Source organism: Staurois parvus, unplaced genomic scaffold, assembly GCF_062004578.1.
Source record: "Staurois parvus isolate SC_StPar_1 unplaced genomic scaffold, SC_StPar_1.0 ptg000221l, whole genome shotgun sequence".
Classification (NCBI taxonomy): Eukaryota; Metazoa; Chordata; class Amphibia; order Anura; family Ranidae; genus Staurois; species Staurois parvus.
The window spans coordinates 3,085,344-3,229,522 of record NW_028318017.1 but is presented as its reverse complement, the minus strand read 5'-3'; the positions used below and the strand labels follow the sequence as shown (position 1 = coordinate 3,229,522).

General features: G+C 45.3%; 4 protein-coding genes, 1 long non-coding RNA gene and 2 pseudogenes across 6 annotated transcripts; 1 reads left to right on the top strand and 6 right to left on the bottom strand.

The window, feature by feature from the left end:
- Nucleotides 1-8,882: 8,882 nt before the first annotated feature.
- Nucleotides 8,883-10,877, bottom strand: LOC149460794 (uncharacterized). The gene is made up of 3 exons (XR_016313030.1): nucleotides 10,779-10,877; nucleotides 9,375-9,503; nucleotides 8,883-8,955 (listed from the first exon to the last, which is right to left on the bottom strand). It is a non-coding gene; the product is annotated as an uncharacterized LOC149460794 (long non-coding RNA).
- Nucleotides 10,878-29,040: 18,163 nt separating this feature from the next.
- LOC149460793 (uncharacterized) lies at nucleotides 29,041-30,154 on the bottom strand (annotated as a pseudogene).
- Nucleotides 30,155-32,277: 2,123 nt separating this feature from the next.
- On the top strand, nucleotides 32,278-41,374 carry LOC149460792 (uncharacterized). The gene is made up of 3 exons (XM_089679246.1): nucleotides 32,278-32,352; nucleotides 40,907-41,113; nucleotides 41,222-41,374. The coding sequence occupies exons 1-3, from the start codon at nucleotides 32,278-32,280 to the stop codon at nucleotides 41,372-41,374; spliced, it is 435 nt and encodes a 144-aa protein (XP_089535372.1).
- A 22,374-nt stretch (nucleotides 41,375-63,748) lies between these two features.
- LOC149460791 (uncharacterized) lies at nucleotides 63,749-65,755 on the bottom strand. Its single transcript, XM_089679296.1, has one exon. It carries the CDS (start codon nucleotides 65,743-65,745, stop codon nucleotides 64,681-64,683), a length of 1,065 nt encoding a protein of 354 aa, XP_089535422.1. The 5' UTR covers nucleotides 65,746-65,755; the 3' UTR covers nucleotides 63,749-64,680.
- A 2,601-nt stretch (nucleotides 65,756-68,356) lies between these two features.
- On the bottom strand, nucleotides 68,357-126,909 carry LOC149460789 (uncharacterized; annotated as a pseudogene). Its single transcript, XR_016313027.1, has 7 exons — nucleotides 126,066-126,909; nucleotides 110,704-111,545; nucleotides 71,589-71,686; nucleotides 71,272-71,499; nucleotides 70,985-71,191; nucleotides 70,702-70,905; nucleotides 68,357-70,602 (listed from the first exon to the last, which is right to left on the bottom strand). The product of XR_016313027.1 is annotated as an uncharacterized LOC149460789 (transcript).
- Nucleotides 113,080-115,513, bottom strand: LOC149460790 (uncharacterized). The gene is made up of 3 exons (XM_089679209.1): nucleotides 115,493-115,513; nucleotides 113,509-113,727; nucleotides 113,080-113,390 (listed from the first exon to the last, which is right to left on the bottom strand). The coding sequence occupies exons 1-3, from the start codon at nucleotides 115,511-115,513 to the stop codon at nucleotides 113,238-113,240; spliced, it is 393 nt and encodes a 130-aa protein (XP_089535335.1). The 3' UTR covers nucleotides 113,080-113,237.
- Nucleotides 126,910-131,868: 4,959 nt separating the features above from the next.
- On the bottom strand, nucleotides 131,869-143,816 carry LOC149460788 (uncharacterized). Its single transcript, XM_089679245.1, has 4 exons — nucleotides 143,724-143,816; nucleotides 143,441-143,644; nucleotides 143,198-143,339; nucleotides 131,869-131,993 (listed from the first exon to the last, which is right to left on the bottom strand). Exons 2-4 carry the CDS (start codon nucleotides 143,570-143,572, stop codon nucleotides 131,869-131,871), a joined length of 399 nt encoding a protein of 132 aa, XP_089535371.1. The 5' UTR covers nucleotides 143,573-143,644; nucleotides 143,724-143,816.
- Nucleotides 143,817-144,179: the final 363 nt, after the last annotated feature.

The following is a 144,179-nucleotide window of genomic DNA, read 5'->3' as shown; positions in this document are numbered from 1 at the left end:
TGATTTACTATCACTGTTCTCTAGCCGGTCTAAAACCGCTTTTGACCTAAAGGGACGCTTTTTGGACGCCATGGACTTTTCTAAGTTTCCAGGCAGAACAGTCAAAATGCAGGCAGGGCGCCGGACAAAGCAGTAGGGACAAAATGTATGTGAAATGCATTGAAACAGCAATGTTTTACTATGTAATAATCATTTTTAAAAAAATGACATTTTTAAAAAATTTCAAATTTGCCGCCGGTTCCGGGGCCTGTACGTGCCGACGTCACAGGGACCGGAACACGGAAGCCAGATGCCGGCATCGGACGGAGGAGATGGCCGGGGACGCTGCAGGGGACACATCGTGGGAGCGAAGGACAAGGTAAGTGCTGCAGCGACTCCCAGAGCAACGCCGCATGGTAAGCCTGAGTGTAGCTCGGGGTTACCGCTTTTGGTACTGAAACTCTACCCCGAGCTACACTCAGGAATACCGCCAGGGAGGTTAAAGGCTCTAGGGAGTGCTGGAACCTACCAATATTCAGAGTATACCACCCTAGGAACCCAGTCAGATCAGAGTAGTGTTTGACTCTAGTGCTAAATTCAAGGGTGTCTACCTAAATGATGTCCTCTTGCCAGGTCCAGACCTCAATTACAAAGTGCTGGGGGTGCTCTTATGCTTTCAGTCTGTTGCTTTCATAGCTCTCATCCAACATATGTTCCATTGCTTCCTTGTCAGAGAGAAAGACAGGAACTTCTTGATATTTCTTTGGTTCAAAGATAATGACCCCTCCAAAGACATCATTAAGTACTGTATGAGAGTAACATCTTTGGCAACAGCCCTTGTCCTGCTGTTATCTATGGACTCAGATGTTCTGCTCAGGAGGGAGTGCCCAAGTATGGCACAGATGCCAGACAATTCATAGAAAAGGACCTGTATGTAGATAACTGTTGAAAATATCTATCTATGAGTCTTCAATTAGTCTCCTAAAAAGAGCACAGCAAATGTTAGCCTGCTCCAACCTCGGGCTTCACAAGATTGCTTCCAACAGTAGAGAAGTAATGGAAGCTTTCCCTTCCCAAGACCACTCTGATGATCTTAGACCTAGAGACGGACTCTTTACCTGTACAATGCAGTCTTTGTCTGCTATGGGACTTGAAATCAGATTCCTTTACCTTCCAAATAAGCACAGAGGAAAAACCTCTCACTTGTAGAGGCGTCTTGTGCACGATTAATGGCCTGTATGATCCATTAGGATTTGCTGCCCCTGTCACCATTCAAGGTAAAGCCCTGCTTAGAGATTTAACCCATGAAACATCTGACTGGGATGCCACACTGCTCCTTTAGAAAAGAAACTCTTGGGTAGAGTGGACAAGTTCTCTGACAGATTTATCTGACTTGCAAGGTTCATGTCCACATGCTCCTGTACCCTCTACAGAAGTACAAAGCCCAAAACTTTTCTTATTTTCTTTCAAAGCAATAGCTGCTTTTGCCTACTTAAAGATTATAGATGATACAGCACAGCACCACAAAGGATTTGTCATGGGCAAAGCAAAACTGACTCCACACCCTGAGCACACCACACGTAGACTAGAACTTTGTGCTGCAGTATTAGCTATTGAGCTAGTTGAACTTAATGTATCAGAAATGGACACTTCCACTTTTATAAATGCTCTTAGATGTTTCATTGCTATTCGAGGCCCTGTGGAACACATCTGTTCAGACAGAGGCACTCATTTTGTTGGGGCAAAGAACTGAACATTTATTCAAACTCAAACATTGATGCCAAAGGAGTGGAGAGGTATCTTAATTATCAGGGCTATACAGGGACTTTCAACCTCACACATGGAAGGAGACTGGGAATGAACGATTGGCATAGCTCGCAGAATACTTGATTTCATCTTTCTACAAGTTAGAACTGCAAGACTTACTCACAAGAGTCTCACAATTTTCATGGGAGAGGTCTCAGCCATCATCAATGTCAGACCTCTAGCTCCAATCCCAAATGACCTGGAAGACCCTATTTTTCCTGCTCCAGCAACACTCCTAACCCATAAAACCGGAGTAGTCAGTGCTCCTCCTGGAAACTTCAACCCTAAAAACTTGTATTTGAGCCAGTGGAGCCAAGTCCAAAGCCTTGAAGACACCTTTTGGGACAAGTGGAAGAAACAGTACATCTCCACTTTGCAACCATGGAAAAAGTGGCAGGAGAACAAACCTAATCTAAAGGAGGGCAATGTTGTTCTTGTGAAGGATTGTCAGTCCCCAAGAAATGAGTGGCCTCTAGGTCTTGTTACCAAAACTCTTCCAAGTGAGGATGGGAGAGTCAGAAAGGTTAAAGTTCACAGGAACAAGAAAGCAAAGGTGTTCCTTAGACCAGTTTCTTATCTGTTCTTACTGTTTTCTCCTAAGGACCCAAATAGCAGTAACTTGATACCAGGTGGGAAATGTTCCGAATCCAGCAGGATATCCATAAGTTTTACCTGCCATACCAGATTTAACCATAAAATGGAGCCAGTGATACATTTACAGTTTCGCAGAAACTAGAAGCTATTCAGCTTTAATGAAAATTCCCATCATTCATAATCCTAAGAAAAGGAAGAAAGGTACATTCTGGGACTCAGACTCCATCTTAGAGACTGAGAGAAGGAACCAGCTACCATAGCTCATGTTGAACTGAAACTTCTATCCTTTTTGACCCCCTTGATCTCACTATCATGAATCATTTACTGCCATGCACAGCCCAATTGTCTATTGTATTTTCTGTATATTTCATATCCATGGCATCACCCCTACAGGAGACGTGTTATTACACGAAGCACATCTAGGAGGAGCCTCTGCACGCCTTGATGTCACGCCACCGGATCAGGAGGTCCGGTGGCCATCATTTTTATCCACTGGTCAGTGCATTCAAGAGCTCATTCACACTATATTTGTATAGGTTACTATCACCCTGTACGTTTACTGTTTACCATCATTTATACCCTAATAAATACATTTCACAATACTACACCATGAGCGGTTTCATCTATATTACCTGGCACTGAGCCTCCACATCTCAGCCCAGCATTTTAGGAGTCCACCCAGGTTGGAGGATTTGGGATATAGGTCCAGACCATCATCTCTGGCAGCCGTCACCCCATTAACCACCAGAGGATACCTTTATCATCAGGCTGTACCTTCATGGGACCTCCGGCTACATGGAATTTCTATGTGCACATTAAATTAAAACTTCCGGTGAGTGGGCAATTTTTCTACACCTTCATGTTAGGATGCTGGAATATACCCATTTGGATTGAAGTTATTTATACTCCATCACTGGAATATACCTATTTGGACTGATATCATATTACCTCGGACTGCTTATCATTCAGTTTATAGGACCTTTTCTACTTTTTGTCATATTTTGTTATATTTATGACAGTGTGTTTTATTTGTATAGCGCTGCACACCCCATTTTTATGTTATATTCCTAGAAAGGCTTTGTGGTTCCTTTTTGTGCATCAGCAGCTTTATAAGGTGCGCTCGCTAACTCACACATTTATACTACATATCCAGAATAGGATGAACATAACCGTCTGGTCTTGTAACCATAGAAAGTTTGAGGATATACGTAAAATCACTCCCCAAAACAAAAGGAGGATCACAAGTTTGTGAAGGATCAAATCTGTTTAGCAAAATCAAGAAGAAAACATGAAGTGAGGAGGGGAAAGGCTCTGAATTCCTATCTCATAGTCACAAGCCACCATGCTGCGAACCCACCTATCTGCTATCACCCCTTTCCAAAACTCGCAAAAGGCCTGTAAAAGTCCTACTTCACCCAAGTTAAGACCCTCATTTAGATTGTGTAGATGCCCAGTACTCCTAATGGAACTGGGGACTGCAGTGAAAAGCCCACAGCTTTAGAGCAGCAAAGGAAACATCTTGGTGAAGGAGAAGCAGGCTTGTGAGCTTGCCCTACTCCCTGAAGAAACCAGAGTGTCCCCTCTTCCTGATAATTTCTGGGTTTAATAACTTCTGGTTGAGAAGAGGTTGCCGGCTCTACTGGAAGCATACACCCTCCCTGAGTGAACTTAATGTCCGTGGCGCATTGCCAGGTGAATCTCTGCAGCGGAGAGAACACTTCTTGGGGGGTAAGCCCAGTCCGTGTACTAGACATCCATATGGTGAGGATATATAAGGACAACTAAGGATCTTGTGTCATCTACCATGATCCAAGCCCTGAAGCCTCTTGAGAAGAGGACTCAGGAAGCTGCAAGTTTAAATTCTGTGAAAGGACTCCCAAAGGTCCTAGGGTTCTGCAAAAAAAAAACACTTACCCTGGGGTCTCTCTTCTGCAGAGTCCTTGGAGGGAGAGACTTCTGCTTGCTCATCTGTCATTTGCATCTGTTACTTCTTCTGTCATGAACCCCCTCCATAAAAAGGAGGGGGGAAGAAAAGGAGAACACCTGCGTGTGTGACCTAAACAGTCCTACTGGTACCAATCCCAGAAACGATGCTGTCCCTCAGCCAATAAAACGCAGGTTCTTCCATAATCACACAGAAAATGGAAGAAAGGAGGTGCCTCAGAAGTATCACATATAGCCAATAGGTGAGCAGTCAGAGCCCCAAAAGGAGACATTGACCTCACTTCTCGGCTGTCTAGTAGACATAAGTCCTGTTGACCCATATAGTGATATACAGCGATCCTGGTCAGCTGCATGGGCACTGGTTACCCCAGGTGATCACCCACCCAGCCTGTCAATGCCCATCGCTGCCCCTCATTGGGAAGGAGTATGCATGTGTTACCCCCAGGTACCTTTTGTGACCAGTCATTGTGTCTACCAATAGGAGTCTTCCAGCCTGCAACTATGCATGTCTGGGGTGTGTCTGTGAGGAAGAACTTTGCTAGATGCTTCCAGCACTCGGAGGCTCTATGAATTCTTTGAAAGCATGGCTGTGCCACCCAACATGGACACAGGTACAGGAACCGCCACACTCCTGATGTCTCCTGGCCAGGGGCAGACTGACCATTTGGAAACTCGGGCACTGCCCGAGGGCCCAGTGTCAGTAGGGGGCCCCATGAGATGCCCCTGGTACCTTTTTCATCGGCTTTTTTGAATTTGGGCAAGGACACAGGGGCCCCATGATCCCCTATTGCCCAGGGGCCCAATGAGTTGTCAGTTCGCCCCTGCTCCCGGCCATACTGAACATGCATGTACACGTCCCAGTGTTCTAAGGTGGAGGGTAGAAAAAGAGTCCCGCCACCTCCCAATTGATGCAAAAACTCTCCCTGAGCACCAATTTCATGATGAAGTTCTCAAGCAGCCCAGAGTGTAGCGCCATCTAGTGTCCATAATGTAATATTACTACGGTGCCTCATTATTGCCACTAGATTATCATAGGAAATCTCTATATCAAATAAAATACGGCCATTATTTGTCATGACTGGGCAAATGTGTGTCATATTTATTCCACTCATTTTTTTAAAAAAGGACCTCTGAGAATTTGTGAAAGATTACACCAAAAATGAACAATGAAAGGTAATGACTCCATTTATTTTTATCCTGCTATCAATGGCCAACCCGGTCCCACACTTCATCCATGTCTTTGGGGACCTCTGATCTCCTTATGAACTGTTTCTTGCATGATGAAGATCAGCCATGGAGTATATCTGAGGTGTATATCGGGGTGTTCTTCTTCCCCACATCAGAGCTGGGATGTCCAGCAACATTCATCTAGAAGACATTTCCCGCACTCAAGGCACTAATACACCTCCAGGGTTGTGTGGGACCCCTGATGTACAGGAAGACAGGACTTCAGTGAGGAACATTTCCCTCACTCAGCACAGGAAAGTGGCTTCTCCCTGTGTGCAATCTCTGATGTCTGTAAAGACTAGACATCTGTGAAAAACATTTCCCGCACTCAGGACAGGAATACGGCTTCTCTCCCGTGTGAGATCTTTGATGTCTGTATAGACCAGATGTTTGTGAAAAAAATTTCCCGCACTCACGACAGGAATACGGCTTCTCTCCTGTGTGAGATCTCTGGTGTTTGTTAAGATGGCACTTCTGTGAAAAACATTTCCCGCACTCAGGACAAGAATACGGCTTTTCCCCCGTGTGAGACCTTTGATGTTTGACAAGTTCTGATTTATGTACAAAACACTTCCCGCACTCAGAACAGGAATATGGCTTTTCCCCCGTGTGCAATCTCTGATGGCTGTAAAGACTGGACTTCACTGAAAAACATTTCCCACAATTATGACAGGAATACGGCTTTTTCCCCGTGTGAGACCATTGATGTGTAACAAGATCTGTTTTTTGTACAAAACATTTCCCACACTCAGGGCAGGAATACGGTTTTTCCCCAGTGTGAGATCTTTTATGCACATTAAGACGACATTTGAAACGAAAACCCTTCCCGCATTCAGTACAAGAGAAGCTCTTCCCTGTTGGAATGTCGGCCCAGTCCCGCACAGTCTGAGGTTCCTCAGGATACGAGGAATCTGATGGTCCATCTACACTGGGTGGTGCCGGATGGACATTGGAGGGAGCCGGGTTTTCTCCTGGACTATACTGTGTGATGTCCTCATCTTCTACTTTCCAGTCTGGAGACAAAGTGAGACAATCCTCGGAGGTTTTCCTCATCTCCCGCCCATGGACTAAAATACAAAGACAAAGAGGATTACTAGACAGGAGCTGATTGGTTCCCCCAAACCAGGACTCCACCCACATCAGGCAGCTTGGTCTCTGAGGAGCTTACAATTCCACCCTCAAGGGAACTAAGAAATGGCTCCTCTGATCTCCTACCAGGTCATTTCTTTATTCATGGACCTTAGTCAGAGAGTGAGGAAACAACCAGAACTGTCTTTTATAAGAGGGACAGTGATGAGGGGATTATAGGACGAGGGTCCCCACCCCCTCTATCACTCATCGCCATCTTCCCAACACAAGAAGTACTGCACTTCCTTATTTATTCCATGATTTAGTCATGAAGAACAGCGGGGCTGAGCCCCACCAGAGGTCAGAGAGTGAGGATGCGGGGAGAACAACCAAGATGAAGCCTGGACTGATCCTGAAGACCACCATCATTGGGTTATTGACTCCTCCCTCATTATCACTTTCTGTTTAAGGGTCCAAAGATGGAGGATGTTATCACATTATTATCACCATGTAAAAGTCTGTGCTCCAATCACGTCATCCGATATAAAATGTCTAGCTGGGAGAAAATGGGTGCAAAAGAAGTAAGGTCAATGTAATGCACACCTTTTTATATAGAATGCAACAGTAAGGACTATATAGTATAATAATGTAATAAAAGGGTCAGGAATACATAACGTATAATTTAAATTATATAGTGCAGAGGCCAGGACTCAGTGGCAGTTTAAATGTTTACTGTAGACAAGTTGCAGAGATCCCACACCGCTGCCTCCCATCTCCTGAGACTGCACTCAGTGACTTGGGTCTGAGACTATACAGACATATCCCTCCACCCGGCACAGCCAGCAGATATCAGAGTACCCCTGGGAGAATTGTTCTGTCAGAGATCCTGCTAGACCTGGGCATGGGGTAGAAAACCCAAATCACATGCCCCAAGTGCCTAGGTTGAGCAATGCCTATGGTAAAAATGAACATTTTGCTGCCAGCTGAACCCCAGAACCTCCATAAATCCAGTCTTGAGACATAAATTGTCTCCTAGACTGGAAGGAAGATTATCCAAGAGAAATCCAGGAATACAGGACGGGGAACACAGCTCAGGAAAGTGACCAGGGGATTACAGGCTGATATCACCCAGTCCCCGCCCTACTCTGGACCAATCAGTGAGCAGTATGGGTGGAGGAATGGATTTAGTGTTCATGACCCACCTGTGCTGATCTCTGTAGGAGTGTCCTCCTCTATAAATGTCCCCGTTATTCCATCCTCCTCCATAGACTGCTGATCATCCCTCACATACGCCTCTTCTTCTTCTGCTTTCACCTCAACTTTTATATCTATCAGATCTTCACCCTAAATCAAGAAAATGAGAGAAGAGGTCATCTGTAAAACATAGGCTTCAATATTGTGACATCACAATTTTTAAAAAATCAACACATCACCTTGACAATTCATGTTCTAGATGCAACCAACCTTGTAATGGTGAAGGATGGTGTGACCTTCCTGTGTGGAATTCTGGGAATGCAGAGGATGGGGACATCTCTCTGGTGGGTTCCTGTAGCTGGATGACTCCACCATGGTGTCCTGGTACAGATCTTTGTGTTCTTTTAGAACCTCTGACTCCTCCATCCCCCCATCCTCATCCTCCTCCTCTTTTATCTCTTTTATCTCAACTTTAGGATCTCTCAGGTTTCCACTCTGAATATATAATAAAAATAACATCAATGGTAACAATGCAGATAATGTACAGATCCTAATGATACTATCAGTGATTGTTCCTCATCTACCTGATGATGGTGAGGGATGGTGTGACCTTCCTGTGTGGAATCCCGGGAATACAGAGGACGGGGACATCTCTCTGGTGGGTTCCCATGACTGGATCCATCTGTAGGAAACACACACACTGACTGAATCCATTGTTTCTATGTGTTTATCAGATGATGGGGGATCTAGGTGGATCCTCCGTACTGCTCTCTCCTTTACAATAAAGTCTCCTCTTACCCGGTGATGTGAGGGGCGGCTGATTGTCCATCATGACGTCCTTGTAGAGATCCTTGTGTCCTTCTAAATACTCCCACTCCTCCATGGAGAAATAGACAGTGACACCCTGACACCTTATAGGAACCTGACACACACAATGATACAGTCACCATCCAGACACATCCCTTGTCTGTTACTGGAGAATGTCCCAGAATTCCCGGCACCGCTCACCTCTCCTGTCAGCAGCTCCATCATCTTCTTGATGACTTCTAGAATCTTCTGCATGTTGTGTCTCTCAGGGTTTAGGGAGTCACATGGAGGCACTGTAATGCTCATATGATCACCTGACATCAGAAGAGGAAATCTCTGTATTGGGGAACCAATAGCAATATCATGTTAGAATCCCAGAATCCTCCTCACCTCTCCGGTCAGGTCTGTGTTTTATTAATAGAGATAAGAGTGATGTCATGTGACCTCCCAGAATCCTCCTCACCTCTCCGGTCAGGTCTGTGTTTTATTACTAGAGATAAGAGTGATGTCATGTGACCTCCCAGAATCCTCCTCACCTCTCCGGTCAGGTCTGTGTTTTATTAATAGAGATAAGAGTGATGTCATGTGACCTCCCAGAATCCTCCTCACCTCTCCGGTCAGGTCTGTGTTTTATTAATAGAGATAAGAGTGATGTCATGTGACCTCCCAGAATCCTCCTCACCTCTCCGGTCAGGTCTGTGTTTTATTACTAGAGATAAGAGTGATGTCATGTGACCTCCCAGAATCCTCCTCACCTCTCCGGTCAGCAGGTAGATGATCTCCAGGGTGAGGTTTAGTATCTTCTCAGTCATGTGACTCCGGTCCTCCTCCATCCTCATTGGTGCCATCATGTGATCTATACAGGTCTCCTTGTAGACGGATAACTTTGGGAAATGAAAGTAAGAATGATTTGGATGGTATTGGTCACACAATAATAGGATGTGGATGTGAGGGGGGAATAGGAGGGTTCCTGGACATTAAAGGACTACTACCACCATGGGAAGACATTTAGTTTGGCCTGCTTAGGGTTTGTTACATCTTGGAGGACCCATAACCCTCTTGGCCTGTCATATCAGAATTTCCTTCTTCTCTGTTGGGTTTGTTTTGTTTCTAAACTGGTTTGCAGCTGAAATAGAAGTGCTCTAAGAAAAAGTGCTCACCAACGAGTGAAGGAATGCCCTTCTTCATCTTACTTGATATTCCAGAACATATCACTTGATCAGTCAATAAGATGGTTAAGTTTGCAAGTTCTGTGAGGTCTGAAAAATAACGGCAGGTGGGATGGGAGGGCCATTATAGACCCAGAGACAGCCCCCTATTCCCTCAGAGCCCTGCAGTCTGACTACTTCCTCAAGGGTCTCAGAGTCCTTCATCTACAATACCCCTTCTGAGGCCCTTAAAGTCTTTTTACTTTACTAAACTCTCACAGACTCTCAGCTCCTCTACTTCCCTTTGAGCCTTCAATATTTTCCTCCCTCTGACACCAATGATGGAACATATTCTTCATGGCCGGCTGGGGAATGTTTTCTTCCTCCTGAGCAGCAATGTAAGGGGCTCTATTCTCCATACTCCTGACCCCGGCACTCCATCATTGTGTTGGCTGCATAGTGTAATGATTGCCCATTGGCTGCCTGTGTAGTGTCATCATTGCCCTTTGTAGGCCATGTATGGTCAGGATGGTCCTTGTCTTGTCTATTTATTGTCAGTGCTGTTTGTTTAGAGGACCATATTACTAGAATTTATGTCCACAATGAGGAGAATGTTCCGGCCCCGGAAGTGGGGGAATGTTGTGCCCCTGAAGGGGTTAATCTGGGTTCCCACACTATATATGTGTGTATCATCATCTGCTGGAGATAAAAGACGTCACAGTGACTATGGAGGACGGACATGACTGTGGAGGAAGAGGACGGACGTGACCGTGGAGGAAGAGGACGGACGTGACCGTGGAGGAAGAGGACGGACGTGACCGTGGAGGAAGAGGACGGACGTGACCGTGGAGGAAGAGGACGGACGTGACCGTGGAGGAAGAAGACGGACGTGACCGTGGAGGAAGAAGACGGACGTGACCGTGGAGGAAGAGGACGGACGTGACCATGGAGGAAGAGGACGGACATGACGGGGGGGTTACTGGGTGTAAATAGGAAATAACATCTTATTACCTCCTCTGCTGCCACTTCCACCAACGTCTACTTTTTATTTCTTTGGGACTCACGTCTCATCTGGGACTTTTTATTTATACCCAACATCACTTCCTGTCTGTCTTCCATAGAGACTTCCTGTCTGAGTAGAAGTGAGATCCCCACCTTGTGGAGCTCAGAGGAACTGCAGCCCCGAGAAGCGTCTGGTAGTGTGACCCCGGCCTTGTGCTGGGTGTGTATGGACTGTACACCAATCAGCCATAACATTCTGACCACTGACAGGTGAAATGAATAACACTGATTATCTCATTACAATGATATCTGAAAGTAGGGGGATATATTAGGCGGTAAGTAAACATTTTGTTTGTGTGAAGTTGATGTGTTGAAAGCAAAAAAAACAGGATCACAATTTGTGGTGTATAGGGCTGTTACATAGTTAGTCTGGCTGAACAAAGACAAAAGTCCATCCAGTTCAACCATTAAAAAAAAGTTATAATCCTACACCCACAGTTGATCCAGAGGAAGGCAAAAAAAAAACCCCAGCAAAGCACGATCCCATATGCTCCTGCAGGGGAAAAAATTCCTTCCTGATCCCCCGAGAGGCAATCGGATATTCCCTGGATCAACTTTAGATGACGACCATTCAGGGTGCCCATGCTGACCTGTGTTTACAGCCAAAAGCACCTAAAATGAGCACATGAGCACCAGAACTGGACCATGGAGCCATGGAAGGAGGTTGCCTGGCCTGATGAATGATGTTTTCTTTTCCATCATGTGGATGGTGAGGTGTGAGCGTCACTTACCTGGGGAAGAGAGGTGCAAGCGTCACTTACCTGGGGAAGAGAGGGGCGAGCGTCACTTACCTGGGGAAGAGAGGTGTGAGGTCACTTACCTGGGGAAGAGAGGTGTGAGCATTACTTACCTGGGGAAGAGAGGTGTGAGCGTCACTTACCTGGGGAAGAGAGGTGTGAGCGTCACTTACCTGGGGAAGAGAGGTGTGAGCGTCACTTACCTGGGGAAGAGAGGTGCGAGCGTCACTTACCTGGGGAAGAGAGGTGCGAGCGTCACTTACCTGGGGAAGAGAGGTGCGAGCGTCACTTACCTGGGGAAGAGAGGTGCGAGCGTCACTTACCTGGGGAAGAGAGGTGCGAGCGTCACTTACCTGGGGAAGAGAGGTGCGAACGCCACTTACCTGGGGAAGAGAGTTGCAAACGTCACTTACCTGGGGAAGAGAGGTGCGAGCGTCACTTACCTGGGGAAGAGAGGTGCGAGCGTCACTTACCTGGGGAAGAGAGGTGCGAGCGTCACTTACCTGGGGAAGAGAGGTGCGAGCGCCACTTACCTGGGGAAGAGAGGTGTGAGGTCACTTACCTGGGGAAGAGAGTTGCAAATGTCACTTACCTGGGGAAGAAAGGTGCGAGCGTCACTTACCTGGGGAAGAGAGGTGTGAGGTCACTTACCTGGGGAAGAGAGGTGCGAGCGTCACTTACCTGGGGAAGAGAGGTGTGAGGTCACTTACCTGGGGAAGAGATGACACCGGGATGCAGCATGGGAGGAAGACAAGTCGGTGGGGCAATGTGATGGTTTGTCTGGTGGAGTCCAGGCCTTGATGGCAGCAGAAGAGGGAACCTACTCAATATGAGGGGCGATCATAGTGTTCTGGTAGGTGGTCATGATCTTCTTTTGGTGGTTATGATGTTCTGGTGGGTTGTCATAAAGCTCGGGGGGGGGGCGGTTTTAATGTTCTGCTGGTTAGTACATGAGCACACAACTTCATAAGAAAAATAAAATAAAGTAAAAATATTTCCACCACCATTTTCTTCTCAGTAGAGGAAATAGATGGTAATAGGGTGCAGGAGATCTGCTGAAAAAAAAGGAGGGGATGACTAATAAGCTGTAGGAGATCTGATTCTTTTCATCCCCCTTCTTTTTTCTTATCAGATCCCCTGCAGCTTATTACTGCTTTTTTCCCTTTTGTTGTTGCAGCAGATCTATACTATTTATTAGTGTCCCTTTTTTCTCTTTGTCTCAGCAGATCTATTGCATCCTATTGGCACCCATTTTCCTTTTTCAGCCAATCTTCTGTAACCTATTAGTATCCATTTCCCTTTTTTTCGGTCAGCTAATCTCCTGCCAATTAACACCTATTTCCATTTCTTTGTCCTAGCAGACCTATTAGCACTCATTCCCCTTTTTTCAGCAGATCTCCTGCAGTCTATTAGCACCCATTTCTATTCCTTTGTCATGTCAGGAAATGTAGAGGATAAATGAAGACATGAATAGATACTATTTCCTCCATCCTCACGGAGCGCCCCCTTCCTGATCATACAATGTATGGGGGACACATCACCCGCACTGATTTGACTCATTTCTTGAGTTCCTGGAAGTCTCTGGAGCAATTTTTAGCACAATAACATTTCCCAGGAAGGTCTGGACTACGGAAGGAGAAAACAAATGTCAGCTGATTTCCCGTCAACTCCCCACCAATCAGATCTGTCTGATTTCTGGAGATCCCCCAATCCCAGGGAGATCAATAGCACATTGCTTTAGATGGAAGAAGTGGAACTCTATATTGGAGGAGGAACTTCAGAGACATGACATTCCCTATTCTTCATTCAGGAGGTCCAGTCCCCACCAGAGGCATAATTAGAACCTTCAGGTCCCCGGTGCACCATGTATAATACATAAGGGGGGATATGATCTCCATGTATAATACATAAGGGGGGATATGATCACCATGTATAATACATAAGGGGGGATATGATCTCCATGTATAATACATAAGGGGGGATATGATCTCCATGTATAATACATAAGGGGGGGATATGATCTCCATGTATAATACATAAGGGGGGATATGATCTCCATGTATAATACATAAGGGGGATATGATCTCCATGTATAATACATAAGGGGGGATATGATCTCCATGTATAATACATAAGGGGGGATATGATCTCCATGTATAATACATAAGGGGGGATATGATCTCCATGTATAATACATAAGGGGGATATGATCTCCATGTATAATACATAAGGGGGGATATGATCTCCATGTATAATACATAAGGGGGATATGATCTCCATGTATAATACATAAGGGGGATATGATCTCCATGTATAATACATAAGGGGGATATGATCTCCATGTATAATACATAAGGGGGGATATGATCACCATGTATAATACATAAGGGGGATATGATCACCATGTATAATACATAAGGGGGATAAGATCTCCATGTATAATACATAAGGGGGATATGATCTCCATGTATAATACATAAGGGGGATATGATCTCCATGTATAATACATAAGGGGGGGATATGATCTCCATGTATAATACATAAGGGGGGATATGATCTCCATGTATCATACATAAGGGGGGATATGATCTCCATGTATAATACATAAGGGGGGATATGATCTCCATGTATAATACATAAGGAGGGGATATGATCTCCATGTATAATACATAAGGGGGGTATGATCTCCATGTATAATACATAAGGGGGGATATGATCTCCATGTATAATACATAAGGGGGGATATGATCTCCATGTATAATACATAAGGGGGATATGATCTCCATGTATAATACATAAGGGGGGATATGATCTCCATGTATAATACATAAGGGGGGATATGATCACCATGTATAATACATAAGGGGGATATGATCTCCATGTATAATACATAAGGGGGGATATGATCACCATGTATAATACATAAGGGGGGATATGATCTCCATGTATAATACATAAGGGGGGATATGATCTCCATGTATAATACATAAGGGGGGATATGATCTCCATGTATAATACATAAGGGGGGATATGATCTCCATGTATAATACATAAGGGGGGGATATGATCTCCATGTATAATACATAAGGGGGGATATGATCTCCATGTATAATACATAAGGGGGATATGATCTCCATGTATAATACATAAGGGGGGAAATGATCTCCATGTATAATACATAAGGGGGGATATGATCTCCATGTATAATACATAAGGGGGGATATGATCTCCATGTATAATACATAAGGGGGGGATATGATCACCATGTATAATACATAAGGGGGATATGATCTCCATGTATAATACATAAGGGGGGATATGATCTCCATGTATAATACATAAGGGGGGAAATGATCTCCATGTATAATACATAAGGGGGGGATATGATCTCCATGTATAATACATAAGGGGGGATATGATCACCATGTATAATACATAAGGGGGGATATGATCTCCATGTATAATACATAAGGGGGGATATGATCTCCATGTATAATACATAAGGGGGATATGATCACCATGTATAATACATAAGGGGGATATGATCTCCATGTATAATACATAAGGGGGGATATGATCTCCATGTATAATACATAAGGGGGGATATGATCTCCATGTATAATACATAAGGGGGATATGATCACCATGTATAATACATAAGGGGGATATGATCTCCATGTATAATACATAAGGGGGGATATGATCTCCATGTATAATACATAAGGGGGGATATGATCTCCATGTATAATACATAAGGGGGGATATGATCACTAGAGATGAGCGAAGAAATGAAAAATTCGATTCGACTGATTCGGCAAATTCGTGGACAATATTCGATTCGAGTCGAATAAATTCGCTGTGAATTTAACTTAAAAAAGGGTGTTTCTAGGCTTCAGAGAGACTTAATATTAGTGCAGAACACTGTACCTTTAATTTAAATGCCCTTGGAGTCTGCTGGGGAAGAGAAATAATACTGTCTGTCAGTATGACATGCAGATGAGTGCCGTCGATCTTAGAATCACTGCACACTTCACTCCTTTGGCCAGTCACGGGGCCAAAACCAGTGTTTGGAGCCACAGTGTGGCGGTGGAGGCAGCAGCAATGGGAGGCCATACAGCAACCTATGACAAAATGGAAACCAGCAGGAGCGTGAGGAGACCTGAAAGTGGCACATGGCAGAGTGGGAGCAATGGGAGGCGGTACAGGGACCCAGGTCACACTGTGGGCCCAGCAGCAGCGTGACCAGGCGGTACGGGGGCCCATGGCCGATATGGGGCTTGGTGGCACCTATGGAAGGCCTGTAATCTGCCAGCAACCTATGACAAAATGGACAACCGCAGGAGTGTGAGGAGATTTCAAAGTGGCACATGGCAGAGTGGAAGCAATGGGAGGCCGTACAGGGACCCAGGTCACACTGTGGGCTCAGCAGCAGCGTGACCAGGAGGTACGGGGGCCCATGGTCGATATGGGGCCTGGCGGCACCTATGGAAGGCCGCTAATCTGCCAGCAACCTATGACAAAATGGACAACCGCAGGAGTGTGAGGAGATTTCAAAGAGGTACATGGCAGAGTGGAAGCAATGGGAGGCCGTACAGGGACCCAGGTCACACTGTGGGACCAGCATCAGCGTGAACAGGCGGTACGGGGGCCCATGGCCGATTTGACCTCATTCATCCCATAGTCCTGCCGACTCACGAATAGCGTGGCCTCCTCAAAGGGCCTGAGCAAGCGCAGGTGTCACACATGAGCTGACAATGGCTGACATCTAAGTTACACAGGGAGTACCTTTATCCGCTTTTAACATCAGGAAATCTGTGATGGCCTTTAGCTGTTCGTAAAGGCGGTCTAACATATGTAGGGTTGAATTACACCTTGTTGCAACGTCACAGCATGAGGAGTCGGTACGGGGGCCCATGGCAGATTACATGTCTGGCAGCAGCAATGGGAGGCCCGTAATCTGCCAGCACCCTATGTCAAAAAATTTAACACACCAGCAGTGTGAAGAGACCTGAAAGTGGCACATGGCAGCAGAGTGTGGCGATGGAGACAGCAGCAATGGGAGGCCGTACAGGGACCCATGAGAGACTCTGGACTTGGCAGCAGCATGAGGAGGCGGTATATAGGGGCCCATGGCAGATTAGGGGCCTGGCAGCAGCTATGTGAGGCCCGTAATCTGCCTGCACCCTATGTCAAAAAATTAAACACACCAGCAGTGTGAAGAGACCTGAAAGTGGCACATGGCAGCAGAGTGTGGCGATGGAGACAGCAGCAATGGGAGGCCGTACAGGGACCCATGAGAGACTCTAGACTTGGCAGCAGCATGAGGAGGCGGTATATAGGGGCCCATGGCAGATTAGGGGCCTGGCAGCAGCTATGTGAGGCCCGTAATCTGCCTGCACCCTATGTCAAAAAATTAAACACACCAGCAGTGTGAAGAGACCTGAAAGTGGCACATGGCAGCAGAGTGTGGCGATGGAGACAGCAGCAATGGGAGGCCGTACAGGGACCCATGAGAGACTCTGGACTTGGCAGCAGCATGAGGAGGCGGTATATAGGGGCCCATGGCAGATTAGGGGCCTGGCAGCAGCTATGTGAGGCCCGTAATCTGCCTGCACCCTATGTCAAAAAATTAAACACACCAGCAGTGTGAAGAGACCTGAAAGTGGCACATGGCAGAGTGTGGCGATGGAGACAGCAGCAATGGGAGGCCGTACAGGGACCCATGAGAGACTCTGGACTTGGCAGCAGCATGAGGAGGCGGTATATAGGGGCCCATGGCAGATTAGGGGCCTGGCAGCAGCTATGTGAGGCCCGTTATCTTGCAGCACCCTATGTCAAAAAATTAAACACACCAGCAGTGTGAAGAGACCTGAAAGTGGCACATGGCAGCAGAGTGTGGCGATGGAGACAGCAGCAATGGGAGGCCGTACAGGGACCAATGAGAGACTCTGGACTTGGCAGCAGCATGAGGAGGCGGTATATAGGGGCCCATGGCAGATTAGGGGCCTGGCAGCAGCTATGTGAGGCCCGTTATCTTGCAGCACCCTATGTCAAAAAATTAAACACACCAGCAGTGTGAAGAGACCTGAAAGTGGCACATGGCAGCAGAGTGTGGCGATGGAGACAGCAGCAATGGGAGGCCGTACAGGGACCCATGAGAGACTCTAGACTTGGCAGCAGCATGAGGAGGCGGTATATAGGGGCCCATGGCAGATTAGGGGCCTGGCAGCAGCTATGTGAGGCCCGTAATCTGCCTGCACCCTATGTCAAAAAATTTAACACACCAGCAGTGTGAAGAGACCTGAAAGTGGCACATGGCAGCAGAGTGTGGTGATGGAGACAGCAGCAATGGGAGGCCGTACAGGGACCCATGAGAGACTCTAGACTTGGCAGCAGCATGAGGAGGCGGTATATAGGGGCCTATGGCAGATTAGGGGCCTGGCAGCAGCTATAGGAGGCCCGTAATCTGCCAGCACCCTATGTCAAAAAATTAAACACACCAGCAGTGTGAGGAGACCTGAAAGTGGCACATGTTTGAGGCATGATTCATGGCGGATTTAGTCAGTTGTGTCAGGAACTGGTGGTTTGAAATCCAGACTAATCCACGCCTGATTCATTTTCACAAACGTGAGTCTCTCCACACTTTGGGTGGACAGTCGTGTCCTCCGCGGAGTTACAATACCTCCTGCCGCACTAAACACGCGCTCCGATGCCACGCTACTGGCTGGGCATGACAGCCTTTCAAGGGCAAATTCAGCTAGTTGGGGCCAAAGGTCAAGTTTCGTTGCCCAGTAGTCAAGGGGATTGTCTACCTCGGTTGGCAGGGTGCTGTCCAAGTAGGCCCAAGCCTGTTGTTTGAGCTCCTGCTCCAGGTCCACCTGATGCTGCTGCTGCTGCTGCGGCTGGTTAGTAGTTTCCTCACTGCGCTGGTGAAGAAAGCTACTCATCATCGACTGCAGACTGAGGCAGCCGCTGCTGGTGGAGCTGCCACTGCTCCTACCACCCCACCCCTCCCCTGCTGCCATGCCAGCGGAACGCGAGCGCACAGGGCCCACAGTGTCTGAGGATGGACGTTGGCGCACAAAGGCAGAGACCAACTGACTACATAGGTGGTTTTTATAGTACGTAATTTTGGCCTCCCTCTCAGCAGGTGTGAAAAAGGCCACCATTTTGGACCGGTAGCGAGGGTCCAACAAGGTGGACAGCCAAAAGTCATCCCTCTGTCTGATGGTTATTATTCGGCTGTCGCTACGCAAGCAACCGAGCATGCTATGGGCCATTTGTGCCAAGGAATGCGAGGGACTCCCTGCCTCCATCTCCACAGCATACTGCCACGGTGCGTCTGGGTCCTCTGTCTCCTCCTCCTCCTCCTCTACCAGATGCTCCTGCTCCTCCACTCCTGTCCGCTGAGTGGAAAAACCACCCATTTCACTCAATAATTCCTGAGCACAAATGTCCTCCTCTACCTCCTCCTCTTCTTCCTGTCCTGCCCCCACAGGGGTCATGTGGCGTTGAGATCTGTGCGCCACGTCTACCGCACCCTGACCAGCCATTGTTAACAGCATTTGTTCCAGGACGTGCAACAGAGGAATGACGTCGTTCATCCCATAGTCCTGCCGACTCACGAATAGCGTGGCCTCCTCAAAGGGCCTGAGCAAGCGGCAGGTGTCACGCATGAGCTGCCAATGGCTGACATCTAAGTTACACAGTGGAGTACCTTTATCCGCTTGTAACATCAGGAAATCGGTGATGGCCTTTCGCTGCTCGTAAAGGCGGTCTAACATGTGTAGGGTTGAATTCCACCTTGTTGCAACGTCGCAGATCAGGCGATGCTGTGGAATTCCGTTCTGCCGCTGCAGCTCAATGAGGGTGTTCTTTGCGGTGTAGGAATGGCTGAAATGCATGCACAGTTTACGTGACATTTTAAGGATGTCTTGCAGTGGGATGGTGGATTTTAGGAACCGCTTGACAACCAGATTGAACACGTGAGCCATGCATGGCGCATGGCACAACCTTCCTTGACGCAGAGCAGACACCATGTTCTTTCCGTTGTCAGTCAACATGGTTCCGATTTTTAGTTTGCGCGGAGACAGCCATCTGTCGATTTCTCTGTTCATTACACTCAGCAGTTCCTCCCCTGTGTGACTACGTTCGCCAAGGCATACCAGGTGCAGCACAGCGTGATACCGTTGCGCCCTGCACATGTGATATGCCGGTCGGGTAATGGGACTTGGCACGGGGGTGGCGGCTGAGGACACGGCGGAAAAAGAGGTGGTAGAGGCGGACATGCTTGCTGGACCAAGGACGTGCAAACGTGGAGGCAAAAGCGTCGTGACCTGTCCAAGTTGCTGGTGCGGCTGTGCCGGCACCACGTTCACCCAGTGGGCCGTAAATGACATGTACTGTCCCTGACCGTAGTTACAGCTCCACACGTCGGCGCTGCCGTGCACTTTGGCAGAGACCGACATGCTCAAAGACTGGCCCACCATCTCTTCTACATGTGAATGCAGGGCTGGCACTGCCTTTTGGGCAAAGAAATGACGGCTTGGCACTCTCCACCGCGGCGCGGCACAAGCCATCATTTCTCGGAAAGGTGCTGAGTCCACCAGTTGGAAAGGGAGGGACTGCAGCACCAGCAACTTGGACAGGAGGACGTTCAGCTTTTGCACCGTCGGGTGCGTGCTCGCAAACTGTTGTCTCTTGGATACGGATTCCAAGAAAGACTGTTGACGGAATCTGAGAAGAGGAGTAGCAGGAGAAGGAGCATCTGAACGAGCGGAAGATGCCAACGAGCGACAACTCCCCTCAGCAGAGGTGTTGGAGCCTTGACTGGCTGATAGAGGGCGATTGACGACGTCGGGTGACGGAGCAAGTAACGGAGCGGGTGATGGAGCGGGGGCTGGGGCAGGCAGAACCGCCGTATGTTTATCACGGTTTTCCCAGGCCACCGAATGGTGACGCTGCATATGCTGACGCAACGCTGTAGTCCCAACATGGGCCCCCTGGCCACGCTTGCATTTCTGGCCACATAGTCGACATACGGCTACGTTTACTTCCTCGGGCGGCTTGAGGAAAAATTGCCACACCACCGAGTAGGAAACTTTGCCCCCGCTACTCTTCACTGGCTGACTGCTACTTCCTCCGTGCGCACCGGCACCACTACTGGCCGTGGTGGTAGGCTGCAGTGGAGCTGGTGCTCTACTCCGTGGACGTTTGGCTCCACTGACACTGATGCGACCCTGCTGCTGTCTCCTGGGCAACCCACCGACTGTTTTGCTCGCTGCCAAGCTGCCACCCTCTTCTCCTGATGATGCGGAAGAAATTGCCTGATGACGACGAGGCTGCCAAGTGCGATCAACCTCCTCATCATCAAGTAGGGTCTCCGCCTCACTACTAGCCCCCTCGGCTGCGTCTGGGTCAGGAGACAGACCTGTCTCTAGACCGGCTACCGAGCCACTCTCCTCGCCAGTACTTGTTCGCTTGGCTGCTGAAAAGGCCGATGTCTCCCCCCGTTCCTGACCGCCCTCTGTTAGCTCTTCCTCACTGTACAGTGGGGCTGAGCCCACAGCATGCGATACTTCGCTTGGTGAGGGAACAGCAAAGGACAGGGGCAGGTAGAGGACACGTGATTTCAGTGGGCTTGCTCCCGGGCCATGCCAACTAACGGTTGTGTCTGACGTACCCACCGACCGTTGGCTGTAGGTGTCAGAGGTGACCTGGGAAGAGGAAGACGACCGAGCCAACCAATCAATGACGGCAGGGTTGTCGGTGGAGACACGACCGCTGGATGACACCGGGAGCACTGGCCTCTGGCTGCGAATACTGCTGCCTCGACCCCTTCCTCTGCTGCCACGTCTGCTCGCTCCTAAAACATTGCCTCCTCTGCCACTCCTCTGCATGTTGTCTGACATACTATTTAATTCAACGATTAGGTGTCCCTGAGTAACAATTCTCTGGCACTCAGTAACAATTCTGTCTGTCCCTGAGTATGAATTCTGTGGCCCTGAGTAACAATTCTGTGTCTGTGCGAGTAACAATTCTGTGTCTGTGCAAGTAACAATTTTGTGTCTGTGCGAGTAACAATTCTCTGGCACTCAGTAACAATTCTGTCTGTCCCTGAGTAACAATTCTCTGGCACTCAGTAACAATTCTGTCTGTCCCTGAGTAACAATTCTCTGGCACTCAGTAACAATTCTGTCTGTCCCTGAGTATGAATTCTGTGGCCCTGAGTAACAATTCTGTGTCTGTGCGAGTAACAATTCTGTGTCTGTGCAAGTAACAATTTTGTGTCTGTGCGAGTAACAATTCTCTGGCACTCAGTAACAATTCTGTCTGTCCCTGAGTAACAATTCTCTGGCACTCAGTAACAATTCTGTCTGTCCCTGAGTATGAATTCTGTGGCCCTGAGTAACAATTCTGTGTCTGTGCGAGTAACAATTCTGTGTCTGTGCAAGTAACAATTTTGTGTCTGTGCGAGTAACAATTCTCTGGCACTCAGTAACAATTCTGTCTGTCCCTGAGTAACAATTCTCTGGCACTCAGTAACAATTCTGTCTGTCCCTGAGTAACAATTCTCTGGCACTCAGTAACAATTCTGTCTGTCCCTGAGTAACAATTCTCTGGCACTCAGTAACAATTCTGTGTCTGTGCGAGTAACAATTCTGTGTCTGTGCAAGTAACAATTTTGTGTCTGTGCGAGTAACAATTCTCTGGCACTCAGTAACAATTCTGTCTGTCCCTGAGTAACAATTCTCTGGCACTCAGTAACAATTCTGTCTGTCCCTGAGTAACAATTCTCTGGCACTCAGTAACAATTCTGTCTGTCCCTGAGTATGAATTCTGTGGCCCTGAGTAACAATTCTGTGTCTGTGCGAGTAACAATTCTGTGTCTGTGCAAGTAACAATTTTGTGTCTGTGCGAGTAACAATTCTCTGGCACTCAGTAACAATTCTGTCTGTCCCTGAGTAACAATTCTCTGGCACTCAGTAACAATTCTGTCTGTCCCTGAGTAACAATTCTCTGGCACTCAGTAACAATTCTGTCTGTCCCTGAGTAACAATTCTCTGGCACTCAGTAACAATTCTGTGTCTGTGCGAGTAACAATTCTGTGTCTGTGCAAGTAACAATTTTGTGTCTGTGCGAGTAACAATTCTCTGGCACTCAGTAACAATTCTGTCTGTCCCTGAGTAACAATTCTCTGGCACTCAGTAACAATTCTGTCTGTCCCTGAGTAACAATTCTCTGGCACTCAGTAACAATTCTGTCTGTCCCTGAGTAACAATTCTCTGGCACTCAGTAACAATTCTGTGTCTGTGCGAGTAACAATTCTGTGTCTGTGCAAGTAACAATTTTGTGTCTGTGCGAGTAACAATTCTCTGGCACTCAGTAACAATTCTGTCTGTCCCTGAGTAACAATTCTCTGGCACTCAGTAACAATTCTGTCTGTCCCTGAGTAACAATTCTCTGGCACTCAGTAACAATTCTGTCTGTCCCTGAGTAACAATTCTCTGGCACTCAGTAACAATTCTGTCTGTCCCTGAGTATGAATTCTGTGGCCCTGAGTAACAATTCTGTGTCTGTGCGAGTAACAATTCTGTGTCTGTGCAAGTAACAATTTTGTGTCTGTGCGAGTAACAATTCTCTGGCACTCAGTAACAATTCTGTCTGTCCCTGAGTAACAATTCTCTGGCACTCAGTAACAATTCTGTCTGTCCCTGAGTAACAATTCTCTGGCACTCAGTAACAATTCTGTCTGTCCCTGAGTATGAATTCTGTGGCCCTGAGTAACAATTCTGTGTCTGTGCGAGTAACAATTCTGTGTCTGTGCAAGTAACAATTTTGTGTCTGTGCGAGTAACAATTCTCTGGCACTCAGTAACAATTCTGTCTGTCCCTGAGTAACAATTCTCTGGCACTCAGTAACAATTCTGTCTGTCCCTGAGTAACAATTCTCTGGCACTCAGTAACAATTCTGTCTGTCCCTGAGTAACAATTCTGTCTGTCCCTGAGTATGAATTCTGTGGCCCTGAGTAACAATTCTCTGGCACTCAGTAACAATTCTGTCTGTCCCTGAGTAACAATTCTCTGGCACTCAGTAACAATTCTGTCTGTCCCTGAGTAACAATTCTCTGGCACTCAGTAACAATTCTGTCTGTCCCTGAGTAACAATTCTGTCTGTCCCTGAGTATGAATTCTGTGGCCCTGAGTAAGAATTCTCTGGCACTCAGTAACAATTCTGTCTGTCCCTGAGTAACAATTCTCTGGCACTCAGTAACAATTCTGTCTGTCCCTGAGTAAAAATTCTGTGGCCCTAATAACGTTTCTGTGGCCCTAAGTAACAATTCTCTGGCACTGAGTGAAAATTCTGTCTGTCCTTGAGTATGAATTCTGTGGCCCTAACTAGCGTTTCTTTGTCCCTAAATAACGATTCTGTGGCCCTCATTAACAAGTCTGTGTCCCTGAGTAATGGTTCTCTGTCCCTAAGTAACTTCTCTCTGTCCCCAATTCTCGTTTCTGTGGCCCTAACTCTGTCCCTGTCCCTAGTACAGAGCGGTCTGCCTCTGTTCAATGACTGCAGGCAAATGAAGATTTCCAAAATGGCCGCTATATATACCTCGACCATTACACAGTGCTGGCTGGCTGGCTGCTGATTGGCTGATGCGATCACATGTCGTTGAGGAATGCATTATGGGGCAGCGCGCCTTGTCTGCGCGCCTTCCCCGACATCCCCGCTCCGTCGCCGCACATGTCAGCCGCCATTTTCGGAAAAATTTCGATTCGCGCGTCCGAATTAGGCTGTTTTTCGGATTCGGCACGAATCGAAATTTTTCCGATATTCGACTCGAATTCCACTTCGGATACTTCGATTCGCTCATCTCTAATGATCACCATGTATAATACATAAGGGGGGATATGATCTCCATGTATAATACATAAGGGGGGATATGATCTCCATGTATAATACATAAGGGGGGATATGATCTCCATGTATAATACATAAGGGGGGATATGATCTCCATGTATAATACATAAGGGGGATATGATCTCCATGTATAATACATAAGGGGGGATATGATCTCCATGTATAATACATAAGGGGGGATATGATCTCCATGTATAATACATAAGGGGGATAAGATCTCCATGTATAATACATAAGGGGGATATGATCTCCATGTATAATACATAAGGGGGATATGATCTCCATGTATAATACATAAGGGGGGGATATGATCTCCATGTATAATACATAAGGGGGGATATGATCTCCATGTATCATACATAAGGGGGGATATGATCTCCATGTATAATACATAAGGGGGGATATGATCTCCATGTATAATACATAAGGGGGGATATGATCTCCATGTATAATACATAAGGGGGGGATATGATCTCCATGTATAATACATAAGGGGGGATATGATCTCCATGTATAATACATAAGGGGGATATGATCTCCATGTATAATACATAAGGGGGGAAATGATCTCCATGTATAATACATAAGGGGGGATATGATCTCCATGTATAATACATAAGGGGGGATATGATCTCCATGTATAATACATAAGGGGGGGATATGATCACCATGTATAATACATAAGGGGGATATGATCTCCATGTATAATACATAAGGGGGGATATGATCTCCATGTATAATACATAAGGGGGGAAATGATCTCCATGTATAATACATAAGGGGGGGATATGATCTCCATGTATAATACATAAGGGGGGATATGATCACCATGTATAATACATAAGGGGGGATATGATCTCCATGTATAATACATAAGGGGGGATATGATCTCCATGTATAATACATAAGGGGGATATGATCACCATGTATAATACATAAGGGGGATATGATCTCCATGTATAATACATAAGGGGGGATATGATCTCCATGTATAATACATAAGGGGGGATATTATCTCCATGTATAATACATAAGGGGGGATATGATCTCCATGTATAATACATAAGGGGGGGATATGATCTCCATGTATAATACATAAGGGGGGATATGATCACCATGTATAATACATAAGGGGGGATATGATCTCCATGTATAATACATAAGGGGGGATATGATCACCATGTATAATACATAAGGGGGATAAGATCTCCATGTATAATACATAAGGGGGATATGATCTCCATGTATAATACATAAGGGGGGGATATGATCTCCATGTATAATACATAAGGGGGGATATGATCTCCATGTATCATACATAAGGGGGGATATGATCTCCATGTATAATACATAAGGGGGGATATGATCTCCATGTATAATACATAAGGAGGGGATATGATCTCCATGTATAATACATAAGGGGGGTATGATTTCCATGTATAATACATAAGGGGGGATATGATCTCCATGTATAATACATAAGGGGGGATATGATCTCCATGTATAATACATAAGGGGGATATGATCTCCATGTATAATACATAAGGGGGGATATGATCTCCATGTATAATACATAAGGGGGGATATGATCACCATGTATAATACATAAGGGGGATATGATCTCCATGTATAATACATAAGGGGGGATATGATCACCATGTATAATACATAAGGGGGGATATGATCTCCATGTATAATACATAAGGGGGGATATGATCTCCATGTATAATACATAAGGGGGGATATGATCTCCATGTATAATACATAAGGGGGGATATGATCTCCATGTATAATACATAAGGGGGGATATGATCTCCATGTATAATACATAAGGGGGGGATATGATCTCCATGTATAATACATAAGGGGGGATATGATCTCCATGTATAATACATAAGGGGGGATATGATCTCCATGTATAATACATAAGGGGGGGATATGATCTCCATGTATAATACATAAGGGGGGATATGATCTCCATGTATAATACATAAGGGGGATATGATCTCCATGTATAATACATGAGGGGGGATATGATCACCATGTATAATACATAAGGGGGTATATGATCACCATGTATAATACATAAGGGGGGATATGATCACCATGTATAATACATAAGGGGGGGATATGATCTCCATGTATAATACATAAGGGGGGATATGATCTCCATGTATAATACATAAGGGGGGAAATGATCTCCATGTATAATACATAAGGGGGGATATGATCTCCCTGTATAATACATAAGGGGGGATATGATCTCCATGTATAATACATAAGGGGGATATGATCTCCATGTATAATACATAAGGGGGATATGATCTCCATGTATAATACATGAGGGGGGATATGATCTCCATGTATAATACATGAGGGGGGATATGATCTCCATGTATAATACATAAGGGGGGATATGATCTCCATGTATAATACATAAGGGGGGATATGATCTCCATGTATAATACATAAGGGGGATATGATCTCCATGTATAATACATAAGGGGGGGATATGATCTCCATGTATAATACATAAGGGGGGATATGATCTCCATGTATAATACATAAGGGGGATATGATCTCCATGTATAATACATGAGGGGGGATATGATCTCCATGTATAATACATGAGGGGGGATATGATCTCCATGTATAATACATAAGGGGGGATATGATCTCCATTTATAATACATAAGGGGGGATATGATCTCCATGTATAATACATAAGGGGGGATATGATCTCCATGTATAATACATAAGGGGGATATGATCTCCATGTATAATACATAAGGGGGGGATATGATCTCCATGTATAATACATAAGGGGGGATATGATCTCCATCTATAATACATAAGGGGGGATATGATCTCCATGTATAATACATAAGGGGGGATATGATCTCCATGTATAATACATAAGGAGGGGATATGATCTCCATGTATAATACATAAGGGGGGATATGATCTCCATGTATAATACATAAGGGGGAGGGATATGATCTCCATGTATAATACATAAGGGGGATATGATCTCCATGTATAATACATAAGGGGGGGATATGATCTCCATGTATAATACATAAGGGGGGATATGATCTCCATGTATAATACATAAGGGGGATATGATCTCCATGTATAATACATGAGGGGGGATATGATCTCCATGTATAATACATAAGGGGGGATATGATCTCCATGTATAATACATAAGGGGGGGATATGATCTCCATGTATAATACATAAGGGGGGGATATGATCTCCATGTATAATACATAAGGGGGGATATGATCTCCATGTATAATACATAAGGGGGGATATGATCTCCCTGTATAATACATAAGGGGGGATATGATCTCCCTGTATAATACATAAGGGGGGATATGATCTCCATGTATAATACATAAGGGGGGATATGATCTCCATGTATAATACATAAGGGGGGATATGATCTCAATGTATAATACATAAGGGGGATATGATCTCCATGTATAATACATAAGGGGGATATGATCTCCATGTATAATACATAAGGGTGGATATGATCTCCATGTATAATACATAAGGGGGATATGATCTCCATGTATAATACATAAGGGGGATATGATCTCCATGTATAATACATAAGGGGGGATATGATCTCCATGTATAATACATAAGGGGGGATATGCTCACCATGTATAAATACATCAGTGGTTCATATAGTGAACTGTAGAGTTATTGCCCCTGAGGTCATCACAGAGGACAAGGGGGCGCTCTTTACGTCTGGAGGAAAAGAAATGTAATCTCCAAATACGGAAAGGTTTCTTCACAGTAAGAGCTGTGAAAATGCGGAATAAACTCCCTCAAGAATTGGTTCTGGCCAGCTTCGTGGATTTCTTTAAAAAGTCCTGGATTCTTTCTTGGATACACAGAATATAACTGGATATAACATTTATAGGGAAAGTTGATCCAGGGAATATCCAATTGCCTCTTGGGGGATCAGGAAGGAATTTTTTCCCTTGCGGGAGCAAATTGTGTCATGCTTTTGCTGGGTTTTTTTGCCTTCCTCTGGATCAACTGTAGGTATAGGATTATAACTTTTTTTATGGTTGAACTAGATGGACTTTTGTCTTTTTTCAACCAGACTAACTATGTAACTCGAGGAACTTTTCCCAAATCCTGTAGTATGTACTGTTTGTGGAGGCCTTTCTTGCCTGAAACAGGGTTTTGATAACTTGGTTTGAACACACTACTTCCTCCAATTTCCTCCTCTTAACTTCCAGACCCTTAAATTCAGAGACTCTAGATGAGGGTGTGCAAAAACTCCCTGAGACAGAAGGTCCCGACGATGTGGGAGAGAGTGGGTTTCGCAGAGAGCCAGATTCATGAACAGAGAGAACCATGGCCTCCGCTGCCAGTAAGGGATTACTGCCAATACGATCACTCTCTCCCTGCTTTATGTGGAGAAAATGTAGGACTAGAGGGACTGGAGGGGACGCATAGGCTAGGCGGACGGTCCATGATTGGGCCAATGCATCCACCCCCGCTGGTGTTCGGCAGACATATCTCATAAATTAGAGAGGCGTCTTGGTGTTCAGAGGTGAGGCAAAGAGGTCTGTCAGGGGGTTACCCCATCATTGACAGATCTACCTGTACACGGTCTGGTTCAGTGACCACTCGTTGTTGTTGAGCAGACTCCTGGATAATAAATCCAGCTGGAGGTTCTGGAAGGCTGGGATGTAAGCCACTCTGAGATTTTGGAGATTCCTCTCCGCCCATTACAGGATCAACGCTACTTCCTGCATTAGAGATCTGCTGTGTGTTCCACCCTGATTTTGCAGATAGGCCACCTCAGCATTGTTGTCAATGTGTATCAGATGCGATTTTCCCCTGAGAGAAGTCAAAAGAGATATGGCCATCCAGGATGCTCTCAGCTCCAGCATATTGGATACTATGATGCTGGAGTTGAACTGCCATCTTCCCTGAACCATTTTGGACTTGCAATGGGCACCCCAACTCAACTGACTTGCGTCAGACGTAAGAATGGTCCAGGAGATGGGACCGAGATGGCAGTGATTCTGAAGGTTTTGAGGCCTTGTCCACCACCAGAGGCTGGACTGGTGCCAACGGACCCACTCTTCCATTGGAATACATGAGGCAAATTTCCACAGGAGACTGAAGCAACTTGATGCCAACATAGTCTGACTTGACAAGGCTTGCCTCACCATTTCTCTAATGACCGAGAATCTTGCCAGCAAGAGAGATACTCACCGATTCTGGGTGTTGAGCAGAGTGCCCAGTTATATTGTCTTTTGCTTGGATGTGAATTGGCTCTTGGACTGATTGATTATGCAGCTGAAATTGGTCAAGACATCCATCACCTCTTGCAAGTATGCAATTAGAATCTCCTTGGACTGAGATAATATCAGGATATCGTCCAGGTAGTGCAGGACTCTGATACCTTTTTCTCTGAGTGGTGCTAAGATTGCGACTAAAACTTTTGTAAAGGGGCTGTACATATGCCAAATGGCAGGCACTGGAATTGAAGTGGATGTAATCCACTTTGAACCTTAGATAAGACTGAAAGTGGCAGTGAATTGGCACATGTGGGTAGGCATCCTGGAGGTCAATCAAAACAATCCAGTCGCCCGGCTGGACCGCTAGAATAACCGTACTTAGTGACTCCATCTAGAACCGCTCTAGAAAAATAAAGTTGTTCAATCTCTTCAGATCCAGTACCAGCCTCTACCCTCCTGTCTTTTTGCGAATGAGAAAAACTTTAGAGTAAAAGCCTAAGTATCTTTTGGACTCCGGAACAGGAACTACCTCTCTGGAGAATTAATGTTTGCACATACTTGCAAAGTATTTCTGCTTTTTCTGCCAATCTGGGAATTCTGGTGGGACAGAAAGAGGCCTGAGAAGGTTGCTGTTTGAACTCCAAAAATGTCCTAGCTGAATGGTGTACACCACCCACTGATCTGCGCAATCCTCCACCAATACGTGGGCTAATAATTTTAAGTGAGCACCCACTGGACAGGCGTGGGTGAGCAGGCAGGGAGTCAAAAAGACTTCAGCTTCTCTGGAGCTACTGTGGACAACTTTGCCTTGGCCAACCTAAGAAAAGATGGCTGAGAACCTCTCTAGCCTTTCCTGTACTCTCTGCCAGGGCGATAACCTTTTGTATCCCTGGGCCTCTGCTGAAAAGGACTTCTTGAGGAATCCTTCCTCCTTCTTTTCTTGTCCTGGGATATAAATCTACTCCAGTCACTCTGGAAATTGCCATGTCAAGTTTTTCACCAAACAGGCCCTTTCCATCATAGCGTATGCGACACCATATCTGCTTCGAGGAAGGGTCGGCTGCCCATGGCTTCAGCCAGAGGGCTGTTCTAGTGGTTATGGCATGCAGAATTTTTCTTGCTGAACATTTTAGCTGCTTCTGCCACAAAGTCTGAGGCCAACTTCATCTTATCCAGGGTTCTGATAATTTGCACCAAACCCACTCCTTGCCGCAGAGTTGATTCGACATTCTCGGTCCAGGTTCTAAGTGCTCTGGAAATGGAGGTTAGTGCCACATCCACTTGCAATTGCCTTCTGCCACATGGAATGACTTTTTTAGGTCCACATCAGTTCTGCAGTCAAGCCCATCTTTAAGAGAGACCGCATCTTCCAATCGCAGTGTTGTGTTTCTAGCAAGCCTAATAACTGAGGCATCCACCGAGGGAACTGTATCAAAAAGCTGAACATCCATATCTGACAAGGGATAAAGCTTTGAATGGCACCGGTCTCTTTTCTTATGATAAGGAAAAAATCTCCATGACTTTGACAGCAGCTCAGCGATTTCCTCCCATTTTATGGCCTCTTTAACTGCTGTTATAAAGGGCTCCAAAATGGCAAAAGTCAAGAGATATAGAGGACTCTTCTGCAGCTTCATGTTCTGAGCCTGTTGAGTCCCCATGGCAGGTAGGTGCCTCCATCGGTCTGTCAACCCCTGAAGGACCAGCTGCCTCTTGAGAAAAAAACAACTCTTTAAATGACTCCTGGATCATTTTCTTCATAGATGGCAATGTCTCCTGTTTCTCTAATTCTTTATTTTGAGACACTTCTGAGAAACAGCTCTCGCAGACCAGTCTGTCAAGGCAGTGCCTGCTTACCTCAGGCCCAGCAGGCTTTCCCATGGGGCCTGAATGCACTGTGGGGAGACCCTGAGTGCCTGGTGGCATGATGTGCAGAGACATGCGATCTTCAGGTAGAATGGGAAGAGTGACCATGTGTATGGCTATGGCTACAGCTGCTGGATCTTGTGTGAGAAGAGTGTTGGTGTGGGTTGGAAAGGAACAAAGATGTCCTTTTAAAAAGATGCACTGCTCTTTTTTACCCTACTTACCAATAGCTGCAACCCCATACCTAGTGAGATGATGAGGGACTTTATTGTACGGTAACGGACTGCTTGCAGAGGCTTGAGACTTTTCCATACTGGAGGGTAGCGAGACAACCAGGCATCCAACAAAAGTGGATGGGAGCTACACAAGCCATTTGCCCCCTGCTCCTCACCTGTATAAATAGGATATGGACAAAACAACCTGAAGGTAACAACCATGATGGCCACTCCCTCACTTCCTGCCAACAGGAGCGGAGAGAGACCAACAAGCAAGAAGGCTGACATGGAAAAGATGAAGTTCGCAATGAGGTCTACATGGTGAATCCACATACTACTGCCCCAAAAAAATCCACAGAAAACCAGGCTCCCCCGACTCCTTAGCACATTTAGCAGCCCAAGTGGAGGTCTTCATATCAGGAGAGCATGAACCTGAATGGCGGCACCAGATCCCTTGAGTGAGGCAGGGGCTGGTGATTCCATGCTCCCGTGGGCTTTGAAACATCATCAGGTATTAGGGCTCCTGCCTCCCTATCAACCAGCCTGAGCAGGAAGCTGCCACGTTTAGCAGCAATAGTAATAATGCAACTTGAGCTTTGACTTGGCTGAATACCTATTTAGTTTGGATGTTCTCCCCCCCCCCCCAAACAAAGGCCAAATTTTGTAAAAACATGGGTTCAGTCCAAAACCGGTGCTCATTCCAATTGGTCCTTTATTTTGACCAATGGGAGAAGGATCCCCTTATATCAATGGTCAGTAGAAGAACCCCCTTATATCAGTGGTGAATAGATGAAGGACCCCCTTATATCAGTGGTCAGTAGAAGGACCCCCTTATATCAGTGGTCAGTGGGATAAGGACCCCCTTATATCAGTGGTCAGTAGGTGAAGGACCCCACTGATATCAGTGGTCAGTAGGAGAAGGACTCCCTTATATCAGTGGTCTGTAGGAGAAGGACACCTTAAATCAGTGGTCAGTGGGAGAAGGATCCTTTTATATCAGTGGTCAGTGAAAGAAGGACCCCCTTATATCAGTAATAAGTAGGAGAAGGACTTCCGTATATCACAGGGAGAAGGACCCCCTTATATCAGTGGTCAGTGGGAGAAGGACCCCCTTATATAAGTGGTCAGTGGGAGAAGGACCCCCTTATATCAGTGGTCAGTAGAAAGACCCCCTTATATCAGTGATCAGTAGGAGAAGGACCCCCTTATATCAATGGTCAGTAGAAGGACCCCCTTATATCAGTGATCAGTAGAAGGACTCCCTTATATCAGTGATCAGTGAGAGAAAGACCCCCTTATATAAGTGACCAGTAGAAGGACCCCCTTATTGTTATATCAGTGGGAGAAAGACCCCCTTATATCAGTGGTCAGTGAGAGAAGGACCCCCTTATATCAGCAGTCAGAAGGAGAAGGACCCCCTTATATCAGTGGTCAGTAGTAGAAGGATCCCCTTATATCAGTGATCAGTAGGAGAATGACCCCTTATACTTATATCAGTGGGAGAAGGACCCCCCTTATATCAGTGGTCAGTAGGTGAAGGACCCCGCTTATATCAGTGGTTGTAGTAGAAGGATTCCCTTATATCAGTGGTCAGTAGAAGGACCCCCTTATATCAGTGGTGAATAGATGAAGGACCTCCTTATATCAGTGGTCAGTAGAAGGACCCCCTTATATCAGTGGTCAGTGGGAGAAGGACCCCCTTATATCAGTGGCCAGTAGGAGAAGGATCCCACTTATATCAGTGTTCAGTAGGTGAAGGACCCCACTGATATCAGTGGTCAGTAGGTGAAGGACCCCGCTTATATCAGTGGTCAGTAGAAGGACCCCCTTATATCAGTGCTGAATAGATGAAGGACCCCCTTATATCAGTGGTCAGTAGGTTAAGGACCCCCTTATATCAGTGGTCAGTAGGTGAAGGACCCCCTTATATAAGTGGTCAGTAGGTGAAGGACCCCACTTATATCAGTGGTCAGTTGGTGAAGGACCCCGCTTATATCAGTGGTCAGTAGTAGATGGATCCCCTTATATCAGTGGTGAATAGATGAAGGACCCCCTTATATCAGTGGTCAGTAGGTGAAGGACCCCCTTATATCAGTGGTCAGTAGGTGAAGGACCCCCTTATATCAGTGGTCAGTAGATGAAGGACCCCCTTATATCAGTGATCAGTAGAAGAATCCCCTTATATCAGTGGCCAGTGGGAGAACCCCCTTATATCAGTGGTCAGTAGGTGAAGGACCCCCTTATATCAGTGGTCAGTATATGAAGGACCCCCTTATATCAGTGGTCAGTAGAAGAATCCCCTTATATCAGTGGTCAGTAGAAGAATCCCCTTACATCAGTGGTCAGTAGAAGAATCCCCTTACATCAGTGGTCAGTAGAAGGACCCCCTTACATCAGTGGTCAGTAGAAGGACCCCCTTACATCAGTGATCAGTAGAAGGACCCCCTTACATCAGTGGTCAGTAGGAGAAGGACTCCGTTATATCAGTGGTCAGTAGTAGAAGGACCCCCTTATATCAGTGGTGAGTAATAGAAGGACCCCCTTATATCAATGGTCAGTAAGAGGACCCCCTTATATCAGTGGTCAGTAGTAGAAAGAACCCCCTCATATCAGTGGTCAGTAGGAGAAGGACATTCTTAATCCTCAACAGCAGGAAGCCTGCCCCCCTTACAGATCATTAATGTCAGTTGTTACTGAGAGACAGAAATTGTTCATTGTTCACACTACCAGATGGTTCTCAGGGCTGCAGTTCCTCTGAGCTCCACAAGGTGGTGATCTCATTTCTACCCAAACAAAGTCTCTATGGAAGACAGACAGGAAGTGATGTCAGGTACAGACAGGAAGTGATGTCAGGTACAGACAGGAAGTAGAGAGGAGATGGTGGAAGTGGCAGCAGAGGAGGTAATAAGATGTTATTTCCTATTTACACCCAGTAACCCCCCCGGCATGTCCGTCCTCTTCCTCCATAGTCACGTCCGTCCTCTTCCTCCATAGTCATGTCCGTCCTCCTCCTCCATAGTCACTGTGACGTCTTTTATCTCCAGCAGATGATGATACAAACATATATAGTGTGGGAACCCAGATTAACCCCTTAAAGGGCAGAACATTCCCCCACTTCCGGGGCCGGGACATTCTCTACATTGTGGAGATTGGTCACTGGCACGATTTAGGAACACCCACAGTGACATAGCTAACCGAGGCATGCGCATCCAGCCGTGACTTGGGGTATAGAAGGAATGAGGGGCACTTTGAGCACATAAGACTGGCTGTGATAGTCTTTCACAGCCCGCACTACCTCTGGCCACCACTAGAGGAAGACTCCAATCCAGCTGGCTGACCACACACAGGCAGATACGAATCTTATATACAATCTGGTGCATGCTAAGGGTTGGGTAGCAGTCTAGCAATTGGTACACCCTTTTAGGATTCCTCCAGCTATCCTACAAGCTAGAACCCCAGTGTTCATCACTCTTCCACTGTCCACACACACCCCCACACCAGACACACCACACACGGCAGCTTGTCACCACCCAACAGTTTGTCCGCAGACTTGTATGCTGGGCCACCACATACATACAGATCTTCATCTGGCAGATCTGCTACTATGCAATCTGCCAACACGCAGTGCAGTTGCATGCAGATTGGCAATGAACTAAGTCCAAGCACATATAAACCATATAGAATGCTGCGCTACATTCAAACTAATTTAAGTGAATGTGGAATCCAATATCTCAAATCAAAATAGTGACAATAATAATAAAAATATATACGTGCTTACTGATATCAAAATTATCAAATAAAACACCCAAAATGATGAAAAACACAAACTTAAATCTATACGCATGTGCATGAGAAATACATATACATATAATTACATCACACGTGCAAAATGTGAAATGTTGACTAAATAATAAACGCAAACTCAAAGTCCAATATTGGAATGTTGAAGGTGAACAAAACTGTAAACAGTGTTTCCAATAATACTATAAAGTGACCACAGGTGAAACAAATCGTGCAGGTATCTGGGTGTAGATAGAGCTTATGAATCCAACCACCTTCTGGATTAGCCTCTCACCTCATCACTTCGACCCTTGCGGATCAAAGAGCAGTAATGGATCCCTCTCACAGATCCTCCAGGCACCAAAGCACTCCAAAAACGCTTTTCAGGATTTAGTATTCCCACTCAAGCTCTTCTCCAGGTATAGGTGAAATATCAATCTCTTCCCGCCAAAACACAGCTCTCTCAGTGCGCATCTCAGGCTGAGCAGCTCACCCCTTCCCACTTCCTGTTTCTGCTGTGCTTGGCTGCGGACAAACCGAGGCGTGGAATGCAGATTGAAAAAACGTTATTATACCTCGTAGTCCCGAAGCAGTCTCCTCCGTCTCCACTGTCCTGAGCACTTTTCCGACCCCGCCCACCAGTCTAGGCTGCTTCGGGACTAGGAGGTATAATAACGTTTTTTCAATCTGCATTCCACGCCTCGGTTTGTCCGCAGCCAAGCACAGCAGAAACAGGAAGTGGGAAGGGGTGAGCTGCTCAGCCTGAGATGCGCACTGAGAGAGCTGTGTTTTGGCGGGAAGAGATTGATATTTCACCTATACCTGGAGAAGAGCTTGAGTGGGAATACTAAATCCTGAAAAGCGTTTTTGGAGTGCTTTGGTGCCTGGAGGATCTGTGAGAGGGATCCATTACTGCTCTTTGATCCGCAGGGGTCGAAGTGATGAGGTGAGAGGCTAATCCAGAAGGTGGTTGGATTCATAAGCTCTATCTACACCCAGATACCTGCACGATTTGTTTCACCTGTGGTCACTTTATAGTATTATTGGAAACACTGTTTACAGTTTTGTTCACCTTCAACATTCCAATATTGGACTTTGAGTTTGCGTTTATTATTTAGTCAACATTTCACATTTTGCACGTGTGATGTAATTATATGTATATGTATTTCTCATGCACATGCGTATAGATTTAAGTTTGTGTTTTTCATCATTTTGGGTGTTTTATTTGATAATTTTGATATCAGTAAGCACGTATATATTTTTATTATTATTGTCACTATTTTGATTTGAGATATTGGATTCCACATTCACTTAAATTAGTTTGAATGTAGCGCAGCATTCTATATGGTTTATATTCACTTGATCACTGGTATATGATTTAATGCTAGCAGCTGTTTTGGGGTTCATACATAAATTTATTTTGTTTAATTGTTTAAACACACATTTGGAGCGCAGGAGGGTCACACCACAATTGCTACTATTAAGTCCAAGCACAGACACTACAATTCAACAACCTCTCCGGAAATATGAGCCCGAGCTTAGTACCCAGAAGTCACTTATTAATTTTATGATTTAATATCCTGAAGGTGGGCAGTGCATAAAATATGTACAAAGAAAAAACAAAAAAAAACAATTGTCTATTCACTATGGAATAAAAAGTGAATAAAAACAGAAATAAAACCTTACCAAGATTTATCCTGCGACTGGAGCAAGTAGAAAATCCTGCAATTCGCCAGTCATATGGAACTGGCTCCATACGAATCACCCCGTCCATATCTCAGGGTCCTCAATTTATTGAAATATGGATGTGGGCTGGACTTTAGCTCTTGGCCAATTAACAATGGGGGTGTTCCTGTACCAGCCCAAAGGATGTTCTGTGTTCTAAAGGGACCAAAGTGAAATGGGCCAGGAACGGTTCTGGTGGCTGAGTCAAGGATAGGGTTCCCGACACCAGCGCATCAGTCCGAATGCAACAGTACCAATCACTGTTCAGCTGTCGCAATCGGGCACCATATAACCATTTTCTGCATTTCTCCGGTATTCTACAGAGGCTACAAATACAGTTTTACAAGTACATGGAGCCTAAAATGTGTCCAATCAGAAGGAAGTATTTCCATCTCTCTGCAACTAATATTTTAGCTTTTATGAGAGATGAAATATATTCCTCTGATCTGTGGATATAAATCAGAGCTGGCAGACACTTAAAAAATCTCCATGGGTGACGCTTTAAAAATGTATACAGGTTACCAGTGTAAACTTACAGAGGAGATCTAGTGCTAGAATTCTTGCTTTTGCTTTGATGTTCGTTGTGATACGTGTGTGGTTTGATCTCAGGGGAGAGATCTGTATCGTTTACATACAGACCTTTCCCCCGTCAGTGATGCTTGGCAACCGCTGGGTGCCAGCGGGGTATCACTGGCCGGGACCCGGTGATTGACAGCTGAGGCCGCCAATGGCAGCGCGGAAATACAAAATACCCTTCCCCCTCCAGAGGATTTACCCTCCTTCCTGACCAGGACATTTTTTACGTTACGGCTCTGCGTTACTTTAACTGACAATTGTGCGGTCATGCAATGCGGCACCCAAATTAAATTTACGGCATTTTTTTTCCCGTGATTTGAGCTTTCTTTCGGAGGGATTTGTTCGCCTGTGCGTTTTTTATTTTTTGCGCTTTAAAAAAAGAAAAAGACTGACAATTTTGAGAAAAAAAACAATATTTTTGACTTTTTGTTATTAAAGAGGAGTTACACTCACCCTGTCAAAAAATCAAAGTCAGCAGCTACAAAAACTGTAGCTGCTGACTTTTAAAAAACAGCCACTTACCTGTCCCTCAGTCCCGTGGTGTGTCCCCCTGTAGCTTGTTTCACCAGCCGTCCTGTATTCCAGGAGCTTGGCATCCTCAGTGTGGGCACCCGGCTGTGATAGCTTGTGACTTCACAGCCGGGTACCCACTGCGCATGCGCGAGTAGCGTTGTGCTTCATGAATGGTCTTGTAGTCTTCTGGGACCTGTCAGGTGACCCAAAAGACTACAGGGAGGGAGGACACCTTCCATTTCCGATCGCCTAGGCAATCGGACTGAAAGTTGGAGCAGGTACCTGTCAAATTTGGGTACCGGCTCCCCCCTGCCCCCCAAAGGTGCCAATCCTTAATGGGGAGAGGGGGAACAGACCTTAAAGTGGAACTTAACCTTTTGGGTGGAGCTCTGCTTTAAACACATCCAGTAAAAAAATTTCAAAAATCAAATTTCCTCAAAAATTTTGGCCAAAATGTATTCTGTTCCGTGTCTTTGCTAAAAAAAAAATCCCAATACGTGTAAATTAATTGTTTTACGTGAAAGTTATAGCATTTACAAATGGCGGTATATATACTGGCCATTTTTTTAAATTTTTGCTAGTAATGGCGGCGATCAGCGACCTATAGCGGGACTGCAGCGGGTATTCTGATACTGGGGGGAACTGACTTGGTGTCATTGACATCCCCAGTGACACCATTACAGTGATCAGTGCTAATAAAAAGCACTGACACTGTACAAATAGCACTGGGCAAGAAGGGGTTAACCTCTGAGGCAATCAAAGGGTTAACTGTGTGCTGTTTTACAATGTGTGCTGTGTGTTTCACTGTAAGCACACTGCTGTGCACAGCCATGCAAATCAGTGTGCAGGAGCTGACAGGAAGGAGATCTGTGTTGTTTACTAACCGTTCTCACCCCCTTCAGAGATCCTCAGCAATCACCGGGCACCAGCAAGTAATCACCAGCTGGGATTGCGGCTACGAATGGCGGTGCGAGTAAAGCACGTGCCCCTTACCCGGAAATGCAAAATAACGTATGTATACGTGGTTGTGCGCACAGCCACAGCTGCCGCCCTGTAGTAGTATTTCTACTATGGGGCAAAGCTGAACCGGTTAAAGACTTCTCTGGCAGATCGTATCCCATCAATTCCATTTGTAGTGAAAGTCCTAATAAACCAATTATTCCATAATGATCCCAGTCTGAGATATTCATCCTAAAATGTGATCAGTAAAGTCTCCGGAGAACACGGAGATCACAGGGATAGGATGTGTCCTGGCAAAGCCCAAAGACAACGTTCATCTTTCAGTTTAGGAGAGGTGGGATGCACCCGGGAGAAATGATTCTGTGTACAGAAACCTCACAGAGCACCCCCCACAGCTCTTCCTCCCAATGTCCTCCAACCAGAGTCAGAGAATCCTATGACATCACACTGACCTCACAGCTCCTCCTCCCAATGTCCCTCCATCCAGAGTCAGAGAATCCTATGACATCACACTGACCTCACAGCTCCTCCTAGCAATGTCCCTCCAACCAGAGTCAGAGAATCCTATGACATCACACTGACCTCACAGCTCCTCCTCCCAATATCCCTCCATCCAGAGTCAGAGAATCCTATGACATCACACTGACCTTACAGCTCCTCCTCCCAATGCCCCTCCATCCAGAGTCAGAGAATCCAATGACATCATATGCTGGGAATTCTGAGACATTCTCCAGTAACAGACAAGGGATGTGTCTGGATGGTGACTGTATCATTGTGTGTGTCAGGTTCCTATAAGGTGTCAGGGTGTCACTGTCTATTTCTCCATGGAGGAGTGGGAGTATTTAGAAGGACACAAGGATCTCTACAAGGACGTCATGATGGACAATCAGCCGCCCCTCACATCACCGGGTAAGAGGAGACTTTATTGTAAAGGAGAGAGCAGTACGGAGGATCCACCTAGATCCCCCATCATCTGATAAACACATAGAAACAATGGATTCAGTCAGTGTGTGTGTTTCCTACAGATGGATCCAGTCATGGGAACCCACCAGAGAGATGTCCCCGTCCTCTGTATTCCCGGGATTCCACACAGGAAGGTCACACCATCCCTCACCATCATCAGGTAGATGAGGAACAATCACTGATAGTATCATTAGGATCTGTACATTATCTGCATTGTTACCATTGATGTCATTTTTATTATATATTCAGAGTGGAAACCTGAGAGATTGTAAAGTTGAGGTTAAAGAAGAGATAAAAGAGGAGGATGAAGAGGATGGGGTAATGGAGTCTCCAAAAGTACACAAAGATCTGTACCAGGACACCATGGTGGAGTCATCCAGCTACAGGAACCCACCAGAGAGATGTCCCCGTCCTCTGTATTCCCGGGATTCCACACAGGAAGGTCACACCATCCCTCACCATCATCAGGTAGATGATTGACAATTATTGGTAGTTGTGTTTTATACACAGCATGTTTGTTACAATGAATGTTTTATTATATCTTTCAGAGTGGAATCCTCGGGGATGATAATATTGATGGTAAAGAAGAGTATAAAGAGGAGGATGAGGAGTATGGAGTGATGGATGAGTTTTCAGAAGGACACAAGGATATGATGGAGCCACCTAATACCAGGAACCCACCGGAGAGATGTCCCCATCCTCTGTATTCCCGGAATTCTACACAGGAAGGTCACACCATCCCTCACCATTACAAGGTTGGTGGGATGGAGCATCTAGAACATGGACTTGTAGTAGTTATGTGTGGATATTTTATGTGATCTTACATTTTACAGATGATATTTTCTCTCATTTTCTTGATTTAGAGTGGAGATCCAATCGATATAGAATTTGAGGTGAAAGAAGAAGAAGAAGAGGCGTATGTGAGGGATGATCAGCAGTCTATGGAGGAGGATGGAATAACGGGGACATTTATAGAGGAGGACACTCCTACAGAGATCAGCACAGGTGGGTCATGAACACAAAATCCATTCCTCCACCCATACTGCTCACTGATTGGTCCAGAGTAGAGCTCGGTCTAGGCACCTGGGGCATGTGATTTGGGTCTTCTGCCCCATGCCCGGGTCTAGCAAGATCTCTGAGAGAACAATCCAACCAGGGTTCCTTGCTCTGTGGTCTGCTGGCTGTGCCGGGTGGAGGGATATGTCTGTATAGTCTCAGACCCAAGTCACTGAGTGCAGTCTCAGGAGATGGGAGGCAGCGGTGTGGGATCTCTGCAACTTGTCTACAGTAAACATTTCATCTTCCACTAAATACAAATAATTTGAGTCCTGACCATTACACTGTATGATATATGGTATATTGCATGTTACATACTCCTGACCCCTGCACTATATACTCTGTTGTACATTACATACTCCTGACCCCTGCACTATATACTCTGTGTTGTACATTACATACTCCTGACCCCTGCACAATATACTCTATGTTGTACATTACATACCCCTGCACTATATACTCTGTTGTACATTACATACTCCTGACCCCTGCACTATATACTCTGTGTTGTACATTACATACTCCTGACCCCTGCACTATATACTCTGTTGTACATTACATACTCCTGACCCCTGCACTATATACTCTATGTTGTACATTACATACCCCTGACCCCTGCACTATATACTCTGTTGTACATTACATACTCCTGACCCCTGCACTATATACTCTGTTGTATATTCCATACCCCTGCACTATATACTCTATGTTGTACATTACATACTCCTGACCCCTGCACTATATACTCTATGTTGTACATTACATACTCCTGACCCCTGCACTATATACTCTATGTTGTACATTACATACTCCTGACCCCTGCACTATATACTCTGTTGTACATTCCATAGTCCTGACTTCTGCTCTCCCCCTCCCCCCACTGCTATATATACACATAATATGGATTCTCTTTTGTTACACCCATTTCCTACCAGCTGGACATTTTATATCGGATGATGTGATTGGAGCACAGACTTTACATGGTGATAATAATGTGATAACATTCTCCAACTTTGGACCCTTAAACAGAAAGTGATAATGAGGGAGGAGTCAATATCCCAATGATGGTGGTCTTCAGGATCAGTCCAGTCTTCATCTTGGTTGTTCTCCCCCCATCCTCACTCTCTGACCTCTGGTGGGACTCAGCCAGTCCTGGTTTCGGGGAGTCAATCTGCTCCTGTCTAGTAATCCTCTTTGTCTTTGTATTTTAGTCCATGGCCGGGAGATGAGGAAAACCTCCGAGGATTGTCTCACTTTGTCTCCAGACTGGAAAGTAGAAGATGAGGACATCACACAGTATAGTCCAGGAGAAAACCCGGCTCCCTCCAATGTCCATCTGGCACCACCCAGTGTAGATGGACCATCGGATTCCTCGTATCCTGAGGAACCTCAGACTGTGCGGGACCGGGCCAGCCTTCCAATAGAGAAGAGCTTCTCCTGTACTGAGTTTGGGAAAGGTTTCCATTCTAAATCCAAACTTAATGTGCATAAAATTTCTCACACGGGGGAGAAGCCACATTCCTGTCCTGAGTGTGAAAAATGTTTTTCACAAATGTCCACTCTTCAAACACATCAGAGGTTTCATACGGGGGAAAAGCCATATTCCTGTCCTGAGTGTGGGAAATGCTTTGTACTAAAGTCAGAACTTGTCGTACATCAGAGATCTCACACAGGTGAAAAGCCATATTGCTGTCCTGAGTGCGGGAAATATTTTTCAATGAAATCCCAGCTTTCCATACATCAGAGATCGCACACGGGGGAGAAGCCATATTCCTGTCCTGAGTGTGGGAAATGTTTTTCACAAATGTCCGGTCTTCAATTACATCAGAGATCTCACACGGGGGAAAAGCTGTTTTCATGTTCTGAGTGTGGGAAATGTTTTTCAGTGAAGTTCAGGCTTTACACACATCAGAGATTACACACGGGAGAGAAGCCGTATTCCTGTCCTGAGTGTGGAAAATGTTTTTCAGACAAGTCCGGTCTTTGCACACATCAGAGGTCTCACACGGGGGAGAAGCCTTATTCCTGTCCTGATTGTGGGAAATGTTTTTCACAGAAGTCAAATCTTTACAGACATCAGAGATCTCACATGGGGGAGAAGCCATATTCCTGTCCTGAGTGCGGGAAATGTTTTTCACAGAAGTCTGATCTTTACAGACATCAGAGATCTCACACGGGGGAGAAGCCACTTTCCTGTCCTGAGTGAGGGAATTGTTCCTCACTGAAGTCCTGTCTTCCTGTACATCAGGGGTCCCACACAACCCTGGAGGTGTATTAGTGCCTTGAAATGTCTTCTAGATGAATGTTGCTGGACATCCCAGCTCTCATGCGGGGAAGAAGCACACCCTAATATACACCTCAGATATACTCCATGGCTGATCTTCATCATGGAAGAAACAGTTCATAAGGAGATTAGAGGTCCCCAAAGATGTGGATGAAGTGTGGGACCGGGTTGGCCATTGATAGCAGGAGAAGAAAAAAAGTCCTGCCCTGTCATTGGCTGAGTACATTTTGTGGTGATAGATTTCACAAACTTTTGGAGGTCTATTGAGAACAATGTTGAACGGATGTGACCAGCATTCACCCAGCTGTGTTGAGTTTTGGCCTTATTTTATTTCTTTTTATCATTGGCTCCATCTAGTGGACATAATTTTGTATTGCGCTATTTTTACTGATGGAGGTATTTCAGGAAAATTTCCTCATTATGGCCACTAAATGGAGCTTCCATACTGGGCACTTTTACCCCCTTCCTGCCCAGGCCATTTTACAGCTTTCAGCGCTCTCACACTTTGAATGACAATTGCGTGGTCATACAACATTGTAAACAAACTAAAATTTTATCATTTTGTTGACACAACTAGAGCTTTCTTTTGGTGGTATTTAATCACCGCTGGGATTTTTATTTTTGCTAAATTAACAAAAAACGTTATTCTTTGTTCCTGTTATAATAATTTGCAAATAAATAATTGTTCTTCATAATTTTAGGCCGAGATGTATTCTGCTACATGTCTTTGGTGAAAATAACCCAAATCAGTATTTATGATTTAGTCTGTAGGGAAGTTATAGAGTTCACAAACTATGGGAGATATCTGATAAGTGATCAATCCTGAAGTACTGATTTCTAATTTCTTGAGGTCCAAAAATGTCAGAACGGTACAGATATCCCCCAAATGTCAGGACAGTACAGATATCCCCCAAATGTCAGAACGGTACAGATATCCCCCAAATGTCAGGACGGTACAGATATCCCCCAAATGTCAGGACGGTACAGATATCCCCCAAATGTCAAGACAGGACAGATATCCCCCAAATGTCAGGACGGTACAGATATCCCCCAAATGTCAGGACGGTACAGATATCCCCCAAATGTCAGGACGGTACAGATATCCCCAAAATGTCAGGACGGTACAGATATCCCCCAAATGTCAGGACGGTACAGATATCCCCAAAATGTCAGGACGGTACAGATATCCCCCAAATGTCAGGACAGGACAGATATCCCCCAAATGTCAGGACGGTACAGATATCCCCCAAATGTCAGGACGGTACAGATATCCCCCAAATGTGAGAACGGTACAGAAATCCCCCAAATGTCAGGACGGTACAGATATCCCCCAAATGTCAGGACGGTACAGATATCCCCCAAATGTCAGGACGGTACAGATATCCCCCCAAATGTCAGGACAGTACAGATATCCCCCAAATGTCAGGAAGGTACAGATATCCCCCAAATGTCAGGACGGTACAGATATCCCCCAAATGTCAGGAAGGTACAGATATCCCCCAAATGTCAGGACGGTACAGATATCCCCCAAATGTCAGGACGGTACAGATATCCCCCAAATGTCAGGACGGTACAGATATCCCCAAATGTCAGGACGGTACAGATATCCCCCAAATGTCAGGACGGTACAGATATCCCCCAAATGTCAGGACGGTACAGATATCCCCCAAATGTCAGAACGGTACAGATATCCCCCAAATGTCAGAATAGTACAGATATCCCCCAAATGTCAGGACGGTACAGATATCCCCCAAATGTCAGGACAGTACAGATATCCCCCCAAATGTCAGGAAGGTACAGATATCCCCCAAATGTCAGGACGGTACAGATATCCCCCAAATGTCAGGACGGTACAGATATCCCCCAAATGTCAGGACGGTACAGATACCCCCCCCAAATGTCAGGACAGATATCCCCCAAATGTCAGGACAGTACAGATATCCCCCAAATGACCCTATTTTGCACAGTAGACAGTCCAACGTATTTCATAAGAAGCATGGCAAGTTTTTTGAAGTTGTAATTTTTTAGTCATTTTTTGGAAAATGAAGAAATTAAAAAAAGTATTTTCACAATTTTTTTTACATACTGTGACCAGTGCAGTACAGCGTCATCATATAACTGGTGTGGCGGTGATCAGGGACACTGTCTGGTGCCAGCACAAAAAAAAATAATTGTTTTTAATTTTTTTAATTACATTTTTTTCTCTTTTTTTAAGATTTTTTTTCATATTACACTATGACCAAAGTAGCATAATATTACCATAGTAACATTGTACTACTTTGGGGAAGTGATCAGTTTTTTTTTTTTTACACAATTTGATTGCTTATAGCAAAGAATTTCTTTGCTATAAGCAAGCATTTAACTGAATGAAATCGATTCATTCAGGTTTTTTTTGTTGTGATTAGCTGTGATTGGCCACTACTAATCCCATGAAACAGATGGGCTGTGATTGGCCCAGCCTGTGCATATGATCGCTGTGACCATTCACAGCTAGACACACTTGTATACAATGGATGACATGAAAGGAAGCCATCCATTGTATACAACTGTCATGTGACCTGCTGTGATTGGTCACAGCAGGTCACATGGTACTGGCAACGGGGTCGGTACACAGATCTGTTATTGGCCATGTCTGAGGTACACAGCCGGTGACAAATCTCTCCACAGCGCAGCCCTGCGGGCACCGTCAAGGTGCAATCTGGAAAGGACATCATATGACGCCCTCCCAGGTTGATGAGAGTTCCTCCCGACCATCATTTTCCTATTGGCCAGGCTGGAAGTGGTTCAAATATGGCCAGATTTTGTCACAGCTGGATGAATGCTGGTCACTTTCGTCCAATGAATTCTCTATAAATAGACCCCTTTGTTTCCTTCGCTCGGCATGGTTTTATACTAATACCTGAGGTCATACCTCTACACTTAGAAGTACAGGAAACACTGAATGACATCAGTTAATTAAACCAACCATTGATTTAAAAATGGAAATACTGCATTCAGCCATTAGGTGGCGCTAAGTATCATAGGAATTAGCGCCATCTAGTGAAAAAATGCAACATTTCCATTTTAAATAATTGGAAAATATTCAACCAGCTCAGGAAATAGCCTAATAACATTTGTTTAATACTCCATTCACACAGAAATGTACAGGCGTTTCCACAGGGTGAACAGACTCCTAGCTGCCAGGAGACATTTATATAAAAGTATTAAGAGTGCAGCTGGGAAGTAAATGACCCTCCTGGCAATGTTATGTGGCCCCCTCCTAGTTAGGTGCTAGACTGTTAGAAAAATGTCTTCTCTTTTTGTTGTGCATATCTGTAATCAGTAAATCTGCTGCTGATTGCTTTGGCCTAATCTAGCTGCACACGTGATTGCTTCTCCTTGCTTTCTGGAAGACACTGGAACATAGGAGGGAATCAGGCTGAGTGAGCAGTCTGAATATTGATGAGATTTCAGCCAATCCCTGAGGGAGCATGTTCAGAAGGTGGTTAGTAAAATGTCTGGGGCTGCATCAGTCTAGGTCCTTGTCTAGTAGGAGGAGCTCCTAGCCTGGAGGATTGTGGCCCTTTACCAGGAGCTCAGTGAGGCCCCCAGCTACCAAAAAGCTAAGGCCAGTGGCGTGCCATCAGGGGTTGCAGAGGTCGCAATTTTGCCCCAGCCCCTGTTCCTGTCATATTAGGTTTTGTTGCTGGAGCCTGTATGCAGAAGCTGACACCATCTGCTGCCCTGCTGACATCATAAACTGCTTTACTAACACCATCCTCTGCCCTACTGACACCATCAACTGCATTACTGACACCATCCTCTGCCCTACTGACACCATCAACTGCATTACTGACACCATCCTCTGCCCTACTGACACCATCAACTGCATTACTGACACCATCCTCTGCCCTACTGACACCATCAACTGCATTACTGATACCATCCTCTGCCCTACTAACACCATCAACTGCATTACTGACACCATCCTCTGCCCTACTGACATCATCAACTGCATTACTGACACCATCCTCTGCCCTACTAACACCATCAACTGCATTACTGATACCATCCTCTGCCCTACTGACATCATCAGCTGCATTACTGACACTATTAACTGCTTTTCTGACACTATCATCTGTCTTATTGACACTATCAACTTCTTTATTGATATACTCTGCCCTGCTGACACCATCAGCTGATTTACTGACACCATCCTCTGCCCTACTGACACTATCAACTGCTTTACTGACACCATCCTCTGCCCTACTGACACCACCAACTGCTTTACTGACACCATCCTCTTCCCTACTGACACTGTCCTCTGCTCTACTAACACCATCAACTACATTACTGACCCCAGTGAACTGCTTTGCTGACACTCAACTGCCCCCAACTGCTTTACTGACACAGTCCTCTGCCCTACTGACACCATCAATTGCTTTACTGACACCATCCTCTGCCCTAATAACACCATCAACTGCATTACTGACACTATCCTCTGCCCCACTGACACTATTAACTGCTTTGCTGACACTGTCAATTGCTTTACTGACACCATCCTCTGCCCTACTGACACTATTAACTGCTTTGCTGACACTGTCAACTGCTTTACTGACACACTCCTCTGCCCTGCTGACACTGTCAACTGCTTTACTGACACACTCCTCTGCCCTGCTGACACTGTCAACTGCTTTACTAACACAGTCCTCTGCCCTACTGACACCAACTGCTTTACTGACAGTCCTCTGCCCTACTGACATCATTAACTGCTTTACTAACACAGTCCTCTGCCCTACTGACATCATTAACTGCTTTACTGACACAGTTCTCTGTACTACTGACATCATTAACTGCTTTACTGACACAGTCCTCTGCCCTACTGACACCACTAACTGCTTTACTGACACAGTCCTCTGCCCTACTGACACCACTAACTGCTTTACTAACACAGTCCTCTGCCCTACTGACATCATTAACTGCTTTACTAACACAGTCCTCTGTACTACTGACATCATTAACTGCTTTACTGACAGTCCTCTGCCCTACTGACACCACTAACTGCTTTGCTGACTCTGTCAATTCCTTTACTGACATCATCCTCTGCCCTAGTGACACCATCCACTCATCTAACACTGACATGGTCCTCTTTTAAGGTAGGCTACGTTTACATTTTGCAGTGACATTTGTTGTATTTTATTTTCAGTTTTCTTACTATATAGTTGGGCCTTGCTAATTCATGTCATAAAAAAAAGTGCCAAACCCCTGTGTGATCTTTGACCTCTTCCATGTTGTTCATGTAGTTCTCCACCCCTCAAAGGTTGCCTGTCCCTGCTCCAGGGTGTTCAAAAGAATTGGAGAAGTATGCCAAAACGTTTCTGCAAAATCTTTAGAATTAGCGCACAGCGGACGCAGTGGGTGGGGGGAGAGGCCAGGTCTACTTTTACATTGAGGCCCACAAACCTCAAGTGACGCCTCTGGCTGAGGCCCTATCTTCAGCGTGACTGCACTCTAAAGAAGGGATTTCACCTGGATCCAGTCTGGAGACTCCACTACCCCGCTGTCTGCCTGATGCGGAGAAAGGCCCCCCAGCACCCAATGACTTGTGAGTATAAACCTGAGAGCAGGATCCAGGGGAAGGATGTTGGTGACCCCCTGTTGTACTAAGACTGAGGTCCCCCCCAGCCTGGGACATTGCTTTGGTGCCCAGAGCTCTCCACTTCCTAAGAGCTGTACTAAGGGACTTTTCAAGAAGAATTAGATGCAGAGAGAGGCTGCTGTCCTACTTCTGTTCAACATTCCAGGGTTTTCCACCACTCCCTCCACCCTAACCAAGTGACACTGCTATTCATACACTTCATGTCTGGAGGAAAAGAGATTTCATCTCCAAACACGGAAAGGTTTCTTCACAGTAAGAGCTGTGAAAATGTGGAATAGACTCCCTCAAGAGTTGGTTGTGGCCAGCCAATTGGATTGCTTTAAAAAGTCCTGGATTCTTTCTTGGATACACAGAATATAACTGGATATAATATTTATAGGGAAAGTTGATCCAGGGAATTTTTTTTCCCTGCAGGAGCAAATTTGATCATGCTTTGCTGGGCTTGTTGCCTTCCTCTGGATCGACTGTGGGTGCAGGATTATAACTTCTTTTTTATGGTTGAACTAGATGGACTTTTGTCTTTTTTCAGCCAGACTATGTAACAAAGGAATACAGGACGGGGAACACAGCTCAGGAAAGTGACCAGGGGATTACAGGCTGATATCACCCAGTCCCCGCCCTACTCTGGACCAATCAGTGAGCAGTATGGGTGGAGGAATGGATTTAGTGTTCATGACCCACCTGTGCTGATCTCTGTAGGAGTGTCCTCCTCTATAAATGTCCCCGTTATTCCATCCTCCTCCATAGACTGCTGATCATCCCTCACATACGCCTCTTCTTCTTCTGCTTTCACCTCAACTTTTATATCGATTGGATCTCCACTCTAAATCAAGAAAATGAGAGAAAATATCATCTGTAAGATATAAGGTCACATAAAAAATCCACACATTGCCTCTATGAGTCCATGTTCTAGATGCTCCATCCCACCAACCTTGCAATGATGAGGGATGGTGTGACCTTCCTTTGTGGAATCCCCGGAATACAGAGGACGGGGACATCTCTCTGTTGGGTTCCTGTAGCTGGATGACTCCACCATGGTGTCCTGGTACAGATCTTTGTGTACTTCTGTAACCTCTGACTCCTCCATCCCCCCATCCTCCTCCTCTTTTATCTCTTCTTTAACATCAACTTTAGGATCTCTCAGGTTTCCCCTCTGAATATATAATAAAAATGCCATCAATGGTAACAATGCAGATAATGTACAGATCCTTATGATACTATCAGTGATTGTTCCTCATCTACCTGATGATGGTGAGGGATGGTGTGACCTTCCTGTGTGGAATCCCGGGAATACAGAGGACAGGGACATCTCTCTGGTGGGTTCCCATGACTAGATCCATCTACCTGATGATGGTGAGGGATGGTGTGACCTTCCTGTGTGGAATCCCGGGAATACAGAGGACGGGGACATCTCTGTGGTGGGTTCCCATGACTGGATCCATCTGTAGGAAACACACACACTGACTGAATCCATTGTTTCTATGTGTTTATCAGATGATGGGGGATCTAGGTGGATCCTCTGTACTGCTCTCTCCTTTACAATAAAGTCTCCTCTTACCCGGTGATGTGAGGGGCGGCTGATTGTCCATCATGACGTCCTTGTAGAGATCCTTGTGTCCTTCTAAATCCCGGGAATACAGAGGACGGGGACTTCTCTCTGGTGGGTTTCTGTAGCTGGATGATTCCACCATGGTGTCCTGGTACAGATCTTTGTGTCCTTTAGAAAACTCTGACTCCTCCATCATCTCATCCTCATCCTCCTCCTCTTTATACTCTTCTTTAGCATCAATATTATCATCCCCTAGGGTTTCCACTCTGAATATATAATAGAAATGACATCAATGGTAACAATGCAGATAATGTACAGATCCTAATGATACTATCAGTGATTGTTCCTCATCTACCTGATGATGGTGAGGAATGGTGTGACCTTCCTGCGTGGAATCCCGGGAATACAGAGGATGGGAACATCTCTCTGGTGGGTTTTTATAGGTGGATGACTCCACCATGGTGTCCTGGTCACTTTCACTGAAACTTTCACTGTCAGAGCTGGTTTGGCATCTTTTTTCACACACGTTAGCGGATAAGTTCACCTTTTAAAAATAAATAAAGGCATGCTTTGTGGTGGGTAATACAATGTTATTATTGATTTCCTTAGGCACCTGGAAAGCATTACACCTGTGATCAGCAGATGGCAGGTGCAATGCAGAGCTCCTGCAGGCTGTCAGTGTAATTTATCTGCTCATGCCTCATACGACCACGTAGTCACACAATGACTTACCTAGAGCAACTTCTACCCACCAACACCATTGTAGGAAGGTTGGGGAAGGTTTCCCTGAACATCCATGGAGGAGATCCAGTGGCTGTATAGACTTTACAGTGCCCCCGTGTGACCATGTCTAAGAACGCTCCTATTCTCCAGAATGTTCCAGAAGGTCCTGCTGATCTCTGGGACAAATGAGTCCACCACTGTAGGAAGGTTTCCCTGAACATCCATGGAGGAGATCCAGCTGCTGTATAGACTTTACAGCGCCCCCCTGTGACCATGTCTGCAAACTCTCCTATTCTCCAGAATGTTCCAGAAGGTCCTGCTGGTCTCTTGGACAAATGATTCCACCATTGGAGGAAGGTTGGGGAAGGTTTCCCTGAACATCGGGATTTGGTGTTCGGCAATTTCCACCATTGGCCATGTCTGTAAAATTTCTAATCCTCGTGTTTGCTGATCCTCTGATACCGGACTGGTGAGATCAGAGATATCCAGAACCAGGAAGGATCCATATCGTGTCTAATCATGAAGCAGAATTATAGCCTCAATCACAGCTTTACTGTCAGATCTAGAGGATCCACCAATGAGCTCTAGGCAGTGCAGTAGAGGGACAAATCTATTTCCTGGGGGAGTTAAGCCCACTCACTATGTACATGGCAATATATTCCACAGTCCTTGTACCCACAACATATAATTCAATGACTGAGCCACAAGGGGGAGTCTAACAGACAAACCTCAGTACAGTTATTGGGAAAAATTTAACTCTTCCATCACATCAATAACATACTGACTACTGAGCAACCAGCAACTGATGTACAATATAGCATAAAAAGTGAAGGGGCCAGGAGTATGTCATATACAGCCCTGTGTATAGAGTGCAGTGGTCAGGAGTATATCATATACAGCCCTGTGTATAGAGTGCAGTGGTCAGGAGTATGTCATATACAGCCCTGTGTACAGAGTGCAGTGGTCAGGAGTATATCATATACAGCCCTGTGTACAGAGTGCAGTGGTCAGGAGTATGTCATATACAGTCCAGTGTATAAAGTGCAGTGGTCAGGAGTATGTCATATACAGTCCAGTGTATAAAGTGCAGTGGTCAGGAGTATGTCATATACAGCCCTGTGTATAGAGTGCAGTGGTCAGGAATATGTCATATACAGCCCTGTGTATAGAGTGCAGTGGTCAAGAACATGTCATATACAGCCCTGTGTATAGAGTGCAGTGGTCAGGAACATGTCATATACAGCCCTGTGTATAGAGTGCAGTGGTCAGGAGTATGTCATATACAGCCCTGTGTATAGAGTGCAGTGGTCAGGAATATGTCATATACAGCCCTGTGTACAGAGTGCAGTGGTCAAGAACATGTCATATACAGCCCTGTGTATAGAGTGCAGTGGTCAGGAACATGTCATATACAGCCCTGTGTATAGAGTGCAATGATCAGGAACATGTTATATACGGCCCTGTGTATAGAGTGCAGTGGTCAGGAGTATGTAATATACAGCCCTGTGTATAGAGTGCAGTGGTCAGGAGTATGTAATATACAGCCCTGTGTATAGAGTGCAGTGGTCAGGAGTATGTAATATACAGTCCAGTGTATAAAGTGCAGTGGTCAGGAGTATGTCATATACAGTCCAGTGTATAAAGTGCAGTGGTCAGGAGTATGTCATATACAGTCCAGTGTATAAAGGGCAGTGGTCAGGAGTATGTCATATACAGCCCTGTGTATAGAGTACAGTGGTCAGGAACATGTCATATACAGTCCAGTGTATAGAGTGCAGTGGTCAGGAACATGTCATATACAGTCCAGTGTATAGAGTGCAGTGGTCAGGAATATGTCATATACATCCTGTGTATAGAGTGCAGTGGTCAGGAGTATGTCATATACAGCCCTGTGTACAGAGTGCAGTGGTCAGGAACATGTCATATACAGTCCAGTGTATAGAGTGCAGTGATCAGGGACATGTCATATACAACCCTGTATGCAGTAGTCAAGTAAAACAGCTAAGAAGAGAAGGAAGCTGAAGAAAATGTCCATGATGGAGATGAGGGTTCCATATAGTATGAGCTGCATCACCCTTCACTCTGTAGCCAAGACCTAGTCTGGAAATGCACAGAATGACACCAATGAGTCTCTGACCAATCTCACGGGTTGGATGGACTTTCTCTCTTTGATTATTTCCAGGTGACCATGAATTAGAGTTCCAATATCTCCCCTGTGTTCTGTAGACAGATATACATTTCCTGATGACTTATGGTGTACAGATTCCTCGTGTTCCCTGATACGAGCTCATACATTGGACTTGTTCAACTTTCCAACCAGGAGTGAATGGACTTGGACAGATGCTCTCCCCATGTAGAGGACACGTGGCCTGGTATGGTTCAGGAGGGGACATGCTCACTCCCCACCCCCTTCCCTGGGTAGCCAGGCTGCATGCTCAGATAAGAGTCCAGTACTGATTTTGGGGGCACCTCCCACTTTTTAATTTCCCTAAAATCAATACCCCACCTGAGAGGTCTAGGATGATCTTTTTGGGACGGGGCAAGAAATGTTCCTTTAACATTATATTTATATTCACCTGTCAGCCAGGAAATCCCCAGCTGACTGCTGAATAGGATGAGCGGGGACACCCCATTGGCTGTTGGGACCCCGGAGGTTGCTGACCCCGTAACATCCAGCCTGAGCGGGAAGCTGCTGTATTTCACAGTATTAGAACTACTGCAGTCAGAGGTTCAACTCAGCTGAACTCACATTCTGTTCTGACATTCACCCATTCAAAAACCAAGCTCCATTCTATGTGACCCTGGGTTCAGTCCAAACCTGGAGCTCAGCTCTGTTAGTCACTGTAGTGGTCCCTTACATTGGTGACCAGTGGGAGGACCCCCTTATATCAGTGATCAGTGTAGTGGTCCCTTACATAGGTGACCAATGGGAGAAGGACCCCCTTATATCAGTGGTCAATGTAGTGATCCCTTACACTGGTGACCAATGGGAGAAGGACCCCCTTATATAAGTGATCAGTGTAGTGGTCCCTTACATTGGTGACCAATGGGAGAAGGACCCCCTTATATCAGTAGTCAGTGTAGCAGTCCCTTACATTGGTGACCAATGGGAGAAGGACCCTCATATCAGTGATCAGTGTAGGGGTGCCTTAAATTTGTTACCAATGGGAGAAGGACCCCCTTATATCAGTGGTCAGTGTAGCGGTCCCTTATATTGGTGACCAATGGGAGACGGACCCCCTTATATCATTGATCAGTGTAGTGGTCCCTTACATTGGTGACCAATGGGAGAAGGACCCAATTATATCAGTGGTCAGTGTAGCGGTCCCTTATATTGGTGACCAATGGAAGAATGATTCCCTTATATCAGTGGTCAGTTTACTGGCCCATTACATTAGTTACATAGTCGGGCTTAAAAATGTCCATCTTTATCCACGTATACTATGTCAACAGCCACCCCTCTGTCCAAGTCTACCACATCAGCCCCTCTGTCCAAGTATACCACGTCCACAGCCATCCCTCTGTCCAAGTATACCACAGCCACCCCTCTGTCCAGGTATACCACGTCCACCACCACTCCTCTGTCCAAGTATACCACATCCACAGCCACCCCTCTGTCCAAGTATACCACGTTCACAGCCACCCCCTCTGTCCAAGTATACCACGCCCACCGCCATCCCTCTGTCCAAGTATACCACAGCCACCCCTCTGTCCAGGTATACCACGTCCACCACCACTCCTCTGTCCAAGTATACCACATCCACAGCCACCCCTCTGTCCAAGTATACCACGTTCACAGCCACCCCCTCTGTCCAAGTATACCACGCCCACCGCCACCCCTCTGTCCAAGGTTTTGCTCACCTCCTCAAAAAAAGAAATCAGATTTGTGTGACAACTTCTGTCTTTCATGAATCCATGCTGTCTGTGGCTTACAATATTTGTTTCCAGCAAGAACTCCTCTCTGTGGTCTTTTATTAAACTCTCCAGTATCTTCCCAACTATAGAAGTTACACTAACAGGTCTATAATTACCTGGGAAAGATTTTGACCCCTTTATAAATATTGGCCCCACATTGGCCTTATGCCAATCCAGTGGTACTATGCCAGTCATTAAGGAGTCGCTAAAAATGAGAAACAATGGCTGTGAGATGACAGAGCTGAATTCTTTAAGGCCCCGTGGGTGTATGCCATCCAGTCCAGGGGCTTTATTCACCTTTATTCTGTACAAATATTTCTGGATCATATCAATTGTGAGCCAATGTGGATCATCTAGGGGGTGTCAGTACCACCCCCCATTATGGACAAGAGCCCCCCCATGCTCCTTTGTATACACAGAGCTGAAGAAGGGATTTCATACATTGTCCTTCTCTTTGTCCCCAGTCACCCCCTCTAGATGGATCTGTAAAGGGCCTACATGCTGGGACCGGACCTTTCTACTATTCATATATTGGAGGAATGTTTTGGGGTCGTCCTGATATCTTTTGCAATCTGTCGTTAGTTTTAAACTTTTACCCCTTTATTTCCTTTTTGCATATTCTGTTATATTCTTTGTAATGTGTAAACGATGATCGCGTTCCTTCATTGTTATATTTAATAAAAGCTCTTTTCTTATTATCTATTGCTTTTGTAACTTTGGCTGTAAGCCACATAGGTTGGATTTTTAGTATTTTATACTTGTTGCCCATGGGAATATATTTTGCAGTGTGGTCACATACAGTTGTGTTCAAAATAATAGCAGTGTGTTGAAAAAAGTGAATAAAGCTGAAAATCCTTCTAATAGCTTTTATTTCCATCCACACAAATGCATTGGGAACACGACACATTCTATTCCAAATCACAACATGAAGAAAAATACATCAAATTTGTGTTGTTCCTCTAAAAAAATTGAAGAAAAGTGAATATTAGACGGTTCAAAAAAATAGCAGTTTTTGTATTCTTCTTTACAAACTCCAACATTCACTATATAAACTGAGAAATGTTTGAAGATTTTGCTTTCCTTTGAATGACTTCATGAATATTTGGTTGTAGTCGCACTGTTTCTGAGAACTGCTGTACATCTGTGTTGCATGGAGTCACCCAACTTCTGGCCCCTGTGATCAGGTATTCCAGCCCAGGATGATTGGACCACATTCCACAGTTCTTCTCTATTTCTTGGTTTTGCCTCAGAAACTGAATTTTTGATGTCACCCCACAAGTTTTCTATTGGATTAAGATCCGGGGATTGGGCTGGCCACTCCATAACATCAATCTTGTTGGTCTGGAACCAAGATGTTGCACGTTTACTGGTGTGTTTGGGGTCGTTGTCTTGTTGGAACACCCATTTCAAGGGCATTTCCTCTTCAGCATAAGGCAGCATGACCTCTTCAAGTATTCTGATGGATTCAAACTGATCCATGATCCCTGGTATGCGATAAATAGGCCCAACACCGTAGTAGGAGAAACATCCCCATATCATGATGCTTGCACCACCATGCTTCACGGTCTTCACAGTGTACTGTGGCTTGAATTCAGTGTTTGGGGGTCGTCTGACAAACTGTCTCCGCCCACTAGACCCAAAAAGAACAATCTTACTTTCATCAGTCCACAAAATGTTGCGCCATTTCTCTTTAGGCCAGTCAATGTGCTCTTTGGCAAATTGTAACCTCTTCAGCACATCTTTTTTCCAACAGTGGGACTTTGCGGGGACTTCTTGCAGATAGCTTGGCTTCACATAGGGGTCTTCTAATTGTAACAGTCCTCACAGGGAACGTCACACCTTCTTTCATCTTCCTGGAGCTGATTGTTGGCTGAGTCCGCGCCATGTTGGCTATTCTTCTATCCATTCCAATGGTAGTTTATCGCTTTCTTCCACGTCTTTCAGGTTTTGGTTGCCATTTTAAAGCATTTGCGATCATTTTAGCTGAGCAGCCGATCATTTTCTGCACTTTTTTATATGTTTTCCCCTCTCCAATCAGCTTTTTAATCAAGGTACGCTGTTCTTCTGAACAATGTCTGGAACGACCCATTTTCCTCAGAATTTCAGAGAGAAATGCACTGTAACCAGCATGTACAACATTTGCTGCCTGCCTTCCTTAAATAAGGGCAATAATTGCCACCTGTTTTTCAAAGAATGAATGACCTCACTAATAGAACTCCACACTGCTATTATTTTGAACACGCCCCTTTCAATTAGTGATTCAATGACACAGAATCAGCAGCATGCATGTCATGACTGTTGGGTTTCTATTACTCTACTACACCTGATAGGAAATTATTTGCCATGTAGAAATATCATTTCTACCAAAAACAGTGATTGATCAGGTTAGTGATGTCTGACTGCTATTATTTTGAACACAACTGTAGTCTTTTTGAAGAACTCCCATTTCTGTGTTGTGTTCGTCGATGCCAATATTCCCTCCCAGTCTAAGTCTTGGAGAGCAGCTCTCAGCCTTGGCAAATTTGCTCTCTTAAAGTTGAGTGTTTTTATTTTCCTTGTATGTTCTTGTTGTTTACAGCTAACAATAAATTATCACACTCTCCATCAATTAGGTCCTCTTTCACACTCGCTCTGAGATCACTTCTCATATAGAGACAGACACCACCACCTTTCCTATTTCCCCGTCTCACTGAAAGAGAACCTAGCTAGGAATATGAATGGCCCAGTCATGTGAAGAATGAAGCCAAGATTAAGTAATACCAATTCAATCCTAGTTCTCTTCATGCACCAAAGCTTCCAACTCACCTATTTTGCTTGGCAGCCTTCTGGCATTGGTGAATAAACACTTTGATTCATTGTCACATTTTGCACACGTATTTTGCATATTTTTTATTTTTGTGTGCCTACAACCCTTAGCAGCTTCTATACGTTTGAATACAGATATTCACGTGGTGCCCTTGTGTTACAGGGAATATAAATGATCACTATTTGAGACGACATCCTTTTGACCTTGACCAAACCTCATATTTCCCTGCCAGTGCTCCACCAAACATTATCTGCCTTTAGAAAACTATTGAGCTACAAAATAAGTGCTTCCATCATGGATGTATTTATCTTTTATATCCCCAGTAAGACCTTACCTTCCCTACAGTCCACTTATCCATACCATTGGTGTACTCAGACTCTCAGATATTTGGGTGTTTATATAACAGATGCTTACTTTTCGTTATGTCATGCTAACTACCTACCTACAAAGTGATGAGGTTTTGGTATAGAACACCTGACGTGCTCCATGCCTGGAACCTTACCCCATCTGACACATGCTGGAGGTGCAGTCAAGGCAAATGGCAATGTCCTACCCTCCAGCCCTAAAATCTCTGCGTGAGAGAATTCTTGATGTGCCTCTGTCTAATGACCCCATTCATTTTCTATTGGGTTTACCTTTTTTTGGGAATCTCTAAAGTCCAAGGAATTAGCCCACCATATTTTATTAGTGTCAGATGAGTTATCTCTAAGTGTTGGCTTTCTAACCCCCACCCCACACTTAGCTACCAGATAACATTACATTGGTTCCAGGCATGGGACACCTTACACCAACCCAAGCTGACCAGCTGGACCTGTTCCATAAAGTATGGGACCATCCGGAACATGGTTTGCCATCTCCACCTTTACCAAATCCAATGCAGTTCACCTGATCTCCCTTGGAATGACTGGTGACTGCATTGGTTTGTGGTGTGAATGGATCTGAACCTCCTTTTGTCACCTCTTCCATTATATCTTGGTTGAATATACAGATGTTGTTGTTACGTTCAGCACTTTGTTGGCTGTCTTGGTTGTACATTACTATAATATGTCTGCTGTCCAAGTAAGATGAGTGCACATTGCAGGCCGGAGTCTTCTCTTCATCACCCTGCTGGTCATTAATGATCAACACAATGGATGAAATTCTTTTTCTTTATCTTTCCTTCATGTTCTTCTTTGTACCAAGTTTTATGTTCAATTACTTTTTGTAAAATGCAATAAAAACACAATAAAATAAATCTTCTGACATTTAGGGGTCTATTTATAAAATAAATGTCATGGCAATTTATCGGGCAAAAGTGCGTGTCCATTCCTTCTGTGCGACTGGGGGAATGATGGCTATTATTAGGATATTTGCTGGTCGAATGATTTCCATTGATTTAAAATGGAAAATACCACATGTGCCACTAGATAGAGATTATTACTAAAATACTTAGCGCCATCTAAAGGCCAAATGTGGTATTTTTCATTTTAAATCATTGGCTGATTTAATATTGTTGGGTTTTCTGGACTTATGTTGTTCTATGTCTACTGTACTCATAACTGCAGGAGTATGATCTCAGGGATTAGTATGAGACCGTGCCTGAGGAGAGAAACTAAGGGGTCCACTTATAGGTAATATGTTGAACAAATGTGATGATTATTCATCCAGCCATGACAAATTCTTGCTGTAATTTAACCGCTTGGGGACCACCCACAGTACTTTTACTGCTGCAGGGCGGCCCCTGTGTACAGGATCACATATATAGATGTGATTCTGTATTTCCGGCCACCCTATCTGTGCCTCCGATAGTGGCCCCGGGTGTCAATCAACGGGTCCCAGCAGGTAATTACCCGCCGAAGCCCGGTGATTACTGCCGATCACCGACAGGGAGGAGAGCTGCATTGTTTACAATGCAGTTCTTCTCCCTGTCAGTTTGTGCTCATGGCTGAGCACAGCCATCACGATCAGTGTGCTTACAGTGAAGCACATCCCTCCGCCCCCTAGTAAAACACTCCCATCACAGTTAACCCTTTGATCGCCCCCAAATGTTAACCTCTTCCTCCCCAGTCCCATTAGTACAGTGTCAGTGCTTTTTTTTTTGCACTGACCAGTGTAATGGTGTCACTGAGCATGTCAGTGATGCCAAATCAGTTCCCCCCAATGTCAGAATGTCCGCCGCAGCCCTGCAGTCCCGCCATAAGTTGCTGATCACCGCCACAAGTCGCTGATCGCCATCATTATTAGTATTAAAGAAAAAAATTCCAGTATCTATACCGCCATTTGTAAATGCTATAACATTCACGTAAATCAATGAATTTACACGTATTGGGATTTTTTTTAGCAAAGACATGTCACAGAATACATTTTAGCCTAAATTTGATGAAATTTGAGTTTTATATTTTTTTTACTGGACATGTTTTATAGCAAAAAGTTAAAAATATAGTTTTTTTCTCAAAACTGTCGGCCATTTTTTTTTGATAGCACAAAAAATTAAAAACACACAGGAGATCAAATACCACTGAAAGAAAGTTCAATCCGTGGGAAAAAAATAAAGACGTAAATTTCATTTGGGTGCAGTGTTGCATGACTGCAAAATTGTCAGTCAAAGTAATGCAGCTCCGTAACACAAACCGCTTCTGTAACTGCTTCCTGACCGCCCTATAGCAGAAATACTGCTATAGGGCGGCACAGTACATGATCTGCGCTCCCGTGGTTTTCACTCCACCCCCAAATAACATCAGATTGCCCCTCAGTACACCAGTAATCACATTTAACCCCTTGATTGCCAGGAAGACGCTCAAACACAATAAACCTCCATTGCTAGTATAGTGTCTGAACGGATCAATATCTTTGATCAGATTAGCACTATACCAGTGTTCACATTAGTATAGTGTCCACAAAAATGCAACGTTAGCGGGATCAGCCCCGGCACCTGCGTTTAGCCCCTACGCTTACCCCCCCTTCTCCCCCAGCAAGTGCAGTGTCAGTAGTTCACTGTCACTTGATACATTGCACACAAAACTGCAGTGTTCACAGAATCAGGCCTGATCTCTGTTAGCACTTGCCAGTAAATTTTGATGACTCTCATATGCAGCAGAGTGCCAGTACTAGTGCCACGCTACCTTTTGGTGAACTGGCGAGCACTAGCGGCCTAGTACATCCTGGTCTTTCACATACCAGCACTGCAGTATCACAGGGTGATGTGGCGAGTCCCATAAGTGCAGTACAAGCTGGTGCGGTGCCGAACACAAGTATTGTCCTGCAGCTACCAAGAATTCGCACACAGGCCCGTAGAGCCCCAAGTATCCTTCTGGATGTACTTGCAAATTCCGATTGGCAGCCCACAAATTCTGCAGCACTTGAACTTCCCCCATTCACTGCCCAAGCCCGTATTTAGGTGGAAAAAGCAAATTTAACTACTCCCCTTGATTTTTTAGAGCTGTTTTTCATGGAAGATCTGTATGCATGGATTGTGGATCAAAGCAATTTATATGCGCAACAGTTTATCGCCGCCAACCCAAATTCAAACCTTGCCAGACCATTCACATGGAAACACATTACGGTTTCCGAATATACTTTTTTTTTGGCCCTAACCCTCAACATGAGCATTACTAAAAAAAATTAATTGGTCCACAGACGCGATTCATCATATGCTGTGTTCTATGCTGCCATGGCCAGGCATAGATATGAGAGTATAATGTGTTTTATGCATTTCAACAACACCACACTCAGTTGTCCTTGAGGTGACCCTGAATCTCTATACTCCCAGCAAAACATCTGTGTGGTGAGTCCCTCATTAATTTTACTAGCCGCCTTGTATTCAAACTATATCTCCCCAGCAAGCGTGCCAGATATGGGGTCAAGATGTATAAAACCTGTGAGAGGACAACAGGCTATACATGTAAGTTTCAGATTTACAAGTTAAAAGATAGTCATGTGGAGCCCCCCGGATGCCCAGACTACATGGGGAGTAGTGGCAAGATAGTTTGAGACTTGGTGTCATCCTTTTTCCATATGGGGTACCACTTATATGTGGATTTTTATTCAAGCGTGCCACTATGTAGACATTTGTACAATCTTGGATTTAGCGCATGTGGCACTGTGTGACCTAATGTGTGCCCACCATTAGAAGTGGGTGGATGCAGGGCGGTATATTCTAATGGTGGGCACACCACACACTTTTTCTGCCAGAGATTTCTTCTCTTTTTTTTCCATTCAGCCCACAGGCTGCATAAAAAAAAGAAAAAGAAAAGAACATAGCATATATACCCAAGGACCAGCGACGTACTGGTACATCACTGGACTTTGAATGGTTATACCAGGATGATGCCTACAACTGCAGGCATCACCCTGGTGTAGTTTTTTCAGCCGGTGATCGGCTTTCATGTAAAAGCAATCCTAGTTGCTAATTAGCTGCAGGATTGCTTTTACAAGCAGTGGGAGACAATGCCCCCCTCTCCCTTCCACTGCCTTTTGGGCAGTCCTGTGCCATCGGGGGAACCTGAGAATGCAGCCGGTGTTTCTGCCAGCTGACCATAGAGCTGATTGGAGACCAGAATGATGCCAATCATCTCTATAGTCTAAGAAATCGGAAGCTACGAGCATTTCATCACTTTACTTTCGCAGGATATAAACAACACCATTTGTAAATTGGGAAAGCATCTGATCACACCGATCTTGGTTTGATTAGATAATGTAAGGGCAGATGAGATATCCAGAGTCTGATAGATCCCAGATTTCTCAAAAAAAGAATATATGACAATGCCCATTGAAGTTATCGGGGATATTTGCATTCCCTGTGATAGAATTAAAAGTGATATAAAAAAAAAATGAAAGGGACAGTGTAAAAATAATTTTAAAAAATCAAAATAAAACTTAATAATTCTAACACTAGACCTCCTCTGTAAATCTAAAATGGTAGCTTGTAAAGGCTTTTAAAGCGTTGCCTATGGATATTAAAATGTTTGCAGTTTTTCGCCATTGCATGGGGCATGCACAGTTTTAAAGCATGTCATGTTTGGTATCTATTTACTCGTCATACCATCATCTTTTATATCTTACCAAATAATTGTCAATATATTGTGTTTTTGTGCATTAAAAGAAAGAAAAGTGTACTTTTTTAAAACAAAATTGCATTTGAAAATATCGCTGCGCGAGTACTATGTGACATAAAAAATTGCAGCACCCACCATTTTATTCAATAGGGTGTTTGCTTTAAAAAAATATATAATGTTTGGGGGTTCAAAGTAATTTCCTAGCAAAAAATACAGATTTTTTTCATGTGAACAAAAAAGTGTCAGAAAAGGCTTGATCTTCAGGTGGTTAGAAGAATGAGTGATGTGTGGCATAAACTTCTAATGCTGGGCATAGAATGCCCCCACCCCCCAAAACGCCCCATTTTTGGAAAGTAGACACCCCAAACTATTTGCTGAGAGGCATGTTGAGTCAATAGAAGAATTTATTTTTTACCACAAGTTTTTGGAAAAATGACAAAAAAATAAATAAAAACATTTTTTCACACAAAATTTTCTCTTAAATGATTTACTGCTCACACAAGCCATGGGTTTATGTGGAATTACTCCCCAAAATACATTCTGCTACTTCTCCCAAGTATGGGGGTACCACATGTGAGAGACGTTTTGCCAGTCTAGCCAAGTACAGGACCCCAAAATCCAATAAGCACCTTCAGGCTTTTAAAGGGCTTTATTTCCTCATTACACTTCCTGACTACCTATCACAGTTTCGGAGGCCCTGGAATGCCAGGATAGCACCAAACCCCCCCAAATGACCCCTTTTTCGAAAGTAGACACCCCAAGGAATTTGATAAGAAGCATGGTGAGTATTTTGCAGATCTCGTTTCTTGCCACACGTTTTTGGAAAATGAAGAAAGAAAACAAAAACATATTTTTCTTTTCTTTTTTTTATATTTCAAAACCTTGTGAGATAAATAAAATAAAATCCATCCAATATTCATCACAGCTGAGAGAATGCCGGTCACATTCGTTCAACTCATTTTTTTTAATAGATCTCTAAAAAGTTACAAAAAAGTTACAAAAGCTTACACCACAAAATGTACTCAGCCATTGAAAGGTATTCTTCTCCTGCTATCAATGGCCAACCCGGTCCCACACTTCATCCATGTCTTCGGTGACCTCTGATCTCCTTATGAACTGTTTCTTCCATGATGAAGATCAGCCATGGAGTATATCTGAGGTGTATATCAGGGTATGCTTCTTCCCCACATGAGAGCTGGGATGTCCAGCAACATTCATCTAAAAGACATTTCCCGCACTCAAGGCACTAATACACCTCAAGGGTTGTGTGGGACCCCTGATGTACAGGAAGACAGGACTTCAGTGAGGAACATTTCCCTCACTCAGGACAGGAAAGTGGCTTCTCCCCCATGTGAGATCTCTGATGTCTTGAAAGATGGGACTTATGTGAAAAACATTTCCCGCACTCAGGACAGGAATACGGCTTCTCCCCTGTGTGAGATCTCTGATGTATAACAAGTCCTGATTTGTTTACAAAACATTTCCCACACTCAGAACAGGAAAGTGGCTTTTCCCCTGTGTGCAATCTCTGATGTGTGTCAAGATGGGACTTCCATGAAAAGCATTCACCGCACTCACGACAGGAATACGGCTTCTCCCTTGTGTGAGATCTCTGATGTCTGTAAAGACTGGACATCTCTGAAAAACATTTCCCACACTCAGGACAAGAATATGGCTTCTCCCCTGTGTGAGATTTCTGATGAGTGTAAAGATGGGACTTGCGTGAAAAACATTTCCCACACTCAGGACAGGAAAATGGCTTCTCCCCAGTGTGAGATCTCTGATGTCTGAAAAGACTGGACTTATGTGAAAAACATTTCCCGCACTCAGGGCAGGAATATGAATTCTCCCCCGTGTGAGATTTCTGATGTTTGAAAAAAATGGACTTGTCTGAAAAACATTTTCCGCACTCAGGACAAGAATATGGCTTCTCACCAATGTGCAATCTCTGATGTCCGTAAAGAATGGACTTATGTGAAAAACATTTCCCGCACTCAGGATGGGAATATGGCTGCTCACCTGTGTGAAGCCTCTGATGTGTTTGAAGATTAGACTTCTGTGAAAAACATTTTCCGCACTCAGAACAGGAATACGGCTTCTCCCCCGTGTGAGACCTTTTATGCACATTAAGATTGTATTTAGAACGGAAACCTTTCCCGCACTCAGGACAGGAGAACCTCTTCGCTGTTGGAAGGCCGGCCTGGTCCCACACAGTCTGAGGTTCCTCAGGATACAAGGAATCCGATGGTCCATCTACACTGGGTGGTGCCGGATGGACATTGGAGGGAGCCGGGTTTTCTCCTGGGCTATATTGTGTGATGTCCTCATCTTCTACTTTCCAGTCTGGAGACAAAGTGAGACAATCCTCGGAGGTTTTCCTCATCTCCCGGCCATGGACTAAAATACAAAGACAAAGAGGATTACTAGACAGGAGCTGATTGGTTCCCCCAAACCAGGACTCTGCCCACATCAGGCAGCTTGGTCTCTGAGGAGCTTACAATCCCACCTTCAATGGCTCCTCTGATCTCCTACCAGGTCATTTCTTTATTCATGGACCTTAGTCAGAGAGTGAGGAAACAACCAGAACTGTCTTTTATAGGAGGGACAGTGATGAGGGGATTATAGGACGAGGGTCCCCACCCCCTCTATCACTCATCACCATCTTCCCAACACAAGAAGTACTGCACTTCCTTATTTAGTCCATGGTTTAGTCATGAAGAACAGCGGGGCTGAGCCCCACCAGAGGTCAGAGAGTGAGGATGGGGGGAGAACAACCAAGATGAAGACTGGACTGGTCCTGAAGACCACCATCACTGGGTTATTGACTCCTCCCTCATTATCACTTTCTGTTTAAGGGTCCAAAGTTGGAGGATGTTATCACATTATTATCACCATGTAAAAGTCTGTGCTCCAATCACATCATCCGATATAAAATGTCCAGCTGGTAAGAAATGGGTGTAACGAAAGAGAATCCATATTAGGTGTGCAGTGAAGGAAATGTGTATTTGCTCCCCGGCTGATGTTGAATGTTCGCCCCTCACAAAGAAATGATTGGTCTAAAAATCGAATGTTCGGTGTATTGTAACACTGAGAGACAGAATACAACAACAAATTCAGCAGAAATGCGTCTAACAAATGATGACTGATCTGCATGCTCATGAGGGAAAGAAGGATTTGATCCCCTTCACAAAACATGACTTAGTACTTGGTGGCAAATCCCTTGTTGGCAATCACAGAGGTCAGACATTTCCTGTAGTTGGCCCCCAGGTTTGCACACATCTCAGGAGGGATTTTGGCCCACTCCTCTTGGCAGATCCTCTCCAAGTCATTAAGGTTTGGTGGCTGACATTTGGCAACTCGAACTTTCAGCTCCCTCCACAGATTTTCAATGGGATTAAGGTCTGGAGACTGGCTAGGCCACTCCAGGACTTTAATGTGCTTCTTCTTGAGCCACTCCTTTTGAATTTGTTGTTGCTATTCTGTCTCTCAGTGTTACAATACACCGAACATTCGATTTTTAAACTGATCATTTCTTTGTGAGTGGGCAAACATTCAAAATCAGCAGGGGAGCAAATACGCATTTTCTTCACTGTAACTAGGGACTCGGAAGTGCCCATATCTGGTTCTAAAGGCTGTTTTCCATTCTTCTCTTTGACAAATGCATACAAGGTTATACATCCCCTGTAATTCAAGTTTTGTAAGGACTTTGGCAGAGCGGAGTCTTTCCAACATTTCAGGGATTAAATGGCGTGGATAACAGTTTTTAAAAGTGATTTTATTCAAGTCCCTGAAATCAATGCATGGATGCAAAGTGGAGTCCTTTTTCTCAACAAAGAACAGGGTTGCCCGCCCCTACAAGAGATGTTGAGGGTTTGATAAAGTCCTTCTCTAAATTCTCATCAAGCCACCCCTGAGCACCTTTAAATTCAGGTTCTGACAGACTGAAAAAGCTGCCAAACGGTATTTCTGCCCCTGGAAGCAGTTCAATGGGACAATCATATGGGCGATGAGGAGGTAATTGATCGGCATTATGTTTATTGGTCGATAACTTGTACAACATGGTTCTTTACAATGTTCCTCACAATGAGAGGAGACGTAAAATTTATAGTCCGTTCTCCCCAGATGATGGAGCGGTTATGGGTAGAAAACCAAGGAATGCCCAAGATGACAGGAAATGTAGGTGATGTAATCAACTGAAAGCTGATGGTCTTATAATGGTCAGCCTCAAATTGGAACCATTTCATGGGTAACTGGTCCTTTTGATAAAGCTGAATCCTCAATTGTCTCTATATCAAAGGGGCAGATTTGTTTCTTGTGAGAATACTATTGCTGTGGGTGAACTCTATGTCCATAAAGTTCCCCCCCTGCACTGCAGTCCAGCATAGAACACAGAAATTCAGGGCACTCAGTGATAAGTTTGAGAGGGATGACAAAATGAGACTGTATAGAACCAACTTTGTTTTCTTCAGGGATCAATGGGGAGATAGACTGGGTAATGGAGTTAATTTGTTCAGGCACTATGACATCAGTCGCAGCAACTGCTCTTTTAACTTTTTTGGGGGCAATTAACTGTATAATACCCAGAATCCCCAAAATATAGACATAAGTTCTCCAAACGTCTTCTCTTTCTCTTGAGTAGAATTAGATTACTTAATAGTATCTACCTGCATAGGTTTGGATGTGTTAGAATCTGGAGAAACTTTTCGATCCTTCTGAATGAACTGCTTAGTAGAGAAACGTATGCCACCATTACTTCCAAACATTCCCAATCTCTCCTTTCTGTAAGTCTCTGATCAGTTCGGATGCATAATTGGATGAAAGCTTCAAGATCATTAGTAGTCTCTGTCACGAGCGCGGCGTCAGACCCCAGACCCTCTCACCAAACTCGTGACCGAAGGACTGGACGATCCAAACCGCGATGTGACGTGCGTAACAATACCACGCCCAGCTGCACCCAGCACAAAGATTTTCCAGCTAATGGACTACAGTCTGTGTACCTGCAGCCTGAGCGATTGTTACTGGGTCAGGTTAATTACGCAATTAACCCTTCACACTGCCACCACCTCCTTTTGGTTCAGAGAAAGAGGAAACTCCCAATATCGCTATAACACTATAATAATTGAAATAATCGTCCGTATAACCCGGTCATTGACACAGGCCGGTTATATGGAGAGTTAAACCAACAGTAGCGTCTCTTTAAAGGCAGGGATTTGTAAATTGCACTTAAGAGTTATAGAAACAGTTCAACACTTTCAGAAAGAGAGATTTATTACTAAAAGGGTCAAACAGGTGCAATAAAAATATTTACAGAGAAGATGTAACTAAGAGATATATATAAATATACAGAGCAATACAGCACAGTGAACAGATAACCGAAAGAAGTTTAGGTAAGTAAGTACTTGCCAAATAAGCAGTTTCAAGTCTGATGAGCTAAAGAAGGGATTTCTGGTCTTGCAATTAGTTGCGATGGTCCAACAAGACTCTTGGTCAGCTAGATGCCACAGAGCCGACAGACTTCACATTTCTGACTCTCACTTGTCTGACCAAACACAAAAGATAACACTTCTTTTTTCTACAAAAATCAAATGGGTGTCTCCCTACCACGGACAAGCCAATACCTTATTTGGCAAGAGGATTTTTTAAAGGCAGGGACTGGTAAGGCACGCTGAACGCATTCCTGAGGGAGGGGGGACAGTCTCTACTCCGATGAGCTCAACCAGTTAAGAGAGCCCTTGGCGGAACTGATTCTTTTGTGCTGCTGGGTTCCTGGTGGTATCTGAGATCCATCATCGGAATTCAGCTGTGTACTCTGCAACTGAGCGTCTAGCCTGCCGCAAGCTATGCAGCTTTGCTTCAGCGGTAGCGTAACAGTTGGGATCATTAAAGACCTGGTTCAATTCAGTCGGAAAAGTCTCAAAATTATTCAGAGTTGTGCTGTCTTCTTCTCTATAAGGAGAGGCTTCCTCAGTCAGAATGTTTATAACAAACAATACCTTCTGTTTCTCAGAAGTAAATGCAGCAGGTTGCATCTGGAAATAAATGCGGCATTGGTTTAGGAAACCTCCGTCATGGCGGCGGTCTCCATTGAACTTTAGTGGCAGAGGCATTCGTGTGTTAGCAACATTGCGTGAACATACGTCAAGCAATTGTCTTTGCAGAGCATGAATTTCCTCCTGTTGCCCCTTTTCCACACTTTCCAGTTCGGAAAATTTTTCTTGGTAGGTTACACCGAACTCTTGCAGTTCTGAAAGTTGGTGCCTGAAAGGAGCCACGGCATTGGCTATAGCGAACTCCATGTTTGGGTCAGATTATTCTGTTACAGTCAGAGGTCAGACTCAGAGACCAGTAGTTATAACAACAGACCAACTAACAGGATAGGTATACAAGCAGGTCACCCTGGTGGATGACACAGGCTCACCTGAGGTGTGGGGTCTAAGCACTAACCAGTATCACCATAGCTCGTGATGGTGGAAATGGGTTTTGCTGCGTGTTAGTACCAGGTCACAGTAGTAGTAGTAAGTAAACAAGCCAAGGGTTGGTAACAAGTGGTTGAGGGTTGGGAGGTTGGCAGAATCATAGTCCAGGAACAAGCCAAAAGGTCAGAAGTGAAGGTACGTTTGGTAGCAGGAGAGACAAGAGCAAGATATTGGATGGAGAACACACAATAATCTGCCAAACAAGAAGTGCAAAAATATGCCTTAAGGAAGTTCATGGGATGAGCAAAGAGTTCAAGGATTAGGCAGAGTGCCATCCAACATCTCAGGTAGCTCAGTGAGAAGAGTTACTGCCAGACACAGTAGAGGTCTCGGGTTCAAGTCCATGCCCTGACAGGTGCCTAGGTTGCGCAGAGGCTATGAATCATTATTTTGCTGCCAGCTGATCCCCAGAACCTCCATCAATCCAGTCTAGATACATAAATTGTGTCTGCAGCACAGAGAAGGAAGATTATCCGAGAGAAATCCAGGAATACAGGACGGGGAACACAGCTCAGGAAAGTGACCAGGGGATTACAGGCTGATATCACCCAGTCCCCGCCCTACTCTGGACCAATCAATGAGCAGTATGGGTGGAGGAATGGATTTAGTGTTCATGACCCACCTGTGCTGATCTCTGTAGGAGTGTCCTCCTCTATAAATGTCCCCGTTATTCCATCCTCCTCCATAGACTGCTGATCATCCCTCACATACGCCTCTTCTTCTTCTGATTTAACCTCAACTTTTATATCTATCAGATCTTCACCCTAAACCAAGAACAAAATCATTGGTAAAATATAAACGCACATGAAAAATGCACAAATTGTCTCAACAAGTCCATGCTCTAGATACTCCGTCCCACCAACCTTGTAATTTTGAGGGATGGTGTGACCTTCCTGTGTGGAATCCCGGGAATACAGAGGACGGGGACATCTCTCTGGTGGGTTCCTGGTATTAGGTGGCTCCATCATATCCTTGTGATTTTCTGAGGACTTCTCCATCACTCCATACTCCTCATCCTCCTTTTTAAATTCTTCCTTAACAATATTATAGTCCCCGAAGTTTCCACTCTGAAAAATATAAAAACATTTATTGTAGCAAACATACTTGTGTATAAATCATAACTATCAGTGATTGCTCCTCATCTACCTGATGATGGTGAGGGATGGTGTGACCTTCCTGTGTGGAATCCTGGGAATACAGAGGACGGGGACATCTCTCTGGTGGGTTCCTGGTATTAGGTGGCTCCATCATATCCTTGTCTCCTTCTGAGAACTCCTCCATCACTCCATACTCCTCATCCTCCTCTTTATACTCTTCTTTAACATCAATATTATCATCCCCGAGGATTCCACTCTGAAAGATATAATAAAACATTCATTGTAACAAACATGCTGTGTATAAATCACAACTACCAATAATTGTCAATCATCTACCTCATGATGGTGAGGGATGGTGTGACCTTCCTGTGTGGAATCCCGGGAATACAGAGGACGGGGACATCTCTCTGGTGGGTTCCTGTAGCTGGATGACTCCACCATGGTGTCCTGGTACAGATCTGTGTGTCCTTTAGGAAACTCTGATTCCTCCATCACCCCATCCTCATCATCCTCCTCTTTTATCTCTTCTTTAACCTCAACTTTAGGATCTCTCAGGTTTCCACTCTGAATATATAATAAAAATGACATCAATGGTAACAATGCAGATAATGTACAGATCCTAATGATACTATCAGTGATTGTTCCTCATCTACCTGATGATGGTGAGGGATGGTGTGACCTTCCTGTGTGGAATCCCGGGAATACAGTGGACGGGGACATCTCTCTGGTGGGTTCCCATGACTGGATCCATCTGTAGGAAACACACACACTGACTGAATCCATTGTTTCTATGTGTTTATCAGATGATGGGGGATCTAGGTGGATCCTCCGTACTGCTCTCTCCTTTACAATAAAGTCTCCTCTTACCCGGTGATGTGAGGGGCGGCTGATTGTCCATCATGACGTCCTTGTAGAGCGATAAAACTGAACCATGTAGGCCAGCTTTGGGAGCAAGATATATTATCATCAACTCATCCCTCTGAAGGGGTTGATCTACATATTACCTTCTCTGCTGCCAGATCCAACAGAGTCTCCTTTCTATTTCCTCATTAATGAAACATCTTGTCTGTCCCTGACATCACTTCCTGTCTGTATCTGACATCACTTCCTGTTTGTATATGACATCACTTCCTGTCTGTACCTGACATCACTTCCTGTCTTCCATAGAGACTTCCTGTCTGGGTAGAAGTGAGATTCCCACCTTGTGGAGCTCAGAGGAACTGCAGCCCCCGAGATATATCTATATATATATACTGTATGTTGAAATGCATTTTTATTACAAAATATATGAAAAATATTTTTAAAAATACATTTCAAATATACTATATGTCTTTAAAAATACAAATCTACATTTTTGGAATACATTTACAAAAATATGTAAAAATATATGTTAAAATGACTTTTTTATATGTTAAATAAAAATCTGCCCTTCCAGCAGTGATCTCTGTCCTCTCTCCTGCCAGCAGTGACCCCTGTCCTCTGTCCTGCCAGTGGTGGCCCCTGTCCTTTGTCCTTCTAGTTTTGACCCTGCCCTCTGTTCTGCCATTGGTGACCCCTGTTCTCCCTTTTGCCAGCAGTGACCCCTGTCTTCTCTCTTGCCACCAGAGTTCCTAGTCCTCTCTCTTGCCAGTGGTGACCCCTGTCATTTGTCCTGCTAATGGTGAGCCCTGTTCTCTGCCCTCTCTCCACTGTGGTTCTAGAAACAATCTATTGCGTTCCAAGGTGGCACAATGGAGGACAATACCTTGGATGCCAGCTGGTATCCCACATACCCGTATCTTTGGTACCACCATTCATGACACTCTCATAAAAATGGTTCTATCATTTCACTTGGATAATCCTACCAAATCTCAGGGAACTATATCAGGTCACAAAGGGAACCCCTACATTCCTTCTAACACTCTGTCCTTTTTTCAGATTTTTGTCTATAGTTTATGGAGTGAGGTTAAACAATTCTGATGGAAATCCTCTCCATTGGAAGGTATCATTCATCACATCCAATCTCTCCTGATTTCTCCTGAGATCTGTGACTATACCGTCTACAAGAAGATGAAGAGACACACTCCATAATCAGCCCATTCTTCATATTTTATTCTGCATTTCACCCCAATGGGCTCGTTCACAAGGATAGAGTAGCCCCAACCCAACTCTATGTGAATGAGCCAATTATGGTGAAACGTGTTTAGGGAGTGTGGTTTTTCGGGAGGAGACTATATGTATGCAGTTACTTCATCATCAACAGAATGAAATATGAAGAATGAGCTCATTGCAGAGTGTGACTCTCCATCTTCCTATATTTTCATGTTGGAGAGGAGATGGGCTACAAGTGCTATCACCTGGATGATCCGTGGTCATTAGGAGGTGCAGGTTGGAGCGGTGCCATGGATTTGGGTTCCTACTATACGGTCTACACTCATCATCTGTGATCTAGGAATCCCTCATACAAGGTATTCGGATGGAAACTTTGATATCTAAAAATTGAGTATTTATACAATGTTCTCACAAATAAATCCCTCTTCACGCTATCATCGTCTGAATTGATCTTCACATAGAGATATATTTCTTTATCACTAGTGTAACGTAAATGTTATAGATGAGAATATTTCATGTGGCAAGTCAACACCAGATCCAGCCATGGTCCCAGACATAGATAATAATATCAATAGTTATTTTGTTATAATGCTTGAGAAAGATGTAATCCTCGGGACATTGCTGCTTAGTTATGGAGGATTTAATAGGCTGATTGCCATCATACGGATGAGATTGGATAAACCAGGTCTGTAACTTCCCCACAAAGGAATATATAAAGGACATATACGATAAGAAAACATTCAGAACACATAGCCCAAGGCTGTGATCACACTATGAGATATTTCTCAGGGCTGCAGTTCCTCTGAGCTCCACAAGGCCGTAATCTCACTTCTACCCAGACAGGAAGTCTCTATGGAAGATAGGAAGTGATGTCAGGTACAGACAGGAAGTAATGACAGGTACAGACAGGAAGTAGAGAGGAGACGGTGGAACTGGCAGCAGAAGAGGTAATTAGATGTTATTTCCTATGTACACCCAGTAACCCCTGTCATGTACGTCCTCTTCCTCCATCATCATGTCTGCTCCATCATAATGTCCATCCTCTTCCTCCATCGTCATGTCCATCCTTTTCCTCCATCATGATGTCCATCCTTTTCCTTCATCATCCTATCCGTCCTCTTCCTCCATCGTCATGTCCATCCTTTTCCTCCATCGTCATGTCCGTCCTCTTCCTCCACAGTCATGTCCGTCTTCTTCTCCATCGTCATGCACGTCTTCTTCCTCCATCATGTCCGTCTTCTTCCTCCATCATGTCCGTCTTCTTCCTCCATCGTCATGTCCGTCTTCTTCCTCTATTGTCATGTTCGTCTTCTTCCTCTATTGTCATGGCCGTCTTCTTCCTCCATCATGTTCGTCTTCTTCCTCCATCATGTCCGTCTTCTTCCTCCATCATGTTTGTCTTCTTCCTCCATCATGTTCGTCTTCTTCCTCCATCATGTCCGTCTTCTTCCTCCATCGTCATGTCCATCTTCTTCCTCCATCGTCATGTCCTTCTTCCTCCATCATCATGTCTGTCCTTTTCCTCCATCCTCATGTCTGTCCTTTTTCTCCATCGTCTTCTCCATCGTCATGCCCGTCTTCTTCCTCCATCTTAATGTCCACCCTTTTCCTCCATCGTCATGTCCGTCTTCTTCCTCCATCGTCATGTCCACCCTTTTCCTCCATAGTCATGTCTGTCCTCTTCCTCCATCATCATGTCCATCTTCTTCCTCCATCGTCATGCCTGTCCTCTTCCTCCATAGTCACTGCGAGTTGTCATTCATGGTGAGTAGTCACTGGAAACGGATCATGTAAGGGAAACCCTGCACAGTTTTGATTTTTTTTGTTGGAAGTCCTCTATTACCATGTATAGCAGATCCTCATCTTGGACAAGGGTCCGGTATGGATACAAGAATCCCAGATCGCTCTGTTTACAAACCAGACTGAACCGGGTACATTTGGCTCCTCAATACCTTCCACTATCACCAGCTCCAATGTACTGACATCATGGCTGCTCTCAGACCCCCCACCAGGTATAGGGACCCCCTGTGATGTCTGCAGCTTCTGACTCGGCATTTAGGCCTGTTGGTGCTTCACACAAATATATCTGTTTCCAGTCAAAGGACAAGGAGAAAATAACTTTTTTCTGATATTAAAAAAATAAATAAATTGCAGTTTCTACTTCTGTTGGACAAAGCAGACCAAGTAAAGGTTTGCAAGAAACATGATAAACACTTTGTAACATTATCTATATGTTCCAATTCCCACTGGAGGCAGCCCATCTATTAACCCCTTAGATCCCCCTCCTAATATTGTACAACCAATACAGTCCAGATAATTCTCTGCTATCCATCTACAGAGACACCCCCATAGATCACATGACCACATCAATGAGGATGGAGGAGGACCGGAGTCACATGACTGAGAGAATACTAAACCTCACCCTGGAGATCATCTACCTGCTGACCGGAGAGGTGAGGAGGATTCTGGGAGGTCACATGACATCACTCTCATCTCTATCAATAAAACACAGACCTGAGCGGAGAGGTGAGGAGGATTCTGGGAGGTCACATGACATCACTCTCATCTCTATCAATAAAACACAGACCTGATCGGAGAGGTGAGGAGGATTCTGGGAGGTCGCATGACATCACTCTCATCTCTATCAATAAAACACAGACCTGAGCGGAGAGGTGAGGAGGATTCTGGGAGGTCGCATGACATCACTCTCATCTCTATCAATAAAACACAGACCTGAGCGGAGAGGTGAGGAGGATTCTGGGAGGTCACATGACATCACTCTCATCTCTATCAATAAAACACAGACCTGACCGGAGAGGTGAGGAGGATTCTGGGAAGTCACATGACATCACTCTCATCTCTATCAATAAAACACAGACCTGACCGGAGAGGTGAGGAGGATTCTGGGAGGTCTCATGACATCACTCTTATGTCTATTAACCATTTCCATACCGGGCAATTTTACCCCCTTCCTGCCCAGGCCATTTTTCAGGTTTCAGCGCTCTCACACTTTGAATGACAATTGCGCGGTCATACCACATTGTACCCAAACTAAAATTTTATCATTTTCTTCACACAACTAGAACTTTCTTTTGGTGGTATTTAATCATCACTGGGGTTTTTATTTTTTGCTAAATTAACAAAAAAAGACTGAAAATTTTGAAAAAAAACAAGTTTTTCTTTGTTTCTGTTATAAAAGTTTGCAAATAAATAATTGTTCTTCATAAATTTAGGCCGAGATGTATTCTGCTACATGTCTTTGGTGAAAATAACCCAAATTAGGATGTATTATTTAGTTTGTAGGAAAGTTATAGAGTTCACAAACTATGGTATAGATCTGAATATTGATCAATCCTGAAGTACTGACAGCCAATCTAATTTCTTGAGGTCCAAGAATGTCAGAACAGTACAGATATCCCCCAAATGTCAGGACAGTACAGATATCCCCCAAATGTCAGAATAGTACAGATATCCCCCAAATGTCAGAACAGTACAGATATCCCCCAAATGTCAGGACAGTACAGATATCCCCCAAATGTCAGAATAGTACAGATATCCCCCAAATGTCAGGACGGTACAGATATCCCCAAATGTGAGGACTGTACAGATATCCCCCAAATGTCAGCACGGTAAAGATATCCCCCAAATGTCAGGACAGTACAGATTTCCCCCAAATGTCAGCACGGTAAAGATATCCCCCAAATGTCAGAATAGTACAGATATCCCCCAAATGTCAGGACAGTACAGATATCCCCCAAATGTCAGAATAGTACAGATATCCCCCAAATGTCAGGACGGTACAGATATCCCCAAATGTGAGGACTGTACAGATATCCCCCAAATGTTAGCACGGTAAAGATATCCCCCAAATGTCAGGACAGTACAGATTTCCCCCAAATGTCAGCACAGTACAGATATCCCCCAAATGTCAGGACAGTACAGATATCCCCCAAATGTCAGCGCAGTACAGATATCCCCCAAATGTCAGCACGGTACAGATATCCCCCAAATGTCAGAACGGTACAGATATCCCCCAAATGTTAGGATTGCACAGATATCCCCCAAATGTCAGGACGGCACAGATATCCCCCAAATGTCAGCACGGTACAGATATCCCCCAAATGTCAGAACAGTACAGATATCCCCCAAATGTCAGAACGGTACAGATATCCCCCAAATGTCAGGACAGTACAGATATCCCCCAAATGTCAGGACAGTACAGATATCCCCCAAATGTCAGGACAGTACAGATATCCCCCAAATGTCAGGACAGTACAGATATCCCCCAAATGTCAGGACAGTACAGATATCGCCCAAATGTCAGGACAGTACAGATATACCTCAAATGTCAGGACGGTACAGATATCCCCCAAATGTCAGGACAGTACAGATATCCCCCAAATGTCAGATCGGTACAGATGTCCCCCAAATGTCAGGACGGTACAGATATCCCCCAAATTTCAGAACGGTACAGATATCCCCCAAATGTCAGGACGGTACAGATATCCCCCAAATGTCAGGACGGTACAGATATCCGCCAATTGTCAGAACGGTACAGATATCCCCCAAATGTCAGGATGTTACAGATATCCCCCAAATGTCAGGACGGTACAGATATCCCCCAAATGTCAGGACGGTACAGATATCCCCCAGATGTCAGGACGGTACAGATATCCCCCAAATGTCAGGATGTTACAGATATCCCCCAATGTCAGAACAGTACAGATATCTCCCAAATGACCCCTTTTTGCAAAGTAGACAGTCCGACGTACTTCATAAGAGGCATGGCAAGTTTTTTGAAGTTGTATTTTTTTTGTCAGAATTTTTCGGAAAATGAAAAAATTTAAAAAATTATTTTCACTATTTTTTTTTACATACTGTCACCAGTGCAGTACAGCGTCATCATATAACTGGCATGGTGGTGAACAGGGACACTGACTGGTGACAGTATAAAAAAATATATATTTTTTTATTTTTTTTATTACATTTTTGTTCTTTTTTTTAAGATTTTTTTTTTCATATTTCACTATGACCAAAGTAGTACAATGTTACCATAGTAACATTGTACTACTTTGGGGAAGTGATCAGTATTTTTGTTTTTTCTTTTTTTTTTTTTTTTTTACACAATTTGCTTATAGCAAAGAATTACTTTGCTATAAGTAAAGTAATTATAGCAAAGAATTACTTTGCTATAAGCAAGCATTTACCTGAATGACATTGATTCATTCAGGGCTTTTTTTTTTTGTGCTTAGCTGTGATTTGGCCACGGCTAATCACATGACACAGCTGGGCTGTGATTGGCTCAGCTTGTGCATGTGATTGCTGTGACCATTCACAGCTAGACACACTTGTATACATTGGATGGCATGAATGAAGCCATCCATTGTATACAACTGTCATGTGACCTGCTGTGATTTGTCACAGCAGGTCACATGGTACCGGCAACGGGGTCGGTACTCAGATCTGTCATCAGCCGTGTCCAAGGTACACGGCCGGTGACAGATTGCGCCGCGGCGTGGCTCTGCAAGCGCACAAACTGCACATGCCCGGGATGCCATATGGCGTCCACCCGGAATGCTGAGGAATTTTGCCGGCCGCCATCTGGCCATAGACCGGGCGGGTAAAGGTTAATAAAACACAGACCTGACCGGAGAGGTGAGGAGGATTCTGGGAGTCTAACATAATATTCCTATTGGTTCCTCAATACAGAGATTTCCTCTTCTGAAGTCAGGTGATCATATGACCATCACAGTGCCTCCATGTGACTCCCTAAACCCTGAGAGACACAACATGCAGAAGATCCTAGAAGTCACCAAGAAGATGATGGAGCTGCTGACAGGAGAGGTGAGCGGTGCCGGGAATTCTGGGACATTCTCCAGTAACAGACAAGGGATGTGTCTGGATGGTGACTGTATCATTGTGTGTGTCAGGTTCCTATAAGGTGTCAGGGTGTCACTGTCTATTTCTCCATGGAGGAGTGGGAGTATTTAGAAGGACACAAGGATCTCTACAAGGACGTCATGATGGACAATCAGCCGCCCCTCACATCACCGGGTAAGAGGAGACTTTATTGTAAAGGAGAGAGCAGTACGGAGGATCCACCTAGATCCCCCATCATCTGATAAACACATAGAAACAATGGATTCAGTCAGTGTGTGTGTTTCCTACAGATGGATCCAGTCATGGGAACCCACCAGAGAGATGTCCCCGTCCTCTGTATTCCCGGGATTCCACACAGGAAGGTCACACCATCCCTCACCATCATCAGGTAGATGAGGAACAATCACTGATAGTATCATTAGGATCTGTACATTATCTGCATTGTTACCATTGATGTCATTTTTATTATATATTCAGAGTGCAAACCTGAGAGATTCTAAAGTAGATGTCAAAGAAGAGATAAAAGAGGAGGAGGATGAAGATGGGGGGATGGAGGAGTCAGAGCTTCTAAAAGAACACAAAGATCTGTACCAGGACACCATGGTGGAGTCATCCAGCTATAGAAACCCACCAGAGAGATGTCCTCGTCCTCTGTATTCCCGGGATTCCACACAGGAAGGTCACACCATCCCTCACCATTACAAGGTTGGTGGGACGGAGCATTTAGAACATGGACTGATCGAGGTAATGTGTGAATATTTTTCAAGTGTGGATGTCACAATATTGAAACTTATATTTTCCAGGTGACCTCTTCTATCATTCTCTTGGTTTAGGGTGAAGATCTGATAGATATAAAAGTTGAGGTTAACTAGTTGCCGACCGCAGATAGCCGAATGACGGCTTCACTGCGGCCGGCCAGTTCTGGGTGGACGTCATATGACGTCCCCCCAGAACGCGCTCTCCTGTGCGCCCCAGGGGGCGCACACCCGGCGATCTCCGTGATCGCTGTGTCCTACAGACACAGCTGATCATGTGATGTGGTAAAAGGCCGATCCCAGCGGCCTTTTACCACGTGATCAGCGGTGTCCAATGACACGCTGATCACAGGGAAATGCAAGTGCCGGTTCGTGAGGAAAGTACTGCCGAGAACCGGCAGTTGTCACAGCCGGGATCGGCACCGATCATCAGGACACTGATGATCAGTGCCCTGATGATCGGTGCCCAGCAGTGCCACCCGCAAGTTCCGCCCACCTGTGCCCAGCAGTGCGCCCACTAGCTCCGCCCACCTGTGCCCAGCAGATCACCCACCTGTGCCCAGCAGTGCACCCACCTGTGCCACTCTGCAGTGTCACACACCTGTGCCCAGAAGTGCCACCTACCTGTGCCCAGAAGTGCCACCCACCTGTGCCCACCCACCTGTGCCCACCAGTGCCACCCACCTGTGCCCACCCACCTGTGCCCACCCACCAGTGCTGCCCACCAGTGCCACCCACCAGTGCAGCCCAGCAGTGCTGCCAGTCAGTGCCCAGGGGTTGTGCCAGTCAGTGCCGCAAGTCAGTGCCATGCAGTGATGCCAGTCAGTGCTGTCTATCAGTATCCATCATCAGTGTCACCTATCAGTGCCGCCTATCAGTGCTGCATATTAGTGCCGCCTATCTGTGACACCTCATTAGTGCTGTCTATCAGTGCCGCCTATCCGTGCCACCTCATTAGTGCTGCCTATCAGTGCCCTTTAGTGCTGCCTATCAGTGCCCATCAGTGCCGCCTATCAGTGCCCATCAGTGCTGCCTCATCAACGCACATCAGTGAAGGAGAAAAAATACCTGTTTGAAAAATTTTATAATAGAAACAAAGAAATTTTTTTTTCTTTTTTCAAATTTTTTGCACTTTTTTTATTTATAGCACAAAAAGTAAAGCGCCCAGTGGCAATTAAATACCACCAAAAGAAAGCTCTATTTGTGAGAAAAAAATGATCAAAATTTCATATGGGTACAATGTTGCATGACCGCGCAATTGTCAATCAAAGTGCGGCAGTGCTGAAAGCTGAAAATTGGCCTGGTAAGGAAGGGGGTATAAGTGCCCGGTAGGCAAGTGGTTAAAGCAGAAGAAGAAGAGGCGTATGTGAGGGATGATCAGCAGTCTATGGAGGAGGATGGAATAACGGGGACATTTATAGAGGAGGACACTCCTACAGAGATCAGCACAGGTGGGTCATGAACACTAAATCCATTCCTCCACCCATACTGCTCACTGATTGGTCCAGAGTAGGGCGGGGACTGGGTGATATCAGCCTGTAATCCCCTGGTCACTTTCCTGAGCTGTGTTCCCCGTCCTGTATTCCTGGATTTCTCTCGGATAATCTTCCTTCTCTGTGCTGCAGACACAATTTATGTATCTAGACTGGATTTATGGAGGTTCTGGGGCTCAGCTGGCAGCAAAATGTTCATTTCTGCCATAAGCATTGCCGACCTAGGCACCTGGACATATGATTTGGGTCTCCTTCCCTATGCCCGGGTCTAGTAAGATCTCTGACAGAACAATTCTCCCAGGGTACCTTCTCTTTTATCTGCTGGCTGTGCCGGGTGGAGGGATATGTCTGTATAGTCTCAGACCCAAGTCACTGAGTGCAGTCTCAGGAGATGGGAGGCAGCAAGAAAACATTTAAAGTGGTTGTAAACCCTTCTATATACCCAATGAAGTGCCTGACCTCAGCTAATACACAGAGATGAAACAAATCCTCCAACATAAGTTGTACCTATTTATCTGCAGTATTCTCTTCTCTACATCCATTAAAAGTACAGAATTTATAAAGCTTGTTTGAGCTGTCAAAAAGGGGGCAGAGATCTGCAAAAAAAGTAAATAAAAAAGCAATTTAAAAAATGAAAGCGCCCCATGCTCATGCGCAAATGCACACATGCACACATGCACACATAGAACCTAAACGTATATGTAAATCGCACAGTGCACATGTGAAGTATCACTGCAAATCTCAGAATGAGAGCAATCATTTTACTGCTAGACCTCCGGAGTAACTTTAAACTGGTAACTTGTAAAGGCATTGCCTATGGAGATTTTTAGGGGGATGCAATTTTAAAGCATGACATGTTTGGTATCTATTTACTTGGCCTAACATCATCTTTTATATCCTACCAAATAATTGGGTATTATATTGTGTTTTTGTGCTTTAAAATCCATTAAAGTGTATTTTTCCTCTCCAAAAATGCATTTGCGCAAACATTGTGTGACATAAAAATATTCAATGTCCACATTTTTATTCTCTAGGGCGAAGTAAAAAAATTATAATCTTTGGGGCTTCTAGGTCATTTTGTAGCAAAAAAAATTATGTATTTTACATGCAGGAGAGGAATGCCAGAATTGGCCCAGACTGGAAGTGGTTAAAAAGGAGCCAAACAACTATGTGATAATAAATGTCTTCATATCATCACCATCCAGGGGTGGACTGACATCTCATGGGGCCCCCGAGCAATAGGGGATCATGGGGCCCCTGTGTCCTTGCCCAAACTCAAAAAAGCCTATGAAAAAGGTACCGGGGGCATCTCATGGGGCCCCCTACTGACCTCGGGCCCTTGGGCAGTGCCTGAGTTTCCAAATGGTCAAACCACCCCTGTCACCATCCTTAAATAAAAGACAGTTTTTGGCATGATCAGTCAGATTTTCACTATCAGAGCCCAAATCTCACCATTTCTGCCAGGGCAGGCAAACTTTTGAGCACAAATGTACAAGTTGCATGTTATAGAGTCTTGACCCCTGCACTCCATGTTGTACATTACATTATTCTGGTATTGTATACTCCTAACTGTTGTATCCTATATAATAAGTTGTACATTATGTACAGTAGGTCCTGTTTTGCACCCATTTCCTACCAGCTGGACATTTTATATCGGATGATGTGATTGGAGCACAGACTTTTACATGGTGATAATAATGTGATAACATCCTTCTACTTTGGACCCTTAAACAGAAAGTGATAATGAGGGAGGAGTCAATACCCCAATGATGGTGGTCTTCAGGATCAGTCCAGTCTTCATCTTGGTTGTTCTCCCCCCATCCTCACTCTCTGACCTCTGGTGGGGCTCAGCCCCGCTGTTCTTCATGACTAAATCATGGACTAAATAAGGAAGTGCAGTACTTCTTGTGTTGGGAAGATGGCGATGAGTGATAGAGGGGGTGGGGACCCTCATCCTATAATCCCCTCATCACTGTCCCTCCTATAAAAGACAGTTCTGGTTGTTTCCTCACTCTCTGACTAAGGTCCATGAATAAAGAAATGACCTGGTAGGAGATCAGAGGAGCCATTTCCTAGTTCCCTTGAGGGTGGAATTGTAAGCTCCTCAGAGACCAAGCTGCCTGATGTGGGCGGAGTCCTGGTTTGGGGGAACCAATCCGCTCCTGTCTAGTAATCCTCTTTGTCTTTGTATTTTAGTCCATGGCCGGGAGATGAGGAAAACCTCTGAGGATTGTCTCACTTTGTCTCCAGACTGGAAAGTAGAAGATGAGGACATCACACAGTATAGTCCAGGAGAAAACCCGACTCCCTCCAATGTCCATCCGGCACCACCCAGTGTAGATGGACCATCAGATTCCTCGTATCCTGAGGAACCTCAGACTGTGCGGGACCGGGCCAGCCTTCCAACAGGGAAGAGCTTCTCCTGTACTGAGTGCGGGAAATGTTTCCTTTCTAAATCCCGTCTTAATGTGCATAAAAGATCTCACACGGGGGAAAAGCCATATTCCTGTCCTGAGTGTGGGAAATGTTTTTCACGTAAATTCAGTCTTTACACACATCAGAGATCTCACACGGGGGAGAAGCCGTATTCCTGCCTTGAGTGCGGGAAATGTTTTTCAGTGAAGTCCAGTCTTTACAGACATCAGAGATCTCACACGGGGGAGAAGCCACTTTCCTGTCCTGAGTGATGGAAATTTTCCTCAATGAAGTCCTGCCTTCCTGTACATCAGGGGTCCCACACAACCCTGGAGGTGTATTAGTGCCTTAAGTGTGGGAAATGTCTTCTAGATGAATGTTGCTGGACATCCCAGCTCTCATGTGGGGAAGAAGCACACCCTGATATACACCTCAGATATACTCCATGGCTGATCTTCATCATGGAAGGAACAGTTCATAAGGAGATCAGAGGTCCCCAAAGACATGGATGAAGTGTGGGACTGAGTTGGCCACTGATAGCAGGAGAAGAATACAAATGGAGTCATTACCCTTCATTGGTGGTGTAAGCTTTCACAAACACTTAGAGATCTATTAAAAAATAGTTTAACAAATGTGACCGGCATTCACCCGGCTGTGACATCTTTCGCCCACTTTTTATTTCATATGATCATTGGCTCCAAATAGGGACCATCATTTCATATTCTGCTCCTTTTACTGATGGAGGTATTTCAGGAAAATACTGCATTATGACCACTAGATGGAGCTGACAATCAAAGGAAATCACATAGGTCCAGAATTTGTAATGTCTGGATGGACACTTGTCTCTTCCGTCCAATGAATTTTCTATAAGTGGAGCCCTTAGATCCCTTCATCAGGCATGGATTCATCTACATAACACTTGTGAGTACAGAACACACTGAAGGATAGAAGGTCATCCAAGCAGAAATATTAAACCAACCATCGGCTTGAAACTGAAAATGTGCATTCGGCGATTCAATGGCACAAAGTTTTATAGGAATTAGTGCCATCTCACTAACAAATGCAATATTTGACCTCAGAAAAAGGAACAAAAGGAGGTTGTGCTGAGTAAATAGATACCAGACACGTCCAGCCCTACAATGGTGTGATGATGAAACCATGACGAACTTTGGTACTGGGAAATGGCCCCTAGGGGATGCTATAAAAGCCTTTCTTGCTAACAGGCCACCTACTCCACTCCGATGGCAAACCCACGTATGACCCGCATGTTATGGCTACAATATTTGGGGAATGAGAAGCTTTACAATTGCCTAGCCCCTGATACTCACCCTCCCCTTCAGATGGCTGCTTTTGAAGCATTTTTTGACTCATTACAATTGCCGCGTTTGTCGCCTTCCGATGTTACAGCTCTAAACGCGGATATATCCATTGAAGAATTATTGGATATTGTCAAACATCTTCCTACTCACAAGTCCCCAGGGCTGGACTGTCTTCCTTATTACAAGTGCTTTATTGGCACTTTAGCCCCCACCTTCTGACTTTGTTTCGGGATCTCCTGAAGGGGTCACATCCACACGATGATTTTACTCGTGCATACATTTCAGTGATCCCCAAGCCGGATAAGGACCATTCCCTTCCAGATACCGTATTTGCCGGCGTATAAGACGACTTTTCAACCCCTGAAAATCTTCTGAAAAGTCGGGGGTCGTCTTATACGCCAGTATACGGCGAGCCAGTGTGTCAGGGCGGCACTTTTTCCAGGGGCGGTGTCCTCCAACGGACACTAAGTACAGGGGTGGGCAGAGGGGCTGCTGTACCTTACCTGGCTCCGGTCCCGGTCCCACGATGATCCGGTCCAGGAAGCGCGGCTGCTCCTTCTTTCAGTTCGGTCGCTCGATGGTCGCGCGGCCGCTCGGCTCCGCCTCCTCACCGGTGATTGGGCGCCAGCGCACACAGGCAACCAATCACTGGCGAGGAGGCGGAGCCAAACGGCCCCGCGAAAATCAAGCTGCCGAACTGAAAGAAGGAGCAGCCGCTCCTCTCCCCCACTGACACTAATGATGGGGCGCTGTTCCTCCTCCACACTGACACCAATGATGGGGCACTATTCCTCCTCCCCACTGACACCAATGATGGGGCACTATTCCTCCTCCCCACTGACAACAATGATGGGGCACTATTCTCCCCACTGACACCAATGATGGGGCACTATTCCTCCCCCACTGACACCAACCATGGGGCACTATTCCTCCCCCACTGACACCAATGATGGGGCACTATTCCTCCCCCACTGACACCAATGATGGGGCACTATTCCTCCCACTGATACCAATGATGGGGTGCTATTCCTCCCACTGACACCAATGATGGGCCGCTATTCCTCCCACTGATTCCAATGATGGGGCACTATTCCTCCTCCCCACTGACACTAACCATGGGGCACTATTCCTCCTCCCCACTGACACCAACGATGGGGCACTATTCCTCCCACTGACTAATGATGGGGCACTATTCCTCCCACTGATACCAATGATGGGGCACTATTCCTCCCACTGATACCAGTGATGGGGCATGATTCCTCCCACTGATACAAATGATGAGGCACTATTCCTCCCACTGATACCAATGATGTGGCACTATTCCTCCCACTGACACCAATGATGGGGCACTATTCCTCCCACTGACACCAATGATGGGGCACTATTCCTCCCACTGATACCAATGATGGGGCACTATTCCTCCCACTGATACCAGTGATGGGGCACTATTCCTCCCACTGATACAAATGATGAGGCACTATTCCTCCCACTGACACTAATGATGGGGCACTATTTCATCCACTGACACCAATGATGGGGCACTATTCCTCCCACTGACACTAATGATGGGACACTATTCCTCCCACTGACACTAATGATGGGACACTATTCCTCACACACTGACACTACTGATGGGGCACCATTAGTGTCAGTGGGAGGAGTAGTGCCTCATCATTGGTATCAGTGGGAGGAATCATGCCCCATCATTGGTGTCAGTGGGAGGAATAGCACCCCATCATTGGAATACCATACTGAAATACCATACCATATTGAAATCAAATCTGATGTTTTTTTATTTGGTGTGTGTTGGAAGAGGGGTAGTCTTATACGGCGAGTATAGCTCAAACCCTATATTTTAACAGGAAAAGTAGGGGGTCGTCTTATACGCCGGCAAATACGGTAATTATCATGCGTTATTGAATTCTGACTACAAGATTTTTACGAAAATTCTAGCTAACAGACTGGCCAAATGTATTTCCAAGCTTATACACAGAGACCAGGTGGGCTTTGTCCCGGCTAGACACGCCACAGATAACACCAGGAGGACCATTGACCTGATTTATCTTGTCAATAAGTCCCCGATTCCTACTCTCTTGTTGAGCTTGGACGCCCAAAAAGCGTTTGACCGATTAAGTTGGCCATACATGTTTCTAGTCCTGGAGAGATTTGGGTTTAGTGGTCCGTTTGGAGATGCTTTAAAAGCTCTTTATTCCACCCCCTCGTCCCAGGTCAAATTAGGGTCGTTTCTAGACCCTTCTTTTCGGATGTCCAATGGCACGCGCCAGGGATGTCTGCTTTCCCCTTTGTTGTTTATTCTCTGTTTAGAACCCCTGGCTATAGCTATCAGATCCAATCCAGATATCCATGGGATATGCACCCACAATACTGACTTTAAATTGTCTCTGCTGATGATATCTTGCTAACACTGATGGAGCCCCACATTACTTACATCGTACTCTACAGCTTTTCATAGCCCTGTCAGGATATAAGGTCTGCTACTCGCACGACCTCCTGCTCTCTAGCTCCCTTGTCTCCTCCTCCCATGCTCTTCTCCAGAGCTTCCCACATCCTCTGGAACTCTCTACCCCTATTTATCAGACTATCGCCTACTCTACTCACTTTTAGGCGATCTCTGAAAACCTCTCTCTTCAGGGAAGCCTATCCTGCCCTCAGCTAATAATGGAATATTCTACTCCTCCTACCAGTCCATCCCCCACAGTTATTACCTTTTGTACCACTAGCCCCTCCCTCTTAGATTGTAAGCTCCGAGGATCAGGCCATGCTATCCCTCTTGTATTGAACTGTATTGTTGCTGTATTGTCTCCCCTTATATATAGTAAAGCGCTGAGCAAACTGTTGGCGCTATATAAATCCTGTATAATAATAATAAGGTCAACACGTCTAAAACCGAAGCATTACCGCTCCATATACCATCTACTGTTTTATCTTCCCTTCAGGCAAATCCCTATCGATGGTGCCCACACATCTTGAGATTTTAGGTACTAACCTTACCTCCTCATACCACTCCCTTTATGAAGCTAATTTGTCCCCCTTTTCATGCTATTTCTCAATCCTTAAAATCCTGGCACAATCTTGCCATCTCTTTCCTCAGAAGGATCAATGTCCTAAAAATGTCCATACTACCCAAGCTTCTGGATCTGTTTGAGACACTCCCTGTTCCTATCCCCTTGTCCAAGTTGCGTTCCCTTCAGAAATCTTTCCTCCATTTACTTTGACATAATAAATCTCACCGAATAGCCTGTACTATCCTTCTCTCTCCTCGATCTAGAGGAGGTCTGGGGGCCCCAGATATTGTGTCATACTATTTGGCTAATAAATATAAAAATGCAGTGCTGTATATAATTTGGATAAATTAATCAAGTCAACTGTATGTATGATATAGTAACAATAACATGCGCTGTGGAGTGCTATAACCAATAATGTGAATAATGTCCTGGTGTTAACGTTTAAAGTGCACAAGTGATACAAAGGTAATATATTGATTCCAAGTTCAGTAATATATCATCAGGTGAATTTCTGTGATTCCAGTGGCTGTAAATGAATGTATATTGCACTAACCAGAAAGTGCAATATCATGCGCATTTGAGTAATTCAGACCAACTCCTGGTCATCTGGATCTGGAAAGGTACCTCAGAGGGATCATCTGGCCAACCTCAGCAAGACAGGTAATACACAGCGTCACTCTCCATTCTCCAGGAATAGGCATCCATCCAGCAGGGGGAAACCACTCATAAAGGTAAGTCAGAAGTTACAGGAATCCACCTTTGGGGGGGCACGTAACAAATGAGCACGTTATCCCCTTTGTTAACGTGCTTGGACACGAAACGCATTAGAAAGGAGCCCAGCAGGTGACATCACGCCGCTCAGGCCACGTGGTAGGCCGGCGGCCATTTTGGATTCTGTCAGTCTCTGCCAGATGTGAGTGCATGCATACTATATGTATTTATTCATTCCTTGAATAAAATTACTGCACAATTAGAGGTTTCTTCTCTGGCTCGTTTGTTATGAGCTCCCCCAAAGGTGGATTCTTGTAGCTTCTGACTTACCTTTTATGAGTGGTTTCCCCCTGCTGGATGGATGCCTATTCCTGGAGCCTGGAGAGTGACGCTGTGTATTACCTGTCTTGCTGAGGTTGGCCAGATGATCCCTCTGAGATACCTTTCCAGATCCAGATGACCAGGAGTTGGTCTGAATTACTCAAATGCGCATGATATTTCTAATTAGTGCAATATACATTCATTTACAGCCACTGGAATCACAGAAATTCACCTGATGATATATTACTGGACTTGGAATCAATATATTACCTTTGTATCACTTGTGCACTTTAACCTCCTTAGCGGTATTCCCGAGTGTAGCTCGGGGTAAAATTTCAGTACCAAGAGCGGTAACCCCGAGCTACACTCAGGCTTACCATGCGGCGTTCTCCGGGGGTCCCTGCAGCACTTACCTTGTCCTTCGCTCCCACGATGTGTCCCCTGCAGCATCCCCGGCCATCTCCTCCGGCCGATGCCGGCATCCGGCTTCCGTGTTCCGGTCCCTGTGACGTCGGGACGTACGGGCGCCGGAACCGGCGGGAAATTTGAAATTTTTAAAAAATTTCATTTTTGCTGTCATTGCTGTTTCAATGCATTTCACATACATTTTGTCCCGAGTGCTTTGTCCGGCGCCCTGCCTGCATTTTGACTGTTCTTTCTGCCTGGAAACTTAGAAAAGTCCATGGCGTCCAAAAAGCGTCCCTTTAGGTCAAAAGCGGTTTAGACCGGCTAGAGAACAGCGATAGTAAATCAGAACCACTTGCAGAATTGAGTGATAATGATTCGTGGGGGAAATTCGTCATCAGACACTGAAAACGATTCTGCGACTTTGCTCAGCGATGTGCGAATTTGCCTCTGTATTTCAAATTTCAGTGTTTTTGGTTTGATTATATTATTGAATTAAATTTATTATTATTATATTATTATTTTTTATGATTATTTATTAAATTATAATTTATGATTTCGTGTTTCAAGTTTTATCCTACCCGGGATGTTTACTAGACTCTTGTTCGGACAGATTTCAGTGAGTTATTCCTAAAAATTACAGCCTACAATAAAAAACTACATATTTCCATGCAAAAAAATGGTACCGCTTTCAGCACAAAAAACCGGAAAGAATCATACCGCCGAGGAGGTTAAACGTCAACACCAGGACATTATTCACATTATTGGTTATAGTGCTCCACAGCGCATGTTATTGTTACTATATCATACATACAGTTGACTTGATCGATTTATCCATATTATATACAGCGCTGCATTTTTATATTCATTGGTCTATGAGAAGGATTTTGAGGTTCACCTTCATGCCAGCTGCTTATTACTTTTACCTAGCGCTCGTTTGATACATTTTACTATTTTATTACTATTTGGCTACTCACCTTCGTACTCTTGTCCTGTGGTCCTCCCAGCGCCCCCCTAATAAATGGGCCGAGATTGAATGGCTACAATTGTGTCCAACGTACCCTTGTTCTCTACTCTGGTCTATGATCGACATTGAAACCACCTCTTACAAACAACTCCTGCTCAGGTCCATGCATTTTACGTTATCCATATGGAGGTTGTATAGGGTTCAATTTGCCCTGTATTCTTTGTGTTCCCTTCTGACCAATGTCATATTTAATCCCAATCTCCCTGATAGTTTGGCTTTGGCTCGAGTCCCTGAGCCAAGGCCGAACTATTTCACCTGCAACACTTGGCCCACCCAGTGACCCATAAGCTTAAACCCTTTTCCGAGATTCAAAAAGCTACCTGTATGCCATCTCACCAGTATCATGTTTATCTACAGCTACGTCACTTTTTCTCCTTCAAAGCCCCATCTCTGACCCTTGAGAAACCTACTGTCTTCGAATGCATCTGCACTCAGGGTCCAAACCAACGGGGCATAATTTCCTCTACTTATAAGCTGCTTCAAGACGCCTGCCCCCTTTCTCCTGATTCACACTTTTATATGCGCAAATGGCCCCAAATCTTCCAACGTGATAGTGCCTTGAATCAATGGAGTAGGATTTGGGAAGCTGCCTCCAGATCTTCTATTTGTGTAGTATATAAAGAAAACACTTACAAAATACTGATGTTTTGGTATAAGACCACTGAGGTTCTCCATGCCCGCAATCCGAGTGTTTCTCCTGTCTGCTGGCGATGTGGCGAGGAAATAGGCACCCTCTTCCATATTTTTTGGACTTGCCAATACATTGCACCCTTCTGGAGAGAGGTCTTTAACCCTTCTTTTACAGGCTCCAATTCCATTTGAGCCCATCCACTTTTTGCTGGGCCTACCTATACCAGGCCTCTCTAAATTTGCCAGGAAACTTTCCTCCCATGTTTTAACAGCAGCCAGGAGAACCATTCCCATGCATTGGCTTTCTACTACATTTCTTACACGTTCGGAATTGGTGACGGTTATAGTAGAGATCAGGCGAATGGAGTACCTCACTGCCTTACATGCTAACTCTGTCACCATCTTTGAAGCCGTTTGGGAACCGTGGGATCTTTCCATTTCCGATTTGTTTATTCAACTGTCTGAAAATGATGACTAATTCACTGTAATGCACTGACATTGTATGTACCTATATGCATCTCATCGATGAGCCTGTTTCTTTGTTCTTTCATAGCCTTACGATTGTTATTCTACAATTCTATGCAACTTTGCTTGATGTACTTTCTTTAAAAATTAATAAAAAGTAAATTATAAAAAAAAGCCTTTCCAGGTCCTCAGTGTAGAGGTAACCCTGAATAATGGATGGAGAATGATTGCTCTCACTGCGGCATGCATGGTGTGATGTAATGTGTGATGCAACCCATGATTTTGTATGTAGGCACAGGTGAAATATTGGTTCATATGTATGTAGGAACTCAATGATTATGAGGCAAGGTTTTAGGTGTTTGGGTGTACCTTTAATTTTTTTCACTATAATGCCAACATATAAGAAACCAATAGCCCCCATATGGTAGCATTTTGTTGTGATGGGTTCTCTTTAATGAGACATCAGGTGTCTATCAGACCCCTCATGTACCTCCTGCCTTCCTCTGAAGATAATGGAGAGCAGATTAAGCTCCATTCACAGCTTCTCCAGTCACAGTGGTCAGGAATGATGGCACTGACCCCAGGAGTGGCCTAATACTCACCATTTCTAGGGGTGATCAGCGATCGGATGTTCTATGATCTCTCCCCCCTCCACCCAGTGTCACCCACTATGTCAACGCTGGGAATGTAGGTGGGATAGCAGAGCCTGACAAACATGGGGGGGTCTGAGGGAGCCATGCAGTGGCAGTTTGCAAAGCTCCCCGTGACGGTGTCTGAGAGTGCACTTATTCTTCACCAGAATATTCCAGAAGGTCCTGCTGGTCACTGGGACAAATGATTCCACTATGGTAGGAAGGTTGGGAAAGGTTTCCCTGAGTATCATAATTTGGTGTTTGGCAATTTCCACCATTGGCCATGCCTGTAAAATATCTAATCCTCGTGTTTGCCAATACTCTTATACCGGACTGGTAATATAGATTTCCAGAACCAGGAAGGATCCATATTGTGTCCAATCATGAAGCAGATTTCTGGCGTCACTCACACTCTACTGTCAAATCAGATCCTCCAATGTGCTCCAGGAAGTACAGTACAGAGCCAAAGTTATTTCTTTTCCTGGGGCAATTTAACCCTTTGGTACCCCGAGGAGAATAAATAGGTGATGCACTGCAGTGATTTGTGGGTGTAGCAAAATTGCAGTGGGAGGGGCTTACAACGTGCCTACTCGTGTACACCAAGGCTCAAAATTTCAAGTCCTGAGCTAGTAGCCAGGACTTAAGAGTTACTCGCCACCAGTTGCCCCACCCAACCCCTGAAGGAAGAAAGGGGGTAGAAGGAAGGAAGGAAGGGAGGGAGGGGTGGAAGGATGGAAAGATGGGAGGAGTGGAATGAAGAGAGGGGTTGAAGGAAGGTAGGAAAGGAGGGAAGGGAGGGGTGAGTGGAAGGAAGGGAGGGGTGGATGGAAGGGAGGGTGGAAGGAAGGAAGGGAGTGGTGGAAGGAAGAGGTGTGTGGAAAGAAGGGAGGGGTAGGTGTAAGGAAAGAAAGGAGGGGTGCAAGGAAGGATCGCAGGGAGGGGTGGGCAGAAGGAAAGAAGGGAGAGATGCAAGGAAGGATTGGAGGGAAGGGAGGAGCGGGTGGAAGGAAGGAAGGAAGGATCAGAGGGAAGGGTGTGGTGGGTGGAAGAAAGGAAATGGAAGATAGAGAGGGGTAGAAGGAAGGGAGGAAGGAAGGAAGGTAGGGAGGGGTGGAAGGAAGGATGGGAGGAGTGGAAGGAAGGGGTGGAGGGAAGGGAGGGGTGAGTGGAAGGAACGAAGGAAGGGAAGGGTGGCTGGAAGGAAGGGAAGGGTGGCTGGAAGGAAGGAAGGGAGAGGTGGATGGAAGGGAGAGGTGGAAGGAAGAAAGGGAGTGGTGAAAGGAAGGAAGAGGTGTGTGGAAAGAAGGGAGGGGTGGGTGTAAAGGAAGGATTGATGCTTTGAAAAGATACTATACTGACCCTGGACTATTTATGGACCATGTTCCTGCCTGCTGGCTGGACCAATACTTTGGCTGTGCTGAGCATGTTTATGCCTAATGCCTATACTGACCCTGGACTTTCTATGGACCATGTTTCTGTCTGCTTCCTGGACCAATACTTTGGTTGTGCTGACCATGTCACTTCCTGCTGCCTGTACTGACCCTAGACTGCTTATGGACCATGTTGCTGCCTGGACCATTGCTTTAACCTAAAACAACTCACTCCTGAAGAAGGTTATGTGACCAGGTGAGAAAAACGCATTGAAGTTGGTACGTCATCACGCCCACACTTTAGGGCCACCCATGACAGACCAATCTAAGCACTCAGTGTTAATCACGCTGCTCTACATGGGAACTGCAACTGTCTGATCTCACTGATGTGTGGAAGCTTATGCCACACTACCCAAGCTTGGAACAGCATGATCGACTTCAGCGAGGCCAGTATTTATGTATGCAATAGTTGGTGAGTTTGGAAGCACATCCATTGAATCTGTCATTGCTGTGCTAACACTGTGTGTGTGCAGGAAGGGGTGAGTCGGTCCAGGAACTCCTATTCAATACGCTATGTGAGTAGACTGGCCTTTCCTCACCATACCGATACATCTTACCACACAAGCGGCCACTTCATAGGGATTATGTGCTGCTTGCTAACTTCTACTCCTTATAACTGATTGGAATCTCATGCTTTTGCCTTGTTGCCACTACTATCTTATGCTGCACTGCTTGTTATATTGCTGCCATCTACTATATGCAAAAACTATCCGCATATCTGCTGCTACATTAACCATTGAATCTGCTCAATCTGAAATCTGCTCAATGGTGATCTCATGTGCATGGCCAGATACTCTTCCTATTGGAATATATGAATGCCTTGAGTGACAGCCCCATTTATATCCAACTAATATTGGAGCATACTTCTGGTACTTTTTTTTTTTTTTTAGCTCCCCTGAGAGACATTAATGCCTAATTTTTGTACTACCCATTAACAGCAGGTGTATGCATAGATGTGTGTTTTTTTAACTAAATTTTTATTGAATTTTATATAATAAGTACAAGAAAAAAACATCTTGACATTCAAATCTATGAAGCATCACATCTAAAGACTATAAACACAAAAGTCAGTACAACAATTGTAATGGGGAAGAAACAGTTTCAGAAATAGACATAAATGATACAACATAGCAGTAAAAAAAGCTGAACCTCAAAATTGAACAAATCCCTAGGAACGGAAGCCTGAACAAAAGTACATCTCTATCGGAGAAGACATTTGAGGAAGAGTATTGTGTGGACTAGAAATCTTAATGAAGAGCATGCACTCCACTGTTAAACCGGGAGGAAGGCAGCTGTGGGGTGAGGAGTTGGATGCTTGGAGTTTACCCAAAGTATTGGTTAGTTGAGCTTTGAGATACCAATCTGAATATTGGAAGGGTTCCATATAAGCGGCTAATTTGGCAGGTATAAAGGAATGCTCTATGAAGCGACTTCATCTTGAGATAAAGCAGACTTGAAGTTTTGAGTGATGGTGTCTAGCTTCTCCAAATTAAATAGGTTAGCTAGTGCCTGTGTCACCATTTTGAGAGATGGGGGGTTTGGATGTATCCAAGCTTGCGTGAAGGCTCTGTGAGCTACTAATAGACAAATGTGTATCCATTGGGGAAGGTGCCATCTCCGCAGGGTTTTGGTAAGTGAAGAGATAGAGCATGGAAACCTTGGAAATAGAGATGTTGTATAATTGATTAATGTACTGAAGAACTCAATCCCAAAAAGTAGAGACTCCAGCACATTCCCATAAATGATGGAACAGGGTTGGTCGAGTGTAGTCACACCAAGGACATGTTGGGTGAGCGGCGACAGGTGTGCTGTTGGCTGTGACAATGACCTATAGATGAAGGAGATGCCCTTAGAATGACGGTTAGGGGTGTTGTAAAATTTTACCAGGTTTTGAAATAGCGGATTAGCCGACCAGGTAATGTGGGACAGAGCAGATCTTATATGCAGGTACATGTGGAAGGTTTTGTTAGATATACCATGTGTGTAACACAGATGTTGGAAGGGGTGCAAAGTGTTGCTATCAAATAAGTCGCTAAGATTAGTGATACCGAGCCTAGTCCAGAGGTGAAGATGGAGGTCTGGTGATAGAGAGCCAATTGCAGTAATGGGAAGATGATGCCGTATTGAGGTGGGCATACCTTTAGTGGTTTGCAGTAGTGCAGTCCAGATTTTGGTAGTTGCATTAATAGAGTCCAAAAAAGAACGTGTGGGTTGAAGTCCAAAAAGGAGGGCTGCAAGATGGTCCTCGGGTTGGCTTGAGATTGCCGATTGTTCTATTTGGAGCCATGTAGGCTGTTAAGAAGGAGACCACCATAGTCTTTCCTGATCAAGAATAGCCGCTTTTGTAGTAGGTTCTGATATTGGGAGCTCCGAATCCAGCAAATATAGAAGGGGTGCATAACGTAGATCATTTAATTATGGGTTTCTTTCCGGCCCAGATAAATGTCAATAGAGTAGTTTGGATCTTGTTTATATGCGTGGGGAGCATTAGAGGCAAGGTTCAGAACATATACAATACACGAGACAGCAGATGCTGTTATGGACCGACCGGCGGTAGCCTCTAGCGCTCCACGGACCAGAATTCCCCAGGGCGTGGAATCTAAGTCCCAACCTGCTTGTTCACCAGAGCCCCTGATGGTGGGGATGGACTTGGAGCAAGCCAAAACCAGGTTATGGCCCCTGGGTGCAACCAGCTGTGGTAGAAGCACTTGTCAGTAGTACGTAGCAGGTGAGAGTCTGATGTGAGGAGGCGGAGTGAGCGAAGTCAGACAGGCCGGGTCGGTAACAGCGGAGGCAGGTCGGTACAAGCGTCAGGCAGAAGAATAAACGGGTCATGGTCCAGGTTCGGCAACAGGAGATCAAACATACAGGATTAGACAGGAGAATGGTCAGGCAAGCCAGGGATCAGAGCAGGAGATAGTCAACGAATCAGGCTCAGGCAGGGTCGGCAGCAAAGCAATTTCTCAGGACACAGGATACAGGAAAAGACCATACGGCAACTTGAGCATATTTAGTGTCTGTTTAAATAGAACACCCTGCACTCTCATTGGTGCCAGGCACGCGTCCGCGATCGCGAGTGCGCATGTGCGACCGTCATTTCCGCCGCGGGCGCCCAGGTCCTAGTGCCCGCACGCTAGTGTGCCTCGGCATACTGCGCATGTGCAGACTCGCGCGCCGCGGTACAGCCTGGGGTCCCTGACAGATACATTTTAGTTAAGGCTATTCGGTCCACCCATGAGCTGTTTTTTGGCCCAATGTCACGGAAAAAATCTTGGAGTTTTCGAAGGATAGAATAGATAGATTAACCTGTAGCATTTTACAGGAGGGTGATACCAGCTGTATGCCTAAATAGGGGAGCAAAGAATTGGGAGTCCACGAAATAGGGGATGGTATGGAAATTAGGTTTTTGGTGGTGCAGTCAAGACAAATACCCAGCATGGAGGATTTTGAGTAATTAATTTTGTTATTTGATATGGAGCTGAAGAGATCTAGAACATTGTGCAGTGATGGTAAAGATTTAAGAGGATTAGTGAGAGATATTATAACATCATCAGCATTAAGCCCAATTTTATGCATGATATCTCTAATCTGTACTACTGATATGAGGGGGTTGGATATAATATGCTGTGCCAGGGGTTCCATTACAAGTGCAAATATCAGGGGGGATAATGGGCATCCCTGATGGGTTCCATTAGTAATTGTGAAAGAGTTGTATAAATTACCTGAGGTCCATACACTTGTGCTTGGAGAGGAATATAGACATAAGAGAGCTTGTAGAATGGGACCTGAGAGGCTGAATTTATTGAGGACAGCTTGCAGGTATCCCCAATATACTCTGTCAAATGCCTTCTCTGCATCCAGAGAGTGGAGCAGAGAAGGAGTTTTGTTGCGTTCAGCCCATTTGTAATGGACCGTCTGACAGCACCTCTATCAATCCCCTGGCAGAGCCTCCCCAGAGTGCGGAGTCTAAGCACCGGAGCACTTGTTCACCAGGGCCCCTGATGGTGGGGATGGACTTGGAGCACTCCGGTACCAGGTCGCAGCTGCTAGGTATCTCCAACAGGGGTAGAGGAGTCTGACAGGAGCTCCAGGGGGCTAAGAGTCTGATGTGAGGGAGCCTAGTGATCCCTGCGGGATGGATGGATGAGCTAAATCAGAGTCATACAGGCCGGGTCGGTAACTAGTGGGTCGGTGAGGTACAAAACGGTAGGCAAAGGATAGTCGGGTCACACGCAGGGTCAATACCAAAAGATCAGATTTAAAGGGGAACATCCAGGAGCAGAGTCAGGCAGGCCAAGGGTCAGGACAGGAGAAGGCAGCAAGGTCAAACAATCCAGATCAAGATACTCACAACACAGGTAACAGCATACAAAGACCATTCGGCAACAAGTGTTTGTGCAGAGCTGGCTTAAATAGCCCGCCCTGCACCTGACAGGCGTAGCCTAGGTCCTAGTGCCTGCCCAGTACTGTCAAGATGACGGGTGCGCCTGGGTCCTAGTACCCTGCCACCTACACGTCTTGGCAGACACCTACGCCTGTGTAGACCCATGTGTCGCGATGGTCCCTGACACCATTGTATCAAGTCAATAAAGCACCTGGTGCCATCCGATGCTTGCCTGAGAGCCATGAATCCCACCTGATCTACAGTATATGCACCAGAGTGGGGATGATAGGAGACAGATGTGAAGCTAAAAGTTTCGCAAATAGTTTGGTGTCAGTATTAAGTAGATGGGATGGTAGCTGGCAGGGTCATGGGGTAACTTGTTGGGTTTAGGGATCATGACTAGAAGGGCTTCTAAGGATTCTTTGGGGATTGTACCAGTAGATGCAAAGTGGTTACAGGCATTAGAAAGATGTGGTGAGAGAAGATATGAAAACGTTTTATAGCATTCATTACAGAACCCATCAGGGCCTGGCGCTTTATGTGAAGGGAGAGATGCTATGGCTTTTCTAATTTCCTCAATGGAGAATGGTTTTGAAAATTCTGTAAGTTGTGCATGGGATACTGAGGGAAGTTGATCTGGATCAACCGTGGGTATAGGATTATAACCTTTTTTTTTAATGGTTGAACTGGATGGTCTTTTGTCTTTTTTCAGCCAGACTAACTATGTAACTATATATATCAGATAGAAAGGAAAGTATATCTGCTTGTTTGGGCTGGGAGTTATCTCCAGGGGAGGTCATGTTGCCTAATTTGGAGTAAACTGAGGCAAACAGATTGGCTATGTCTAGGGGATTAAGATGGCGTTTGCCTTGAAAATCTTTAATGTAGGGTATATTGGGTTTTTTTGAACATTCTTTATTTATATAAAACTTTTACAAGACATACAGAGAACAACAAGACAGTTAGGTGGACGCCACTAGAAGAGACAATGAACCTGGTTCAGTCCAGCTACATATGAAATCAATTGCAACAGCAATACAGCATTGTGTCATAAACTGGGTCAAGCGTCAGTACAACCTGACCAGCCTGCAAAACCAAACATACACTGATTGCATCCAAATCATAAAAATAAAAAATAAAGATGAGAAGAAAAAAGAGAAGAGAAACAGCAGAAGGCAAAGCAAGAATGGAGAAGGGATTTCAAGCCACCGAGTAGAACAAGGAGTCCTATTCACTGGAACAGGTAAAGAGAGACCAATGGACCCATCTCTGGGGAAACTTATTCTCCTGGCCGCAAACCACCACCATAATGTTTTCCATTGAGTGTATGTCCTCAACCCAAGACAGTCACAAGGGCAGGGGTGGACTGACCATTCGAGCATTTGGGCACTGCCCAGGGTCAGTAGGGGGCCCCATGAAATGACCCTGGTACATTTTTTAGGCTTTTTTGGGTGTGCTTTGAGTGTGGGCAAGGACACAGGGGCCCCATGATCCCCTATTGCCTGGGGGCCCCATGAGTTGTCAGTCCGCCCCTGCACAAGGGGTATTTTAGTTTTAATGGCATGACGTTTAACTTGTTTAGCTAGTATGGCTCCTGTTTGTTACTCTGAGAATACCAATTAACCTGGAGTCTCTTAAGTTATAGGTCATAATTCTTATGGAGGTGTTCACTGAGGAAAGCCCTATGCGCATTCCAAAGCACAGCATGGTCATTGACTGTTCCTGCATTTAAAGAGAAGCAGGTTTCTATTTCAGTTTTTGTTTGCACTTGATAGCGAGGGTGGTTGAGTAGGGAGGCATTGAGACTCCAAACAGTTTGGCTGGGTGTATTGTTGCTGGAGGAAATTTTAATAGATATGGGTGCATGGTCAGACCACGTGATAAGTCCGATTTTTGCTTCAGCCACCAATTGTGCAAGTTCTCCCACTTACATAGATGAGAGAGGCCTGTAATTGGCATCATAGGTAGACCTCAACTATGAGAGACAAAATGAGAAAACAAATCCAGACAATCACATTGGCTGATTTGGAAAGAATTTATTTGCAAATTATGGTGGAAAATAAGTATTTGGTGAATATGAAAAGTTCATCTCAATACTTTGTTATATATCCTTTGTTGGCAATGACAGAGGTCAGACGTTTCCTGTAAGTCTTCACAAGGTTGGCACACACTGTTGCTGGTATGTTGGCCCATCCTCCATGCAGATCTCCTCTAGAGCAGTGATGTTTTGGGGCTGTCGCTGGGCAACACGGACTTTCAACTCCCTCCAAAGGTTTTCTATGGGGTTGAGATCTGGAGACTGGCTAGGTCACTTCAGGACCTTGAAATGCTTCTTACGAAGCCACTCCTTCATTGCCCAGGCGGTATGCTTGGGATCATTATCATGTTGGAAGACCCAGCCATGTTTCATCTTCAATCCCTTGCTGATGGAAGGAGGTTTGCACTTAAAATCTCACGATACATGGCCCTATTCATTCTGTCCTGTACATGGATCAGTCATCCTGGTCCCTTTGCAGAGAAACAGCCCCAAAGCATGATGTTGCCACCCCCATGCTTCACAGTAGGTATGGTGTTCTTTGGATGCAACTCAACATTCTCTCTCCTCCAAACACGACGAGTTGTGTTTGTACCAAACAGTTCTATTTTGGTTTCATCTGACCATATGACATTCTCCCAATCCTCTTCTGGATCATTCAAATGCTCTCTAGCAAACTTCAGACGGGCCCGGACATGTACTGGCTTAAGCAGGAGGACACGTCTGGCACTGCAGGATCTGAGTCCCTGGTGGCGTAGTGTGTTACTGATGGTAGCCTTTATTACGTTGGTCCCAGCTCTCTGCAGGTCATTCACTAGGTCCCCCCGTGTGGTCCTGGGATTTTTGCTCACCGTTCTTGTGATCATTTTGACCCCATGGGGTGAGATCTTGCGTGGAGCCCCAGATCGAGGGAGATTATCAGTGGTCTTGTATGTCTTCCATTTTCTAATTATTGCTCCCACAGTTGATTTGTTCAAACCAAGCTGCTTGCCTATTGCAGATTCAGTCTTCCCAGCCTGGTGCAGGTGTACAATTTTGTTTTTGGTGTCCTTCGACAGCTCTTTGGTCTTCACCATAGTGGAGTTTGGAGTGTGACTGTTTAAGGTTCTGGACAGGTGTCTTTTATACTGATAACAAGTTTAAACAGGTGCCATTGATACAGGTAATGAGTGCAGGACAGAGGAGCCTCTTAAAGAAGAAGGTACAGGTCTGTGAGAGCCAGAAATCTTGCTGGTTTGTAGGTGACCAAATACTTATTTTCCACCATAATTTGCAAATAAATTCTTTCCAGATCAGCCAATGTGATTGTCGGGATTTGTTTTCTCATTTTGTCTCTCATAGTTGAGGTCTACCTATGATGCCAATTACAGGCCTCTCTCATCTTTTTAAGTGGGAGAACTTGCACAATTGGTGGCTGACTAAATACTTTTTTGCCCCACTGTAAGTCTTCTGAATGGAGAAGGGATGAGAGGGCAGTTGGTTGTCTTTGTGATGGGTTGGAGGAGTCTGGGGAAGGATCAGCTAAGTCATTAAAGTCCCCAGAAATGATAAGGGGATCTTTGTGGTATGGTGTTAGTTTTGCTATCAGAGTTTTGTAGAAATTGTTAGGATATGTGTTTAGGGCATAGATGATAGCAATGTGGCGTTTATTAATACCGCGTTTCCCCGAAAATAAGACACTGTCTTATATTTTTTTGGGCTCAAAAAACACAGTAGGTCTTATTTTCGGGGTAGGTCTTATTTTTTAAATGTCCAGGTGTGGACAGGGGGTGCAGAGGTGAGCTGCAGGCAGTTGTGGATGAGGGTTACTATGGAGAGGGCCGGCTGCTGACAGTTGTGAGCTGCAGTCAGGTGTTGCAGGGGTGACTTGACAGGTGAGTTTCAGACAGGGTGCAGATATGAGCCACAGACCGGGTGCAGAGGTGAGTTGCAGACAGGGGATGCAGAGCTGAGCAGTCGCTGGGGGGTGCAGAGGTGAGTTGTGGCTGGGGGGTGCAAAGGTGGGTTGCAACTCAGCTCACCTCTGCACCCCCCAGCCGCAGCTCATCTGTGCAACCTGTCTGCAACTCACCTGACTCAATTTACCTCTGCAACTCCCCTGACTGCAGCTCACCTTTGCACATCCTCCCCCTCCCCCTCCACTGCCCTCATATGGTTAGCTAGCTTTGCAAAACACAGCTGTCAGCAGCCGGCCCCTCTCTATAGTAACTCCCGTTTCAGGTCCTATCTTCCCACACAGTGCACCAAGCGCACTTACTCACTGCTCCGCCTCTTCCCCACTGACCGGTGATCCCCCTGGGGCATCGGCTTCCACGCATTAGACTGCAGGAGGAGATGCCCCGCCCCTAAACACACTGCATATTGCACCCGCAGATACCTGTTCCTTCCCTGTCCCACAGGGAGTACAGAGGTAGGGGGGTTCTGTGGGAGCGTATGGTGAGTACAGAGGTAGGGGGGTTCTGTGGGAGCGGATGGTGAGTACAGAGGTAGGGGGGTTCTGTGGGAGCGGATGGTGAGTACAGAGGTAGGGGGGTTCTGTGGGAGCGAATGGTGAGTACAGAGGTAGGGGGGTTCTGTGGGAGCGGATGGTGAGTACAGAGGTAGGGAGGTTCTGTGGGAGCGGATGGTGAGCACAGAGGTAGGGGGGTTCTGTGGGAGTGGATGGTGAGCACAGAGGTAGGGGGGTTCTGTGGGAGCGGATGTTGAGTACAGAGGTGGGGGGGTTCTGTGGGAGCGGATGGTGAGTACAGAGATGGGGGGGGTTCTGTGGGAGCGGATGGTGAGTACAGAGGTGGGGGGGGGGGTTCTGTGGGAGCGGATGGTGAGTACAGAGGTATGGAGGTTCTGTGGGAGCGGATGGTGAGTACAGAGGTAGGGGGTTCTGTGGGAGCGGATGGTGAGTACAGAGGTAGGGGGGTTCTGTGGGAGCGGATGGTGAGTACAGAGGTAGGGAGGTTCTGTGGGAGCGGATGGTGAGTACAGAGGTAGGGGGGTTCTGTGGGAGCGGATGGTGAGTACAGAGGTAGGGAGGTTCTGTGGGAGCGGATGGTGAGTACAGACGTGGGGGGTTCTGTGGGAGCGGATGGCGAGTACAGAGGTGGGGGGGGGTTCTGTGGGAGCGGATGGTGAGTACAGAGGTAGGGAGGTTCTGTGGGAGCGGATGGCGAGTACGGAGGTAGGGAGGTTCTGTGGGAGCGGACGGTGAATACGGAGGTGGGGGGTTCTGTGGGAGCGGATGGTGAGCACAGAGGTAGGGGGGTTCTGTGGGAGTGGATGGTGAGCACAGAGGTAGGGGGGTTCTGTGGGAGTGGATGGTGAGCACAGAGGTAGGGGGGTTCTGTGGGAGCGGATGGTGAGTACAGACGTGGGGGGGTTCTGTGGGAGCGGATGGTGAGTACAGAGGTGGGGGGGTTCTGTGGGAGCGGATGGTGAGTACAGAGGTAGGGGGGTTCTGTGGGAGCGGATGGTGAGTACAGACATGGGGGGGTTCTGTGGGAGCAGATGGTGAGTACAGAGGTGGGGGGGTTCTGTGGGAGCGGATGGTGAGTACAGAGGTAGGGAGGTTCCGTGGGAGCGGATGGTGAGTACACAGGTAGGGAGGTTCTGTGGGAGCGGATGGCGAGTACAGAGGTAGGGAGGTTCTGTGGGAGCGGATGGCGAGTACAGAGGTAGGGAGGTTCTGTGGGAGCGGATGGTGAGTACAGAGGTATGGAGGTTCTGTGGGAGCGGATGGTGAGTACAGAGGTAGGGGGGTTCTGTGGGAGCGGATGGCGAGTACAGAGGTAGGGGGGTTCTGTGAGAGCGGATGGTGAGTACAGAGGTAGGGAGGTTCTGTGGGAGCGGACGGTGAATACAGAGGTAGGGAGGTTCTGTGGGAGCGGACGGTGAATACAGAGGTAGGGAGGTTCTGTGGGAGCGGATGGTGAGTACAGAGGTAGGGGGGTTCTGTGGGAGCGGATGGCGAGTACAGAGGTATGGAGGTTCTGTGGGAGCGGATGGTGAGTACAGAGGTAGGGAGGTTCTGTGGGAGCGGACGGTGAGTACAGAGGTAGGGAGGTTCTGTGGGAGTGGATGGTGAGCACAGAGGTAGGGGGGTTCTGTGGGAGCGGATGGTGAGTACAGACGTGGGGGGGTTCTGTGGGAGCGGATGGTGAGTACAGAGGTGGGGGGGTTCTGTGGGAGCGGATGGTGAGTACAGAGGTAGGGGGGTTCTGTGGGAGCGGATGGTGAGTACAGACATGGGGGGGTTCTGTGGGAGCAGATGGTGAGTACAGAGGTGGGGGGGTTCTGTGGGAGCGGATGGTGAGTACAGAGGTAGGGAGGTTCCGTGGGAGCGGATGGTGAGTACACAGGTAGGGAGGTTCTGTGGGAGCGGATGGCGAGTACAGAGGTAGGGAGGTTCTGTGGGAGCGGATGGCGAGTACAGAGGTAGGGAGGTTCTGTGGGAGCGGATGGTGAGTACAGAGGTATGGAGGTTCTGTGGGAGCGGATGGTGAGTACAGAGGTAGGGGGGTTCTGTGGGAGCGGATGGCGAGTACAGAGGTAGGGGGGTTCTGTGAGAGCGGATGGTGAGTACAGAGGTAGGGAGGTTCTGTGGGAGCGGACGGTGAATACAGAGGTAGGGAGGTTCTGTGGGAGCGGACGGTGAATACAGAGGTAGGGAGGTTCTGTGGGAGCGGATGGTGAGTACAGAGGTAGGGGGGTTCTGTGGGAGCGGATGGCGAGTACAGAGGTAGGGAGGTTCTGTGGGAGCGGATGGTGAGTACAGAGGTATGGAGGTTCTGTGGGAGCGGATGGTGAGTACAGAGGTAGGGAGGTTCTGTGGGAGCGGACGGTGAGTACAGAGGTAGGGAGGTTCTGTGGGAGCGGACGGTGAATACAGAGGTAGGGAGGTTCTGTGGGAGCGGACAGTGAGTACAGAGGTAGGGAGGTTCTGTGGGAGCGGATGGTGAGTACAGAGGTAGGGAGGTTCTGTGGGAGCGGATGGTGAATACAGAGGTAGGGAGGTTCTGTGGGAGCGGATGGTGAGTACAGAGGTAGGGGGGTTCTGTGGGAGCGGATGGCGAGTACAGAGGTAGGGAGGTTCTGTGGGAGCGGATGGTGAGTACAGAGGTATGGAGGTTCTGTGGGAGCGGATGGTGAGTACAGAGGTAGGGAGGTTCTGTGGGAGCGGACGGTGAGTACAGAGGTAGGGAGGTTCTGTGGGAGCGGACAGTGAGTACAGAGGTAGGGAGGTTCTGTGGGAGCGGATGGTGAGTAGAGGTAGGGAGGTTCTGTGGGAGCGGATGGTGAATACAGAGGTAGGGAGGTTCTGTGGGAGCGGATGGTGAGTACAGAGGTAGGGAGGTTCTGTGGGAGCGGATGGTGCTGTCACTTCAGCCGCTCTTCTCTGTTTATAAGAGACAGTAGATATGGGTGTGCGCAGGGCCAGTGTCGGAGGTGGCGGAATGGCGTTCCACCATATTCCGGCTGAAAAAAAGCCCTGATCACAACTAGGTCTTATTTTCGGGGAAGGTCTTATACTTTAGCAATTCCCAAAAATAGCACTAGGTCTTATTTTCAGGGAAACGGTAATAGCTGATAAAGTAATGTATCTGCAGAAGGGTCAAGTTCTAAGTCTTGCAACTGAAAGGAGTCTGAGTTGCGTATGGCAATCATGACCCCGCTGTGTTTTTTAGGTGCATTGGAGAAGAAGCAGTGGTGGAATAATTTATGTGTACAGGATGGAGGTTTAGCACTTCAGAAGTGTGTTTCTTGAACACATAGTACAACTGCTTTAATGAGAGTGCTTCTTTCCAAAGGAGGTTTCTTTTGAATGGGGACTTTAGGCCCTTAGCATTAATGGATGTGATAAGAATGGCCATGGATAAGGAGAGGGAAGTAAATGCTTAGTGATGGAGAGAGAGATTACATCAATAAACCTTTCAGGAGAACCAATAGACATGTCAAAAGCTCTAGACAGCTCTAGAGGTTGGTGTGTGAAACAACTAAAAAACCAAGTCCACACAACAAAAACAACCACATACCAGTGAAACAAGAAAACAAAATGTGCAAAGCACATGCAACATCTGGGGTGTATCAAGAATCAAACATTTCTACGCTCAGGGAGAGTAGGATACGTGTTGGCGGGCTGCTGTGGTGTTGCAAGGTACCAAGGATGAAGATATGCTCTGACTCCAGGGGCATCATGCTGAAGAGAGACAGTGTCCAGAGAAGGAAGCATTGACTACAGTGTTCCAAGATTGAGAGAGCAGTGGTGGAGGCTTACGTTGCTTGGGAATAGGCGGAGGAGCTGTGATGAGGCCCCAGTTGAGCAGGCGTTTGGTCCCATCTTTCGGAGTGAGGATAGGGGCAAGTTGATTGTGTTATGTGACTAGAAGCTTGGTCGGGAAGTCCCACTTGTAGTGGATTTGATGGGCCTGGAGAACCAATGTCATCTGAGAGAATTCTTTATGCTGCTGAGCTGTGGCTTCAGATATGTCGATGTATAGAGCGTTAGGCGACATTGAGGAGTTTCTCTTTAATATGATAAAAATGATGCTAGTACATCTCCGGGAGTAGAAGCAGGGAGATGGTGTGGCTTGGGAATCCTGTGCACCCGATCGATGGTGAGATCATGAGGTGTAAGACGAGGCAGAAGTTTCACAAATAACTGCTGGAGATAAGAGATCAATTCAGCGGGTTTGATGGTCTGTGTTATACCTCTGAAGGTAACATTATTTCTCCTAGAACGATCCTCTAGGTCTGCAGTTTTGAACATGAGTTGTATTTCCACATTTTGTTGCTCATAGGCATCCTCCATCTCATGAGCTTTGGTGTGATCACTAACTTGATTCTCCACATGGTCAGTGTGTATGTTCCAAGTGATCAATTCTGGTGTGTAAACGAGTTGTGGATGTTTGCAGCTCCTTATGAAGATCTTTCTGGAGGATGAGCAACTTAAGTTTGAGAGTTTGTTCAGATACAGTGTTGTCAGAGGCAGGTAATGCAGCTAGGGAAGCAGCTGTGTCCCCCTCCAAAGATGGAGCCTCAGAGGAAGCCCAGTGTTGTTTTTTAGGCTTAGGGACTTGTCTGGAGCCGTGTTTCTCAACCTTTTTAATCCAGAGGAACCCCTAAAATAATTTTCAGGTCTCAGGGAACCCTCACTTAACCTCTTCGGCGGTATGATTCTTTCCGATTTTTTGTGCTGAAAGCGGTACATTTTTTGGCATGGAAATATGTAGTTTTTTATTGTAGGCTGTAATTTTTAGGAATAACTCACTGAAATCTGTCCGAACAAGAGTCTAGTAAACATTCCGGATCTGATAAAACTTGAAACACGAAATCATAAATTATAATTTAATAAATAATCATAAAAAATAATAATATAATAATAATAAATTTAATTCAATAATATAATCAAACCAAAAACACTGAAATTTGAAATACAGAGGCAAATTCGCACATCGCTGAGCAAAGTCGCAAAATCGTTTTCAGTGTCTGATGAGGAATTTCCCCACAAATCATTATCACTCAATTCTGCAAGTGGTTCTGATTTACTATCGCTGTTCTAAAACTGCTTTTGACCTAAAGGGACGCTTTTTGGAAGCCATGGAGTTTTCTAAGTTTCCAGGCAGAAAGAACAGTCAAAATGCAGGCAGGGCGCCGGACAAAGCACTCGGGGCAAAATGTATGTGAAATGCATTGAAACAGCAATGACAGCAAAAATGACATTTTTTAAAAATTTCAAATTTCCTCACAAATCATTATCACTCAATTCTGCAAGTGGTCCTGATTTACTATCGCTGTTCTCTAGCTGATCTAAACCTGCTTTTGACCTAAAGAGACGCTTTTTGGACGCCATGGACTTTTCTCAGTTTCCAGGCAGAAAGAAGAGACAAAATGCAGGCAGGGCGCCGGACAAAGCACTCGGGACAAAATGTATGTGAAATGGGTTGAAACAGCAATGTTTTACTATTTAAAATTTGTTTGGGAAAAAATTTAATTTTTTGTAATTTTCAAATTTCCCTCCGGTTCCGGCGCCCGTACGTCCCGACGTCACAGGGGCCGGAACACGGAAGCCGGATGCCGGCATCGGCCGGGGACGCTGCAGGGGACGCATCGTGGGAGCGAAGGACAAGGTAAGTGCTGCAGGGACCCCCTGAGCAACGCCGCATGGTAAGCCCGAGTGTAGCTCGGGGTTACCGCTCTTGGTACTCAAATTTTACCCCGAGCTACACTCGGGAAAACCGCTAAGGAGGTTAAGTCAACTTTAGGTGGTAAACGGCAAAAATTCCCTTTGTGTTGGTGGTCAGTAGAAAGAATGCAACCCTTACAGTGGTGGCCAGAATACCACCCTTACAGGCAGCTGATAAGGTGACTGGTGGCTTTGCCAAGTGGTGCAGGTCCTGGAACTGTACAGGCACCATCATATGAGAGGTCAATGAACCACAGCTCAAGGAACCCCTAGCAACCTCTGGAAGAACCTTAGGGTTCCATGGAAGCCTGGTGGATAATGGATGGCCTGGAGAATGAGCGGGGGATAAGGCAAGTATCTGACCTCTCTCCGTAACAGGAGGGCTGGAGAAGAACTGTCCATCAGGGCCGTCAGAACCACAGGAGTTTCTCTCTGCCTTGTGTTTTAGTGGCTGTGTGTGTGGCCGGCTGTGCCTGTGTGTATGTGAGCTGTGGAGAGCTCCGGCACCATCTTGTGGTTTCTGCATAGCTGAGGAGGAGAAGAAATCTGTCAAACGGCATGTCTTCTTCCTAGACATGCTGAGGGGGAAGTCCAGGAGTTTCTCTCCTTCTTGGAGCCAAAGGAGAGGGAAGTGCAGTGAGCCACTGGATATTCCCCTAAAATCAGGCTGCCATCCCGGTCCACAGCTAGATACACCCCCTGATTTGGGGAATTTTTACCAACAAAATGTAGCAGTATCAATTTTGTCTTACATTTATGAAGAAAGGTTATTTATTTGCAAGATTTTATAACAGAAACTAAGAAAAATTAGTTTTTTCCTCAAAATTTTTTCATATATTTAACAAAGAATAAAAAACTCAATGATGATTAACCATTTGCCGCCCGCCCTATGGCCGAATGGCAGGCGGCAAATGTCATCAGCGTTCCGGGTGGACGCCATATGGCGTGCTCCCGCACATGCGCAGTTTGCGCTCCTGCAGAGCCGCGCAGCGGCGCGATCTGTCACCGGCCGTGTACCTCAGACACGGCCGATGACAGATCTGAGTATCGCCCCCGTTGCCGGTACCATGTGACCTGCTGTGACCGATCACAGCAGGTCACATGACAGTTGTATACAATGGGCGGCTTCATTCATGCCATCCATTGTATACTACTGCCTAGCTGTGAATGGTCACAGTGATCACATGCACATGTCATGTGATTAGCTGTGGCCAAATCACAGCTAAGCACAAAAAAAAAAAAAAACCCTGAATGAATTTTTTGCTATAAGCAAATTGTGTAAAAAAAAAAAAATACTGAACACTTCCCCAAAGTAGTACACTGTTACTATGGTAACATTGTACTACTTTGGTCATACTGAAATATGAAAAAAAAATCTTAACTAAAAGAAAACAAATTTAATAAAAAATAAAAAAAAATATATAATTTTTTTTTTCATACTGTTACCAGTCAGTGTCCCTGATCACAGCCATGCCAGTTATATGATGACGCTGTACTGCACTGGTGACAGTATGTAAAAAAAAAAATAGTGAAAATAATTTTTTTAATTTTCCAAAAAATTATGACAAAAAAAATACAACTTCTAAAAACTCGCCATGCCTCTTATGAAGTACGTCGGACTGTCTACTCTACAAAAAGGGGTCATTTGGGGGATATCTGTACTGTCCTGACATTTGGGGGATATCTGTACTGTTCTGACATTTGGGGGATGTCTGTACTGTCCTGACATTTGGGGGATATCTGTACCGTCCTGACATTTGGGGGATATCTGTACCGTCCTGACATTTGGGAGATATCTGTACCGTCCTGACATTTGGAGGATATCTGTACTGTTCTGACATTTGGGGGATATCTGTACTGTCCTGACATTCTTGGACCTCAAGAAATTAGATTGGCTGTCAGTACTTCAGGATTGATCAATATTCAGATCTATACCATAGTTTGTGAACTCTATAACTTTCCTAGAAACTAAAAAATACATCCTAATTTGGGTTATTTTCACCAAAGACATGTAGCAGAATACATCTCGGCCTAAATTTATGAAGAACAATTATTTATAACAGAAACAAACAAAAACAAAAACTTTTTTTTTTTTCAAAATTTTTGGACTTTTTTTGGTAATTTAGCAAAAAATAAAAACCCCAGCGGTGATTAAATACCACCAAAAGAAAGCTCTAGTTGTGTGAAGAAAATGATAAAATTTTAGTTTGGGTACAATGTTGTATGACCGCGCAATTGTCATTCAAAGTGTGAGAGCGCTGAAACGTGAAAACTGGCCTGGGCAGGAAGGAGGTGCAAGTGTTCGGTATTGGGGTGGTAAAACTAAATTGAAAAAAAAAAAAACCTCTAAGTGTTTGTGAAATATTCCACCACAAAACGTACGCAATGTCATGTAGCCAATGACAGGTCAGGACTCCATTTTTATTCTTCTCCTGCTATCAATGGCCAACCCAATCCCACACTTCATCCATGTCTTTGGGGACCTCTGATCTCCTTATGAACTGTTTCTTCCATGATGAGGATCAGCCATGGAGTATATCTGAGGTGTATATCAGGGTGTGCTTCTTCCCCACATGAGAGCTGGGATGTCCAGCAACATTCATCTAGAAGACATTTCCCGCACTCAAGGCACTAATACACCTCCAGGGTTGTTTGGGACTCCTGATGTACAGGAAGACAGGACTTCAGTGAGGAACATTTCCCTCATTCAGGGCCAGAAAGTGGCGGTTTCCCCATGTGAGATCTCTGATGTTTGTAAAGGCTGGACTTCTGTGCAAAAAATTTCCCGCACTCAGGACAGGAATACGGCTTCTCCCCTGTGTGCAATCTCTGATGTTTGTAAAAATTGGACTTGTCTGAAAAGCATTTCCCGCACTCAGGACAGGAATACGGCTTCTCCCCCGTGTGAGATCTCTGATGTTTGTAAAGACTGGATTTATCTAAAAAACATTTCCCGCACTCAGAACAGGAATACGGCTTCTCCCCTGTGTGAGATTTCTGATGTTTGTAAAAACTGGACTTGTCTGAAAAACATTTCCCGCACTCAGAACAGGAATACGGCTTCTCCCCCGTGTGAGACCTCTGATGTGTGACAAGTACTGATTTTTTAACAAAGCATTTCCCACACTCCAAACAGGAATACGGCTGCTCTCCTGAGTGAGATCTCTGATGTGTGGAAAGATTGGATTTCCTTGAATAACATTTCCCGCACTCAGGACATGGATGTGGCTTCTCACCCGTGTGAGATCTTTTATGCACATTAAGATGGGATATAAAACGGAAACACTTCCCGCACTCAGTACAGGAATATGGCATCTCACCTCTGTGAAGCCACTGATGTATTTGAACACTGGACTTGTCTGAAAAACATTTCCCGCACTCAGGACACAGATGTGGCTTCTCCCCCGTGTGAGATCTTTTATGCACATTAAGACGGCATTTAAAACGGAAACATTTCCCGCACTCAGTACAGGAAAAGCTCTTCTGTGTTGGAAGGATGACCTGGTCCCACACAGTCTGAGGTTCCTCAGGATATGAGGAATCCGATGGTCCATCTACACTGGGTGGTGCCGGATGGACATCGGAGGGAGCCGGGTTTTCTCCTGGACTATACTGTGTGATGTCCTCATCTTCTACTTTCCAGTCTGGAGACAAAGTGAGACAATCCTCGGAGGTTTTCCTCATCTCCCGGCCATGGACTAAAATACAAAGACAAAGAGGATTACTAGACAGGAGCTGATTGGTTCTCCCAAACCAGGACTCCGCCCACATCAGGCAGCTTGGGCTCTGAGGAGCTTACAATTCCAAGGGAACTAGGAAATGGCTCCTCTGATCTCCTACCAGGTCATTTCTTTATTCATGGACCTCAGTCAGAGAGTGAAGAAACAACCAGAACTGTCTTTTATAGGAGGGACAGTGATGAGGGGATTATAGGACGAGGGTCCCCACCCCCTCTATCACTCATCACCATCTTCCCAACACAAGAAGTACTGCACTTCCTTATTTAGTCCACGATTTAGTCATGAAGAACAGCGGGGCTGAGCCCCACCAGAGGTCAGAGAGTGAGGATGGGGGGAGAACAACCAAGATGAAGACTGGACTGATCCTGAAGACCACCATCATTGGGGTATTGACTCCTCCCTCATTATCACTTTCTGTTTAAGGGTCCAAAGTTGGAGGATGTTATCACATTATTATCACCATGTAAAAGTCTGTGCTCCAATCACATCATCCGATATAAAATGTCCAGCTGGGAGGAAATGGGTGTAACAGAACAGAATATGTAATTTTAATATTATTATATAGGATTTATATAGAGCCAACAGTTTGCGCGGCACTTTACAACATGAAGACAGACAGTACAGTTACAATTTAATACAGGAGGAATCCTGCTCTTTAGAGGGCCTATGTGTATATATAGCAGTGGGGGGAGGGGGGAGAGCAGAAGTCAGGACTATGGAATGTACAACATATTAAATAAGATAAAACAGATAGGACTGTATAGTATCAGAATGATGTAATGTAAAACATAGAGTATATAGTACAAGGCTGAGGAATAACTGATGCAATAAAAATAATACAGTATAAGGGTCAGGACTCATAATATTGGTATTCAGTAATCAGTGGAACATTAAATGTTTACTGTAGACAAGTTGCAGAGATCCCACACCGCTGCCTCCCATCTCCTGAGACTGCACTCAGTGACTTGGGTCTGAGACTATACAGACATATCCCTCCACCCGGCACAGCCAGCAGACAACAGAGCAAGGAACCCTGGGAGAAATGATCGGTCAGAGATCTTACCAGACCTGGGCATGGGGCAGAAGACCCAAATCACATGCCCCAGGTGCCTAGGTCTAGTAACGTCTATGGTGAAAATCAACATTTTGCTTCCAGCTGATCCCCCGAACCTCCATAAATCCAGTCTAGATACATAAATTGTGTCTGCAGCACAGAGAAGGAAGATTATCCGAGAGAAATCCAGGAATACAGGACGGGGAACACAGCTCAGGAAAGTGACCAGGGGATTACAGGCTGATATCACCCAGTCCCCGCCCTACTCTGGACCAATCAGTGAGCAGTATGGGTGGAAGAATGGATTTAGTGTTCATGACCCACCTGTGCTGATCTCTGTAGGAGTGTCCTCCTCTATAAATGTCCCCGTTATTCCATCCTCCTCCATAGACTGCTGATCATCCCTCACATACGCCTCTTCTTCTTCTGCTTTCACCTCAACTTTTATATCTATCAGATCTTCATCCTAAACCAAGAAAATTATAGAAAAGGTCATCTCTAAAACATAAGCTTTAATATTGTGACATCACATCTAAAAAATCAACACATCACTTTGAGGAGTCCATGTTCTTGATGTCACAGACCTTGTAATGGTGAGGGATGGTGTGACCTTCCTGTGTGGAATCCCCGGAATACAGAGGACGGGGACATCTCTCTGGTGGGCTTCTGTAGCTGGATGACTCCACCATGGTGTCCTGGTACACTTTGTGTACTTTTAGAAGCCCTGACTCCTCCATCCTCCCATCCTCCTCCTCTTCTATCTCATCCTTAACCTCAACTTTAGAATCTCTGAGGTTTCCACTCTGAATATATAATAAAAATGACATCAATGGTAACAATGCAGATAATGTACAGATCCTAATGATACTATCAGTGATTGTTCCTCATCTACCTGATGATGGTGAGGGATGGTGTGACCTTCCTGTGTGGAATCCCGGGAATACAGAGGACGGGGACATCTCTCTGGTGGGTTCCCATGACTGGATCCATCTGTAGGAAACACACACACTGACTGAATCCATTGTTTCTATGTGTTTATCAGATGATGGGGGATCTAGGTGGATCCTCCGTACTGCTCTCTCCTTTACAATAAAGTCTCCTCTTACCCGGTGATGTGAGGGGCGGCTGATTGTCCATCATGACGTCCTTGTAGAGGTCCTTGTGTCCTTCTAAATACTCCCACTCCTCCATGGAGAAATAGACAGTGACACCCTGACACCTTATAGGAACCTGACACACACAATGATACAGTCACCATCCAGACACATCCCTTGTCTGTTACTGGAGAATGTCCCAGAATTCCCGGCTCCGCTCACCTCTCCTGTCAGCAGCTCCATCATCTTCTTGGTGACTTCTAGAATCTTCTGCATGTTGTGTCTCTCAGGGTTTAGGGAGTCACATGGAGGTACTGTGATGCTCATATGATCACCTGACTTCAGAGGAGGAAATCTCTGTATAGAGGAACCAATAGGAATATCATGTTAGACTCCCAGAATCCTCCTCACCTCTCCGGTCAGGTCTGTGTTTTATTAATAGAGATAGAAGTGATGTCATGTGACCTCCCAGAATCCTCCTCACCTCTCCGGTCAGCAGGTAGATGATCTCCAGGGTGAGGTTTAGTATCTTCTCAGTCATGTGACTCCGGTCCTCCTCCATCCTCATTGGTGCCATCATGTGATCTATACAGGTCTCCTTGTAGACGGATAACTTTGGGAAATGAAAGTAAGAATGATTTGGATGGTATTGGTCACACAATAATAGGATGTGGATGTGAGGGGGGAATAGGAGGGTTGCTGGACATTGAAGAACTACTGCCCCCATGGGAACACATTTAGTTTAAACTCTTAGGTGTTTTACACATTTTTAAGGTCCCCGGGATCCTCTTAACCTACCAGATTATAAATCCCCTTTTCTCTGTTGGGTTTGTTTGGTCTCTGAACTGGTTTTGATGAGTTTTAGATCTGCAGACAAGGAATGATAAATATGATCCTTCCTATGACCTGTTTGCTCTGAGGCAGTGCTGTGAGGTCAATGTCGGGTCATCATGATGTCCAGGAAGGGGAACTTGCTGACGTTTTGCTGGAGTTGCCGGCTAATCAGGATAATTGGCAGAACTCCGGCTGCAAGCCTATGATCTCAAGCAGCCTGCTGACTGACAGGAGTGATGTCACTGTCATTCTCTGCATGGATTGGATAGCAGGAAGATGCTGCTGGTGTAGTAGAGAGCTGTGGGGGAGGAATTTGTTCTCTTCCTTCCGATGGCAACCCAGTATAGCCAAGAGGAGGACAGCAGGGAGAGGGGTTTATTCTCTTGATCTATTTTGTGTCCAGCAACATAATTCTTGACCAGTGAGATGGTGAGGTGAGGACTTCCTTCACGTGCTGGCAGGAGTCATTAAAGGAGGTCAGAAAAGTAAGTGAAGGTGGGGTTGGAGGACCATCAGAGACCAAGAGTTCCTATGAACCCTAAAGCCCCCTCTTACCTCAGAGCCTTGCAGTCTAACTACCACTGGGGCTCCCACAACCCTTCAGCCCCACTAATCTCTTACAGTTGTTTAGTCGTATTACTTTGTAAAAGGCACCCAACATCCTTCAGCTACACTTCCTCCTCAGAGGTCCCAGAGTCCTTCCCATGCAGTAAACCTCCAGAGGCTCCCAGAGTCCTTTAGTCCCACTACCCCCTCAGTTCCTCTACTTCCCTCAGACCCCTCAGTATTTCCCTCCCTCTGACACCAATGATGGAACATATTCTTCATGGCCGGCTGGGGAATGTTTCCTTCCTCCTGAGCAGCAATGTAAGGGGCTCTATGCTCCATACTCCTGACCCCGGCACTCCATCATTGTGTTGGCTGCATAGTGTAATGATTGCCCATTGGCTGCCTGTGTAGTGTCATCATTGCCCTTTGTAGGCCATGTATGGTCAGGATGGTCCTTGTCTTGTCTATTTATTGTCAGTGCTGTTTGTTTAGAGGACCATATTACTAGAATTTATCTCCACAATGAGGAGAATGTTCCGGCCCCGGAAGTGGGGGAATGTTGTGCCCCTGAAGGGGTTCATCTGGGTTCCCACACTATATATGTGTGTATCATCATCTGCTGGAGATAAAAGACGTCACAGTGACTATGGAGGAAGAGGACGGACGTGACTATGGAGGAAGAGGACGGACGTGACTATGGAGGAAGAGGACGGACGCGACTATGGGGGAAGAGGACGGACGCGACTATGGGGGAAGAGGACGGACGCGACTATGGAGGAAGAGGACGGACGCGACTATGGAGGAAGAGGACGGACGCGACTATGGGGGAAGAGGACGGACGCGACTATGGAGGAAGAGGACGGACGTGACTATGGAGGAAGAGGACGGACTTGACAATTTAGGAAGAGGACGGACGTGACTGTGGAGGAAGAGGACGGACGTGACTGTGGAGGAAGAGGACGGACGTGACTGTGGAGGAAGAGGACGGACGTGACTGTGGAGGAAGCGGACGGACGTGACTGTGGAGGAAGAGGACGGACGTGGCTGTGGAGGAAGAGGACGGACGTGGCTGTGGAGGAAGAGGATGGACGTGACTGTGGGGGAAGAGGACGGACGTGACTGTGGAGGAAGAGGACGGACATGACGGGGGGGTTACTGGGTGTAAATAGGAAATAACATCTTATTACCTCCTCTACTGCCACTTCCACCAACGTCTCCTCTCTACTTCCTCCCACCTCACCTCTCACCCGGAACTTCCTGTCTGTACCTGACATCACTTCCTGTATTCCATAGAGACTTCCTGTCTGGGTAGAAGTGAGATCACCATCTTGTGGAGTTCAGAGGAACTGCAGCCTGAGAAAGGTCTCATAGTGTGATCACAGCCTTGCCATTGCTTCTAGATGATTCAGGTCAGTCCCGGGATTTAATCTCCTGTCCCATCATGTCCATGTCTCGCTGATTTCAGGACTCTGTGGGGAGCGGCAGTGAGGTGATGACGGCTGGAACACTGTCCGGGTTCCATCACCAGGCACTGCAATAAACCAGACTGTTGGGAGCCGTGATCTCCTCTCTGACAGTGAAAGTAGAACTCCGACATCAGCAGAGAGGCAGCGGAGGGTGGGATCAGGTAAGTACCACCACTGACCACCAATGCTGGGCTGGATTCACACTTTGTTCTCACTGACACCAACAATAGGACATATTTTGGTTCAGTGACACCAGAAATGGGGCTTACTTTATCCTACTGACACCATTGATGGGACTTATTTTATCTCACTAATATGAACAATAGGGTTTATTTTATCTTGTTGACACCAACATTGAGGTTTATTTGATCTCACTGACACCAAGGATGGGGTTTATTTGATCTTACTGACACCAACATTGAGGTTTATTTGATCTCACTGACACCAACATTGGGGTTTATTTGATCTCACTGACACCAACATTGGGGTTTATTTGATCTCACTGACACCAACATTGGGGTTTATTTGATCTCACTGACACCAACATTGGGGTTTATTTGATCTCACTGACACCAAGGATGGGGTTTATTTCATCTCACTGACTCCAACAATGGGGTTTATTTCATCTCACTGACTCCAATTAGAGATGAGCGAATTATTCAAAAATTCGATTCGGCTGATTCGCCGAATTTCAGGAAGAAATTTGATTCGATGCGAATTTATTCGCTACGAAGTTAACTTATAAAAAGGGTTTCTAGGCTTCAGAGAGCCTTTAAATTAGTGCAGAACACTGTACCTTTAATTTAAATGCCCTTGGAGATGAGGAAGGAGAAGGAGAAGGAGAAGGATGAGAAGAAGGAGAAGGAGAAGGATGAGAAGAAGGAGAAGGAGAAGGATGAGAAGAAGGAGAAGGATGAGAAGAAGGAGAAGGATGAGAAGAAGGAGAAGGAGGAGAAGAAGGAGAAGGAGGAGAAGGAGAAGGATGAGAAGAAGGAGAAGGAGAAGGATGAGAAGATGGAGAAGGAGAAGGATGAGAAGAAGGAGAAGGATGAGAAGGAGAAGGATGAGAAGAAGGAGAAGGATGAGAAGAAGGAGAAGGATGAGAAGAAGGAGAAGGAGAAGGATGAGAAGAAGGAGAAGGATGAGAAGAAGGAGAAGGAGAGGGAGAAGGATGAGAAGAAGGAGAAGGATGAGAAGATGGAGAAGGAGAAGGATGAGAAGAAGGAGAAGGAGAAGGATGAGAAGAAGGAGAAGGATGAGAAGAAGGAGAAGGATGAGAAGAAGGAGAAGGAGAAGGATGAGAAGAAGGAGAAGGATGAGAAGAAGGAGAAGGATGAGAAGAAGGAGAAGGATGAGAAGAAGGATGAGAAGAAGGAGAAGGATGAGAAGAAGGATGAGAAGAAGGAGAAGGATGAGAAGAAGGAGAAGGAGAAGGATGAGAAGAAGGAGAAGGATGAGAAGAAGGAGAAGGAGAAGGATGAGAAGAAGGAGAAGGAGAAGGATGAGAAGAAGGAGAAGGAGAAGGATGAGAAGATGGAGAAGGAGAAGGATGAGAAGAAGGAGAAGGATGAGAAGAAGGAGAAGGATGAGAAGAAGGAGAAGGATGAGAAGAAGGAGAAGGATGAGAAGAAGGAGAAGGAGAAGGATGAGAAGAAGGAGAAGGATGAGAAGAAGGAGAAGGAGAAGGATGAGAAGAAGGAGAAGGAGAAGGATGAGAAGATGGAGAAGGAGAAGGATGAGAAGAAGGAGAAGGATGAGAAGAAGGAGAAGGAGAAGGATGAGGAGAAGGAGAAGGATGAGAAGAAGGAGAAGAAGGAGAAGGATGAGGAGAAGGAGAAGGATGAGAAGAAGGAGAAGGATGAGAAGATGGAGGAGAAGAAGGAGAAGGAGAAGGATGAGAAGAAGGAGAAGGATGAGAAGAAGGAGAAGGATGAGAAGAAGGATGAGAAGAAGGATAAGGAGAAGGATGAGAAGAAGGATGAGAAGGAGAAGGATGAGAAGAAGAAGGATGAGAAGAAGGAGAAGGATGAGAAGAAGAAGAAGGATGAGAAGAAGGAGAAGGATGAGAAGAAGGAGAAGGATGAGAAGAAGAAGAAGGATGAGAAGAAGAAGAAGGATGAGAAGAAGAAGAAGGATGAGAAGAAGGAGAATTCCAAGCCGGCAATAAGTGTATCTGCAGAGCTCCGCTATTTCTTAGGCTATTTCTGACAGTTCTGTGACATTCACTCCATACAGCGGTTGAAACATTGTATCTATTTGTTTCCATAAATGGATCCATTTATGGAAACAAATAGATACAATGTTTCAACCGCTGTATGGAGTGAATGTCACAGAACTGTCAGAAATAGCGGAGCTCTGCAGATACACTTTTTGCCGGCTTGGAATTATTCTTATTTTCATCCTACTTCTTCTTCTTCTTCATCATCCTCATCCTCTTCTTCTTCTGAGGATGAGGATGAAGAAGAAGAAGAAGAAGTAGGATGAAAATAAGATTAATTCCAAGCCGGCAAAAAGTGTATCTGCAGAGCTCCTCTAAGTGTATCTGCAGAATAGAGGAGCTCTGCAGATACACTTTTTGCCGGCTTGGAATTATTCTTATTTTCATCCTACTTCTTCTTCTTCTTCTTCTTCATCCTCAGAAGAAGAAGAAGAGGATGAGGATGAAGAGGAAGAAGAAGAAGAAGAAGTAGGATGAAAATAAGAATAATTCCAAGCCGGCAAAAAGTGTATCTGCAGAGCTCCTCTATTCTGCAGATACACTTAGAGGAGCTCTGCAGATACACTTTTTGCCGGCTTGGAATTATTCTTATTTTCATCCTACTTCTTCTTCTTCTTCATCCTCATCCTCTTCTTCTTCTTCTGAGGATGAGGATGAGGATGAAGAAGAAGAAGAAGAAGAAGTAGGATGAAAATAAGAATTCCAAAGCGGCAAAAAGTGTATGTGCAGAGTTCCTCTATTTCTGACAGTTCTCTGACAGCTCCTTCACATGTACAGCGGTTGAAACATCTGTTTCCGAATAAAAACATCTGTATCCTAAATGGAAACAAATAGATACAATGTTTCAACCGCTGTACATGTGTTCCTTCTGTCAGAGAACTGTCAGAAATAGCGGAGCTCTCTGCAGGGACACTTTTGCCGGCTGATCGGGAAAAATCCGATTCGCGCACCCGAAGTAGGCAAATATTCGGATTCGACGCGAATCGAATTTTTCCTGAAATTCGTATCGAATTCCGGTTCGCCTGGTTCGATTCGCTCATCTCTAACTCCAATGATGGGACTTATTCTATCTTACTGACACCAAGGATGGGACTTATTCTATCTTACTGACACCATCAATAGGACTTATTTTATCTCACTGACATCAATGGTACTTATTTTAACTCACTGACACCATTGATGGAGTTTATTTTATCTCACTGGCACCACAGAATTGGCTTATGTTATCTGAATGACACCACAAATTTGGCATATTTTTTCTCTCTGACACTAACAATGGGGTTTAATTTATGTCACTGACACTAATAATGGATGCCAAGGAAATCATGCCCATGGTGACTTGCTAGCTGGAGTGAATGGTCTGCCACATTGACACTCTAGAAGCCACCACAGAGCGTAGTGATCTCCTCCTCCATCACACAGCCTGGATCCTCCAACTTGTATAACTAACTACCCCCAGGCTGGATCCCCGGGATCTGCCCAGGATTGCACTGAGATCCCGATCCTGCCAGTGTGGAGCCGAGGGAGGGGAGCCCAGCATCCTGACTGCGGATTCCATAACTATAGGGGGCGGAGCCAAACACTGGGAGTGCCTGTGGACTGTTATCATCTGAATCTGAGTGTGCTGGGATTGTGGAGGATGGGAGAGGATCAGGAAAGGATGGAGGAAGATCAGGGAAGGTTTGGGAGGTTAGGGGGAGGATGGGTGAGGATCAGAGAAGGGTTGGGGGGAGGATCGAGAAGGATGGGGGGATTGGGGGGAGGATCAGGAAGGATGGGGAAGGATTGGGAGGCTGGGGGAAGATTGGGGAAGGATTGGGAGGTTGGGGGAGGATCAGGGAAAGATTGGGAGGTTGGGGGAAGGATTGGGAGGTTGGGGGGAGGATCAGGGAAGGATGGGGAAGATCGGGAGCTTGGGGGGAGGATTAGAAGGATGGTTGGGGGGAGGTTCAGGGAAGGATTGGGAGGTTGGGGGAGGATCAGGGAAGGATTGGGAGGTTGGGGGAAAGATTGGGAGGTTGGGGGAAGGATTGGGAGGTTGGGGGAAGGATTGGGAGGTTAGGGGGAGGATGAGGGAGGATCAGGGAAGGGTTGGGGGAGGATAGGGAAGGATTGGAAGGAGGATAGGGGGAGGATTGGGAGGTTGGGTGAAGAATTGGGAGGTTGGGGGGAGGATTGGGAGGTTGGGGGGAGGATTGGGAAGGATTGGGAGGAGGATAGGGGGAGGATTGGGAGGTTGGGGGAAGGAATGGAAGGTATGGGGGAGGATCGGGGAAGGATTGGGAGGTTGGGGGGAGGATCAGGAAGGATGGGGGAGGATGAGTGGAGGATTGGGAGGAGGATCAGGAAGGATGGGGAGGATTGGGAGGAGGATGGGGGTGGATCGGGGAAGGATTGGAAGGTTGGGGGGAGGATTGGGGAAGGATCGGGGGAAGGATTTGGAGGTTGGGGGAAGGATTGGGGGAAGGATGGGGGAGGATTGGGGAAGGATTTGGAGGTTGGGGGAAGGATTGGGAGGAGGATGGGGAGGATCGGGGAAGGATTTGGAGGTTGGGGGAAGGATTGGGAGGAGGATGAGGGAGGATCGGGGAAGGATTTGGAGGTTGGGGGAAGGATTGGGAGGAGGATGGGGGAGGATCGGGGAAGGATTGGGAGGTTGGGGGAAGGATCAGGAAGGATGGGGGAGGTTGGGGGGAGGATCAGGAAGGATGGGGGAGGATTGGGAGGAGGATGGGGGTGGATCGGAGAAGGATTGGAAGGTTGGGGGGAGGATGGGGGAGGATCGAGGGAAGGATTTGGAGGTTGGGGGAAGGATTGGGAGGAGGATGGGGGAGGATCGGGGAAGGAATTAGAGGTTGGGGGAAGGATTGGGAGGAGGATGGGGGAGGATTGGGAGGTTGGGGGGAGGATCGGGAAGGATGGGGGAGGATGAGTGGAGGATTGGGAGGTTGGGGGGAGGATCAGGAAGGATGGGGGAGCATTGGGAGGAGGATGGGGGTGGATCAGGGAAGGATTGGAAGGTTGGGGGGAGGATGGGGGAGGATCGAGGGAAGGATTTGGAGGTTGGGGGAAGGATTGGGAGGAGGATGGGGGAGGATCGGGGAAGGATTTTAAGGTTGGGGGGAGGACCGGGATGGATGGGGGTGGATCGGGGAAGGATTGGGAGGTTGATCAGAAAAGGATGGGGGGAGGATCAAGGAGTATCATGGGGAGGCTGGGGGGAGCCGGCGTTATTCTCCTGCACGTTGTGCTCCCATTGTGCTCAAGCTTTGTCCCCAGTGCAGCCACTTTTCTCTCCCTTCTGTGAGGATCTCGGCATTTCTATTCTATAAATCTGATTGGTAGAACACTTGGGGAGCTTCTCCTTCATCTTCACATGCTGGAGCCGGCAGTGCTGCTGGTAAAGGTGGAGCGGGCTGCACTCAGGAGGAGCCGGAACCTCAACCTATCCCACCTGTGCTGGGAACATCAAAAGTGGCATTGGCTTGTTCCAGTGTACAGAGAGGCACGTGTATCCGGAAAGTGCGTTCCCTAAAGAGTGGGGGAGGGCAGGTGTTGGGTGAAGATTCACCACATTTGGACGTGGAAATTTTCCGACTATCTACTTTTGGACTTTTTGTACACCATTGGACTATAAGAGGAATCTGTGAGTGCATTCACTCTGTACTCTGCGCACCAATCATATGTATATGGATGTCTTTACACTGTCTGCACTTTGTGATTGATAAGGACATGCAGAGCTCTTCATTATCTGTTTATGAGGGGTGTTGTATATTATAGCAGCTGAGAGATTCATTTTGTTCAATTCTGTAGAGGATTTTAGTTCATAGAGAAGAAATATTTTTTGTTATTTAGTTCAGCTCTTTGGATGTACATAGGACACCCAGTGAGTGAAGGGTAAATCACAAGCTGATCGCGGCAGTAGGAGTGCATGTTTTCTCCAGCCAGCTCCCAGCCACACAGTAAAAGTGATCCAGGGTGGCTGTATAGCTGCCTGATCCCATTTATACTGCAGGCGACACAGTACCTCCTTACCGCCACACCCCCCTTACATGGTTCCTGGGCTCTCCCACTCATCCTGGGATCCTGAGACCACATCTAGCGACTTCAGTAGACAAAGATGGAGGAGACTGGTGAACGTCCATTCCCCGATCTCCTCTGCACTGAATAAAGCCAGCAGTCCTCAGCTTTGAGTGTTTCTCATTTCTGAGCCGTCATTCCCTGGATGATCCAGCCAAGGAAGCATCTAACCGAGCGCCATCTGTGCATTGAAGGGTTGAGGAGACATTGCAGGTCTAATAGATTCCCAATGTATCATACAGAGGACCTGTCACCTGACCAATGATATCACGGGGAAGGGGGGGTTAACTCCTTCTGAGCAATACAGCTAAAAAAAGAAAAAAAATGTAAAATAAAAATGCTACTTTTTGTGTTTTTAAATATATTCATTAACCCCTGTTGTCCTACATGCACCTGGAATCGCACACACAGGGTGTATATGTAAACTGTGATTGCACCATGTATGTGGGAGATCGCCGTGAATGTCGCAGTGAGAGGAATAATTCCACCACCACAGATCACAGTTGGCTCTAAACCAATGAGCTCTTAAAACGTCTCCTACAGAGATTTTTAGGTGGTGTAGTTTTACCATTTCACATATTTGGTATCTATTTGCTTGACACAACCTCATCTTTTATATTTCACCCCAAAATGGTGTAGGTGTGTGTGTATGCATGTGTGTATATATGTGTATGTATTTATATATATATGTGTATGTATGTATGTGTATGTATGTGTGTGTATGGATATGTGTGTATGTATGTGTGTGTGTTTGCACCAAAATCCATTTTATCCTATAGTTTGACTTTTGGTATAGTGTAATAACACCTGAACCTAGTGTACTCTGGGTCAGGAGTACATAAGACACAGAGTGTACAGGACAAAAGTACATAAATTACAGAGTGCCCCGCAAACATAAATCCCCCCTCCTCCAAATCCCCTCCCCCCAACCTCCATGACAAATCCCCTCCCTGAATTGTATTCACCAGACCTTGGCATGGCATTGCTGGAGAGTCCCCACAGTCCACCATCTGCTGGAGAGTCCCCACAGTCCACCATCTGCTTATGAGTCCCTTCAGTCCACCATCTGCTTATGAGTCCCCACAGTCCACCATCTGCTGGAGAGTCCCCACAGTCCACCATCTGCTTATGAGTCCCTTCAGTCCACCATCTGCTTATGAGTCTCCACAGTCCACCATCTGCTGGAGAGTCCCCACAGTCCACCATCTGCTTATGAGTCCCCTCAGTCCACCATCTGCTGGTGAGTCTCCACAGTCCACCATCTGCTGGTGAGTCCCCACAGTCCAGCATCTGCTGGAGAGTCCCCACAGTCCACCATTTGATTGAGAGTCCCCACAGTCCACCATCTGCTTATGAGTCCCCACAGTCCACCATCTGCTTATGTGTCCCCACAGTCCACCATCTGCTTATGAGTCCCCACAGTCCACCATCTGCTTATGTGTCCCCACAGTCCACCATCTGCTGATGAGTCTCCACAGTCCACCATCTGCTGGTGAGTCCCCACAGTCCACCATCTGCTGGTGAGTCCCCACAGTCCACCATCTGCTGGTGAGTCCCCACAGTCCACCATCTGCTTATGTGTCCCCACAGTCCACCATCTGCTTGTGTGTCCCCACAGTCCACCATCTGCTGGTGAGTCTCCACAGTCCACCATCTGCTGGTGAGTCCCCACAGTCCACCATCTGCTGGTGAGTCCCCACAGTCCACCATCTGCTGGTGAGTCCCCACAGTCCACAATCTGCTGGTGAGTTCCCTCCTCCCATCTCCAGTGGTAGCTGATAGTGGTTTTTCTAATTTGTGAGAATTTCTAAATTTTTTTAAAATGTATTTCTTGGCTCGCAATGAACTTCATTATCTCCTCCAGACTGAGCCCGCCTCGGGCACTGTAGGCAGTCAATGAGGTTGCTCCTCCTCCGGTGATGTCACGGCTGTCGGCTTTGGATCCCTTGGACCACCAGTGCAGCCGAGCGGTCTGCGGACCACAATGCCTACAGCGCCCGAGGTGGGCTCAGTCTGGAGGAGCTAATGAGGTTTCTTGCGAGCCATCATTCATCTCGTTAGTGGATCCTTTCTACAGAAAGGCTTTGTCTCGAATGGCTCAGCTATCTGCTCCTCAGCCCCCATGGACTTGTATCCAGACTTTGATTCAGGAACCAAGGACTCCATTGTGTTGTTGGAACAAATCTTCCTCATACTACACTTAGATCAGCGCTGCTGTGTCTCCACTTGTATTAGTATGAAGCTGTGCCTGACCAAGGAAGATAAAGGGGCTATTTATAGAAAATGACATTATGACCACTAGATGGAGACAATGTTCACAGGAAATAAAATACGGACAAAACTCGTCACAGCTGGGAGAAAGCCGCTCACATTCGTTCCAATAAATTTTTGTGAAATCTCCCACCACAAAATGTACTCAGCCAATGAAAGGTGATGACTCCATTTTTATTCTTCTCCTGCTATCAATGGCCAACCCGTTCCCACACTTCATCCGTGTCTTTGGTGTCCTCTGATCTCCTTATGAACTGTTTCTTCCATGATGAAGATCAGCCATGGAGTATATTTGAGGTGTATATCAGGGTGTGCTTCTTCCCCACATGAGAGCTGAGATGTCCAGCAACATTCATCTAGAGGACATTTCCCGCACTCAAGGCACTAATACACCTCCAGGGTTGTGTGGGATCCCTGATGTACAGGAAGACAGGACTTCAGTGAGGAACATTTCTCGCACTCAGGACAGGAAAGTGGCTTCTCCCCACGTGAGAGCATTGATATTTGTAAAGACTGGAAGTCCTTTTAAACGTTTCTCCTCGTGTGAAGTCTCTGAGGTGTGTAAACACTGGTCTTGTCTTAGAAACATTTTCCGCACTCAGGACAGGAATAGTTTTTATTTGTGAGACCTTTGATGTTTGACAAGTACTGTTTTTCTTACAAAACATTTCCCGCACTTGGAACAGGAATACGGCCTTTCCCCCGTGTGATACATCTGATGTGTGACAAGTTCTGATTTCCGTACAAAACCTTTCCCACACCTAGAACAGGAATACAGCTTTTCGCCTGTGTGCAGTCTCTGATGATTTTTAAGGCTAGAATTATCTATAAAACATTTCCCGCACTCAGAACAGAAAAATGGCTTCTCCCCTGTGTGCGATCTTTGATGTATATAAACATAGGACTTCTGTGAAAAACATTTCCCACACTCAGGACAGGAATACGGTTTTTCCCCTGTGTGAGAACCCTGATGTGTGTAAAGATGGGACTTCTGTGAAAAACATTTCCCGCACTCAGGACAGGAATATGGTTTCTCTCCTGTGTGAATTCTGTTATGCACCTTAAGATAATATTTAAAACGGAAACATTTCCCGCACTCAGTACAGGAATACGGCTTCTCCCCCGTATGAGATCTTTTATGCACATTAAGTTTGGATTTAGAACAGAAACCCTTCCCGCACTCAGTACAGGAGAAGCTCTTCCCTGTTGGAAGGCCGGCCCGGTCCCGCACAGTCTGAGGTTCCTCAGGATACGAGGAATCCGATGGTCCATCTACACTGGGTGGTGCCGGATGGACATTGGAGGGAGCCGGGTTTTCTCCTGGACTATACTGTGTGATGTCCTCATCTTCTACTTTCCAGTCTGGAGACAAAGTGAGACAATCCTCGGAGGTTTTCCTCATCTCCCGGCCATGGACTAAAATACAAAGACAAAGAGGATTACTAGACAGGAGCTGATTGGTTCCCCCAAACCAAGACTCCGCCCACATCAGCCAGCTTGGTCTCTGAGGAGCTTACAATTCCACCCTCAAGGGAACTAGGAAATGGCTCCTCTGATCTCCTACCAGGTCATTTCTTTATTCATGGACCTTAGTCAGAGAGTGAGGAAACAACCAGAACTGTCTTTTATAGGAGGGACAGTGATGAGGGGATTATAGGACGAGGGTCCCCACCCCCTCTATCACTCATCGCCATCTTCCCAACACAAGAAGTACTGCACTTCCTTATTTACTCCATGATTTAGTCATGAAGAACAGCGGGGCTGAGCCCCACCAGAGGTCAGAGAGTGAGGATGGGGGGAGAACAACCAAGATGAAGACTGGACTGATCCTGAAGACCACCATCATTGGGGTATTGACTCCTCCCTCATTATCACTTTCTGTTTAAGAGTCTAAAGTTGGAGGATGTTATCACATTATTATCAACATGTAAAAGTCTGTGCTCCAATCACATCATCCGATATAAAATGTCCAGCTGGTAGGAAATGGGTGTAACAAAAGAGAATCCATATTATGTGTATATATAGCAGTGGGGGGAGGGGGAGAGCAGAGGTCAGGACTATGGAATGTACAATATAGAGTATATAGTGCAGGGGTCAGGAGTATGTAATGTACAACATAGAGTATATAGTGCAGGGGTCAGGAGTATGGAATGTACAATATAAATTATATAATGTAAGAGCCATAATATTGGTATTAGTAATCAGTGGAAGCCTAAATGTTTACTGTAGACAAGTTGCAGAGATCCCACACCGCTGCCTCCCATCTCCTGAGACTGCACTCAGTGACTTGGGTCTGAGACTATACAGACATATCCCTCCACCCGGCACAGCCAGCAGACAACAGAGCAAGTAACCTTCGAGACATTGTGCTGTCAGAGATTTTTCTAGATTCAGGATATGGGGTAGAAGGCTCAAAGCACAGGCCCCAGGTGCTGTCATGGTCAGAGGTCAGGCTTAGGGACCAGTAGTTATAGCAGCAGACCAAACAATAGGATAGGTATACAGCAAGTCACCCTGGCAGATGATGAAGGCTCACCTGAGGTGCGGGGTCCAAGCACTAACCAGTATTCACCAGAGCTCCTGATGGTGGAGATCAGTTTTACTGTTAGTTTCAGGTTGCATTTTTCAAGATCGGCCCACCAGGAGGTGAGCAAGCCAGGACCCAGTAACAGATATGGCAGGTAGGGTTCAAGCTGAAGCGTAGTCAGTAAACAAGCCAAGGGTCAGTAACAAGTGGTTGCAGGTTGGGGTGAGGCAGAATCATAGGAACAAGCCAATGGGCAGTAGTGAAGGTACAGAGAGTAGCAGGAGGGACAAGAGTGAGATACTGGCTGGAGAGCACAATAATCTGGCAAACAGGAAGTGCAGAGACATGGCCTATATCAGGAAGTTCATTGGAGGAGCGAGGGGTTCAAGGTTCAGTAGACAACAAGGCACAAGGCAAGATTGTCCAATGGATTAGGCAAAGTGCTGTCCAACATCTCTGGTAGCTCAGTGAGAAGAGCTACTGCCAGACACAGTAGAGTTCCTGGATTCAAGTCCATGCCCTGGACTCACCTCCTCCCAGGATGTCCACTGGATATCTTAGGGCTAGGTCTGTGAGGAAACCTGTGATGGAATTCTCTTGTTAATCTAGAGGCATGAACATTCTACTCAGACTCCCAAGAATTTTCTTTTGGTCCATATCCTTCCCATTGAACCAGATATTGTAATCTGTTCCTAAAGATCCTGGAATCAAGGATTTTCTCCAAATTCTCCTTCACCCTGCACCTCAATGGATGGAAGAGGTGGAAGAATTCTTCCAGGGAAAGGATTTTCATGAAACGGTTTGAGTAGCAATATGTGAAAAACTGTCAGGAAGTTTTAAATGAAAGGTGACCGGGTTGATTTGAGCAGAAATCTGAAACTGAGCCACAAACCTTTGACCCAACTTAGCAGATGGAACATGAACCTTCAAATTTTTAATTGATAACCAAACTTTGTCACCCACATGAAAGGTAGGAAGTGATCTGCGATGTCTTTTGTAACATTCCTGAGCTTCCCTCAAAGTCTCAATCAATTTCTCCTGAATCTCCTGCAATGTAGTTAGTCTGTTGGTAACAGCAGGAATTGGAGTTGAGATAGGGAGATCAGAAATAAAAACTGGATGATAGCAGTGTTTAGGTAAAAGGGACTTTGTGAAGTGGAACTACGTCTAGAATTGTTATATGCAAACTCTGCAGTGGGAAGACAGTCCACCCAGTCATCCTGAAGATAAGTGACAAAACACCGAAGATACTGCTCCAGATCTTGATTGGTTCTCTCGGTCTGACCATTAGACTGGGGATGAAAAACAGAGGACAGATTCATTGTAACACCTAATGCTGAGCAAAAGCTTTTCCAAAATTTTGAAGTGAACTGCACTCCTCTGTCAGACACCACATCATCAGGGATTCCATGCAGTTTAAAGACTTCTCGAACCATCAGTTCCGCAGTTTCTTCAGCAGTGGGGCATCCCCTTCACTGGAACAAAATGGGCCATCTTTGTGAACGGTCAACAACTACCAAAATAGTGGTCATCCCTTTTGAGGGAGGTAAATCAACCGTAGAAATTGACCCCCATGGTCTTGATGGAAAAGGGAGTGGCTGAAGCAACCCCAAAGGAGAAGCTCCGGGAGTCATACTGCATGCACATGTCAGGCACGAGGCCCTATAGCGTTTGATATCTTTCTTGGAACCAGGTCATCAAAAGGAACGTGATAAATGTTCTTCAGTCTTAGAAACCCCAAAATGCCCAGCAGTTTTGGAATCATAAACCAACCTGAGGGCTTCAATCTGAGCAGATTCAGGTACAAAGAGATGATGCTCTTGAATCCAAAAGCCACTCTTATAAGCCATGTTAATGTCTTTAGGTGGATAATTGAAAAGTGGGTCATTCTCATACACCTCTTTAAGAAGATTCAAGAATGCCTTAGAACTTGTGGCCCCTAGAAAGTTCTTTTGAGTCAGTTGTTTTCCTGGAGAGGCCCAGACAACATCCGTGATAAGGCATCAGCCTTACCATCTCTTGACACACGTCGATACGAGAAAATAAAAAATTAAACCTGGAAAAAAACAGCAACCAAAGTGCTTGTCTAGAAGACAATTTCTTGGCAGAATGGATGAATTCTAGATTTTTATGATCAGTGAGAACAGTCACAAGATGCTTACCCCCTTCCAACAGATTCCTCCATTTGGAAAAAAAACTTCCTTATGCTTACCCCCTTCCAGCAACTCCTTACTCCAAATGTCACAATTCATTTCTGCTGATGAGATCAAGCGAAAAAAATAGGCACAGGGAAAAGATGGCTCCCACGGCAGAGTCTGAGGCATCCACTCCCACAATAAAAGATAGTTCAGGATCAGGATGTACCAATATTGGTGCAGAAGTGAAAAGAGTCTTTAGCTTACTAAAAGCAGTCTGTCAGAGATCCGGGTATGACCAGGGATGTGTGGACTGACACAGGGAAGTAGCAGGCTTCAGGAACACAGGCGTAGTCAGGGCTGGAGAGGTGGAATGGTCAGGCAGGCCGTAAGGTACTGTCAGGCACCGCTCGGCGGGATCTCTAGTGACCCACAGAACAGGATTCCCCAGGGCGCGGAGTCTAAGCCCCAGTCTGCCTTTTCACCAGAGCCCCTGATGGTGGGGATGGACTTGGCGCAGGACTGAGACCAGGTCACGGCCCTTGAGTGCACACAACTGTGGTAGAGGGGTCCGCCGAGGGTATGTACCGGGGGAAAGCCTGATGTGAAGGGGCTGGCAGGTTTGCACAGTAGTGACTGGATCCGTGCGGGATGGATGGATCATCTGGGTAGCGTCAGGCGTAGTCAGGCAGGCCAGGTCAGCAACGTGCGGGCACTGAGGTACCGGAGGAGCAGGCAGAGAATAGTCAGGGTCACAAGCCGGGTTCAGTAACTCACGGGCAGCGCGGTACAGAGGATTAGGCAGGAGGATGGTCAGGCAAGCCAGGGGTTCAACAGGAAACGGTCAGCAGAGGTCAGGATCAAAGCATGGTCAGCAACTAGGCAGATAGGCAGGAACACAGGATACCAGGTACAGGGGCTCATGGGAAACATACACCAAGGCCCTGACTGCAGGTCTGGCCATTCCTTAAATACACCTCCTGCAATCAGCCCCAGGTGTTGGCTGATTGCAGGAGTGAGCTTCTGGCTGCTGAGAGCACCCGCTGGTCAGCCCTGGTACTGCAGCCCACACGGCAGGTGAGTCCCACCACCAGTGCGGAGTCCATTCCTGACACAGTCTGTGCCTCGTGACCATACAAAGGCACTCCTTTCTTTGTCAGCTGTGTAATTGGAGCTATTACCTTGGAGAAGTTTCTTATGAATTTCCTATAAGTTGGCAAATCCAACAAATTGTTGTATTTCCTTCACGTTTCCAGGTGCAGGCCAATCCACCACTGCCTTGATCTTCTTGGCATCCATGCTCACTCCTTCTGAATTAATAATATATCCCAAGAACTGGATCTGGGTTTGTTCAAACTCACATTTCTCCAATTTGATGTAAAGTCAGTTCATCCTTAATCTTTCGAAAACAGTGCAGACACGCTTGCGATGTTTCTTCAGGTTATCCGAAAAGATGAGAATATCATCCAGATATTGGACAAACTGGTCCAACAGATCTCCAAAAACATCATTGATGAAGAGCTGAAAATTTGCAGGAGCATGTAAGGGCCAAAAGGCATAACTAGGGACTCAAAGTGCCCATATCTGGTTCTAAAGGCAGTTTTCCATTTGACTCCTTAACAAATGCATACAAGGTTACTGTATATGCCCCCCGTAAGTCAAGTTTTGTAAAGATTTTGGCAGAGCGGAGTCTTTCCAACATTTCAGCGATTAATAGGAATCGATGCATGAACGAAAAGTGGAGTCCTTTTTCTCAACAAAGAACAGGGCTTACCCTGCAAGAGATGTTGAGGGTTTGATAAAGTCCTTCTCTAAATTCTCATCAAGCCACTCCTTGAGGGCCTTTAACTCAGGTTCTGATAGATTGAAAAGGCGGCCAAACGGTATTTCTGCCCCTGAAAGCAGTTCAATGGGACAATCGTATGGGCGTTGAGGAGGTGATCGTCATTCTTTTTATCACAGATATCTCAGAACTCATAGTATTGTGGAGGCAGGTTGTTATATCACTGGGTAGTTACAACTTGTGATTCCCTGATTGGTAAAGAACTTGTACAACATGGTTCTTTACAATGTTCCTCACAATGGGGGGGCATAAAATTTATTGTCCGTTCTCCTCAGTTGATGGAGGGGTTATGGGTAGAAAACCAAGGAATGTCCAAGATGACAGGAAATTTAGGTGATGTAATCAGCTGAAAGCTGATGGTCTCATAATGGTCAGCCTCAAACTGGAGTACCAGAGGAACCGTTTTATGGGTAACCATTCCTGATGATAAAGGTGAACCATCAACCGTCTCCATATCGATGGGGCAGATTTGTTTCTTGTGAGAATATTATTGTGGGCAAACTTCTATGTCCATAAAGTTCCCCCATTCCTAGAGTCCAGCATAGCAGAACATGGGATTTCACATTCATGGCCCTCATGGGATTTCACATTCATGGCCCTCATGGGATTTCACATTCATGGCCCTCAGTGATAAGTTTAATAGGGACAACAAAATGAGACTATAAAACCCATTTTGTTTTTTTTTTTCATGGATCAATGGAGAGATAGACCGGGTAATGGAAATTATTTGTTCAGGCACTATACTGTCACAGAAATTGTTCTTTTAACTTTGCTAGGACAATTATAGACATAAGACAATATAGACACAAGTTCTCCAAACATTTTCTCTTGAGTAGAAATGGATTACTTAATAGCATCTACCTGCATAGGTTCGGGTATGTTAGAATCTGGAGAAACTTTTAGATCCTTCAGTCACAAAAGTCTCAAAGGTATTCAGAGTTACATAGTTAGTCTGGTTGAAAAAAAAGACAAAAGTCCATCCAGTTCAACCAAAAAAAAAAAGAAATTATAATCCTATACCCACAGTTGATCCAGAGGAAAGCAAAAAACCCAGCAAAGCATGATCCAATTTGCTCCTGCTGGGAAACATTTTCCTTCCTGATCCCTTGAGAGGTAATCAGATATTCCCTGGATCAACTTTACCTATAAATGATATATCCAGTTATATTCTGTGTATCCAAGAAAGAATCCAGGACTTTCCTACAGCAATCCACTGAGCTGGGCAGAACCAACTCTTGAGGGAGTCTATTCCACATTCTCACAGCTCTTACTGTGTAGAAACCTTTCCGTGTTTGGAGATTACATTTCTTTTCCTCCAGATGTAAAGAGCGCCCCCTTGTCCTCTGTGATGATCTCAGGGTGAATAACTACACCGAGTTCACTATATGAACCACTGATGTATTTATACATGGAGATCATATCCCCCCTTATGTATTATACATGGAGATCATATCCCCCTTATGTATTATACATGGAGATCATATCCCCCCCTTATGTATTATACATGGAGATCATATCCCTCCCTTATGTATTATACATGGAGATCATATCCCCTTATGTATTCTACATGGAGATCATATCCCCCCCTTATGTATTATACATGGTGATCATATCCCCCCTTATGTATTATACATGGAGATCATATCCCCCCTTATGTACTATACATGGAGATCATAAGCCCCCCCCCCTTATGTATTATACATGGAGATCATATCCCCCCTTATGTATTATACATGGAGATCATATCCCCCTTATGTATTATACATGGTGATCATATCCCCCTTATGTATTATACATGGAGATCATATCCCCCCCTTATATATTATACATGGAGATCATATCCCCCTTATGTATTATACATGGAGATCATATCCCCCCTTATGTATTATACAGGGAGATCATATCCCCCTTATGTATTATACATGGAGATCATATCCCCCCCTTATGTATTATACATGGAGATCATATCCCCCCCTTATATATTATACATGGAGATCATATCCCCCCCTTATATATTATACATGGAGATCATATCCCCCTTATGTATTATACATGGAGATCATATCCCCCCCTTATATATTATACATGGAGATCATATCCCCCCCTTATGTATTATACATGGAGATCATATCCCCCCTTATGTATTATACATGGAGATCATATCCCCCCCTTATGTATTATACATGGAGATCATATCCCCCCCTTATGTATTATACATGGAGATCATATCCCCCTTATGTATTATACATGGAGATCATATCCCCCCTTATGTATTATACATGGAGATCATATCCCCCTTATGTATTATACATGGACATCATATCCCCCCTTATATATTATACATGGAGATCATATCCCCCTTATGTATTATACATGGAGATCATATCCCCCCCTTATGTATTATACATGGACATCATATCCCCCCCTTATATATTATACATGGAGATCATATCCCCCTTATGTATTATACATGGAGATCATATCCCCCCCTTATGTATTATACATGGAGATCATATCCCCCCTTATGTATTATACATGGAGATCATATCCCCCTTATGTATTATACATGGAGATCATATCCCCCCCTTATGTATTATACATGGAGATCATATCCCCCCCTTATATATTATACATGGAGATCATATCCCCCCTTATATATTATACATGGAGATCATATCCCCCTTATGTATTATACATGGAGATCATATCCCCCCCTTATGTATTATACATGGAGATCATATCCCCCCCCTTATGTATTATACATGGTGATCATATCCCCCCTTATGTATTATACATGGAGATCATATCCCCCCTTATGTATTATACATGGAGATCATATCCCCCCCTTATGTATTATACATGGAGATCATATCCCCCCCTTATGTATTATACATGGTGATCATATCCCCCCTTATGTATTATACATGGAGATCATATCCCCCCTTATGTATTATACATGGAGATCATATCCCCCCTTATGTATTATACATGGAGATCATATCCCCCTTATGTATTATACATGGAGATCATATCCCCCTTATGTATTATACATGGAGATCATATCCCCCCCCTTATGTATTATACATGGAGATCATATCCCCCCTTATGTATTATACATGGTGATCATATCCCTCCTTATGTATTATACATGGAGATCATATCCCCCCCTTATGTATTATACATGGTGATCATATCCCCCCCTTATGTATTATACATGGAGATCATATCCCCCCTTATGTATTATACATGGAGATCATATCCCCCCTTATGTATTATACATGGAGATCATATCCCCCCCTTATGTATTATACATGGAGATCATATCCCCCTTATGTATTATACATGGAGATCATATCCCCCTTATGTATTATACATGGAGATCATATCCCCCCTTATGTATTATACATGGAGGTCATATCCCCCCTTATGTATTATACATGGAGATCATATCCCCCTTATGTATTATACATGGAGATCATATCCCCCTTATGTATTATACATGGAGGTCATATCCCCCCTTATGTATTATACATGGAGATCATATCCCCTTATGTATTATACATGGTGATCATATCCCCCTTATGTATTATACATGGAGATCATATCCCCCCTTATGTATTATACATGGAGATCATATCCCCCCTTATGTATTATACATGGAGATCATATCCCCCCTTATGTATTATACATGGAGATCATATCCCCCTTATGTATTATACATGGAGATCATATCCCCCCCTTATGTATTATACATGGAGATCATATCCCCCCTTATGTATTATACATGGAGATCATATCCCCCCTTATGTATTATACATGGTGATCATATCCCCCTTATGTATTATACATGGAGGTCATATCCCCCCTTATGTATTATACATGGAGGTCATATCCCCCCTTATGTATTATACATGGAGATCATATCCCCCTTATGTATTATACATGGAGATCATATCCCCCCTTATGTATTATACATGGTGATCATATCCCCCCTTATGTATTATACATGGTGATCATATCCCCCTTATGTATTATACATGGAGATCATATCCCCCCTTATGTATTATACATGGAGATCATATCCCCCTTATGTATTATACATGGAGATCATATCCCCCTTATGTATTATACATGGAGATCATATCCCCCCTTATGTATTATACATGGAGATCATATCCCCCTTATGTATTATACATGGAGATCATATCCCCCTTATGTATTATACATGGTGGTCATATCCCCCCTTATGTATTATACATGGAGATCATATCCCCCCTTATGTATTATACATGGAGATCATATCCCTCCCTTATGTATTATACATGGAGATCATATCCCCTTATGTATTCTACATGGAGATCATATCCCCCCCTTATGTACTATACATGGTGATCATATCCCCCCTTATGTATTATACATGGAGATCATATCCCCCCTTATGTACTATACATGGAGATCATAAGCCCCCCCCCCTTATGTATTATACATGGAGATCATATCCCCCCTTATGTATTATACATGGAGATCATATCCCCCTTATGTATTATACATGGTGATCATATCCCCCTTATGTATTATACATGGAGATCATATCCCCCCCTTATATATTATACATGGAGATCATATCCCCCTTATGTATTATACATGGAGATCATATCCCCCCTTATGTATTATACAGGGAGATCATATCCCCCTTATGTATTATACATGGAGATCATATCCCCCCCTTATGTATTATACATGGAGATCATATCCCCCCCTTATATATTATACATGGAGATCATATCCCCCCCTTATATATTATACATGGAGATCATATCCCCCTTATGTATTATACATAGAGATCATATCCCCCCCTTATATATTATACATGGAGATCATATCCCCCCCTTATGTATTATACATGGTGATCATATCCCCCCTTATGTATTATACATGGAGATCATATCCCCCCCTTATGTATTATACATGGAGATCATATTCCCCCCTTATGTATTATACATGGAGATCATATCCCCCCTTATGTATTATACATGGAGATCATATCCCCCTTATGTATTATACATGGACATCATATCCCCCCCTTATATATTATACATGGAGATCATATCCCCCTTATGTATTATACATGGAGATCATATCCCCCCTTATGTATTATACATGGACATCATATCCCCCCCTTATGTATTATACATGGAGATCATATCCCCCTTATGTATTATACATGGAGATCATATCCCCCCCTTATGTATTATACATGGAGATCATATCCCCCCTTATGTATTATACATGGAGATCATATCCCCCTTATGTATTATACATGGAGATCATATCCCCCCCTTATGTATTATACATGGAGATCATATCCCCCCCTTATATATTATACATGGAGATCATATCCCCCCCTTATATATTATACATGGAGATCATATCCCCCTTATGTATTATACATGGAGATCATATCCCCCCCTTATATATTATACATGGAGATCATATCCCCCCCCTTATGTATTATACATGGTGATCATATCCCCCCTTATGTATTATACATGGAGATCATATCCCCCCCTTATGTATTATACATGGAGATCATATCCCCCCCTTATGTATTATACATGGAGATCATATCCCCCCCTTATGTATTATACATGGTGATCATATCCCCCCTTATGTATTATACATGGAGATCATATCCCCCCTTATGTATTATACATGGAGATCATATCCCCCTTATGTATTATACATGGAGATCATATCCCCCTTATGTATTATACATGGAGATCATATCCCCCCCTTATGTATTATACATGGAGATCATATCCCCCCCTTATGTATTATACATGGTGATCATATCCCCCCTTATGTATTATACATGGAGATCATATCCCCCCCTTATGTATTATACATGGTGATCATATCCCCCCCTTATGTATTATACATGGAGATCATATCCCCCCCTTATGTATTATACATGGAGATCATATCCCCCCCTTATGTATTATACATGGAGATCATATCCCCCCTTATGTATTATACATGGAGATCATATCCCCCCCTTATGTATTATACATGGAGATCATATCCCCCTTATGTATTATACATGGAGATCATATCCCCCCTTATGTATTATACATGGAGGTCATATCCCCCCTTATGTATTATACATGGAGATCATATCCCCTTATGTATTATACATGGTGATCATATCCCCCTTATGTATTATACATGGAGATCATATCCCCCCTTATGTATTATACATGGAGATCATATCCCCCCTTATGTATTATACATGGAGATCATATCCCCCTTATGTATTATACATGGAGATCATATCCCCCCTTATGTATTATACATGGAGATCATATCCCCCCTTATGTATTATACATGGAGATCATATCCCCCCTTATGTATTATACATGGAGATCATATCCCCCCTTATGTATTATACATGGAGATCATATCCCCCCTTATGTATTATACATGGAGATCATATCCCCCTTATGTTTTATACATGGAGATCATATCCCCCCCTTATGTATTATACATGGAGATCATATCCCCCCTTATGTATTATACATGGAGATCATATCCCCCCTTATGTATTATACATGGTGATCATATCCCCCTTATGTATTATACATGAAGGTCATATCCCCCCTTATGTATTATACATGGAGGTCATATCCCCCCTTATGTATTATACATGGAGATCATATCCCCCTTATGTATTATACATGGAGATCATATCCCCCCTTATGTATTATACATGGTGATCATATCCCCCCTTATGTATTATACATGGTGATCATATCCCCCTTATGTATTATACATGGAGATCATATCCCCCTTATGTATTATACATGGAGATCATATCCCCCCTTATGTATTATACATGGTGATCATATCCCCCTTATGTATTATACATGGAGATCATATCCCCCTTATGTATTATACATGGAGATCATATCCCCCCTTATGTATTATACATGGAGATCATATCCCCCTTATGTATTATACATGGTGGTCATATCCCCCTTAATCTCCTCTTCTCAGTAGAGAATACATTCAGTTCCTCTAATCTTTCCTCATAGCTGATCTCCTCCATGCCTCTTATCAGTTTAGTTGCCCTTCTCTGCACTTTCTCCAGTTCCCCAATGTTCTTTTTGTGAATTGGAGCCCAAAACTGAACTGCATATTACAGATGAGGTGTTACTAATGAATTGTACCGGGGGGGGCCGGGATGACATCTCTATCTGGAGTCTATACCTCTCCTAATACAAGAGAGGATTTTGCTCGCTTTAGAAGCCGCAGCTTGGCATTGCTGCCATTATTAAGCTTGTGATCTACCAGAACCCCCAGATCCTTCTCCACCATTGACCCCCCCAGATCCTTCTCCACCATAGACCCCCCCAGTTGTACCCCCCCAGTATGTATGATGCATGCATATTCTTAGCCCCCCAGTGCAGAACCTTACATTTATCAACATTAACCCTCATTGGCCCCATAGTCCCCCAATTACACAGAGCATTGAGGTCGGCTTGTAAGTTGGAGACATCCTGTAAGGACGTTATTCCCTGGCACAGCTTGAAATTATATTTTTAATTCCAGACCCTATTTTGTTTATAAATACATTAAAATGTAAGGGTCCCAACACTGAACCAATAACACCCCTAGACCATTCAGAGTATGAATCATTAACCACTACTCTCTGAAACCAAATTTCCAAACCAATTTTTCCCATAGACTTTACCTTACACATTAGCCGTGTGTGGGGAACTGTGTCAAATGCTTTTGCAAAATCCAAATATACCACGTCCACCGCCACCCCTCTGTCCAAGTATACCACGTCCACCGCCACCCCTCTGTCCAAGTATACCACGTCCACCGCCACCCCTCTGTCCAAGTATACCACATCCACCGCCACCCCTCTGTCCAAGTATACCACGTCCACCGCCACCCCTCTGTCCAAGTATACCACGTCCACCGCCACCCCTCTGTCCAAGTATACCACGTCCACCGCCACCCCTCTGTCCAAGTATACCACGTCCACCGCCACCCCTCTGTCCAAGTATACCACGTCCACTGCCAACCCTCATTCCAAGTATACCACGTCCACCACCACCCCTCTGTCCAAGTCTTCCATGTCCACAGCCATCCCTCTGTCCAAGTACACCACATCCACACCCACCCCTCTGTCCAAGTATACCACGTCCACTGCCAACCCTCATTCCAAGTATACCACGTCCACCACCACCCCTCTGTCCAAGTCTTCCATGTCCACAGCCATCCCTCTGTCCAAGTACACCACATCCACACCCACCCCTCTGTCCAAGGTATTTCTCACATCCTCCTAAAAAGAAATCACTTTGTTTGACAACTTCTGTCTTTCATGAATCCATGCTGTCTGTTGCTTAAAATATTTGTTTCAAGCAAGAACTCCTCTATGTGGTCTTTTATTAATCTCTCCAGTATCTTCCCAACTATAGAAGTTACACTAACAGGTCTATAATTGCTTGGGAAAGATTTTGACCACTTTTTAAATATTGGCCCCACATTGGCCTTACACCAATCCAGTGGTACTATGCCAGTCATTAAAGAGTCCTTGAAAATGAGAAACAATGGCTGTGAGATGGCAGAGCTGAATTCTTTAAGGCCCCCGTGGGTGTCTGCCATCCGGTCCAGGGGCTTTATTCACCTTTGTTCTGTCTAAATATTTCTGGATCATATCAATTGTGAGCCAATGTGGATCATCTGGGGGGTGTCAGTACCACGCCCATTATGGACAAGAGCCCCCCATGCTCCTTTGTATACACAGAGCTGAAGAAGGGATTTCATACATTGTCCTTCTCTTTGTCCCCAGTCACCCCCTCTAGATGGTTCTGTAAAGGGCCTACATGCTGGGACCGGACCTTTCTACTATTCATATATTGGAAGAATGTTTTGGGGTCGGTCCTGCTATCTTTTGCAATCTGTCGTTTGTTTTCAATTTCCTTTTTGCATATTCTGTTCTATGCTTTGTAATGTGTAAACGATGATCGCGTTCCTTCATTGTTATATTTAGTAAAAGCTCTTTTCTTATTATCTATAGCTTTTGTAACTTTGGCCGTAAGCCACATAGGTTTGATTTTTAGCCTTTTATACTTGTTGCCCATGGGAATATATTTTGCAGTGTGGTCACATACAGTCTTTTTGAAGAACTCCCATTTCTGTGTTGTGTTCATCGATGCCAATATTCCCTCCCAATCTAAGTCTTGGAGAGCAGCACTCAGCCTTGGAAAATTAGCTCTCTTAAAGTTGAGTGTCTTTATTTTTCCCATGTGGGCTTGCTGTTTACAGCTAACAATAAATGAAATCATGTTATGGTCACTGCTACCCGGATGTTCTTTTATATTGACATTCGTAATAAGATCTGCATGGTTTGAGATTAGCAGGTCCAGCAGAGTATCATTCCTAGTTGGGGCCTCTATGAACTATACCATAAAATTGTCCTGTAGTAGGTTTATACATTTTTGCCCTTTAACTGTTCCTGCAGTACCATTACTCCAGTCAATTTCCAGGTAGTTACCATCCCCCATTAATATCACTGTCCTAGACCTTGCAGCCCTTTCGATCTGTGCAAGGAGCTGAGTCTCCACCTCCTCATTAACACTGGGAGGCCTATAACAAACTCCATTGATTACCTTTGTAGCAAGTACCCCCATGTGCAGTTCCACCCATAAAGCTTCAGCCTCATCACACTCTCCATCAACTAGGTCCTCTTTTACACTCGCTCTGAGATCACTTCTCACATAGAGACAGACACCACCACCTTTCCTATTTTCCCCGTCTCTACAAAAGAGAACCTAGCCAGGAATATGAATGGCCCAGTCATGTGAAGAATGAAGCCAAGATTCAGCAATACCAATTCAATCCTAGTTCTCTTCATGCACCAAACCTTCCAACTCACCTATTTTCCTGAGCAACCTTCTGGCATTGGTGAACAAACATTTTAATTAATTGACACCTTGTTCACACGGATTTTGCATATGTTATATTTTCGTACAAATCGTACCAATTCCAATGGTTGTTTGTAACATGGGAACCTTCTTATAATCTGCCATAGCCCTCCCCCCATCTTTCCCCATTCCACCCACCAATAAGGACTGACCCATGTCTGATCTGTCTGCCACATTATCCTCTAATTTGTGGCCTCCATGTTTGGGCTAGATTATTCTGTCATGGTCAGAGGTCGGGCTCGGAAACCAGTAGTTATAGCAGCAGACCAACCAACAGAATAAGTATACATCAAGTCACCCTGGCAGATGACGCAGGCTCACTTGAGGTATGGGGTCTAAGCACTAACTGGTATTCACCACAGCTCCTGATGGTGGAAATGGGTTTTGCTGTGTGCTAGTACCAGGTTGCAGTTCTCAGGATCGCCCCACCAGGAGGTGAGCAAGCCAAGACTCAGTAACAGTTATGGTGGGTAGGGATCAAGCAGAAGCATCATCAGTAAACAAGCCAAGTGTCAGTAACAAGTGGTTGGAGGTTGGGATGAGACAGAATTTTAGACAAGCCAAAGGTCAGTAGCAAAGGTACAGATGGTAGCTGGAGAGACAAGAGCAAGATACTGGCTGGAGAAGGCACAATAATATTGCAAACAGGAAGTGCAGAGACATGGCTTAAATCAGGAAGTTCATGGGAGGAGCCAAGAGTTCAAGGTTCAGCAGAAAACAAGGCACAAGGCAGGATTATCCAATGGAGCAGACAGAGTGCTGTCCAACATCTCAGGTAGTGAGAGGAGATACTGCCAGACACAGTAGAGGACTCGGGTTCAAGTCCAGGCCCTGACAGGTGCCTAGGTTGAGCAGAGGCTATGAATCAATATTTTCCTTCCAACTGAACCCCAGAATCTACATCAATCCAGTCTAGATACAGCAGATGAAAGAGAAGGTACCCTGGAAGAGTCAGGCACAAGGCAGAAGACCCCAGTCACATGTCCTGGGTGCCTACATTATGCAATGCTTATAGTAAAAATCAACATTTTGCTGCCAGCTGATCCCCAGAACCTCCATAAATCCAGTCTAGATACATAAATTGTGTCTGCAGCACAGAGAAGGAAGATTATCCGAGAGAAATCCAGGAATACAGGACGGGGAACACAGCTCAGGAAAGTGACCAGGGGATTACAGGCTGATATCACCCAGTCCCCGCCCTACTCTGGACCAATCAGTGAGCAGTATGGGTGGAGGAATGGATTTAGTGTTCATGACCCACCTGTGCTGATCTCTGTAGGAGTGTCCTCCTCTATAAATGTCCCCGTTATTCCATCCTCCTCCATAGACTGCTGATCATCCCTCACATACGCCTCTTCTTCTTCTGATTTAACCTCAACTTTTATATCTATCAGATCTTCACCCTAAACCAAGAAAAAAAAATCAAATGTAAAATATAAACTCACATGACAATTGCACAAATTGTCTCCACAAGTTTATGTTGTAGATACTCTGTCCCACCAACCTTGTAATGGTGAGGGATGGTGTGACCTTCCTGTGTGAAATCCTGGGAATACAAAGAATGGAGACATCTCTCTGATGATTTACTGGTATTGGGTGCCTCTATCATATCTTTGTGACCTTCTGAGGACTCCATCACTCCATACTCCTCATCCTCCTCTTTAAATTCTTCCTTAACAACAATATTATAATCCCAGAGGATTCCACTCTGAAAGATATAAATAAAATTCATTGTAACAAACATGCTGTGTATAAATCATAACTATCAGTGATTGTTCCTCATCTACCTGATGATGGTGAGGGATGGTGTGACCTTCCTGTGTGGAATCCCGGGAATACAGAGGACGGGGACATCTCTCTGGTGGGTTCCCATGACTGGATCCATCTGTAGGAAACACACACACTGACTGAATCCATTGTTTTTATGTGTTTATCAGATGATGGGGGATCTAGGTGGATCCTCCGTACTGCTCTCTCCTTTACAATAAAGTCTCCTCTTACCCGGTGATGTGAGGGGCGGCTGATTGTCCATCATGACGTCCTTGTAGAGATCCTTGTGTCCTTCTAAATACTCCCACTCCTCCATGGAGAAATAGACAGTGACACCCTGACACCTTATAGGAACCTGACACACACAATGATACAGTCACCATCCAGACACATCCCTTGTCTGTTACTGGAGAATGTCCCAGAATTCCCGGCACCGCTCACCTCTCCTGTCAGCAGCTCAGTGATCTCTCTGG

Coding starts and splice junctions, on each gene's coding strand:
- LOC149460790 (XM_089679209.1), bottom strand. CDS start 115,513: ATGTTGGGTGCCTTTTACAAA. Junction 113,728..115,492: donor TGTTGGGTGCCTTTTACAAA/GTAATACGACTA, acceptor TTATATATTCAG/AGTGGAAACCTCAGAGATTC. Junction 113,391..113,508: donor CCATCCCTCACCATTACAAG/GTCTGTGACATC, acceptor TTCTTGGTTTAG/GATGAAGATCTGATAGATAT.
- LOC149460792 (XM_089679246.1), top strand. CDS start 32,278: ATGGCGGCACCAGATCCCTTGAGTGAGGCAGGGGCTGGTGATTCCATG. Junction 32,353..40,906: donor GGGCTTTGAAACATCATCAG/GTATTAGGGCTC, acceptor TATATCTTTCAG/AGTGGAATCCTCGGGGATGA. Junction 41,114..41,221: donor CCATCCCTCACCATTACAAG/GTTGGTGGGATG, acceptor TTCTTGATTTAG/AGTGGAGATCCAATCGATAT.
- LOC149460791 (XM_089679296.1), bottom strand. CDS start 65,745: ATGAGGAAAACCTCCGAGGATTGTCTCACTTTGTCTCCAGACTGGAAA.
- LOC149460788 (XM_089679245.1), bottom strand. CDS start 143,572: ATGGAGTCCTCAGAAGGTCACAAAGATATGATAGAGGCACCCAATACC. Junction 143,340..143,440: donor CCATCCCTCACCATTACAAG/GTTGGTGGGACA, acceptor TTCTTGGTTTAG/GGTGAAGATCTGATAGATAT. Junction 131,994..143,197: donor TCCTACAGAGATCAGCACAG/GTGGGTCATGAA, acceptor AACTGCTTTCAG/GGGCAGAAATACCGTTTGGC.